Genomic DNA, 121,761 nt, shown 5'->3' with positions numbered 1-121,761 from the left:
TCGGCTGCTCCATCCTTCAAGTTCAAGACTCTCACGTCAAAACAAAACAACAGCCAGAAAAGCCACCCAAGCCATGCTTGGCTCTTTCCCCCCGTCCCACTGCCTTCTCCCTCTCCTGCCTGTGTGGATGGGAAGTCTGTTCTCACTGTGTCTATCTTTCAATCCAGCCTCTGTTCCTCTGCTCAGCTCTCCTCGCCCTGCGATCCATTACAGCCTCCCTCATCCTCACTGCCACATGCTAAGGGCTGATATCCCTGGCCTTCTCCAATCTACACAAACCAGGAAGCTGCACTTGCTTCACTCTAGGGCCTGTACCTTGTCATGACAGCAGCACACGAGTCTGGACCACAACTGTCTCTGCTGCCTCTAGTCCCCAGTACCGTGTTGTTTCTATGTTGTATCGCTAGATCTGGGCATGCTCTCTGGACTCCTCTGGCTACTACTCACTGCCCAAGATCACAGTCATCGAGATCCAAACCTTCATCCCACTGGAACCCTCCCAGAGTCAGCTGCCCTGTGCCGGTAGAGGTCTACCCCTATGGCTCCTGCAGGCCAATCCAGGAGCTCGACGGCAACAGCGCATCTCAGGTCTTGTCTTAGCCATTTCCACTGGTACTGAGCTCCACCGGGAGTTTTGGCTGTAAAAAGTAACTCCTCCTGGGTTGGCACAACCCCTCCCTTCTGTGCTTGCTGGATCTCAAGACAGAGGGGTCTCCTATCATAAATGCCTCGTATTGTTTGGCCATGGCTCCCTTTGAGATTTGAGACAGACCTGCAACTGAAGCTCTGCCACCAGGTGACCCTGTGACTCCAGGCAAATCTCCGAACTTCCTATCTGGGGCTCTGTGCAGCCACGGGGCGGGGGAGCTACTGAGGGCTTTCCACATCTGGAATCATGTGACAGCTCATGCACTGTTCTTATTAATCTTAATAGCAGCCCTTTGAAGCAAGTTCTATTCTTATCTGCATTATCTCTATAGAAATGAGAACCGGGTGGGGAGGGGGGGGTGACATAACTTGTCCAAGATGTCACAGATGTTAAGTGGCAGGCTCAGATCTGCCTGGCTCCACAGTGGGGAGCACTTAGCCACGAGGTCTCTAGGAAGTGGGGGAGGGGGGCTGGAGCACTGGGAGAGAGGAGAAGTCCTGGATTAGGGTCCTGAAGGCTCCTGGAGGGAGCTGACCCCATGCAGGTCCAGGCTGTTGATTTATGGACTGCTGGGCTTGCTGTCCCCTCAACTCTAGCCTGCCAGGGGGAAAATAGAACAGCTCATAGCCCGAGGAGAGGCTCATGCCTGGAAACCACAGGGAGGGGGCAGGATGCTGTTGTGGAGTCCAGAGACCACAGCTGGGCCTGACCTCCCTGCAGGCATGGAGCAGAGCCAGAGCGGGGACTCCTGGGCAGCAGCTGGAGAGGTCAAGATTTGCTGGCAGGCTGAAAAGAGCGTATGTCCTGGCCTCAGACCTACTCCAGGCAGAGCTCTTGCTGTGTGGCTTTGCGAGGACACTTCACCTCTCTGGGCTTTTGTCCTGGTTTATAAAACAAGGACACCACCACCCAGCCTTTAAGCTTATGGAGATTAAAAGGCACCCGGCACACAGTAGGCCCACACGTCTCACCTTCCTGGACCTGCCTTTCCCTGCCCAACTCAAGATGGGATCAGGAACGGGGGCAGTCCAGGGCTCATCAGCAGAAAGAGATGCATTCTTATCCCTGATATTAAAAGATAACCTTCCTGTCACCCTGCCTTGTTAGGAAGGGAGCCCACATGGCATTCTGACAGCTGGGAGCAGCTCACTGTATGTTGTGATGGCTTCTATAGCCAGTTAGACAGACAGAGAGACAATGATGAGGGGCAAAGCCAGCAGACCAGTACCTGGTGACAGGACCTTGCTGGAGGTAGGAAGAGGAGGAACAGATGGGGTGGTGGCGGCTCACTGGACCAAGGATTAGCTGAGGAGGGGGCCAAGGAGGTAGGACTCAGACTCAGATGCCAAGCAACCTGATGACCTGAGCCTGCTTTTCACTGAGGGTCAGACAGAGCGGTGGTGGCTTGTCACATCTGGAAAGGTCTAGTGCCAGGATCACATCCCTGTCTGTGTGGTACCAGCCTCTACTCTGCCAGCTGTTCCCATCCAGGCCCTCACCTCAGCAGCTGCTTGGAGGAAGTTCTGCCCTCGCTTGCCCTGCGGTGCTGATGGCCAGCACCAGTCATCAGTCACCGCTGCCGCTGCAGGTGCCCAGGTCTCCCTGCATGCAGCATCTCCCCCCCCGACCCATTTGTCACATAGGCAAGGACCCCAACTCATCTTGCATTTCATTCCTTCTCCTATATTCTGTAGGGCCCGGCAGCCTGGGGTTACTCGGGGGGCACACAGACGTCCCTTGGGACACGGCTAGTGTGATAGCAGAGACTGGACAGGACAGGCCGCCTAGTCACCAGTTCACGACTGTGAGACAGGAACACAAATAGCTACTGAATAGTCCAAAGGAAAGGCAGTGTGGGGACAGTGTGCACGTGGGAACAGAGGCAATGACCTCAGGACCAGAGAGAGGAGAGGATGCCCCTGACGCCACACAGCTGATCTCCATCCCTCGCTTAGTGCTCTGACCCTTCAGGAAACCATCTCATCATGGAGCCACTGTGGACCGAGAGAATGTCAGGCTGTTGGCCTGTATGCATGCCAGCTCCCCAAGTACAGAGGACTGGAGCGTGGCATTGTGAACCCCCAGCAGTGCAGGGGACACACAGCTGGAAGGAGCTGTCATTGGTGAGGTGCCCACAGTAGTAGCTGGGTGCTTTGCAATGCCCCTGTGTGCTACTGGCCTTGCCCCAAAGAAACCCAGAATCCATGGAGAGTCGCGGTGGGAAAGTGACCTGCTGAAGTACCAGAAGGAAGTAGCTGGGCCGAGATGCAGGCCTGAGCTGCCAGCCCTGTATGTTCCCCATCAGCCAAAAGAGTCCTTAAGATGGATTTCTTGGGATAACTTGAAAGCTAGAGACCCATAAATGGTTCAGTTCTTGAGATGCCATTTTAATTTGAAATTGCCCCAAATGCAAACATGTACCCTAGGGAATAACAGAGAATTGGGGGGCTAGCCCTGCCCCTCAGGGGCCCAGCCAGAGGTGTCTGTGTCCAGGGTGGCCAAATGCCTCCTAAGCTAACTGGCAGCTCAAGGTCATCTTTGAGGGAAGAAAGGCAGCTCCTGCCCGCCCTTGCTGCCCACTGAGCTCGGGCTCAGGCGGGGCTGACAGACAGTTCCTAGTGAAAGCTTAGGAAGGGGCTGGCTGGGGAGACAGGTCCGCGGTGACACTGTCTCCATGGGGGAGTTTCCTGGGGCTGCTATGACAGCTTCATCTCTGGCTGGAGGAGAACGGGGTGGACACAGATCAGCCCTCATGCTTCTTTGTGGCTTCCTGAGCAAGGGTTCAGCTCAGGGTCTCCTCCCCAGGAGCCCTGGGACTCATCTGTCCCCGGAGACCACTGACCACATCCAACCCTGTTTAACTCTGTTGCCTCTTGTCTCCTGGCTACAGCTTCCAGTGGATTTTCTGCCTCCACCCTGACCAGGGTGCCTTCCCAAAACAGGACATCCCCCCTGCTTCTCGGCTGCAGCAGCAATGCCCCTGACGCAGGAAAAGGCCTCCCATATCTGTGGTGTGGCTTCTTCCTGTAGTCCATCCCACATCTCGCTGGCTCTGGGCCCTACATGCGTGGCTCTTTCTGCCTCCCATGGTCATCACCTCCCTTCTTCCTTGAAGCCTTTCCTGAAGCAAAGCCTCGGTGTTGAGTAGAGTGAACCCACCCCCATCACATGCCCCTGGGACCATCTGTCATTACAGCAGGGTGCTCTCAAAGCCAGCTAACTGCCGTTTGCTGCCACGTCGAATTCCACCCCAGTGCTGACCATGGTGACACTTGTTCATTCTTTTACCCACCCAGACTAGAGGCCACAGAACCGCTCTTGACAAGAGATCAGGGGTGATGTACCCACACAAAAGGGGGAATCCAAGGACTCTGACTTACCCAGCCTCCCTTGCCACATATCACCCTCATGTCTGAGTTTTCAGCTCTCACTCCACAGCTTAGATCTTCGTGCCCTCACTTCATACCCCGTCTCCTGGCTCATCATGCCTGCTGCTGGCTAGCCCTGTGCCACGATGGGCAGTCCGAGAAGTGCCCTAATCCTAGAGCCCGCCCAGACCCCACACTGGGCTTGGCTATGTTCTGTTCCTGCCCCCAGAACAGCTTGTAAACCCCATAGGAGCTTAGCTCAGGCCCCAGGCCTCTTCCCCATTAAGGAAGGGAGCTGGGGGCTGGGCATGATGAAGTTGTCAGAGAAGGACGGTGCTAAAGATGTAAACGAACCCATGAAATCCCGCGTGACAGCCGTGACCGCTGTAGCTCCAGCCATTAAGCACGGAGCTTTAGCGGCCCTGGAATACACCTGGGGCGCTTGTAGCTGCGCCTGCTCGACACACAGGCACACATCGCTGTGCATGAGCATACATTTCTGCAGCTCAGGGGGCTGGACAGAAGGGTAAGAGGAGGGCGAGCAGCCCCTTACAAGGGGGAGAGCGGGGCCCCAGACCGCCTCATGGTCCGCACCCTCTTCCAGGCCACATTTGACACATGTATACAGCACTCAGTCTTCTCTGTGTCCTTCTGGAAAGGCTGTGGCTCAAATGCCACTTAATTGATATCACACCATCTCATCCCTCAGCCCATCCACCAAATGTGCAGCCCGATGCCAGGCACTGGAAGAGATGAACTAGGTGCCCTGGCCCTCAAGGAACAGCCCTCCTGATGGAGCTGCAAAGCCTGGATGGGGACTCTGGGCTCTGGGTTCCAACCTTGGCTCTGACTCCCATTGGCTAAGGAACAGCTTCTCTCCTGCCTTGCCTTAGGGCATTCTGTGCGTTTGTCTGAAACGGAGTACTGGATGTTGGTGGGCAGTGGTTGCTGCAGCCTTGGTGGTGGGCTCGCACCCGACATCCCTGTTGGGTCACCTCAGGCCATCATTTCTATTCACCAAGCACTAGACGTGAGGCCCGTTGAGGTACCATGGTAATTCTGCCGGTGGCGGTGGGGGGCTCACAGGAAGGGCTCAGATACCCCTCAGCTCTACTGTTCCCCAGGACTCTCTGGCTCTTCTCTTCTCTCTGACTGCATGTCATGTCTCATCACTCCTGTGCCTGTGAGGGCCACCCCGATTCCCCTTTCCCTGTCTGCTGTGGTGCTCTCTAAGCTGGTGTGCTCTTCCCCCCCCTCCATTTATTGTCTCTGAGCTGGTGTGTTCTCTCCCCCCACCCCTGCTTTCCTCCATTCATTGTCTCTGAGCTGGTGTGTTCTCTCCCCCCACCCCTGCTTTCCTCCATTCATTGTCTCTGAGCTGGTGTGTTCTCTCCCCCCACCCCTGCTTTCCTCCATTCATTGTCTCTGAGCTGGTGTGTTCTCTCCCCCCACCCCTGCTTTCCTCCATTCATTGTCTCTGAGCTGGTGTGTTCTCTCCCCCCACCCCTGCTTTCCTCCATTCATTGTCTCTGAGCTGGTGTGTGCTCTCCCCCCCTTCCCTCCATTTATTGTCCCTGAGCTGGTGTGTTCTCTCCCCCCACCCCTGCTTTCCTCCATTCATTGTCTCTGAGCTGGTATGTTCTCTCCCCCCACCCCTGCTTTCCTCCATTCATTGTCTCTGAGCTGGTGTGTTCTCTCCCCCCCACCCCTGCTTTCCTCCATTCATTGTCTCTAAGCTGGTAGGTTCTCTCCCCCCCACCCCTGCTTTCCTCCATTCACTGTCTCTAAATTGGTGTATTCTCTCCCCCCACCCCTCCTTCCTTCCATTCATTGTCTCTGAGCTGGTGTGTTCTCTCCCACACCCCTGCTTCCCTCCATTCATTGAATTCGACTTCAATCCACTCAAGCTTCAAGTCTCTGAAAGACTCCCTGAGGAGGCATGGCGCCACATTCCGGTAATCCCATCACTTAAGAGGTGGAGGCAGGATGGTAAGTTTAGGGCTAGCCTTGGCTAGTACAGCCCTGTCTCCCAAAGCTAAAGCCTCCTGTACCTCCCGACCCTGACCAGGTGTGTCCCCAGGTTTCCCCCAACCTTTGGAACGTCCCATCTTCTCAGACTGATCATGGTGGCACGGCCATGCCAGGTCATGCTGCCTTTCTCTTGATGTGATATGGGGACATCTCTAGTGCTGTCAGAGGTCCCTCATTCCCTCCTGGACCTTTTCTAAACACTGGGTCTTTTCTCTTGCTCCCGAAGGCCTTCGAAGCTCATCTCTCTACTTCAGTCAAGTGACTTCTGTCCTTTCCAGGGGTCATGTGTCACACATGACAGGAAGAGAGTGTCAAGGACTTTTATTCTGAAGTTCATAAGCAGAAAACTGCCCCTCCATCTGGGCCTGATGGTAGTTGGTAATAAGACCAAAACCCAGAGGGCTTTTCACAGCAGAAAGATCCATTTGGCAAAGGCCGGGCAATGGCGGAAGGGCAGTTCGGTCTGGCAGAGATTTCTTCCAGATACCTCGAAACAGGAAGCCACCCTGTCAGGAGGGACTGGCGGCAGGGTCTGTGACCTTAAAGAGGCAGGTAGGCATTTCCAGGGAACACTGAAGTGCAGGCAGTACCTGAAGGCCAGACCTAGGCTTGGGGCCACTGGTGGAGGCTCTGAAGTTGTGGGCAGGGCAGGCATCTGCTGGGATAAGAATCAGAAGTCATTCTCAGCACATTTGTAAAATGGCGATCACGCCGTAGCCTCCGTTAATTTAGTCATCTCCGGAAACAATGCCTGGTGCTTAGGATTGCTAATTGTTACTGATGACCGTGGCTTTGCTGCCGCCGCCATTCTGCTAATGATCCTTAATGGAGCAGCTGCCATGGGCTGGGTGCGAGTCAGGTCATAAGGAATTTATCCTCACCACATGTTGGGAGTCCCTACTCTATGCCAAAGATGCCTAGAGGGGTGAGGTCAGGGTCACAGAGCCACGGAGGCACAAAGATGACCCAGAAGCCCCGTCTGACCCCAGACTTCAGCCCACTAAGACCTCAGCCTTGGGCAAAGTCTCATGGGCAGGACCAGGACGCCTGCTCTCTCCTTGCTGTTTCCCGTCCCCCATCTGTGGGAGAGGTGGGAGACCCCAGCAGCGGGGCTGTGCCTGGACAAGGCTGGTGGCTAACTCCCTGAGCCTGTTCCGTGGATGTGGCCAGCGGCGATGGTCAGGAAGAGAAACCTCACTCTCCTGGTGACCCTGCCTGCTGCCCGGAGCCTAAGCCCCCCGATTGTTTCCCACCGGGACTCATTTAAGAGCACTGGCCAGCTTGCTAGGGGACTTCAAAGATAGTATTTGATGAGTTTTAGCAGCTTCAGCGAAACTCTAATTTGAATTTCAGGCGGGTGGCGTGTGATTTCCTTGGTGACAGCTCCGAGGGATGCGCGGGCTCGGCTGTCATCCATGGGGCTTCTCCAGTGCTGCCATGCCCGCCTTCCCAAAGAGGAGAGGGAGTCTGTGAGAAGCCCAGCTCCACTGAAGCTAGGGGAGGAGGGGGATAAACAAGTGACTGGGAGGGGACATAATAGCCTGGGGGGGGGGAGATGGGAGGGGAGGAGGACTTGGTGGTGACAACTGGAAAAGAGAATAGGGGTGAGGCGAAGGGATCTGGGGGTAGCAACAGAGACCAAGAGACACCAAAGTGTATGGGGGTGGGGTGATTAGCTCCAGAGGGAAAACTAGAGAGAGAAAGAGGAAGGGAAGACAGACAGACAGAGACTGACAGGCGGAAAGCTAGATTGGAGCAGAGAACAGATGCAGAGAGATGGGAAGACTTGAAAGCCAATGGAGACAGAGCTCTGAGTGAGGCCCAGGGAACAGGAAAGGATGGGGAACGGCAAGGGACACCTATACCAAACGCAGGAAGATGCAGAGGATAAGCGGAGGAAACACAGAGGTGCCCACACAGCCAATATGCCTTTGCTAAACAGCTACTCCGTGCCCAGCGGACCCAAGACAGGTTCCATCCAAAGGGCATGGGGATGCCTGTGCGTTGCTGCCCAGCCTTTCTTACTTAGTCCATGGCTGCTCCCAAGATCAGAGGCGACATGTCCTGCTGATATGATCTGCCCCCTGACCTTCATCTGATGCCCTGACCCCTTGACTGTGGAGTTTATATATAGGACTCTCTCTCTCTCTCTCTCTCTCTCTCTCACTCTCATACACACACACAGAAAGAGAGAGAGACAGAGAGACAGAGAGAGAGAGAGAGAGAGAGAGAGAGAGAAGAGAGAAGAGAGAAGAGAGAAGAGAGAAGGGAGACCGAAGCCAGAAGGAAGGAACTTTCCCCAGGTACTTTCCCCAGGTTCAGGAGCCAGAAGTGTTTGGAACACTGACCTGAGCAAGGGTCTTGGGGACAGAGAGAGGACAAGACCAGTAGTTTGTTTCCATCCTCTCCCATCCTCCTCCCATCCCCCTTTCCCACCTCTGGCAAATGTTGACTGAGTTTTCATTAGGACAAGATTTGAAGGCATAATTTCCCAGAGTTCAAACACCTGCCAGGTGGATTAGGCGCTTGAAAAGGCTCCCGCCAAGGCTGTCAGAAGATCCTGACCCCAGCCGGAGGCTTCATCAAAGACAGGGCCAGAGAATTCATGACACCACAGCCCAGAAGAAGTGCGCTCATTTCAAAAGCTGCAGGGGGCTGGGGGGACCGGTCAAGCTGAACTGCAGCCGATTATGGTGTCTGCGGTTCATAGCTGAATAAAAGACAAGAATGAAGTCCCAAAAGTATTACCGACTCTGTGCCTGGGCCCTGAGGACTCGGCTAAAGGCCCTGCAAAGAATAAACAGTGTCTTGAGCCAGAACCGGCTGAGTGACCTTGGTAGGAGCCACGCTAGTGGGTGCAGGACCCTCTTTGAGACAGGATGTCTGAATGTGAGTCTGGAGATCAGGTCGACCTGGCCGCTGGTGTCTGCCACTTACTAGCCCTGGGCCAGCCTCTGTGGGTCCCTGTGTCTTCACCTGAAGCCATATGCTGCCTGTTCAGAGGATGGCTGAGAGGATCAAGAGGGTGACAGATGTGGTTGGCCACGTGGTGAAGGGAACTCACTTGGCAAGCATTTCCTGGGCACCTGCGCTAGTCCAGCTGTGGAGAGCCTGCAGTGAGCACAGCTGGCTGCTGTTCCTACCCTGGGAGGCTGTCCCCGTGGTGGGAATGAACCTAAAGTGTCAAGGCTCAGTTCCGAGAGAAACAAAAGGCATGTCGAAGGAAGACTATGAGCTGCCCTGTGGGCCGGAAGGCACGCTGTCCTTGAAGGGGACAGCAGCAGAGTTGTGTCAGAGTTCAGGTCTGTAGCCTAGGGGTCCATGATTGCTGGGGCTTTATCCAGCACCACCTCAGACTATGCCTTTAGGCAAGTCATTTCCCAGTTTGGTTGCTTCCGTGTTGCATGAGGATGATGGTGGATATACTGTGGGGGTGGTGACAGTCACTCTACCCCTAGAGGCAACTTCTGACTGGTAGCTGGAGAGATGGGCATACACAAAAGCTGCAGAGCCCAGGTACCAGGACCAGATGTTACACAAAAGAGACCCTTACCCTTGGAAAATCTGAGGGGTCACGCTTCCACAGGGGAAGCCCCGAAGGCTCCCACGGCAGAGCAGATTCTCCTTGCCCAGAACTGGGGCAGCAGTAATGGGGGTGAGATAACTCAAGTGAAGGATGAAGCAAGGAGAGAGTGATGGGGCTGGGGGAGCTGGAAGAGGTCAGCTCTCGGGGGAGCCTGACTGGCCAGTTAAGCTGTCAGGACCTCATCTTGGGCGCCACAGGGGTCCGTATCAGGCCTCGGTGTGGTCAGATCTGTGTCCAGTGTTGGATCTGACAGCTGAAAGGCCTGTGAAGACAGCTCTGGGCCCCCTGGGCTCCCCCTTCTCTGCTGCGGGTCTCCAGGGACTCCAGCTGCCCCAGTCCGACTCCTTAGTGCGTGCCATGCTTCTCGATAGCTCCAGGAGAGCAAGATGGGGGCTCCTGGGCAGACAGCCCAGGCCACCCACAGGACAGTCAAGCACAGGGAATCTGTGGGTGCCTACCCCCCATCACCTATCACCACATGCCCATAATCTTACTGGCTCTGTGCCTGCTTTCGGTCACTGGGCTAAAATCCTGGCTCAATCCTAGCTGGGAGACTTTTGACAAGTGATTAACTTCTCTGCGCCTGCTTCCTCACCTACAGAACAGGGCAGACTCTCTCCCTCACACGAGTGAACTCATTTATTCCTAGACTATGCTCTTTGGTTTCCATGGGTTCCTCCAATCAACACCTGGGTGAAGCAGGTGGTGGCAGGGGTGGAGGGGCGGGGGCTGGGCTTACTTCTCACTTCAGAGATGGCCAAGCCCAATCTGAGAGGGAAGTGACCCTTCTGGGGACACTAGGTGCCCACCACCATACCAGTACTGGAATTCTTACGTTAAATCGGGTAGCTACAAGAACAGTATCTGCTGTTGAGGAACAAAGCCCTGGCTGAGAACAGCAAGCAGGAAATTACCCTGAGCTGAGCCTCCTGATCCTACCTGTCCAAAGGGATCATCCTACATAAGCACCTGTGTGCTGGCCTCCAGTGCCAGACCAGTCCACGGAACCTTGAAGCTGAGCCTGTCCCCTCCTGGCCCCTGGCTCCTGGCCCCTGGCCCAGTGGCTCTGGCTACAGGGTGTCACATTGCCTGATCTTGCATGCCACTCACTAGACTGTGGGCTCAAGGGCAGTGTCCCTGAGCTTGGTCACCTTTATCCCCGGCACCAGGATTGGCCACTGCATTCCCAGACTTAACCTGGGCTGCCCCATCTTATTTTCGGTGTCATTCCCCAATGATCCCTTTAAGAATTTTTCCTAATTTAAGTTTCGTACTATTGATGTACATATGTCTGTGTATGCGGCTTGTGTGCTCTGTGCAAATCTGCTTTGGAACAGGGAGCAAGATTTTCCAGCCCAGCAGCTCATTATCGCCCCCTTGAGGATGTGATCCACACCTAACCCAAGCTGCGTGATTGCCTTGCCAAGCTAATCACTTCTCCAAGGAACTTGCGGAAGGCAGGATTGATGCTAGGGCACATTTTGCTGGTCAGCTCTGCATTCTAGGAGGGCACAAGGTGCTGACACAGGGCCCTCAAAGCTTGGAAGATTAGGGTGGCCATAATGATCTAGTGAAGCTAAGGAGGGCTGAGTTCCTGGGGCACCGGGAGGCAGTCTGATCCACATTTTACTAATGGAGGAACCTGGCTATCAGAGACCTGGGGGTGGGAGTAGAAGCTGGAAAGGGAGGTTGGGGAGTCTGTAACTGGAGTGGGAGCCCCTGGAGGGGGGAGGTCAGCCGAGTGCTTGCTCCCTGCCGAATCCATTGGCTGGGTCTGACTCAGGTTAGGCACGCAGGTCATATCAGGAGAGCAGACGGATGATGGATGGACGGACAGATGGACAGATAGATGAGAGGGACAAACTGACCCCTGTCTCTTTCCCCACACTGAACTGATAAGTCAGAGCTGCAGCTAGAGTCTCCAAGGGGGTTTCTGTGATGCCAGGTGCCAGACAGGAGACAGCAGAGGACCACTGGCCAGCGTGTTCTGTAATAGCAAACAGGCTTCCCAGACTGCAAGCACCCAGCATATTCCTTCTCTCTCCCCAAAACACACCTTTCTCCGGGTCCCCCCATAGCCCTCAAACCCTGGGGAGCCATCCCGGACTCTCCTCCCTCTGAGACCCCATGTCCGACCCACCAGCAAATTTGCTTTCTTCCGCCACCCGCCATTTTCCTCACTCTCCTTCAGAGTCTCAGAACTTTGTCGTTGCTACCGTCTTATCCCATTTGTAGAAAGCAGCGCTGTGATGAAACCGAAGAGCCCCTTAACTAACTCCCCAGCACCCACCCCTTACCTTAGGTTTATTCTCTACACTGCAGCACAATGCTTCTGCTCAAAACCCTCCTCTGGCCACACCTGGGATACCCCCACAGGCTCCTGTGTAACCGGGGCCCTCGTTGTTCATCTAGCGTTATCTCCAACCAGTCTCCAGTTCGCCTACTCCGTCCTAGCCACGGTGGCCACTTCAGTGTTCCACAGGAACGTTCCTGCTTCAGGGCCCTTGCCCCAGCTGCCGCCTCCGCCAGACGCGTTCGAAGATATCTGTGTAGTTACTCCGCGAAGGCTACCAGGCCTTCATTCAAATCCTTTGGTCAATGAGGCTCGTCTTGATTATACTGACTGCCATGGCGTGGACAGTTTGAATGGAGCTTGGGACCCCGTGGGACGGTTTGGAGGAAGGGAACTGGTGGTTGGATGCTGCCCTGGGAAGGCATTAACTCTGGTCTCAGAATGAATCAGTTCCCAAGTGAGCAGTGGTTAGGTGTCTAGGCCACAGCACCCGCTTAGCTCATTTTGCACATGGCCAGCTCACTTTCCCTTTGTCTGCCACGTAATCGATGCAGCCTTGGGGGCCTCACTCACCAGAGGACACACAGACACGCTCGATATTGAGTTTGCATGTTGTTGGTGGAGCCCAGGGAGCAGTAGCGTGTGGTAGCTGTCTGGAGTGGAGGCCTTTGGATGGGTTGCGCAGGGCAGGGAGAAGCTGGGTGGAAAGGCTGGCTGTGGGCGTGGGTGGCCATAGCTGGGTCAGGGACTCTGGGAGTGTGCACATATCTGGGGCATACCCTCATATCTGCAGTGCAGTGACGCCCTTCACCCCTAGGCTTGAACCCTGAGAGTGACTTGTGAGAGTGTGGAGGGGGCGGCTCTCTTCTCAGGCTTCTTGAGTGACAGGATGAGGAAATGCTCTGGGGTCACCTAGCCAGGCAGCTGTGTTCTAGAAGCCTCAACATCTGGACGCACTGGACACTTCTCAGTGCTCAGGCCCTGCCTCTCACAGCTGGCACAGAAGCCAGAGCTGCAGGTTAATGGGAATCTCCTAACAAGAGTCTCCCATCACGTATGGGCATCAGAGCCCAGACAAGAAAGCATGGCTTTTTCATGCAGCAGGCGGGAAGAGCCACTGCCCACACGCCCTGCTGTGCTGGACAGGGCTCTTCCCACTTCTAAAAACTCCCTTCTTCCAGGCCAGCTAAGTGGTCACAGGGCCCCATCTGCTGAGGGGAGGCCCCTTCGGAACTGTTCTCAGAAGTGTGGTCTAAAAAGGACACAATCCTTCCACATCTACCTGAGGACAGAGCTTCTCCTTCATCTCTCCTGAGAGTGGGACCGTGAGGCTGCTGGGGCGCTGTACACATGGCACAAAACCTAGAAAGGCCTTCACTGCACACTGGCCACGGGCATGAGACCTCCTTCCTCGCACTGCAAGTGGCATCACTAGACAAACACATGTTGGCACAGACGGGGCGCATCACACGAGTGGTGCAGAGTTCAGGTGCAGATCCTCTCAAGGCCGTGGGAGGGAGCGCTTCCTGACTGCCTCCTCGGCCCCCTTCTCATTTCTCTTCTGCCCTGGTCTACCACTGGGGATAAGTAGGATGGAGAGCATGGTACTCTCCGTTGGCACCAGCATGGCCCCGAAAGCTGAGTGATAACAAGCTCCTTAAGGTCCTTTTCCAGTGTCCCGAGTATCCATTTGGTCCCTCTGGATGAAGATGGTGAAGGCTGAGCTGGGATGTGGGACCTCAGGGCAGGAGACAGCCTTAGCGCTGTCAATCTTCTGAAGCTTGCAGCCAGTACCACCCACATCAGGTGCCTTCCCTTCCTGACCTGGTCACCAGTGGGAATGCCACAGGCGTTGGGTCCAGATGGCAGAGCTGGGCTGGGAGGTGGGCTCAGCCACCTCCCATCCGTGGTCCTCCATTTAGTTCTGTTGTTCGGTGGCAGTCACTAGCTGCGTCTGATGCTGAGATGGAGATTAGTATTGGGTCCCTCAGTGACACACATTTCAAATACTATCAGTCATGTGGGCCTAGTGATTTCCATACTGAATGACACGGTAGACTGTTCCCATTGTCGCCGAGTCCCGTGGGACCCTGCTGATCCAGGGATGCTCACGGTGGGAGTGAACAAATGGTGCCCCTGTCACTGTACCCTGCTGGGATGCTTGCCATCACGTTTCTCTGGGAAGCAGACTCAGTGCCAGGCCCAGCTGTCCTGACTGCTGGTCTGCTACTGGCTTCTCAAGTAACACAGTGATCTGCTTTCCTGAAACCTCAACTCCTTCATGGGCAAAACAACGCCATGTCCTTCCAGCCTCAAGAGTACTGAAGCAAGAATCAATGAACAAATGACCAGAAGAGTCCTGAAATATGGGGAACCAGGGCAGACAGAGGGACAGCAGGATGGGGGAGAGCAGTCTGAGTCAGGACATCCAGAGTGACACCGAAAAAGGACAGGACAGGGACTGGAGCCCAGATCGGAGTAACTCTAAAGCTGGGCTCTTGCCCTAATTCCTCCCAGTGTCTTCAGATCTGACTCTGCTAGGATGGATGTTGCCATAGGAAACATTTGCTCTAGGAGCCCAGGGTGAGAGGAGAAGCCAGAGAACCTTCCCCCTAAGTGGCTGGGCCAAGAAAGCTACCCAGTGTGCTCCCCACCATGCTGAGTTCAGACACCCACATGGAGTCCTAGAAGGGTCTGTGATGTGCTGTATTCCAGGGGAGCCTTGACTGAGCCGGGAGGTGTCAAGTGAATACTGGGGAAGCTACAAGGGGTTCAGGGATCCAAAACAGGGACAGATCACTACTGACCAACAGGCCCACAGCAAGACACCACTACTGCTAACTAGATGGAAGTGCCCCAGGCACAGAAGCCATGCATCTCAGCCTCATCCCAAGTGTCCAGTGCCTGTGGTGTGGGAATCAGTCACTCCCAGGATCCCTGGTCTAACAGATCTGTGTAGTCGGATACCTGGTGGGCGGGCCAGACTGACGGCCTAGATGCTCACGTGTGTGTACTTGAGCAAGGTTAATGCCATATTTGCTCTTGAAGGGGTCACAATTGCTGAGGGAGGCCTGAAGTCACCCTGTGACAATCTAATAATCTCACAAGCCCAAGCTCACCTGTGTGTCGTTTTACGACTCTCTCCCCTATAATGCCACAGCAACATGTACAAAGCCACCTTGTTCCCTAGCTCCAGTGCTGGCCTTGAGAGCTGGCTTCTGTCCCGACCCTACCTGGACCAGGCACTTCCATCTTGCACAGGGTGAAAAGCTGCTGGGCCCCATGCCAGTCCCCAGGGCCCCTTCCCAGGCTGTCCATTTTTATCAGATCCTCCTGATGGCAGGACTATGAAATCTCTCCTGGAAAGGCCTGCAGGTCCCTGGACTGACCTTGTCCAGATGTGTTTGATCAGCTGTCCCTGGCCTGCGCTGGGGGAAGAAGAGCGGCAAGGCGTGCTGTTTGATCAGAGCAGCTGGGGTGCTCAGGCTAGCTTGCTCAGCCTTCTGCTAATCTCATCTCAGAGGACAAAGAAAGGAGGATGTTCCAGCAGACTCTCCCACAGGTATCTATGGGAGCATCCTTGCCAGAGATGTGAAGCAGTGCGGGGCGGGGTGTGGGGGAGACAGCAAGCAGAATACTGGGTCCCCTTTGTTCCTAAGCTCCCCACTTTTCCAGTGAAAGTTTGTCAGGTTTGGTCCCTTCCTCGAGGCTCAGAATCCAGCAGGGATGGAGCTGCATAAGAACTGCGGCAAAATCTAACTTCTGCTGCCAGGGGTTTCCATTGTGTAGCAGCTGGAGAGGAAAGCTGGGCAAGCCCCACCTCCCTCTGTGGGACTCCAGCAACACTCGCCCCAGGCCAGTGCCGCTCTCTGTCCTGCCAAGCTGCAGATGTGCTGTAGGCAGGGAGGACCGGATGAAATTACAGTACACGCCACACGTGGGAAACAGTTCCCGCAGGGCTTTGGGTACAAGCTCAACACAGTATGCCTGGGCTGAGTCCCATTCCCAGGGGCAAGCAACGCCTAAGCATCCAGTGACTCCACTGTCCATGATCAGTTCTGCTGATCGCAATAGGTGACATGGGACCTGTGTTCTGAGAGCACTTAGCAAGGGGGCAGAGAAAAGGGGAGCATGGTGTCTGCACATGCTGGATGCCTCTTCTCAGGGAATCCTTGAGTTCTAGGCTTACCCAAGCCATGGTGGTGATGATACCCCCCACCACAATACTTCGCTCTCCCCTTCCCCATTTTTCTCTTTGTGTTTGTTTTGAGACATGGTCTCACAATGTAGCTAGCTGGTCTCAAACTCAGAGATGCTCCTGAGTGCTGGGGTTAAGGAGTGTGCTACCTCACCCAGAATTTTTTATTTTTTTGAGGCAAAGGTCTTGCTGAGCAGTCAAGGCTGACCTCCAACTTGCTCTGTGGTTCAGGCAGGCTTCGAACTTACAATCACCTGTTTCTTCCTTGGGAAGGCAGGGATTATAAGGCTTGTGTCATCTCATTAGGCGGCTTTTCCTTTTTCCATCCAAAGATATTCATGATCATAGGCCGACAGAGAGACAGCGAGCGGTGGACTGAAGATGCAGGAGAGCAGCTGGGAGCTTGGCCACGTTCACCAGACTTGGTCCTTTGGCTGTGCTGCAGCCGATTCTGGGAGCCCGTTTGTCCCAGGGAGGCTCTGGGCCTACTGCAGTGCAGTCTAGAGGCCCTTGTTCTTGGCTTCCCTCTGCTCCTCTCTAGTCCTTCTTGGCCCTCGCTAGTTCCCCTTGAGCCTGTCAGACAGCAGCAACTAACAGGAGCCTATGCACTCAGGTACTTTAAGATGTTAATAACTGTTCTGTCATTCTAGGAAAGGCTTATCCAAGGTCATCTTCTCACTAAGAGAGAGGGGGCTCCCACACCCATCCCTTCCCTCTATATTGTTCTGCCTCCCCCAGCCAGCTCCCCTCATCCGGGCTCACCAGGGATCCCTCAGCCCATTTCCCACCTCTGTTCACACTATCCCAGACCCTATATTCCCTTCCTCCAGGGCCCAAGGACATGCTTCAGTTAGATCTCACAGCAGTACAGACACTCAAGACTACTGGTCCAGATGAGACCTGGACAGCTTTAGTCTGTGAAAACCTCACGTGGGTGTCTGCGAGTTCTGAAAACATACACCTTTGTGCCCCAAGATCATCCCAGAAGTGAGCACAGTGCCACCCGCCTGCCCCCCCCGCACCCCCCCCCCCCCGTTGTCTTCCCAGTCTTGGAGCCTAGTTCAGCTTGAAGATGCAGCAGGCTTCTGTTGGGAGCTGTGAACCCCCCAGATCCTGAATTTCTGGTAAACAACTTGTAATGTTTGCAGTTGCTTTGAGCACGAGATCCTCAGGAGTTCCTGATGGCAGGGGAGTGGTTTCTGGTGGGTTTGGCTGGGGCATGGCTATCAGTTAAGGATCCCTATATAAGCTGCCCCTGGACACAATAAAGGGGGCATTCCTGTTTCAAGGATGACCAGTGTTGCTGTGAGTCTTTGTGTTTAAGTCTCCAGATCTCCAGTCCCTTGCCCGGTTTACGAACTGTATGGTAGCGCAGATGGGTGTGGTGCGCTACAGGCTTCCTCTCAACTCTGGTCCTCCTAAAACCACCTCTTGTCCTTTGTCAGCTGACAGCAACGTGACATCTTTGTTTCTGCTTATCTATTGCACACTCAGGAGCCACTGAGATCAATACATAAATGAAAAGTGGTGGATGTCGTAAGGGGTCTCAGGGGATTCAAGAAGGGGGAGACAGAGGAGGAAGAAAAGATTCTCCTCGTATTAGAGAACACAGGAGGCTGGCCTGCATGTAAACCTTCCACACCAAACTCAGTAAATGCGGATTTTATAGCCACCATTCCCCTTACTGTTAAGAGCCTAGGAAGGAGCTGAGCAGGTGTCCCCCTGCCCCTCCAGTAGGATAGTGTGGGGCAACTCGGGTGTCTCCCGGATTCCATGCTCTGAAATGTGCTGCTTTCGAAAGAGAAATTAGGATGAAATTGCATGATGGGAGTTATCCCCCAGGCCAAACGTGGCCTGAAGGTGCACAATGGTCCAGGGACACCAAGCCCTTTCTTTGCCCAGAACCAAAAAGCAAAAGGATCTACAACACCAGTGTCCTGAAATAACGTACCACAACTGCTTCCAAAGTACAGACTTTATTTGTAAGCACAGTGCATGTTGAGTGGAGATGTTTGCCATCCAGTTTACACATCTCATGGGGCTGGTTGTCCTGGTCATGGGTGGCTTTGCTCAGGGAAACCATGACCATTGTCACAACTTGGAGGCCATGTAAATTTGCCCAAGGAATGATTTCCTCAACATAGTCCCCAAAGAATGCACTGCTCTCTTTCTTCATAGGCCCAGTTAGACTGGAATAAGTTTGAGTTTCTTTCTGAGTTTTTAGCATAAGTCCTCAGTGCCCCCAAAGTTTCCATAGCAACAAAACTATTAACCTGCCTCTGACTCCCTTGGCCCCATGTCTTTCACTTTTCTTCCAGGCTCCCAGTACCTGATGGGACACACAGGGCGCTGCAGCACAGGGCTAGGCTGGGAGAGCTCACTGGAGCAAACCAGTATCATAGCCACCACTGGCCAACTTTCTAGCTCCACAAGAAATACTCCTGTCCCTTAGAAGCACTTGCCTGTTCTAAGTGAGGCTGTCATGTCAGTATCTCCATCCTTTGTCAGTACAGGTTCTCAGGCACATGAGATTTAAAGACACACCCATCCCCAAGAGAATAGACATCTTTTCCCCTTATTTGGCATGTCTGTCCCTCATCTGAGTCCTCAGCCCTGACCACTGGAGCTCAGACTCTAGGAACAAGGCTGAGGTATCACCCCTGTGGTCAGCAGGGGCCAGAGGCTTCCTTTGACTGGGCAGCACAGCACACAGGCCTAGAGCTTAGGCCACAGACTTGGGTACTGACTGAACTCAGAGCTTTTCCAATAAAGAGCTTTGGAGACAGAAGAGTCAGTTTATAAAATAGTTGAGAAAGACCTTTGTCTGTTACACTGGCCAAAATGCTCACAGTGGTCTCTGCTCCTCAGTCACCTGCTTGCTGTTCATGCACTGGTGACGGACCAACCAGACTCCAGCTTGGCATCTATCCACCTTCTCCTCTTCAGTGGCTGAATCAGGAGCCCTGGGGAGGACTGGTGCCCCATGGCTCAAATATACAAATCCCAAGGAACCTGGAGACTCCTCTGGCTGCTGCCCAAGGGCCAGGCAGACATATTCATGGGGAGGAAGCAAATGGAACCACACTTCCATTGTAAAAGCAATGTGGACAAAGAGGCCCATTAACAATGCCCTCTGCGGTAGTTCAGGTCTCTGGGGCAGCAGCGACAGACCTTCCCCAGGCTTCTTCGGAGTCACTATAAAAAGTCAGGGAGCTGAAGCAGAGGCCACCAGTCACCAGAACAGAACTCGCTGAGGATAGGTGAGATCCAGCGCTGTGGTTATGTGCACCAGAGCTGTGCACCCAAGGATGGGCAGCAAGCCTACCTGCCCTACGGCTCTCTGCGGCAGACACATCTGATGACTGAAGGGAGCGTGTGCCCGAGCACCACCTGGGTCCCCAGGAAACCCGAGATTGGCTTTTTCAGGCCGGGCAGGGCCTGGCACTCAGGCCTCTAACTTCGGGCTTTGTGTATTAGGCTGACCTCCCCTCATAGGATCTCAGGATGTATTATTTTGAACTGCTGTTCCTGACAGGCTGGAAGCATGTGCCACCCACTGTCTTTCAGTGGGTTACTGATGTGGAGGGACTGGCACACCACTTACAGATCAAGAGTTCCCCTGGTCGGCTGCCACAGGTCTGAAAGCCAGCAGACCAGGGCCGCAGTGTGGGAACACTGAGCTTTCAGGGAGGTGATGTCTTGATGTTTGAGCACCATCTTCTGGTCAGTGTTTGGTTTCTGAGGCTGAATGGCTTTGCAAAACATTTACTTTAGAAGGGGAAAGATTCCTTAGCAAGTATATTCAAGCAGCCTGCATATACAATGAGGATGGGCTTGACTGGGACAGGCTGGCCAGAGCTGGAATCCAGCTCGGAAACTCACCTGGGCTGCCTGTGCCCAGTGTAGGGGCAGCCCTTGAAACACTGACTGCTGTAGGTTAAACTGCTACGTCCTGTCCTCCACAGTGAGCCAGGTGCAGGGATGGTGGCACTGAACACTGCTGTAGGTTAAATCGCTACCTCCTGGCCTCCGCAGTGAGCCAGGTGCAGGGATGGTGGCAATGCACCTACACCATAACAAGACTTGATCTTCATCTCTGCACATGGTCATGTGAGTTGCACTTGTGCGGGCTTATCTCTGATAGCAGGTGGCTTAAAGGCAAGTGACCAAATCAGGGCATTCCCCTGTGTAGGGAGTCAAGCCACACTAGGTGGCAGGGAGCCCTGCCTGATGGGCAAAAGCTGTGATAGCCCCACTTCTATCTTTGGGCTTCCAGGAAAGGAAGATAAATGCAAACCTTCTCTGTAAGCAGCAGGAACCAACATCCATCTAATTGCACTTCCAACCAGATTCCATGAGCCATCAATTACCAGATTGTATCTCAGGATCTAAAGATAAAAGGCTCTGTGACGCTCAGACTTGAATGGAGCACCGATCTGCAGTGAGCATGTAGCCAGGGGGAGCCCAGAGAGCAGGTCATGCACTAGGCAGGTGGGCCAGTGGCAGAGACAGAGGCCACCTCGGATACTTCTCATCCCCCACATGCAGGAACAGGCCTGCCCCCAGGAGCTGGGTCATTTTATCACATGCTCCAGAGGAAGCCAGCAAGAGGTCTCCAGGCTGTGGAAAGGTTTCAGCCTTGATTACTGGAAGGCATGGAAGGCCTGTGATCACAGGGTCGCTCTCCATAAGGAATGCAACAAAGAACATCCAAAAAAGCAAGCGTAGCTGGATGGCCTCAGTGAAGGTGCCTCCCACAGCAATGCTCCAAAGCTTTGTTTTGGGAAGGTCAGAGCTGGAGGGATCCAGAATGGCAACAAGAGCTTCCTGTGTTGTTAACATTGGCACCTGCTTTACAGCCAAGCTCTGAGGGGCACCTGAGCCGAGGAGAGGATGGGGGAAGTGGGAAGGGCAAGCTGCCGAGCTGATGTCCCTGGAGGCTGTTGGTGCTTTAATGCAGAGGCACTGGCGGTGTCTGCAGGCCCTCTGTGGGCTCAGACGCAGGTAACTCCCCTGCTCTTGAGGCTACCCAGCACGCTGTATCTCCTCGGCCACCTTGGCCACCAGTTCCCATCCACTACTCTTCAGACTGTCATTTCAGAAGCCAGACTTCCCTGGGGGGTTGGTGGAATCTAGGCCTGAGCTGCAAGCCTGGAGAATTGAGGCTGTCTGCTACTAAGGCGGTAGTGCTGGCATCAGAGTGGATGGCTCAGACACTGTGTCCTAGGACAATGACGAAGCCTTTGACTTCCAAGGGAGAGCACCAGGGTGGAGCTGAGTCCAACAGCTCACCACTTGGGACAGCAGCTAGAGCAGAGGCAGGCAGGCTGTGAGCTTCCTCTGCGATCCAGTCCAGTCCCCCGCTACTGGAGGAGCAGCCATTCACTTGGCCTCACCACATATCAGGGTGACAGTACCATCCAGCAGATCCTCCACCGTCACTGCCACAAGCTCAGAGCTGCTCTGAGAGGTCTGTGAATCTGGCAAGGTCACAAACACCTGTGAGCCAGCAAGTTGCGTCTCCTCTAACGTGATCACCTGCTCGGCTGGGGCTGCTGGCTCTGGAGCTTGGATCACCTGAAAGGAAAGACAGGAAGGCTGCTCCGGGCAGTGTCCACAGTGAGCTCCCCAGAATTTACATGGCTCCCGTCTCACGCCGTAATGATGATATTTATGTTTTCACCTGAGGAGAGCAATTACTTACACCTAATGGGAAGAGGGAAGTTTCACACACCAGCGATGCAAAAGAGAGGCAGGCAGACAATTTAAATAACTCTGCGCACTAAATTGCTATAATTTTGCTCAGTACGCCACCTCGGGGTGCATGGACTCTGTGATTACACCCCAGCGAATACTGCGCAGCAGCTTGCACTGGCTTCTCCTGTCTCAGGAATGGCATGCAGAGTAAGTGCCGTGCAAGGGCTCCAAGGAAACAGGAGCGCTTTACCAAGAGCTCGGGCCCCTCTGAGGCTGAACGCCTTCTCGGTAAGAAAGTAGCTCAACTATGGCTGCTCCAACTCTCTTCAGTCACTTGGCCCAGTGGCTGGTGGGGCAGGCATAGGCTCCTGTCCTCTCCACAGGCTACAGCTGCCCCTGCAAACCTGCACACTCTGCTAACGAAGGCCTTCCCAGCTCTTCTGGAGTTCCTGTTGCACCTCCAAGCTATTGCTTCCGACAGTTTGATCCCTTGACATTTCTAAGGCAGTGTGTCCAAAGGGCATAGCCACCTGGCTCTGGAGGACCAGTCAGGGCTGGAGAGTGGGCACTGGGGAGGAAGGTGGACTCAGCTGTGTGGCACGGTTGTGGGATAACTGTGGTGACCAGTCACCAGGTATCTGGTTCAGTAGAACTGCTGTAAAGTAAACGGCCTTTCTTTCTTTCAGGAGTGGAGTCCTCTCCCACCTGCAGGACACCTCGTCTAGAAGCCTTGTTTCTAGGCAAGACTGAGGCAGAGTAGCTCAAGGTGGGACGACAATGGGAACCTCACCTGGAATCCTGCCCTGCTCTCCAGAGGCTGCAAAACAAAACTGGCTTACACCTGGACAGTGTGACAGCTGGACAGAGACACCTCCATCAGTATATAGCCCCTACCCCAGCTTCTCTAGGAACCACGGACAGCCGCCAGAAGTCAGTTTCTTTTCCTTTCTGCTGCCTCTGGGGAAGATGCCAGAGAAGAAAGCAGCAGGGAAGCAGGCCGGCCAAGCTTAGCCTTCTCACCATTTGAGTGAAGGCACAGGCTTACACAAACGCGTACTGTATCCAGCCAGGTCTACCCACGGGCCTTGCCCGTAGAACACAGCAGTCTTCTCCAGGGTTTCCTGCTGGCCCTCCAGATCCTGCAGTGCCTTTCAGAAGGTGGGGAATTTGCGAGCCGGAAGGAGAAACTGCGGTTCCACCCAGCAAATTCCTGTTCTAGGCTCCCTCCACCTAGGGGCCACAACAGACTAGAATTTCCCGTTGTCTGATAGGCAGTTCAGAGATTCTAAGATCAGGAAGGCATTGTGTAAGGACCTGTGAGAGGCCCACAGAGTGGGACTGGATACTGAGAGTGAGTGTCCTAGAGGAACCCTCGGAACTCTGTTCACATCCCATGACCCCAGTCTCACCTGCACCATCTGAGAGCTGGTTGCCTGGGTCTCAGTGCCCATTACCTTGGGGTGCTCAGACTCCAAGTGGCCATCAAGCTGGGCCTGGGAAGTGAAGAGCTCACCACAGAGCTCGCAGGGGAAGGTGCTCTCTGACTGCTTGAAGTGCTCTGTGGAGACATGGTGCTGCAGTGCTCCAGGAAAGCGGAAAGTGGCCGCACAGTACAAGCACCGGAATGGCTGCGACCCTGGAGGAGGAGGCAGCAGACATTACCTGGCCGCAGGGGAACGATGGCTTAGAGCAGGGGAGGAAGAGGGAGGCACAGTGAGGATGGGGGAGTAGAGACAGGGCTCACGGGACCTGAAGCTCAAACACCTTCCTTATGAAACTGCACAAAGAGCAGGCTAGGGCCCTCAGGCCACAGTGCCATTTGCAGTGGACTCTGCTGAGGTAGGTATTGGCCCACTATTCACCCAATAGCAGATGGCCTGCCAACGGGACAGCATTTCTTCAATTCTAAGCAGCACTGTTTTCTGGGCTGGGAACTGAACTTGCAGTCTTCAAAGGCCAGGCAAGAAGCCTCAGGAAGCACATCTTGAGACTTCTGAATGGGATGGATGACATCTGACCACTAGACCGCAACTGTGCATGCTGAAGCTGAGTCTGTGGCCTAGGGGAGCATGTTTAAACAGGATGGGGCACACTTTTACCTCTTAAAGATCCAGTGGTCTAAGGGGGAGAAGGCAAATGAAGTACTGGCTACATTCCAAGACTGGGGACCTAAAGCAGGCCAATTTTATAAGGTATTCAGGGGACCAAACCAATGGCTTCCTGTCCTTTGATGGAACCCTATAGCTTGTGCACTATATCAATGCTCTGATGGCAGAGTAACCCTGGAAAAGGGACCAAAGGCTACTCTATAATGCTCAAGTCTTCCTTAATTTCTTATGCTTTCCTTTTTATGTATGTACTTGGGTAAGAGACATGACAAAAATCGGTATCAATTAAGACTAAATACTGCCGGGCGGTGGTGGCACACACTTTTAATCCTAGCACTCAGGGCAGAGGCAGGCAGATCTCTGTGACTTTGAGGCCAGTCTGGTCTACAAAGCAAGTTCCAGGACAGCTAGATCTGTTATACAGAGAAACCTTCTCTTGGAAAAAAAAATAACAAAAACAAAAAAGGAAAAACTACTTTGAAAAGCCTACAAATTCTAATAATTGAAAAAGCACAGCTTCACTGGCAGCACTATTCCTTCTGGATGTTTCTTTAAAAATGGTTCAGTTTATATTTAATGAAATATAGCACCAGAGACAGTCATGGCTCTCACACAGGGCTGCATATCGGGGCCAGGCCTGAAGCTTTCATGGTTTCAGGTGAGGTTGGTACTGGTATGCCATCTTCCAGATGAAATGCAGGCACAAGTCAGTAAAAAGACAGGCTGAACTCTAGCGGTGTGAATGGTGGAGCTCAGCTCAGGGACATACAGGAGGGTCACTGACCTGAATGCTGGCACTTGATGTGAACCTGCAGCAGAGCTGGTGTGGGGAAGAGCTCCTTACACTGGTCACACTCGTGGAACTTCAGATCTGTGAGTGTGAAAGGAAAGAGGCGGCAGAAAAGACAAAGGATGAAGAACAGGGCTGGATGGGGCGAGGACCCACGTTCCATATAGCATCTGCCGACTGTTAGGAACCGGTGCCTGTAGAGATCTGGGTAACCTACTGGTAAAGAGCACTCATCTGCTCCAGATGGATGCAAAGGGGTTGTGAGAATTAAATGACAAAATATACAGAGTGCTTGGCTGGTGCCCTATGCATAGGAAACGCTCTGTAACTGACAGCCGCTGTGATTATCCCCAAATGTACCTGCAAGGAAGGTATTAATAACTTCCATTCTGAAGAGAAGAAAACAGACTCAGAAAAGAGATGTCACCTGCCAAGGTCATGCAGCTGCTAAGAGCTAGAGCCAAGACTCCCACCTGGACCCATCTGCCATGAAAGCCGACACCCTTTCCAGGAGCTGGCTGGCTCCTGAGGGCTGGTTGGAGCTTACGCTGCTCTATGCTAGGGGGCTTGGGAACTGCTGCCATGTACACTACAGCTCCTGATGGGTAGGTGTGGCCCCTCCTCTGGGGAGCCAGGGCAGAACAGAGGCAATCATCAGTGCCTGGACAAATGACTCAAGACCCTCCACCCTCGGCCGCACCAGCGTCACCTGCATGCTCTGCTTTGACGTGCTTCTTGTGTTCGATGGTGTTAGGAAAGGTCTTGTCACAGGAGCTGCACTGCAGCGATGAGAACTTGGGTGACCGATGGTTCTGGGCAGCAAATACATCTGGGTGGTGGGTTCGATTGTGGTACCAGAGACCAGACAATTGCTGCAAGGCATTTGGCAAATGTGAGATCCTAGAAAGTCCCAGCAATGACAGAAAGTTTGGACACAAGCTCATGGATCTAGAATCATGCCCCTGGAGACTGATGTTAGTGGAGAGGCTACTACAGGCAGAGCTTAGTAGACCCTACAGTAAGCCCTCACTCATGCAAGAGTATGTGGGATATAAGGATCTTCCCATTGAGGCCAACTGACACACTATATATATGTATAGTATGTATATAGTATGTATAAAAATGTGCTCAGATGCTAAAGAAAGAAAAGAACACGGGTATAGATATGGTGTAGGAAGTCCTTCTGTATATGTGTTGCCTTTATTGGTTAATGGGTTTTTATTAGTCGTGCTACAGGGATTCTTTCAAAATCAGTGAAGATCAGATTTGATTGGGGGAGACCTCCTAAAAATCTTGGCTAAAGACATAAAAGAAAAAAAAAACAGAAAAGACTACAGGACAGGTGATGTATAACCCTCTGCTATAGGAACAGCTCTAAGACTGGATGAGACATGATAAATCTTGTTGGCTAGAGTCCTTATGACCTATTATTACATGTCATCCTTTCCTATGGCATGGATAGAGGTTTGGTTATACAGTCCAAATAAACTTATAAAGACTTAAAAGATGTCTTTTAGCTGCACAAACATAAAACAAAAAAATCATCTTTAACTGACTTGTGCACACTGCAATTCCATAGTTGTGTTACTGATGATATATGTTACCTTTAAAAGTTTACGTGTTTTCAAAAAAAGGACCAGACACCAATAAAGACAAGTAGCCCAGGTGATCCAGCCTCGCAAAATGCCTGTTACGATTTCCTCAAAATTCTACATCCAGATCAACATCAAAGTTGCCAGCAGAGATTGTGCTCCAGCCAAAACTTCAGATAAGCTCTACACTTTCCCATCACACAGAGACTAAACAAAAACAACACAGCTAGCTCTCCCAGGACTTGACCATTATCCCAATTTTCTCAGAGTCCCTTAAAGAGGCCATTGCCCCCCAGATAGCAAGAAGCAGTCTAGAAAACAGATGCCCACATCCCCAAGAGGTGGGGTGGGTGGCTTTCTGTCATTCCATGGTTATGGGTGTTGGTCGTCCTTTAGGGGGGTTGGTTACAAGTTGTTTTTGGTCATGGTCAGGAAAAACACTGAATAAAGGAGGGATCTCTTTCTGAAGAGAAAAGGAAGGATATAGTATAGAAATTATGGAACAAAAGGGTGGATTGTTGAGTCTACTTTTGAACACCAACTAGTCTCAAATATTTTACATTGGTATGGATTTTTGTATATCAATACAAATTTAAGGTTATTTTTGTTATACTGTGTATATGTTCTACTCTTGTTTAAGATATAGTACCTATGTAGCTCATTTAAAAATGTAAAGTTTTAGCCAGGTGGTGGTGGTACACACCTTTAATTCCAGCATTCAGAGGTAGAGACAGAGGCAGGTGGATCTCTATAAGTTCAAGGCCAGTCTGGTCTACAAGAGCTAGCTCCAGGAAAGGCTCCAAAGCGACAGAGAAACCCTGTCTCAACCCCCCCAACCTTCTCCCCCAGAAAAAGTAAAGTTTTAGTCCTTTAAAGCTATTTAGTATAAAAAGAAAGACAGGTTGGTAGTTAGTCATCGGTATCAAACTTATAGTCATGTTAGGTATGTTTTCAAGGTCAAACATATATTTTAAATAGGTAGATGGTCTTCAAACACTTTCAAAAGACCTACAGAATATGGCATTTAAAATGTTTTAATAACATAAGGCTTTTCATGACAGTAAGACACATCTGCTCCTGGAAGCAACAATTTACTTAAAAAAAGGATGGGCATCGAAGAACCTTCATATGGAGTTTGCTTTCTTTGTGGCAAAGTTAGTCATGGGGCAAAGAAACTACCCCTGCCTTGACTGCTGACAGAATGCTGTCCAAACTGGACAAGAAGGATGAGAAAGAGACTGCCAAACTTTGCCAAGACAAGGTAGGACAGGCCTTCAAAAAATTCCTGCTTCACAGAAAAGTCTGTGATATTTTGGCCTACAGGCCAAAGATGGATGTTCCAATGCTGCAGATGAACCTTGGGTGACTCTCCAGGAAGTCAGCTGTTTCTGTCATTTCTATAGTTTTAGAAGTTGGTTTGCTCTGCACTTCTGTTGACTCAGGTAATATTATATCCTTCTCTTTTCTCTAATGAAGCTGAAGATGAGATAGATATAGTTTTCCTTGTTACAAATTTCAAAAAAGAAACTTACATAAGAGATGAAAAGTTTATAAGGTTGAGAAACATAAAAGCTTAAATTGTTTATCTAAGAAAATGTTTTGAGGTATAAAAAGATAGTTTAAAGATAGTAATACAAATAATGATAAAAATGATGGTTTAGGTATAAAACTTTAAATTCATCAAGATAAGATGGATAATACTTCCTCCAAATATGCCAAATACAAATGGACTGGACATTGTGAATGCAATTCTTAAAGAATAATTGTTAATACTGTATTTAGTTTTACTATGTTAGAGTTAAAAGCATTCCTTTTTGTTGAGACAAAGGGAGAAACGTTGTAGGATATTTGTACACTGTGTGAAGATATATTGCTGTGACTGGTTCAATAAAGAGCGAGTGGCCAATAGCTTGGCAGGAGGTATAGGTGGGACTTCTGGACAGAGGAAGAAGTAGGAGATAATTGAGGCACGCAGGAGATGCCAATAGAACAAATCAGACATAAGACAGAAGAAAGGTAACCAAGCCATGTGATGTGTCTCATGAATGATAAGTGTGTGCTCACTGAGTACAGCCCCAGCTCATGCTTTCTCAGAGTCAAATTGTCTGTAACATCCTGGAGACAAGCTTGCAGGCAACAAACACCAATAGGGAGTAAGGCACAGACGGGGGTGTGCTCCTGGTGGCCAGGGTCACCTGATAGGCCTTGTTGCAGATCCCACAGCTGAAGGGCTTCCCTCCAACATGGGTCACCATGTGCCGCTCCAGCATGGAAGGGGCGCTGAAGATCTTCCCACACGTGGGACAGGGGTGGTATTCTTTGGAGTGCACCTCATGGATATGCTTCCGGTGATCCTGCAGCGTGGGGAAACTCATCTTGCATTTCTTGCAGTCGTAAGGATCTTCTATGTCTGCTTCCAGGCAGGGCATCCACGGGAGGGAGGGGCAGAGGGAGATAATAGCACAGGCAGCAGTCAGTGACATGCCACTGCTACGTACAAGCAAGATGGAAGGCTGTTCAGACTTCCTGTGGCACCCGAGTCAAGGACCCCAGCTCAGTGTGGCAACAATCTGGCTCTACTCCCTTTTCCTGAGGAGGCAGGACTCCTCCAAGCTTTTGGACTCACCATCTGTGCAGTGTCAAACTGCTCACCTCCACCACTCGCTTCCTGTCTTATATGTCAAACTCCCTCCATCATGGGGCTACTTTACAGGCAGTACCATGCTTGCTTCTCCTGTCTGCAGGGATAGGTCTGTCTACCACTTCCCTGTAGACCTTCCCAACACACCTTCTAGAGTGTCACTGTGTCTCCTGACAGTGGCAGTAAGGGGACACATTTTTGGTCCTAACTTGAGACCCAACAGTAAAGCCTTTGCACAGACTCCCAGTGAGCACTGGGCGGGTGTATTCGGAAGTTTATGCAAGTTAACTCCCTCAGAGAACAGGAGAGGAGGGTCTAGTTTGAGTCTTATTTTAAGATTAGGAAAATCAAGGTTTAGAGATCAACCAATCCTTGCTCAAGGATCTAATAGGGAAGATGTCTCACCTATACATCCATGGATATGCCAACTCCTCAGTGAGACCTCAAAAATAGGAACCACTGCTGATGGACATTTCTGTCATTTAGATGACAGAAAACATTGTATCTTTTTCTTAAAGCAACTGAAAGCAAAATATTTTGATAATAAAATCCTCTGTCCACAAGAAAGTGCAAGCCATAGCTCTGCCTATGTATGTACAGTGACTTTGCATAACCCAGGAATACTGCCGATAGCAGCCTTGAGAACCATTTTGCTAGTTACCCCCATGGAAATATCAGGTTCACACTATCTTTTAAGACTCTTTTGACAGTTTCTATGAGCAATGCTGTGATCCTGAATACTAGGATTGTGTGAATGGTACACTCTAGGGTATGCCATCGGGGCTCTAGGGTATGTCAGTGGGGCTCTAGGATATGCCAGCAGGGGCTCTAGGGAATGAAAGACTAAGTTTGAAGATTAAGTGTTCTCCTTCACTGATTCTCCCCCTGCTGTGAGAAGAGGACTAAAGCAGATCATCATCTCCTGAGGTCGAGAAGACACTGGAACTGTGGCGCTGGGTCTGACCCAAACCCCACTTGTCTGGAGGTCCACTTGACTAGAGTTACAGTCTTGTTAACTCCTCGGGTAAATGACCTTTCACATGCTGGGCACATAGGAGCTCTGGGAAAGTCCTTAATGGGAGGCTGATTAGAGCAGTGACTGCTCTGTTATGACTGTCACAGGCCTCCTCAGTGCCAAACGTGGCCTGTGGTGCCTGACACTGTGACTTCAGTACTCACTGTGAAAGGTGTGCAGGTGGATGGAGAGGCCATTGGCTTGCCGGAAGCCCTTTCCACAGTCCCTGCAGACATACGGCTTGTCCCCAGTGTGGGTTCTCACGTGTCGGGACAGCTCGATGGATTGGGCGAACACAGCATCACAATACTGGCATGCGTACATTTTCCCTGCAAACGCGCATGAACATGTGAGAACAAGCACTGAACGCGAATGGCACTCCTACAAACAGAACAAACTCGAAAGCACACACCAGAGAAATGTCACTGGCAGGTGACATTACCTCAGGCAATGCTGGGTAAGTCTGAGGCACCTCATCAAACGCATCTACCTCACAAACATAACCTATCACACAGTGGGTGAGCACAGCCGGATGGGGAACAAAGCTCTTGTCTCTAAGAGAACCCGTTTGTTTATCAGGTTTCTACAGAGAGGAAGAGCATACTTCACTTCCAGCCAGAGATAGGTCCTTCTGTCCAGAAATGTGAGTTAGATCTTGCAAAACACACGGTGTTCTTGTAAAGCACAACCTAGGTTATGGGAGACTCATCTCACAACAGAACAAAGCAAATTAACAACCAAGTCTAGCACGGATTCCCACTACTACAAAGCTGATCTGGGAATTCAGAGGGGACGAGGGCTTGCAGTGACCCACTGCAGTCAGCACACAGCCCTTGACTCCTTCACTTTCCCATGTGCACGAGAATGTAACCAGAGTTTCCTCCCAGGCCAGGGAGCATCCACTGGGGAGTGGGTTCCAGATAAGCAAGTCCAGTACTAGGCCCCACTTCAGCTGGAGCCTTGTTCTTACTTTTTTCCTGGCCAGGCTTTGAGGAAGATTTTGCACATGCACACACATGCATACAAACACATGTGCCCACTGTGAATCCCATCTTATCTTCACTCTGATCCAAACTCTTCGGAGGCTTCTGTAGCAAGAATCTGTTACTGTCACCTTATAAGTCACTGCTGTGACTGAATCAAGTGTCTCGTGATGAGGAACTGCACTATCCTATCTAGGTGGCTTAGGGGAATTCCAGATAAGAGAGAGGATACAGAATCCAAGAAGGAGGTAGAAAGGCTGGAGTGATGTGGCTCAGAACCAAGCAAGAATCTAGAAGCTTCACAGACTAGGAAATGAGTTTCCTGATAAACCTACTCCAGAGGAAACCTTGGTTTTGTCATTCAGGACCCTTCTAAAAATAACCTCTAGCTCCCTGGTGGTAATGACACGTATTATTTCAAGCTATTACTTTTGGTAACTCAGAAGGACAGAAGAGAAAACCGAAGTCCTTTCCTTGGCTATAAGAAAACCCTTGGCCTTTGGCAGCTCCTCTCTGAATACAGCCTCTTATCGCAGTCCCCTCAGGATTCTGCTTCCAGCTCTGTGGTCCACTGGGAACTCATCTGCACTGAGGAGGGGTGTGGCCCTTCTTCCAGATGTCCCTCTGGCTGAGCCCATCCCTGATGGTGTGGGCAGCCCTGTCCTTCCCCATTGCTCCCCAGCCTTGGTTTCCACCATGGCAATGACTACCCTCTCCATTTCTATCCCACAGTTGCTGTTTATCTTGTCCACTGAAATTTAAGTGCTACAGGAGCAGGGTAAGCATGTTCACAAATCATCTATGTCTGGAACAGCACTCAAGAAATCCACTCACCAAAGTGTTTCTTTTTTGTAAGTTTGGTTTTTCAAGACAATGTTTCTCTGTATATCCCTGGCTGTCCTTGAACTCAGGGATCCACCTGCCTCTGCTTCTGGGATTAAAGGGTGAGCCACCACTGCTAGACAAACAAGAGTTCCTTGAGGGCCTTTTGTTGCCATGCACTTTTCTAAGTTCTCCTGAAAGACTAGCAATTCTGTCACCACAGAGCCTGTGCTCTAATGGGGCACTAGGGTGATTGAATTATGGTGCATGGTTCTCGACGCGGTAAGCACGTGGAGAAAAGTAAAAACAGGCTGAGGCAGTTTCCACTAAAGAGGCCAAAGAAGGTATGTCTAGAGGAGGGAAGAGGAGCAGACACCTCTGAAGGGAGGGGCCCCAAGAAAGGTGACAAGCACAGAAGTCCCCGGAAGAAGTGAGTGTGAGTGCACGGAGTGCTGAGAGCAGAAGGCAGTGTGGCGTCTGTAGGCCTGGCAGGTTATCAGGACTCAGATTCCACTGCAGATAAAAAGCCACTGCAGCGTGGAGCAGAGGCGTGGCCTGCCAAGGTTTAGTGTTAAATGTAAAGAGGGAATGCTGAGACAGAGAGGCTGCGAGGACAATGAAACCATCCAGATAAAGTGATGGAGGCACGGCTATTCACATCTAGAAGCTGAGCTCTTCTTGACTGGTCATGTCCCCACCATGGTCTCCTCCACCATCCTGGGATGTTACTGTGTGATGCACTGATATGTTCCACCCATCTCTAACCCTCCCCAGCCCTCAGGCCAGCGGGTGAAAGGGCACAAGGATCCCAAGCTAGTCACCTGGAACTTAGCATGGCCCAGCGACAGAAGTACTCCATCAGTCCTTTCTCTTGCTTCAACTCTATGACAAGTGAAACGATTCCGGCTGCATGTAAATTCTAACCACAAAGTCCCAATACTGCTCTAGCCGACTCCTCAGAAGCCCTCCCAGAAAGCTTTCTACAGTCTGTGCATACATGCTTACTTCTGCCTTTACTTCCCCAACTACTGTGCTGCCTAAAGTCAAGTGGGTTTCAGCTCCCCTAGTGGCACTGTGCAGGGAAAGGAAGGGTGCCCCTCACCTTCTGAGTGCTTCTTCTTGGTGTGGTAAGCCAGGGCTGAGGCCTGTGTGAAGGTCATGAGGCAGTGCTTGCACATGAATGGGCGGTCCCCAGTGTGGAGGCGCAGATGGTTCTTTAGGGTGGAGTTGGCAGCAAACTTTGCCCCACATTCTTCACAGGAGAAAGGTTTCTCGTCGAAGTGCTCGGTCAGCTTGTGGTACTGCATGCCTAGGAAGGGGTACCAGGCCCGGAGGGGACACCAGAGTCAGTTAGGAACACAGCAGAAGAATGTCCAAACAAGCAGCACTCACCAGGCTCAAGCTCACTAGCCTGTGTTGCCAGCCACACCATTCACATGCCCACTAGTCCGCTCCCTGCTTCCCTGTCACCTTAGCTTCACTTCTGGTTGAATTTGGCATAGAGATTTTTAGCCCATCTTCCCCATTCATTCCTCACACTTTCATGGTTCATTAGGTTTACCAGACATCTGGGGCAAGGCAAAATGATTCTGACTTAATACTTCAGGATTTTCATATCAATAAATTGTTTCTTATTAATAAGTAAATGAGATGTGGGCACCAACAAGCCAGAGGCCAAACATCTGGCTACAGTTACAATCTCCAGTGTGTGGGTGTGGTGCTAGGTGTTTAGTTCTATCGTCAAACACCCTAACAGTGCAGAAGAGTGGGATGAGGGACCTCCCTAACAGTTGGGAGAGCAACGCTTGGGGAGCCAACCCCAGTGACTGCTCTTCTCAGAAGACCGTTGTGTGTCTATGAACTGGTCCTAGTGACAAAGGCACACACAGGGGGCTAGGCTGGAACCTAAGCTACACCATCTGCAGCCACTGTCCTCTCTACGACCACCTTCTGACATACCTGAGGCATGGGCAAACTCCCTTCCGCAGAGGTCACATGCCACAGGCAGCCGCTTCTTCTTCTTCTTGGGGGCGTCGGGCTCTCCACCCACGCTGTGGGTCTCCAGCTGCTGCTTCTCCAGCCCCTTCTCCGAGTCCTTGGTCCCACTGCTGTCCTTGCACTGCACCTGTTTGCTCTTGGCCACCCGGCAGCGCTTCATGTGCACCTTCAGACGACAGTAGAAATGGAAGCTCTTGTCACAGGCTTTGCAGATGAAGCTCTTCTTGGCAGAGTCCGGGGAGGCAGAAGTGTCTTTCTCCTGTTGCTCTGGCACGGACCCAGGCTCCCCCTGATCCTTTTGTTCCATGGGCTGGCAGTCTTTGCTGGCTGCGTTGGCTGCTTTCTCCTCTTTGTCCTTGGCTCCAGAGTGAAACCTATCACTCACCGTCAACCTCTCCTCTCCATTTTCCTTGGTAAGAAACCCTGCACAGGAGAACACTCGTGGCTCTAGGGCTCGTTCTATCATGCTTTGCTACTTTTTAACACACTCCTAGAGAGACCGGATTATCTGGATCCTCAGGAAACTCAGAAGTAAAACCGCTGTCATCTTCACTTCCCACTAAACACAAATAGCACCGTGCCACACCTGCGCTCCTGGCTGGTAGGCGCCAAGAGCGCGTAAAAGGAATAAATATCTTGAAGCACGGCATCCTCTTACATCAACCGCTGTTTCTTCTACTCAATATAGAAAGGGCCCTGGGGTCTAGCAGGATCCAACCCCTGTTCCTTACCAACGTGTGCCAACTCCTGCATGAGGGGTTGCAGGCCAGGGAAAGACTTGTGGACACCACACAGGAGGCGACAGATTGCAGAGGCTGAGACAGATTTCTCCATGTCCTTGCTCAGCACTGCTCTCACGGCCGCATCAGGGCTCACTGTCTCGGAGGATATGCTCAGCATCTAAATGAAACCCAGAGACAGGGCTGTGTTAACAACAGATTTTCTCCATGCCCTTCAACAGCGGGGGCGGGGGACGGGTGTATGGGGATAGAATTTGAGAAGACACAGAGCTCTCCAGGTGGTTTATATTTCTCCTGGAGACACACAAGGAGCCCTGTTTTTCAAAGGACAAGAAAATTAGCAAAATGCAAACCAGAAAAGCACATATCAAGACAGACGTGCAAACAGAGAGAACAAATGGGGGCACTGGTGTTTTCTGTAGGACTGTCTTCTTAGCACCTGGCACCTCAAGGATCTTTCTAGAACTAAGCACAGGACGTTGGGGGGTAGTAGAGTCTAGAAGGGACTAGAGGGTATAAGATTCTGGATCTGAGCATGGGAAGCCAGGGGTGGGGGTGGGCTATAGCATTTGGCAGCGGCTGCTTCTGTAGAGATCAGGATAATTTTTCATAATATATAATTGCCTCCATGTCTAGAAGTAATTCTGCATAGAGAGTGGCTTCATATTTTTAGACACTTAGATGTACCCTTTTAAACATCATTGAAACTCAGCGTTTTAAAAGCCGGTTCAAATAGGGGCTTTAAAGAGGCCAGGAATATGATTTCAAAGCTGTCCTCTTTCAGAATGTTAGAGCTATGGGCAGAGAGCATACTGAGAAAATAAAGTGAGACCATCCACAGATGGCCACATGGAACTTTCATTTTGGAAGAGATTTCCTTTATGCTCTTTTCAGGTCTATCTAAATAACCCTGATGCCCCTGAAGGCAGGCAGGAGACTAATTAGTGAGGCTAAAGCGATCAACGGCAGAGGCCTCAGCTCTGAAGTGCACAGCACTCTGGAGAGAGACGGGCAGATGAGCCTTGCCTCTGGAGCGCTGCAGGGGCGTGCACCGCCTTCTTCCCGTCTGAGAGGCAGACAGAGGCGGGGCTGTCACCAGTGGGGATGGTTAGGAGCCTGCCCTTCTGTCTGCATGGATCAAAAGGTCACTCCAGGTACATCTGTGATTTAATTTTATGTTCCTTTATTTATCCTTCCCTGTTGGAGATGTACAAGGCCAAGTTTGGACGTCTCTGAGTCTTCCTCAGCCCCCATCTAGATTTTCTGGGATGCTGGTCCCATTGTGAGATGCCACACAGAAAACGAGCTGGCACTATTTGCTGCCTCATTCGGGCAAAGCTTTTTTCTATGTTTATCTTGGCTCTTTCAGGAAGCCAGAAGAAAACATGCAGTAAGACCAACTTCCTTCATCTGAGACCAGCTGCTTCTGAGAACATGGTTAAAAAGAGTCACCATTTCTCCAGCTACTCTGAGCTTAGGCAGTTGGAAGATGTGTTCGCTGGGGCTGTGTCACTGGCTTCCCCGCTCACTCACCAGTTTCCTACACTGGAAACAACTGTGAAGTCTGAACTCTTCTGTAAAGGGAGAGGACATAACCTGCCACTTACGGCTGGAAAGCTAAAGAACAAAGATGTTCTGTTGTGGAATATTATTTTCAGTAGGCAAAGATGTGCTACATTTGTTTATGCTGTGGATTACTTTAACTGTGTGAAGGTGTGGTGCTACATTTGTTTATGCTGCATTTGTTTAATTATGTAAAGATAGGTTGAATTTGTTTCACCTTGCCTGCCTAAGGCACCTGATTGGTCTAACAAAAAGCTGAACAGCTAATAGCTAAGCAGGAGATAGGCAGGGATGGCAGGCGGAAAAAATAAATAGGAGAAATCTAGACAGGAGGAGAAGACAACAAGGGAGAAATGAGGGAGCCACCTGGGGCCAGTCAGACAGCCAGCAGACACAGGAAATACAGAAAGGTAGAAAGCCTCGAGGCATAAAGGTAAAGAGAAACAGGTTAAGATAAAGGAGATAGCCAAAAACAGGACTAAGCCACGCCGAGCATTCATAACTAATAATGTCTCCACGTCATGATTTGGGAGCTGGTTGGTGGCCCCCAATAAAAGCCTGGTATGGTGTTCTGAAGAGCCAATGGAGCACTAGGCAGGCAGTAATTATGGTATACTGCGGTAATTATGGTATACCACAGAGAATGGAGATGGCTCCAGGGCATCTTCCTGTAAAGTTCTATAGAATCTGATGATCCACAAACCGTTACCCACCCCTCCACTCCCCACCTCTTTCACAATCTCAGCCAGGGCCTCATCCTCTGGAGAAAAGTGCTTGAGCTCCATCGTCTGCTGGATGGCCTCTGTGACCAGCTTGCTATGCCTCAGGATTATTTCCAACACAGTGCTCTCTGGGGCAGTCACTGAAAAAAAGGGAGACCTGAACACTCAGCCAAACCATGGGCATCATTTTCTCCTTCACCTCTCAATTCTACTCTTCACAAAGACAATACATGTCGTCTCTAAGAGTGAGATCAATTAACCACTGTGGCCAAGGCATAATGAATAAGGGCTTGTCAGCACCCATATCCCCAGACACAATTTCCTTTAACACATAAGCCTTTGTGAGCTTTTACCACCTGATGTTTCCGTGTGTTGATGCTGTGCCATGTTTGAACCAGAATTCACTACCTAGCTTCTCAAACGCCACTTTTCTGAACACACTGAAAATCCTTTCTTCTTGCTTTCCTCTAACACAGCACCTTGGTCACCTATGGTCACCCCACTATGTAGGAGAACATGGGAATTTACCTGCCATTGCTCCTGAGGGGAGGGACACAGATGGCAACCATAAGAGAGTCCTCTTATTTCCTGGTGGTCAATAGTTATCTCTACAGGGGCAACATCAAGACAGGGCAGACAACTCACCTGCCCGGAAGAAAGCCCCAGCGCCAGGCTCCTTTCCTACTTCCTCCAAGAGAAGGTTCAGTGGGCAGGTCTGGGTCTCTTGAGCCACTAGCAGCAGCTGCCAAATGGCTGTTGCAGAGAGAGTCTGCCTTTCCAGAGCGGCTGACATCAGGGAACTGAAGCCACCTGAGCCAGAGTCCTGTTTCACGAGTGTCTCCATAACCTTCAAGATACAACATAAACATGGGCGTAAGACTCTGGTCCTGAGCTGGTGGCAAAACAGTTATGTATCAGTACTGGGTTCAGGTGAACGTGTTCCGGAGGGGAGATCTTTTCACCTCCTCAACCTCGGGGGCTTTTTACAATCAAATTTACTTTGTGTGTAAGCAGGTAGAGTAGAGTCAGGGACACAGCCTAGTAATAGAAAGCTTATGATGCTCTAGGTGTGGCTTCTAATATATACACACACAAAATAATCTTAGCTGAAAGCATCTCTCTCTCTGGTTTGGTTTTTAGGCAGGATTTCACTGTGCACGCCAGGCTGGCCTTGAACTCAGAACACTCTTCTCCCTGGCAACGGGAATTATAGGCATGTACACCAAAGCTGGCTACTGACAGAGTTCTAATTTGTGACAAAGTTCTTTGTTCTTTCTCGTGAAGGCTTTTCTTTATTACTACAGAGCCATGCAGTGCAAAATATCGAAATACAACTAGTTAGGCCAGTGAGATGGCTGAGGGAGTACTGGCACTGGCCACCAAGTCTAATGACCTCTGTTTGATCCCTAGAACTCACCTGACAGGAGGGAACTGAGTCCTGCAAGTTGTCCAGTCTACAAACTAAATAAATAAAACTGTAAAAAAGGAAACTGCAATTATTCTATTTGGCATTTACCCTTAGAAAATGAGTCACCTTCTAGTCTCCTTCTTGGCATTTCTCAACTTGGCGGTGTATATGTATTTATAGAAAATGTAAATGTGTGTATACATAGCCATATTTCCCTCCCTCCTGCTCACCTCTCTCTCTCCAGGGGCCAAGCTCCTCGCACGTGAGATCACTTTTAGCAGCACCTGGTTGTCCGTGAGAACCTCAGACAGGTTTTCATGGTACTTTCTCAACAGCTCAGCTCCGTAGTTCTCAGGGCTAGGGTGGGCTGGAAAGACAGCAGCACAATAAGCCCTGAGGCTCCACAAGCAGCCAAGGGCTTCTACAGACAACAAGGCCACAGACGCAAGTGAGGGGAACAGCTGAGAGCGATTTCTGCCTCAGAGTAGAGTCTCGTGGCTAGCCCCGGGCCACACACACAGCAACCGAGTCTCCTCTGGTCGACACCTGTGCTTCAGGGTCACGGAAACAGACGACTGCCTGGTAGAAGCCAGGGACTGCCCAGCAGGTGGGTAATGAGAAGGCTGCACTGTGAGAGGCTCTGATGTACAGATCAGCGGGTCTTCCTCACAATGCCTGGGGTAAAGGACCCATGTGGTGATCCCAGATACCATCAGCCACCAGTCCAGGCCGTACCCAGGTAGAGGCATGCCGTTCTGTTCAGTTGCCCCCTGTGCCCATCTGTTAGCTACTTCTTAAGTCATATTTCCTTAAAGGTAAAGAAAATACAAGCAATCTGCACAAAACTAGATCCCTTGATTTATAAATAATTATGTTTTTATTTCCTCTTTGACCCAGTAAATCCACTTCTTGAAACTAAGCCTAAACAAACAAAAAAAAACCCGAAGGACAAGAGCCATGGCCACTCAGAGCCACGTGATGACACTGTGAGGACAGCCCTAATATCTGCTGAGCCTACCATGTGCCAGGCACGTCACTAAATGTTTAGTGGGTGTCATCTCACAACAGCCACAGAAATGAATGCGGTGGTACAGTCCTTACACCCACCCCAGGGACAATAAGGTTCATAAAGGGAAGCTGCAAGCTCAAGGTCAAACGGCCAGGGATGGCACCACGGCTTCCAGGCTTCCCATCACACCACATCTGCCCAAATCAGGACACGTGTAACATACAGTGCATATCTGTGTGATAGAAAACTATACAACCTTCAAAAAGATTGGAGTTCTTGGAAATGCAAGAGAATGTTTTGATATTGCTAACCAGGGGCAATCACACAACTGAAAAAAATAAGTTAATCAATGACAGTGAGCACACAGCGCCAAAAGTGAAGGATTGGGGAGTAGAAAACAAGCTTATTTTCTTCATTTCTGGGTACCCTGCTTTGTGTGTGTAATATAATTATTACACAATTACATAGGCAAAGTAATTCCAGTTGGGTTAAGAAGGGAAACGGGCTCCCTCCCCCAAGCTGAGGGACACCAAAGGGGCCACCTAGGGACTGAAGTACACAGCTGGGAAGGGGGCAATCAGGATTTGAATTTGCCACTCACATCCATCCACACAGTCTGTTGGAATGCACAGCCTTCTGGGCCCCTCTGTCTGTTCAGTCTCACAGGTGACCCTGGCCAGCCCTGTGGGAAGAGCGTCCATTAATAAGCCTGAACCACAGAGATGATAGGAGGGACCTAAATGGAGAAGAGTCTCAGATCCCAGCTGATCTGACAGAGCTTGCTTCACAATGCAATGCCACCGCTTCACAGAGCTCCTCTTCCCAGCATGGAGCCAGGAGGGAGCTTTACCCGGTGATTTTCTGTACAAGCTGCTCCTGTCCAGAGACGGAATAATTAACCAGTACCTGTAGTGCCAGGTGACTCTGCTACTTCCTGCAAATTCTCCAGCAGGAGGCCCAGGTTTGGGAATGCTGTTCTCACAGCCTGGAGGAGTTTTACCAGGCTCTCGGCAGGCAGGGTCTTCTCTTCAGTCATTCTGTGCAACAAATTCTCTATCGTCTCCTTGGGTGTTCTGCCCTCACAGCAGTTCAGAATCACCTGCAGGGGCATGCAATCAAGCAGACACCGTTACTGCAATTCAAAATGGATCTAACACTGAAAGAAAGCCAGCAAGAGAGCCTTACCGGATGCCCATCTCTAAGCCCTCCCCAGCTGGTCTCTAGCACTACTTTTTGTCACAGTCCCTTCCTTTTTCTGTTTTTTTTTTTTTTAAATCTCAAACATTCGCCAAACAAATTGCTCCACGAAACTCTTACCAGCGGCAAGCCCACATACAATAAATAGTCTTTGCCTCCAACAGCTTGCACTGTTTGAAAACCCTTTTCAGAAATAGGACTGGTCTGGTACTTATTCTATAGCCCAAGCTGGCCTTGAACTCACGGCAATCCTTCTGCTTCAGCCTCTCAAGTGCTAGGGGTACAGGTATGCACCAGCATAGCCAGCCGAAAGCCTTTCACGCCTGGCTGGTGTAATACAGGAAGTAGTGAACATCTGACCTGTCCGCCTGAGACACAGGCCGGCGCTTTACACTGTCAGAATGCTTTTCTATCTGTTCCATATTCCGTTCTGTTTATTTACTTCATTTGAATATTGAAAACTTTATAGTCTCTGGTTGCAAAACAATAAAGTGTGCTTTCAGATTATTTTCCTTGTAAAATCTTTTGTTTGTAGAGACCAGGTCTTACTATGGCTGCCCTGGCCGTCCTGGTACTCAATCTGCAGCACAGTTTGCCTCAAACTCAGGGAAATCCTACTTTATTTAGCCTCTTGAATTGAGGTTACAGTGTGTGTCCCTAGGCTTTGTGGGTTTGGTTTTTTGTTAATTTTGTGTGTGTGTGAATTCTTCTCTGTGTATCTACACACCTGCACTATGTTTGTTCTCTCTCTCTCTCTCTCTCTCTCTCTCTCTCTCTCTCTCTCTCTCCTATGCTTTGTACAGGCAAAGGCCAGAGGAAGATACTGGGTGTCCTGTTCGGTCAACTTCTACCTTGTTCCCTTGAGACAGGTTTCTTACTGAGCCCAGATCTTGGCCTGCCAGCCCCTGTGATCCTCTGCCCCACCTCCAGCACTGGGGCTACAGGCACACAGGGTGACTCTGCCTCCTTAGTACCTGAGTGCAGGATCCACACTCAGGTCCTCACGCTCATGCAGCTGTCTTACCCACCAGCCCATCTCCCCAGCCTCTGAATGACCGCATGTTTCAGATCTACTCACAACTCAACAGTCCCCCTTCCCTTGATCTTTCTTGGGTTGTCAATGGATTTTCTGAGCAAAAGGTCATGGGGCTCTAGAAAATATGTTCAACAATTAAACCTGTGACAGACACTTTGCTATTGCTGCAGAACTATTTTTCTTTTCTTTTTTGAGACAGGGTTTCTCTGTGTAACAATCCTGGCTGTCCTAAAACTTGTAGACAAGGCTGGCCTCAAACTCACAGAGATCTGCTTGCCTCTGCCTCCTGAGTGCTGGATTAAAGGTGTGTGCCGCCACCTCCTGGCATAGAACCATTTCTTAATGGACCATGGTGCAAAATGTGTAGCATGGTTCTTACAGAATCAAGAGAGCAGTTTATTTCAGTATATTTGATCCACAGCAACTGAACTGTAAGCCTTCCTCTGGGAAATGCCTGCTCTCAGGAGACAGTCAAGCAATCAGTCACAGAAGCATGGCAGCAGCTGCCATTATCAAATTAGCTCTGTTATAAAATAACGAATTGAGCTTTAAAGCCAAATTGGCTTTCTACATATGAAAGGAATATGTGTAAAATAATCAAGTTGTCATATTCCTTGTTAGTCATCTTTCTTTGGATAAAGTCTAATATAGGGTGGATAGTGACTAAGTGAATCATAATTTAAAATTTAAGACCTTGTACTTAAAACTTGTAGTGACTTCAGCACCAACCCCTCACTCTTTTTTTAAAAATATTTATTTATTTATTATGTATACAATATTCTGTCTGTGTGTATCCCTGCAGGCCAGAAGAGGACACCAGACCCCATTACAGATGGTTGTGAGCCACCATGTGGTTGCTGGGAATTGAACTCAGGACCTCTGGAAGAGCAGGCAATGCTCTTAACCACTGTGCCATCTCTCCAGCCCCCAACCCCTCACTCTTAAGCAGCCTTCTGATGCCCGACGAAGAAGCTCAGGGATGGCTCTTAAAGCCAGACTGACCCAGCTGTACCCCAGTTCTAGCTATTCATGCTGTGTGACTTCAGGCAAGTTCCATGATTCTTGGGAACTTGTTTTCCTCACTTGCAAATAGAGATAACCGCACCAACTCCTGCGGATCTCCAACTTCTGAGGATCCTGAAATGAGGCTGCAGCTTACAAAGCCTGCCGTGACTGCTAAGGACACACGTGCTCCTTCAGAAGCATGCTGCCATTGGCCACAAGCCATCTGCACAGTAGTGAGGATGCTCTCGATGTGCTCAAGCCCAGCAGAGCCCAGCAGAGCCCAGCAGAGCCCAGCAGAGCCCCAGCCTCCCCAAGCTCCCACTTCTTATGGGGATGGTCCCTGACCATGAGGCTACAGAACTGCTGGGAAGAAAAAGTCAGGAACAGCACAAGTCTTCAGTATATTGCTTTAGTAGGCCATAAGCAGCAAGAAAATGGCAACTTGTAACTGCTATGCTTATGCTGTGAAGTAAGAAGTTCTTCTTTCTCATTTTTTACAGAAAGAACTCAAGACTTTTACAGATAAAGCACAGAAAGCATAATTTCATAAAAGAAGTCCTGAAAGGCCTGCTGCGGGGCTGGGCTTCGGATCCCCTAGCAGCTGCACTAGGCTGTGTGACCCAGCCTGAGAAGTGCTGTTGTGATTTGCAACTCATTTAAGTTCTGCTCCAGGCTTTTTTGTCAAGTAAACTGAAAGTGACAGAAGAAAATGACAGTGTGGTCTATCCTGCAGCAGAGCTTAGGACTGAGGCTGGTTCCACCTCTAAGTGCTGTTTTACAAGATAATGGAACAGCTCAAAGTCCACTTTCAGCCCAGCTCGTCAGGAAAGGGCTGGGAGAAATAATCGAATGAAATCTCTCAACAGGGAATCAGAGGCTTCTGGGGCAATAAGAACTCACTGAAACTGAGTGCCCAAGATTACACCTAATCTGTAACCTCAGGAGGAAAACATGAGTTCATTCCCCACCATATTAGCATTGTCTATGAATTTTACAGAACTTTAAAACATCAATTTCCAAAATACACTTCTGAGATTAGACGCTTCCCCCAGCTGTCTGTCTGCCTGGACATTTAACCTAAGATGACTCAGGCAGAGGGAATCTAGGACCCAGCCCACTATGAACCCAGTGCTATCACACCAATGGTTCGGAAACCATCTCTCCTGGGCACTCTCTCAGTTTTAAGTAATGCCACGAAAGTTCTCTCTCCCCAGCCTTCCTTCTAGAGAGACATATTTTTAGCACAAAGTTGAAATCGATAACCCCAACAAAAACAGTTATCTAGTTGCCCTAAGAAGTCATGCCAGCAGTTTTATGAGGTTTTAGCAGCTAGCTGTTGGGAGAATAAACTGGCGTGTGACCTTCCTGAAGGGCAATTTGAGAATGTCCATGAAGACTTTTACATTCTATTTTAAAATTTCATTTAAAAATTACCCTAAGCAAATAATATTGAGAAGTCTGCAGAGCTTAGCCTGCAAGGATGTCCTCCACAACATCATTTATTATACCAAAGTGTTGGCAACAAATGCCCAAGAAGAGTGAATGAGTCATGGGATGTCCATTAGAATACAACAGCGTTCCCCAATCCCTTAGTGGAGATAGAGACATGGGGTAGCAGAGAAGAACCGTGAGTTTGTGCTGCCTCATCCCAGGACTCCAAAGAGACAAAGAGAAACACATGCTGCTGTAGCAGGATCCTCTCAATTTTTTAAATATTTATTTTTTGCCTGTTTTCTTCTGTATCTACATTATTAACCATGTATCATTTCTGTAAATAAGAAAAGCATCATAATTACAAATGTGCCACAACATTCAGCTCCTGCAACAGTAGCTTCTGGTAGTCAGAGTCCCAGCAGCAGTAGGGTCATCTACCCATCCACCTGCCCAGTGGCCATGTGCTGCAAAGTGTGCGGTATAAGCTATGGCAAGAAATGTGATGGAGCATGCAACAGGATCCTCCAATCAGCCAAGGTGATTACAATGCAGAAAGTATCAAAACATCGCAAGGCAAAAAGCACCTCGTCCAGCAGAGCACTAGAGCAAGCTCTGCAGCAGTTCAGAAGGGGCAGAGGCTTGACACAGTTACCCTTTTTTCCGAGATGGGCAGGAATTCCTCCTTGGCTGTTTCCAGGAACTCCACAATAGGTCTGAGCTGTGTTACACACTGGATCAGGTCCTCTTTGTGTTCCAGTAACAGAACAGACAAGGTCTTTCCCTCCCCTGCGCTCCCTGGGGGAGAAGGAATTAGAGACACACAAGAGAAGCTAGTCAATTTGAAGAAAATGACAGCGTGGTCTGTCGAGAGAGATCTAACGGAATAGTAAAGAGCTTCGGTGCACCTGAATGCAGAATCACTTTTGGAGAGAAAAATACTTTATTATTCTGTTTAAACTCTATGAAAGGAAAAATGTTTCATTTATCTGTCGAAATACAAAGCTTCAGAGCCAGCCAGAGGTTAACTTCTGGTAGGCAAGGCCACTGCTTTGTACCTAACCCAAATGAGAGCAACTTCAGCCTTTAAGTGCTGGCAGCGAACCAGTCACTTGAGGCACTGCTTTGGACATTCGGCTTTTTGAAAGGCATGAGGACAGTGACAGTAGCCTCAGTTTGCTGAAGGCTGAAATGGAGACTCACATGGAGCCTGTGCACATTTAACATGCAGCTTCTGGGATGGCACAAGAACCTACATGAAAGCCACCAACAACACACATCACTGGCTGGAACTGTAAAAGCTGGGTCACCCAGGTGGCCAGAATGCCCTCCTACCTTCTGGCTGAGACTGAGACACCTTCTCTGCAGGTGTGAACTCCTGGTACAGTCTCATCAGAGACAAGACCACCTGCACATCCAGGCTCCCATCATGAACTTTGCCCAGGATTCTTTGGAATGCTGAGCCTCCTCCGTCATCCTTGAGACATTCTATTATGACCTGTGAACCAGGTGCACAGAGAGAAAGAGATTAATTACCCACAAACACTGTCTGTGGCATGAGGGCTCTGATAACTCGACCCTCATATCTCTCCATCAGCCCTTCACCCACTGCACCATCTTCCTTAGGCTCCCCACAGGCCTGCTTCCTCTCTGCTGGTCCTCCTCTGTGAGGACACATATACTGTAACTGTTTACTGCTTTCTCCTCAGAGACTTTTGGAAGACAGAAATCCTACTCCCAGGACTCTACAGCCTCAGCAAGAAGTACAGCCTGCCACATAGTAGGTGTGCAGTGTATTTTTAACAAATGCAACGCACTTCTTGCCTAATTAGACCTTTCTGAATCTTATGACACTGGATATTTCTCAGGCAAAGATATCTGAATTTCAAATTGAACGAACTGTCATTTTACTATTTGAGAATGCAATTAAAATCTTGCGAGTTAGGAAAAAAAGAACACTTTAAGTCATTTACATTCTGAATGATAGACTATTTAGAAAGACATGGGCCTTATTACTTTTAGATATATTCTGTAATAAGGCTAACAATGTGTTGGCTTATAGGTGCCAGCTGTCAGAGAATGTGATTCACATATCAATTACCCCATGGTAATGGTTGCATCTACTCTAGAAACGAAAAGTGTGAAAGTTTCTTCTGGAACTCACACACAGCCTGCCTTGCCTCTCGCCTCTCGCCTCATGCTGCCTGACCTTACAATAGCATTTGGCATCGCTCCGCCTTGGCATCATAATTTCCTGACATTGGTGACCCTGAAGTACTATGGTTAAAAACCCATCTTTGTAGCCAGCCCCTTTCAGCTTTCTCCCAAACTCGTAACCACAGCAGGATCTAAAACTGGTCTAAAACATTGTTTTGAAGAGACAAGAAACTGTTCCACAGCCCAGCTGGCCCCAGCCTCCTGTCAACCCTTATTTCTTTCCTGGACAATCCTGCAGAGGCTCCGATCTCCAGCCCTCTTCTGAGCAGAGCCACACCAGCATTACACCACACAGCTCTGCGAGATCTGCCTTAGACTCCAGGTCTTAGGGCACAACCTGGACTCTCTCAGATCACAGTAAAGTACTAGCAACCCCAGTGGGAAGATAAACAAAATGAACATGCCTTTCTTCGATCTAATAGACCATCTCTTACGTGAATGGGAGGAAGACCAATGGGAAGGTAGAATTAATATTTCTCTTTTAGCAAAAGTTTATTTTGAAAAAACATGAGGTCACCAAAACATAATTCCTTCATACAGTTGCATATATATTCTTATAGTAACCTTTAAAGGGGTTTCTTGTGGTTTTGGTCATCTCTAAAAGTAAACTAGGACAAAACCTAGTTTAACAATCTACACTTTTGGCTAAGAGCACTTGCTGCTCTTGCAGAGGACCAGAATTCAGGCTCCCGTACCCATAAAGAGAAGGTCATAACCACCTGTAACTCCAGTTCTAGGGGATCTGATGCCCCTTCTCTTCTGGCTTCTGCAGGCACATGTGTGCAAGTGCACACACATTTTAAAAAATCTACATAAAGATTTTATAAATAATTTCCATTAACCTTAGGCAAATATCTACTTTAAAAACAATGAACAAGAAATAAAGACATCAGGTGAATGCTTAAATCCCCTTTGGCCAAATTAATTCACTTTCTCATGCTTTTTGTAGTTGGTCTACCATCTCTTTATGATGTGGGAGTGTCATATATCAATCTGTTGATTTCATTGGCTAAGTAATAAACAAACTGCTTGGGCTCATAGCTTAGAACATAGGTGGGTGGAGTAAACAGAACAGAATACCGGGAGGAAGAGGAAGTGAGCTCAGAGACTCCACAGCTCTCCTCTCGGGAGCAGACGCCTCAGAGACGCCATGCTCCCCGTTCCAGGGAAGATGCACGCGATGAAGCTCTGACCCAGGATGGACTTAGGCTAGAATCTTCCCGGTAAGCGCACCTAGCTGTGCTACATAGAATATTAGAAATGGGCTAAATTAATAAGTGAGAATTAGCCTAGAAGAGGCTAGATAGAAATGGGCCAAGCAGTAATTAAATGAATACAGTTTGTGTGTTGTTTTTTCGGGCATAAGCTAGCCAGGCAGCCGGGGTGCTGGGGACGCAGCCCTGCCGCCCTTATTACTACATCTCTAGAATAGCCCTCACTGATAGTAATAGGGATCCTGGGGTCAACATGCAAAACAGCTCCCCAGACTTCTACCTCCAGGTAGCTACACCCTTGGTCTGAACCTCATGACTTATTCAAGAAGAGACTATGGCATAAGCAATGAGATAAGCCTCTGGGAGTTAAGTTACTGTGCTTTTCTGTCTGGTGTTGGGGACTGTGGACTCCCAGACCCTGAATTTTCTATGACCCTTTGCCTGCAGCTGCTCTGAGCATGAGACTCTAATCAGGGACCAGCCAGGTTCCACCCGAACTCCTGACCCGCTGAATCTGAGAATAAGGACTTGCTGTTTCCAGGCTGCTGAACGTTACAGTGATGCCTCACACAGAAGAGGTAGCTTACAGTCGACACTCTTCACTCCTAACTCCCTCAATAAACACACTGCTTCCTCCGTTTTCCTTTTCCTCCCTTCCTTTCTCACCGATACCACACAGCCCCCTTATTCTAGCCCGGGCCAGGCTGTTTCCTTTGTTCACCTACGGCTCTCTGAATAGTCCGCATTCTCCCTGGGTATCCACTGTGTCTGGCATTATCATCTGAGCTGAGGGGAATGGAGCTTCCACCAGCAGAGGCTTCTGAAGTGCTCTCATCTGCTGTTCCTCCCTCTGCAGAACTACTCAGCGGTGAAATTAAAACATTTGTTAACTTCATTGCTCGGCAGTGGTGCTGGGTGACCACCTGGGAGGAGAAGCAGGGAACTGTCAGCTGCTTGGGCAGCCCTGCTCTTCACCCCAGCACTGACTGGGCATTCACATCAGAGCTGGCACTCCAGGCTTGCAGGCATTCTGTAGTGCAACAGCAGCTCTGTCCAGACAGGAGTGCTAAGAGGGTGCCGTTCTGGCTGTGGAGCTTCCCTGGGTTCCAGCACCCAGCCTCTTGTATTTCAGCAATGATTACTTAGGGAATGGCTTTGCCACCTTTCATCAGGTAGCTTGGGAGATAAACCTACCAGGACACCAGAAGCCCAAGCTCTCCCTGAACTCAGGCAATGTCATCTTGTATGCCTTGGATCTGTGTGTCTCAACCAGAACCTGATGCCAGTCACCAGTGGCAGAAGGCCTCAAATGGCATACACAGTGGGAATATTTTTAATGGTGTCAAGTTATATCATGATTAGCCCAATAAAAAAAAACAATAAAACATTTAAAACTTCTTGGGAACTAAAAATTTAAGAACAGGAAAAACAGCAACGCCAATGAGAAAAGTCAAACCCTATAGTTGTACTAGAGCTTAAAATATGCTGCTCTGGGAAATAATTCTTGAATACACTCATCGCAGAAACCTTTCAGCAGGATCCCACCCAGAAGCTGGCTATACTTGTGGAACAATGTTTTCACCATGATGTAATCTGCAACGATAGGGATCAGGGTTGCCTGGTTCATACCAGTGGCTCACCGAACATCTGCTGAATCAAAGGCAAGCAGAGTGACAGCTGGAGAGTTATGGCAGTGGTTCTCAACCTGTGGCTTGCAGCCCCTTCCACAGGGGTTGCCTAAGATCATTGGAAAACAGATATGTAGACATATGTAAACATTATGATTTATAACAGTAGCAAATTAGTTATGAAGTAGCAATGCAAAAATTTTATGGTTGGGGTGACCACAACATGAGGAACTGTATTAAAGGGTCACAGAATTAGGAAGGTTGAGAACCGCTGCTCTATAGCCTCTTAGGACACAGGCATCGTGTCCTCTGCCATCATGCACTGTAGGAGTCTGCAGGTCATTAACCTCAGCAGTGATTCTCAAGAGGTGGTTCACGGCACAGACACCTGGATGGCAGCCCTGAGAAACCTGCTAAAGGCAGATTCCCAAGCTCTCCCATGACTTAAGTATCAAACTCTCTGGAGGTTCCCGTCTTAACAAGTATCCCAAACCATATGGAACGCACCACTGTTGGAAGACCAAGGACTTTGTCTGAGACCACACCCCTGCAGTTCAGGAAGCTACTTCCACTCAAGAGGCTGGTACCTCTCTGAAAACATGCCTGACAGATTAGGCCTAGGGCCACACAAACATCTCACAAGTCAGAGTGAAGCACACAGCACTGGGACCTCTAAGGGACTCAGTGAAAAGGGGGCAGAGGCTGGTTAGGCCAACAAGCTTGAGGTAATTAGAAATCAAGGCAGCAGTTGCTACCTACTGAATTCCTGCTGTGTGCCTGGCATTTTATAGAGAATACCATATAAATAATCTTAATTACGTCATAATGGCCCAACAAGGTGGTGCCTTATAAAGACTAGGTTGCTCAAGGTCACAAGGAAGTAGTCAAGCTGAGCAAATAAACTATTAGTATTGCAATGGATTATTACCCAGCAAGAAGAAGGAATGAACATACAATAGCACAGATGAGTCTCAACAAAGTATGGTAAGGAAACAGACCCCCACAGACTCCATTTATGCAATACTCTAGAAAACACAAGCTAATCTAAATAGACAGAAAGCCCATCAGCGGTTACCTAGAGCCTGACCCAACTGGGATCAGATAACTGAGTGTGTGTGTGTGTGTGGGGGGGGGGGTATTACAAAATATTTGGCGATGAAATGTTTCTGAATATACAGCAGTAAGAAAATCAAAGTTAAAATCAAATGGGTAATAAATCTGTGCAGTTTCTGGCCATGCTCACTTGGTCTGACAGTGAGACTTCACTGAAGCCTTGGTTCTGAATGCAGTGTGTACAATTTATTCTGCACACACTGGCATGCCAGGCATGCCACAAATGCTACCTCAAGCACCTCAGCAATCAGTCAAGGCTACTGCTTCTAGGAACTACAGGGGTTTTACTGCTTTCACCAAGTTTTTTCTGCTTACAGAGACACATGGTTTAGGAAAAGCAAAGACTGAGTATTTTTCTACCATCATTTCTCAGCATGTGAGTACTGAATTAGTGCATTTGGGGTTGTACTGTGCTAGAATGCTTGATTTTTCAAATTGTTGGCTCATATTTTATTTTCTTTTAAAAAAGGTTGAATGAATTTCATCTTGAGATTAGAACAGTATTTCACATCATTTCTGAATTGGCCCTCAACACCCTTGTGCCATTTTATGTGAAGCAGCACTCCCTGCAGTCACAACTGTGAAGCCCAAGTATTCATCAACTTGGAAAATGCTGAAGTTGCTCTCTGCATCCTGTAGTATCAGATTTTTTACATAAAAATAGACATCCATCTCTCCATCTCATTAGTATGCAAATCTGCTTTTGTGTATAAGTGATAAAATTATATATACATCAAAAAATTATTTTAAAATAATTTCTTGATGATTTATTATCAATAATGTTGGATCTGCATATCATATATATATATATATATATATATATATATATATATATATATATAACTGTATACCCAGGGTCACAGAAAATTTCTCAAGCAAAAACAGGTTATGAATAGGAAAGGCTGAAGCTGCTTGATGTAAGGGATAGGTGAATGGAGGGATGGATTTCCAAAGGCCATGAGGAGGTTTGGGATGCTGCATGTCTACCTTGACTGTGATAATGGTCTCTGGACATACATTAAAACTTACCCAATTGTGCACTTTAAGTATACAGTGTACTACAGTCGAGTATGCCTCTCTAAAGCTGGCGGAAAGAAATGAGAGCAGAAGATCCTGGAAATACGATGGCTTCCCAACCCTAACTCAGTAATTTTTTTTTTGCAGTGATAGGAATCAAACCCAGGGCTTGCTTACTAGGCAAGACTTCTACCATGAGCTACATCCTCTGCCCTTATATTTAATTTAATCTTATGTTCTTAAAGACTGTTTCGATCTGCATTCTGAAGTCCAAAGATGTATTATGGAAAGTTTAAAATAAATACAGCCACCAAGTGATTTTTAAAGCTAGTACTCTGACCACTAAAATCGAGGAAGAAATAACACAAGCCTGTAATGATCTCCAGCAGTGACTCAGGGCTCTTCTAAAGCACTTTTAAAGCACTACTGCCATCAGAAGATCAGAACAAGAATTAGAAAGGAAAGAAAGAAAAAAGGAAGCGTTCAACAGACCCACATAAAGATATATTTTTTGCAATTTATTTTTCTTTTATGTGTATCATGAGTGTTCTGCCTGCATGTATGTATGTATGTACATTGTGTTTGTGCATCGTGTCCACAGATGCTAGAGCTATGGATGATTGTGAGCCTCCATGTGGTACAGAAAACTGAACCCAGATCCTCTGCAAAAGTAGTGAGTGTTCCTAACCACTGGGCCATTTTTCTGGCTCCTGCAATGAACACATCTACGCACAGCGTTATCCAAAAAGGGCAAAGACACAACTCAAATAGACACAAGTTTTACTCATCAGAGCACTGCTGATCTAAGGGAAGAAGAGAAAGCCTAAGGGAGAAAGTGAAGAGGCGTGTCAAGGTAACAAACCAACAACAAAAGTGACGGCTTAAGCAGTGAAGAGAATATGCAAGTGAAAAAATATAAAACCATAATGTCCTTCAGAGCAACCAGACAAAGGGTGACAGGGATTTACAACTTGAACCTCACTCCCCACCAGCACCCAGACATCAGGGTTGACCTGGCCTTGTACAAAGTATTATTCTCAAGGCAGAGATTCATGACTATGGCCAAGTATTTACTAATATGGTTAAAATCAATACTGAATTTGAATTTGTTTTCTAAAATGTAACCTACAATGAGTCAGGAACACAATGCAATGCTGGTAGGCATTTACTGACAGAATTAGCAGTCAGCAGGCTGCAGCAGCAAAGACCCTCATTCTGGCATTCCCCATCAGATGGGTCGGTCTGCTGGAGCCCCCTGCCGAGCTCTCAGCGGGTTCTCCAGAGGAAGCAGGTGGGCTTCTAAGTGCCTGTGGAGTGAACCCTGCAGGGTCAGGCGTGCGGAGCACAGGTGGGGATGGGTCTCACTTGCCTTACTGAAAACAGAAAAGGGCAGCTAAGAAACAGCATGACAACCATCTGGCAGCTTCCTGTCAGGAGATTGCTAATGTGTTTCCACATATGAGTCACTTTCGCCCTGGTAGAATCAGGATACTTCAGTGGGCAGCTCTCTAATGTTAGAACTGGAGCTGAGGCTGTACTTGGCAGTAGAAGACACGCAAGGTGGGTCTTGTGCTCTATCCTCAAGACCACACAAAGTCAGAACCTTGGGTTTTCCATCTGGCTACAACTCTTATGTGCTCTGTGCCTTTACCAGGCTATTTCACCTCTTTGAATTTTCAACCATAAAACAGGACCAAAAGATAGATCCATTGTTTCTATGAGGATTGAATGAGATAAATTATGTATCAAGTTTAGCATAGTGTTACTAAAAAAATGTCTACCGTTGTGTTTTTAATGTCTGAAAGGGCCAGTGTACTCCTCAAGTGATGCCATCTGCTGTGTGTTTCTATTAAACACTTTCTGCAAGTGTTTTGAGTGTCTGCTGTCTACCTCTCTGATTTGGGGTTATATGACACTACCTTGTTGTGGCATATTACTTTAACTATGTAAAGATGTGTTACATTTGTTTATGTTGTGGCATATTACTTCAACTAGGTAAAGGTGTGTTACATTTGTTTATGTTGAGGCATATTTAACTATGTAAAGATGTGTTACATTTGTTTATGTTGTGGCATATTACTTTAACTAGGTAAAGGTGTGTTGCGTTTGTTTATACTGTACTTGTTTAATTATGTAAAGATGTGTTGTGTTTCACCTTGCCTGCCTAAGACACCTAATTGGTCTAATAAACAGTTGAATGGCAAATAGCAAGGCAGAAGAGGGATAGGCAGGGCTGAATAAGTAAGAGAAGGAATCCAGGCTCAGGCAAAAAGAACGACGAAATTGGGAGGAAGTGGGACACAATGCAGCCAGGCCAGCCAGACAAAAGAAGCAGGAAAGTAAGATGGAGGAAAGAGAGGGGTGGGAGGGGCATACCTTGACAGTGACAGTTCTTACCCATGATAAACCCCAACACACAAAAAAATTAAAAGAGAGAGAGAGAAAGAGAGAGGGGGAAAGGGGAAGACAGGGGGACAGAAGTGGGGGGGAGAGGAAGGGAGTAAAGAAAGGTAAAAAGTCCTGAGGTAAAACATAAATGAAGAGAAAAAGGCTAAATTAAGTTAAAAGAGCTAGCAAGAAACAAGCCTAAGCTAAGGCTGAACATTCATAACTACTAAGTCTCCGTGCCATGATTTGGGAGTTGGTTGGTGGCTCAAAAGAAAGCTTGGTACAAAGCACCATGGTGCACACCTGAAATCCCAGCACTCAGAGGCTGAAGCAGGAGGATGTTCAAGGCCAGTCTGGGTTACAGAGCGATTCTCAAAACAAAACAACAACAAAAAAACTGATTTAAAAAAAGTTGAATTCTCATGGTGATCAAAATACAACTTCCTTTTGGAAGTATACTGCTTAGCGGTCTTTCAAGACCCTTCTTTGGAAAGGGAGGGAGGTCATTTCATTAGGGAAAGTGAAACCCTAAGAGTTTTGCGTTTTTCTATTTCTGCCCTGTGAGGGACATTGACTTGGATTCCTGAGATGTCGAGTCCAGACAAATGATGCTCAGAGGCACCTACCTCCTTCTGAGGGCCTTTAATTTCTGAGCATCCTTCCAGTCTTTTCAGTGTGTCCTGGGTGAGCAAGACTGCATTTGAGAAGACACTTTCCTGTTCTAGCAGGAAATTCAGCTGCTCCTGCTTCCTCTCACACTCTGAAGGAAGAGCAGAACGAAACAAAACAGGGCTTTATTATTTAAAACGACGAAAAAGCTGTTTCAGTTGAGGAGAACTGTCAGTTCCAGACTGCCCCACCTAGCACACAAATAAGCAGGACATCAGCATTTTAAGGCTTTTTTCTCTACACATCATGTCTAGTGGAAGTCTTGGGCAGCTGTCTTAGTATTGAAAACTATCAGTGAAACAAAAATTCGCAGGTCATGGTGATACATACCTGTAATCCCAGCACTTGGGAGGCAGAGGCAGGAGGATTGCCAAGGCCAACTTGGTCTTACAAGGTGAGTTCCAAGCTAGCTAGGGCTCCATAGAGAGACTTTGCCTCAAAATAACAAACAAGCACAAAACAAAGAATTTCAAAAAGTAAAAACCATCAAATACTGTAAAGGCACTAGAAGTGTGGATTTCAATTAAATATAAATTTAAATGAAATGAAACACAAAATCAAACGATGGTTACCTGCTTGTGTGTTGGTTTCCTCTGCCTGACTTGGGAGCTGTCCAACAGAAGGGGAACAAACTTCGGCTGTGTGAGGAGTCACCCCTGTGATCTCTGTAGCCACCTGAACAACGGGAGGATCTGAATTTATCTCTTGGGTAGCCACGTGAGTTACTTCCTGGGTCTTGGCTTTCTCAGGGCCTGCTGGCATGGTAGAAACTTCCAGGGATGAAGAGGGCTCCCCAGGACCTTCAGAAGAAATGACTTCTACTTGAGGCTTCTCTGAGGCCTTGCCACCTGCCTCTGAAGACAGCACTGAGATATCCCTTACCACCTGCCCCTGGACAGAGCAGTTTACAAGGTTGGTCAGAAGATTTTTACAACCAACAGCCACATCAAACATCTGCAAGCTATCTGCTAAGGAGATGATCTTGGAGAAGTTGTGCTTGCCCACGGGGAGCTTGCCAGTGTATGTCATTTCTAGCAAGAGGGCAAACTCCTCGGGGCTCACCACTGATGCATCGATGGAGATGGCATCTGTGTTATCCAGCAAGGTTTTAAACAGGAGGCTGGCCGCTGCCAGGACGAGCTTATGGGCCCTGAAGTAGATGTTGCCAATGGAAATAGTGCAATCACAGAACCGCTGCTCCTTGCACAGGGCGTAAAGCTGCAGCAGCAGCTGCTGGCTGTAGTTGGGGAGATCCATGGTGTTGCTCCAGCCTCAACTCCTTCCTCTCTCCCTCCAGACTCCACCTAGAGAGGATCAGCCCTAGAGAGACGCACAAAGAACTATGTCAAACACACAGACATTCAGGGAAGATGTAGTGGACAAATTCACTCACAAGCCAAAGGGCACTCACTTGTTGCTCAACAGGGAGGGTCAGGGCACCAAGACTCCTGAGTTAGCAATAATTATAGTAATAATCCTATGGGATTAGTTAGAGGCGGGGACCTTGCTTAGTGCCCTGCATGCATATTCTCACTTGCTCCTCATGGTGACTCTAGGAGTCATCTTTCCTTCCCCATTCCAGAGAGTAGCGGTGGGGGGGGGGGGGGAGGGCCTGTCATCACTACAGGCTGATCTGGAAGCTTTAATTGCCCCTAAAAGTGCTGGCAAGCAGGACGGACAGACATATAGACACAGACTGGAAATACAAAGTCCCAATACTCATGCTTCTCTTTGACTCCGCCCACCCTCTCCTCCTCTATCTGCCCTATTCTGTCCTGCAATAGACCCAAAGCAGATTCTTTATTAACCAATGGTATTCACAGCATACAGAAGGAAATCCCACATCACATGCTTCAGCTGACTCACTGGCCAGGCTTGCCTATATTCTTTGCTGGGCATTCCTTATCACTTCTCCAGTCGAGCCTCCTCTCAATTTCTGGTATACACTTCCAACATCTGGTGTACCAGCTTCCCGGTATTCCTTCTCAATGTCTTCAACCGGAAATCTAAAAGCTTTCTATGTCTCCAAAGCTCCCTGTCATCTTCCCCACTTTCCAGAAAACCTATCCTAACTGCTCACACCAAAACCCTATAATGGGGCTAGAGAGATGGCTCAATAGTTAAGAGCACTGGCTGTTCTTCTAGAAGACCCAGGTTCGATTCCCAGCACCTATGTGGGAGCTCACAATTGTCTGTAACACAAGTTTTAGGGGATCTGGTGCTTTCTTTTGGCCTCTAATACTCCCAGGCATTCATGTGGTACACAGACATACATGCAGACTAAATACTCATACACATACAATAAAACAAACAAAAGAAAATCTATAGTTAACTATAGATACCTGTGTATCTCCATACACTAGATCTAATCCTTGAAAACCCCACTTGCCCTACCTGCAAAATACGTAAAACCCAGCACCTGTCATTCTTTCATGGCCAGGCTAAGATACCATTTCCATCTATCAAAATTTCTACAATAATCTCATAGCTGATCTCCACGCCTCTGCCTTCCCCACCTTCTATTCAGCCGCCAGAGTGATCTATATAACACACAGTCGAACCTGGCATTTCTTTGCACAGACGCCTTAAATGGCTTCAGTGTCGGATCAAAGTCAAGGTTCTTATAATGAACTGTACCAGCTGTCACTGGCTGTCTAACCTCCTCTACATTCTGCTCCTCCACCCTCAGCTCTAAGTGCACTGCCTTCCTTGCTGACCTGGGAGCACATGTGTACACACGCAATATATGTGTATTTATGTGTGTGAATGTGGACATCAGCTTCCTTGGCCCATGAGTTTCCAGGTATTCTACTGTCTCCACCTTCTATCTCCCCATAGAAGGAATGTATAGATGCACTATACATTCAAGTTTTATGTAAGTTCTGGAGATTTAAACTCAGGTCCTCATGTGTGTGACAAACACATTTACACACCGAGCCATCTCCCCAGCTCCTTGACCTGCATCTTAAAAGATGAGGAAGCCAGAAGGGTTGATGCTAAGCTAGTGTGTGCAGGGCAGGTTGTAGAAGGCACACAGGTAAGAAAGCTTCCTCTTGGTCAGGAAGAACACTGGAGTGGAGGAGGTTATAAAAAGATCAGGTGCAGAATATAAAGTGGGGGCTGGGAGAGTCAGGAGATGGATCTGGAGAAGCACAGTATGATGAATAGGCCACTTGGAAGAACTCAGTTTTTTCTTAAAGGCAAAGAAAAATCCTGAAGGAATTTGTAGTAGAAAGTAACATGGCCAAAGATGTACTTTAAATATGTTATTTCAGTTAGTACCTCTTCTTTTTTGTGGGGGTGGGGAGGTTTGAAACAGGATTTCTGAATAGCCCTACCTGCCCTGGAACTTGCTTGGTAGACTAGGCTGACCTCAAACTCACATTCATCCACCTGCCTCTGCCTCCCAAGTGCTGGGATCAAAGGTGTGCGCCACCATGCCTGGCATCAGTAGTGTATCTATAGACTTTAAGGAAGATAATTTTGAAGGCATATTCTATTATCAAAGGAGATCCAAACAAACCAATGAGGGTCTGTTGGGGATTGCAGACCCTCAGACCCTGAATTATGACTCATAGCCTGCTGGAGTAAACAACTTGTTTTCCTGTGCTTGCAGCTGCTCTGAGCATGAGACCCTCATGAGTTCCTGATGGCAGGAGAGTGGTTTCTGGTGGGCTTGCAGCTGGAAAATCCCGAGAGCTAGGGCAAGGCCATTAGCCAATGAAGAGCCCTATATAAGCTTCCCTGGAACACAATAAAATTGGCATTCTTGGCATTCTTATTTCAAGGATGACCCATGTCTCTGTCTGTGTGTGTTTCAATCTCCAGCCCCTTGACTGACTCGTGAACTGTCGTGTGATAGACAGGCGGTACAGTACAAGGGTCTTCACCAGAGGTGGAGGCAGAAAACAGGAGAGACCAAGTGATTTAGGAACTGAAGAGCAGAAAGAAAGAGAGAAACACACCCCAGGGCCCTAGTGTGGTAAGGAAGGTCCGGATTACCTGTCTCTGAAGGAGTGAGGACGCAGCTCAGGTTTGGGTTTGTGGATTCTACAGTGAAGTTAAATTGTAGCATCTCCAGAAGGTAAGAGAAGGGTAGAGAAACCTCTGTTTATAAGAAGAGAGAGAAACAGTAGCTGTCTTTGTTAAACAGTCAAGGCTGATTCTCTTTTTACCCACCACTAGTTTTATTTTTCCTGATACCTGAAATGGACATACAAGAGTCCAGGCTCCACTGTGCACATGAATGGCTTATAAGGCACCACAATCCTCACAATAATCAAAAAGCTGAATGATGGAAAAGGCTTGATTAGAAAAGAGACCACTGTCTTCCCTAAGATGGGTACCATGCAGACACAGAAGATCACCAGGATGGGAGGCTCAGTGCCAATGTCTCTCTCCAACAAGCACGGGTCAGGAAAACCTGTTCCCTGACTGATGAACTGGTGAAGGCCAAGAACCCAGGGCATCCTGCATACATTCCCAAGTTCTCCCTCAGGGTGACTTATATAACCACTTGTACTTCAGTCCCAGAGGCATGATGCCCTCACCTGGCCTCCATAGGCACCAGATACAAACAAGGCACATAAATAGATGCAAGCAAAATACTTGGAACACAGAGTAAATCTTTTTTTTTTTTTTTTAAAGTTACAAAGTCATTTCCAAGAAATGTAGACTTTGTTTCCGCACTTCAGCAGTGCTATGGTGGCTGGTTAATTCATACAACTGTTTCAGTTTCTTCAGAGAGGATGGCCAGCCATGAGAGCATTTAGCCCTACCATTTGAGTACAGGCTATCTTAACATTTACGTTCTAAAAAGGTACATGGCTGTCTGTGGTGGCACATGCCAACAATCCCAGCAGTGAGAAGGCAGGGGATCACCCAAGTCTACATATCAATTCCAGGCCAGCCAGAGCTGCACAAAACCACAGAGGAGAAAATCCTTTTGTGTTTCTAAATGCACAGTCCCCAGGGCTGAGTGACAGTAGCAGCATGAACAGCATGGGAATTTGCATCCATCTCATAGTACTTAGAGCAAAAGAAAAAGTTGCAGAAATTTAAAAAATTTTAAGCATTGCCTATGTGATCTTGTGGCCAAGCTATTTAATATTTTTATTAATAAGAAGAAATAATAATGTAATAAGTTGATGGATAAACAGTTGGGCAGATCAATACAGGATTTCTTTTTATAAAAGAGTAACAAAGATTTTTATTTATATTTATGTTATTTGTATAGGTGTTTTGCCTGCATACGTAATTACATCACATGTCTGCAGTGCCCACAGCGGCCAGAAGAGAGTGTTGAATCCTCTGGACTGAGAGTTACAGGTGGTTGTGACCCACCATGTGGGTGATGGGAATTGAACCCAGGTCCTTTGGAAGAGCAGTCAGTATCACATAGTGAGTATACAGACACTAGCAATGTCACAAACTTAGAACAATAAAGGGAGGATGGAGGTAGTTATGGCCAAGAACAATCAAGGACAGGCAAGGGCTACTCAATGTATAAGCTGACAATATTAAAAATTAAAAAAAAAAAAACTAAAACTAACAGGAATGGTAATTTCAGTATAGACCTTTGGCAAAACAGCACACTGAAGTGATATAAAGTCATCTTTTCTACTACTACAGACACACAGAAGTGCCGGATAAAACCCATAAAAATGCTTTTAAAATACATAGTCAAGTTAAAAAAAAATTCCCCAGGCACCTGAAAATGAAAGAGACATCAAAATCAAAGCTAGAATAGTAAATGGGAGTTGAGACCAGGGGCCCCGTGGAGTATTCAAGCTTGTGTACAGGCCCTGAACTTGAAGGACGCTGCAGTAACGCAGGCAAGAGATGTGGCTTCCAGCAGGCAGAAGACAAGGAGTGAGAACTGAGGCCCTGTATGAAGCCTAGGGCCCAGGCCCATCCCCCGTGCTGAGCACCAGGAAGCAGCCAGCAGCAGCTAGTCTTCTAGACCTGGCACAGAGAACCACACAGGCCCATGCCACACAGGCACAGCAAGCTTTCTGTGTCTTATAGGAAACCCAATCTGAGAAATTACTGCAAAAACTTGTCTCTGGTATGCATCAGAAGATGCTGGGAAACTTTCATAATCCAAAGCAAAGAGACTCCCACAGAGAATCAGAAAAACCCCCAAAAGGATGCTCACCACCACAAACCACGTGAGGAAAGCCAGGTGAGAAAGGCAACTGTATACAGGGTCAGAAGAAAGTTTCAGAGGGACCTTTGAAGTGGGGGTAAGAAAAGACTTCTTAAATAGTGCCCTAAAAGAAACAGGAGGCTCATATTTTCAGTGTATAGATATCAACAGAGCTCTCTACAAAGATTCACAAACGGGAGATAACATCCACAAAGTTTAAAGGCATCAAAGAATTTTTAACTAGAAAATATAACAAATTCCTCTAATCTTAGGGGAAAAAAGTGAAATCTGCAGAGGAAGAGCAAGCAAAGTGGCTCACAGGTAGTGATGATGTTGTTACAAAATAATGACTCATTTTATTCTCATAACAGCCAAGGAGACAGACACTGACCTTTCTTCCTAGCAGACACTAACATTATCCTCTTTACTGATGAGAAGACTAAAGCCCAGAGAAGATGCTCAATTTCTTCAAGGTCAAACAGAAACCCCTAGCAGAGCCTGGGTTTAGGCTGTCACGGGGGTCGGGGGTGGGATGTAATCCATACAGCTGTTCTGGGAAGTTGATCTGGTAAAGGGTTCAGGAGACAGGCAACACACATCTGCCTTGCAGACTGAGAAACATTCTCCTGTGCATACACACAGGCCCATTAGGAAACAGCACTCACTGAGCACTGTCTGGTAGTAGAGAGACGGAGAGCATTTGAAATGTCCAAGCCTGAGAGAATAGAAATGGAAGCTGTACACCATAGAAGACAGGCCACCAGACAATACCCAGTAGTGATTAAAAATAAAAACCAAACCAGCAGGATGAGACATAGCAGGCAGTACCATGAACACAGGTTACAAACATGTCAAAGGACATTATGTATCAGTCAAGATCTCTCTCTCTCTCTCTCTCTCTCTCTCTCTCACACACACACACACACACACACGGCCACACATAGAACACACATATGCACTGGGGGTAGGGGGTACATAGGAACTAGTCACAGAAATCCATTCACTACCCATCACATTAGACAGAGCTGAAGAGAAAGGTACTCAATTGAAGAGAAGTCTGAAACAACTGCTCACAATAGACAGTAGAATTAAAAAGACAGAAAACAGGAAAGGAAAGCTAAGACTGTAGAAGACAGAATTCCAAGCTTGACAGGCATCTGCTGGGAGCATAGAGACATGCTGAGGACACGTAGGAAATATACCATTTCTGAGAATTTTCTAAAATTAAAGAAAGGGCTGGGAAGACGGCTCAGTGCATTCCAGTGCATGCTGTGCAAACATAGGGATCTGAGTTTGAATGCCCGGCACTCATGTAAAAGTTAGGCATGACCATGTGTGCCTATGATGCCAGTGTTGAGAAGTGGGGAGTGGGCAGAGACAGGCAAATTCTGTTACCCTAGCCCATATGGCAAGCTCCAGATTCAATGAGAGACCCTGTTTCAAGGGAGTAAGTCATCAAGTGATAGAGCAGGATGCCTACAACACTCCCTGGCTTCTGCTGCACTTCTAAGAACATGCACGGACATGAGCAACCTCTCAAAACAAACCAAGTGACAGATAGGCATTTGCCTTTAGAATAAAATTACAAAATATTAACACACAAAGAATTTAAGCAAACAAAAAAGCATCATGAGAATGGCAGACACGTTACTAACTTCTCAATCATGGTAATGGTGTCAATAGAAATGGAGAAGCCATGTTCTCACCTCCACGGATAGGCCTATAAACCAAGCATGCACAAAACAACAAAGTGACATTTGAGATGAGCCTCAAAGTGTGAGACGAGGAGACAATCGGTGACAGAGTTGCTGTGAGGGAAATGGAAGCAGAGAAGAGATAGGTAAGAGAAAGAGAGCAATAAAGAAAGCACAAAGCTCCCAGCTCAGCTAAATAAGAAACGCTGGAAGCACTGAGAACTGGAACCTCTTCTGTTGGTGAAAATAGGAAATAACTATTTGAGAAACTGCACACTTTATACTGACGGAGAGACCTGTCTACCCAACGTCATGGACACATTTTAAAGGAACTGCCAGAGAAAGCAGACACAAAAGAGCACCTGACTAGATAGATGGTCCTGCATACAAGATGCAAATGTAGGCAAAGCTGATCCTATAATAAAATCAGGTGGTGGCATCAGGAAGCCATTGCTGGGCACAGAAAAAGACAGAATGAGAAACATGGGGAAACTCTGGCAGAATGGAGATGCTCTCCACCCTTTGTTAGGGGCAGCGGCAATTCCTACACGACATAAACACGTACTCTACCACTGATTATCCCTACCCCCATCCCATGAGTTGGATTTTATAATCAAATCTGCTAAATTTCATCAAATACAGGCTGGGTATGATGGTGTATGCTTTTAATCCCAGCACTCAGGAGGCAGAGGCAGGTGGATCTTTGTGAGTTCACAGTCAGCCTGGTCTACAAATCAAATTCCAGATCAGTCAGGGCCACACAGTGAGATCCTGTCTGTTTCAGCCTGATCCCACCCCCATCCCCAATTTTTTTCAAACACAGAATACTTAAGATCACAAATGGTGACCAACGATGATGCACACCTACAATCCCAGCTACTTGGAGGACTGAAACAGAACTTTGAGCTCAAAACCAGTCTGGATAACACAGTGAGATATCATCTCAAAAAAAAAAGACTGAGCAAGACAAACTGCTGATGCTTTGTGCTTTGGGGAATGGTCTCAGACACCAACTCTGGGAATTAAATATCAGCAACATGGAGGCTAAGAGAAGCGAGACTAGACTCATTTCCCATGAGTCAGAAGATGCCCCAAAAAACGTTGGCCTGTTAATATACATGGTGACATGTAGAACATAAGGAAATAAAAGCCAAGACTAGGCAAAGCTCAGCGGTAGGGTAGTCCTTTACCTGGCATGCATGACCCTTGGTCTGATACCTTAACAGTGGATACAAAGAAAGGAATTTACAAACCAGAGGTATAAAAAAGGATAAGGAAAACATGACTTAATTCAGTAGGGAAAGAGTGGAAATGAAAGCAAGGGAAGTACACTAAAGAGAAACTAATTAAGATGGAAGCAATAAATCCATGAGTATTATCACAAGTGAATAGGTGACAATTTTGTTAAGAAGTAGGGATCCTCTGCTTGAACTTTAAAAGCTATATTGTGTATTGGCATGCTGTGTGTGTTTGCACTTAAAATAGAGTCTTGTGTGTGTGTGTGTCTACACTTAAAATAGTACAAGCATTAATGAATTAGCTATTTTTACTACCAAGGGAGGCTGTGAAATTTCTAAACAGTTTTGAAACTAACCTCCTGACTTAAGTATCTGTCTTTAAAGAAACAAACTATACAGCCTTTGCAGACCACTTTGGGAAAATGGGCTACAGAAAGCCCAGAACTGTGGCTAAGCTACACTTGAGAAACAAATTACACAACCTATACAACCTTTGCAGAACACTTTTTCCACTATGTTACTAAGTAAATGAATGCAATGAGCCATGCAGATGTGACCTGGAGGCGGGAGCAACAGAAAGTCCTAGAGGCTAAGCTACACCCGCCACAGCTTCCAACATGCTTTTCTGCTTCAGCCTAACTCCATTTGCAGGAAGTCCCACGGAGAGAGAATAGAACACTCACTACAGTGTGATTTGGGAGGTAAAGAAACTTACAGCTGATCACTGAGTGCTGAAATCTCTAAGTCTGGAAGATTGACACAGGAGCAATATAAAGTATGTTACAAAGCACTTGCAGAAATTGCTAGGCTGGGGAAATTGTCAAAGGTCCCATGGGGAAAACGTTTAAGCAACAAGAAAGAACTCCAGAAAGAAGGATGCTTCTCAAAGGAACACTATTAAAGCCTCAAGAAAAGGCTATACTGACTCAGAATAAAGACGCCAGACAGAAGAAACTTAATTGGCTGAACCAAGTGCTGTATAATGACCCAAAACACAAATGGGAATTCAACACAAAGTAGAAAACTAGGCCAGCTTTCTAAAAGGGGCATAAAGAATATTTATTTAAATTTCTATCCTGACTCCTTCCAAAGAAGATTTGGAAGTCTCGGGTTCCTTACGTTCCACAGAACACAAACCGGGGAAGGCAAGTGGGGCAAAGTCACGTTTGGAGGGAAGGTGACATCTCTCTAAGGAACGTGGAAGGGAATAACGCTGGAGATTCCAATGTCCACATACACTGCGGAACTGAAACAGTTCTGCCCTCCACAGCAGCAGGCAAGTGAAGGAAGGCCTCTGCCGCACCACCAGAGAGCGGAGCACCAGATCCCGCCTCAGGGCAGCAGCCCACACACCACCAACTACTTGGCATACCCTAAGTGCTGTGTGGGAGCCAAGACCCTGGTCCACAGGGAGCACATGGTCCACCCAGCAGCAGCAGAACTGAAACAGAACTCTCAAACCAGCTCAGTCTGTAAGAGACCAGAGAGAGGAAGGGAAGGAGAGAATGGATGGGCATGGCCTCCATTGAGCAGCAAGAAAAGGGAAAAGGGTGGAGCTGTAACTGCCACTAAAGTATGACCTCAACAGGTGAGGGCAAAGGTCAGGTGCACTAGCCAGAGGAGACACTCGGCCCATGGCACTGCACCAGGCACAGCTGACAGAGGTCTCCAATACAGCATGTAACAGCAGCAGAGTAGATGTGGCCAAATACAGAGCAGAGGAAAGGGCACCTGAGTTCTGCAGGCAAAGCCTCCAAAATAGGAAGAGTAAAACTGAGTCAAAGCCGTAGGAGTGAGAGGACAGGTGGACCCAGCAGAGGGACCAACAGCAAGGACAGGTGACCTGATATCCTACCCACACTGTCTATCAGGCGCCAGCTGCAGGTGCCCAAAGTTTGGACTTCTACTGCAGGAGGGAAAGCTATTCGAACTCTTGGTCAAGGATTGCCAGTTTGGATCCCCTACTAATTCCACCTCTTGCTTTATTGTCTCTAGTGATAATTCCCAACTCCTCTGCTGATGGAGGAAGGTCATTGGCTAATAAAGGAACTGCCCTGGCCCATTTTATTGGTTAGGACATAGGTAGGTGGAGTAAACAGATCAGAACGCTGGGAGGAAGAGGAAGTGAGGTCAGAGTCTCGACAGCTCTGCTCTCCGGAGCAGACGCCTGAGAGAGACGCCATGCCCTGCTCCCGGGATGAAGCTCGGACCCAGGATGGACTAGGCTAGAATCTCCCCGGTAAGCGCACCTTGGGGTGCTACACACAGATGATTAGGAATGGGCTAAATTAATATGTGAGAATTAGCCTAGAAGAGAATGGGCCAAGCAGTGATTAAAAGAATACAGTTTGTGTGTTGTTATTTCGGAGCATAAGCTAGATATGTGGGCGGCCGGGTGTGGGGGACGCAGCCCTGCCGCCCCCTATTACTACACTCTGCAATCTTGCCTTCTGTCTCATTGCCTGGGCTCTGTGGTAGCCAGAGAGCTGAGGGACCTTGGAGAGCCCTTTCAGTTACTTTCGCGGTGCAGGAGTTCATTACTTCATCTGTCACGTACTCCTGTCACACGACCAGATGACCTTAGTCCAATCTCCTCCTTTTCAAGGGAGGAAACTGAGGTCCTGAGAGGCTGAGCTGCTCTCTGATCCTAGTCTGCCTTAACCCTGTGGCTATTTAGTATCTCACAAACAACCAGAGCCAGGTGAAGTAACTGGCACTCTCAACATAATTAGAGCAAAGATCACACACTCGGAGACAAGAAATGGGGGATTGCTCCACACGAAAAGATGATTTAAAATGTAAGGTATCTGAGGAATCAGCCGAGTTAAAAGAGAAGCCCTGGCAATTATTTCTGAGAATGCGAGGAGGATTGGTGAGGTTAGAAAAGGGTAACTGTAGCTTTCAGCAGGCCTGGATTCTCAAGTTCAAAAGCAGCTGTCATTTGGTATCTTCTCTAACACTGAGTGCCTGGTAGGCAGAGCTGCAGTGTAAGGAATTCAGATTTCCCTGTGCTACTCTGGGGTTCACGGTAGTGTCTCTCACGTGGAGTTGTTGTTTCTAATGTTACCATCACCGTTGGCATCATTCTGCCCCAAATGTAGAGCAACACCTCAATGGGCCAGCGGTCTTTTGTAAAGGTCACTGGGAATTCCAAGCAGCCAGAAGAGCTTCAGAGAACTCCAGCATGGGAGGGTCTAAGGGCCAGCCCAGGCACAGCACATACCTTAAGGGACTTGGGAGGCTATCTCCTGAGCAAGGAGATGCATAGATACGTAGCTTGTTTATGTACTAAGATTTACAGCTCACAATCCCATCTACCCTTGTGTACAGATGCAAACTAAAGCACCAAGATATTAAATACCCTGGGAAAGGACCAAAGAGCTAATACATTAGGGCTAAGTCCTGAATTAAGTTGGGGCCTCAACACGCAAGCCATGGTTATGTGGTCTACAATGCACTGCCACGCTGGTTGCTAAGACTTAGCTCTCCACCCCCTCTGCAGGCAATTTTCCCACGAACTGAGCTGTCAACTACTGGTTACCTACTGGAAGCATCTCCAGTCTCTCCTCCAGGAGACTGGTCAGGGAATCAACCAGATCTACCACACAGCAGCTCCGAAGACCTTGTATTTCTCTTCCCTTCCATTCTCCGTTTATCCCTTTGCTGAGGTTCTAGGGATGGAACTAAGGGCTTTCCAGGTGCTAACTGAGCAAATGCTGCACCACTGAGCAACAGTCCCAGCACTTGGTTTCTTAACCCAGGTTCTTGCCATACAACCCAGGCTGGCCCCTCCACTGCCACTATATCTGGTGACCAGTTTTTCTAAAACTGCCAAATCATGCCTCCAGTCAATGTTAACCACATCCTGGTCTTTCTTTTTCATAGTCTACCAGTTTATACGAGGCTGTCACTTTTCAAAGAATCACTAACAGCCACCATAATGATGCGCCACACTACGTTTCTAAGCACTTCTTAAGCTCTTTCATACTAACAACCCAGTAAGCACTAAACTCCGTTCACAACAAGGCCTTGACAGTGAAGACGTTAAGTAACCGCCCAAGGGCACAGGCAGTTAATACAGGCAGTGAATGTGTCTGACTTGAAACTCAAGTCCTCTCATCCACCAGAGCAACTTCTCAGACTTTAATGTGCCCAAGAATCACACGGGGATCTTGTCAAAGGAAATTCTGGCCCAGAAGTTCTAGTGTGAAGTCCGAGATTCTACACTTCTAATAGCTCAGGATGACACGGATACTATGTAGAAGCCAGGTACTGTCTGCCGCAGCCTAGCTTCAAGTCACATCCATTCATATCTAATTATTTTCAAATATGTTAAAGCAACAGCTCATGTCTATAAGTTACAAGCCATTCACACATCCCTCCCTTTTGCACTGGCTCTAGTCAAAACAAGAATGGCTACAACGCTCTCGTATCTCTGGGAATAATCTACAGAATACAGAGACTTCTACAGCCAGGCCAGCTTTGGGTAAACAGCTCCATAGCCTCTTGGCGCTATCCCAAGTGCCTCTGGCCTGCATTCCAACATTCTAGTCTTCCAAGATCCTCTCACTTCCCTGACTGCTACCAATCTAACTAGACCCAACGAGGCTCATTTTCAGGGCAAGCTATTCCTTACTTAAGCAGTCACTGGGACCTGGTTAGGCCTCTGAAGATGGCACACACAAGCCATAAATAAGCAGAACTGAGCACAGTGAACAGATCTTGGCTCACGCCATTATGCATGACCTACTGTGGCATTTCTTCTCTAAACACAATGCATCTGTCTTCCTCCACACAACTCAGCAGCCTGCTAAGATCCTCAAAGCTGCCTCTAATGGCATTCAAGACCACTATTCTCTTTTGTGGAGTCAAAAATTAAAACTCAATATTGCACGCTGCCTTGGAATTTAACAATACTGGGAAGCTTTCAAAAAACCTCTCCCCACTCAGCTCTAAGTCACTCAGCAGAACAATTTTCCTATCAGAGACCACATGCAGCTCCTAGTTGTCTCTCAGTAGTGGGTTTCAGCTCTCCCAGAGAAGCTGAAGAAGCCGGTCACATCTTCTGAATACTACAAAAGCTGCCTCCCACATGCACTTGGTGCATGGGCTCCTGCAAACTGCACATTGTTCTCACCCTCCAACTGTCAGATTTTCTGTGTAGGGGTATCCCCAGACTCCTAGGACAGGAACTCCTTCTCATCAAGCGGGTGGGCAGGAGGAAATTAAAACATCATTTTTGGCCAGTCCACTAGACCTGCCCTTTTCCATATCCTTGAGTCTCAAACACCAACGCTGGGAGCATAGGACTAATGTCTTGTGTATGCTAAGCATTTTCCACCTCCTGTTTAATTCTCCTGACATCCCCATCAGATAGAAAGTTACTATCTCTATTTTACAGTAAAGGAAATTGGTATCCAACAAGGGAACTTGGCCAAGACTGTACAGGAGTCATTAATGTTAGGCACAGCTCAAATGCAGACCTGCCTGGCTCTTTATCCTTAAAATATCATTTATTATTAGATAGTGGGGAGATGTCACAGCATACATGTGGAAGTCAGAGCACAACCCTGTGGAGTCAGTTCTTTCTTTTTAGCTTTATGTGATATCCTAGATAACTGTCACAGCCTAGAGTAACCCGAGAAAGGGGGTGTCAGTTGGGGCACTGCCCAGATCAGACTGGCCTATGAGCATTTCTGTGGGAAATTGTCTTGATTGTTAACTGATGTAGGAGAGCCTGGCCCACTGTGAGCAGCTTTCCCCAGGCAGTTGATCCTGGGCTATATACAAGGATAGCTAAGCACGAACCTGTATGTAAGCCAGCAAGCAGTTCTCCTCCTCCACGGTTTCTGTTTACAAATTTCTGCACTGGAAAACTCAAGTTTTCAAGTTCCTCCACCGTTTTCTCTCAGTGACAGACTGTAAGCTGAAATGAACCCTCTCCTCCTTAGCTGCTTTTGGTCAGTGTGTTTTATGACAGCAACAGAAAGGGAACTAGAACATATGGTGGATGGGATGAAGCCCAAGTCACCAGACTTATACAGTCAGGGCTTTTCTCCACTAAGCTATCCTCTCAACCCCTGGCTCCCTGTTCTCACTTAAAGCCTCAGTTTATCTGGTTGCCAGGGCTTCTGGGCTCCCCAAGCCTCTCCCAGGAGAGATGAAATGCTAGCTGCCCTGATGGGAGCGCCTCCATTTGAGGAGCCTTACTGCACTTTGCTGGAGACTGAGTGACGCTATGGATCTAGGAAAGTGCTCCTGGCATAGGCCAGCTAGCTGGCTGCCAAGAAACTTCCCCAGATGGCTTGAACTTAATTTACCAAAAGGTCTGACTTGGCTATCAGCCTTACAGATACACCAACTAACCTTTCAAAGTCTCACAGTTGGCTGGACTTAAGAAACATAAATAACTCAATATAAATCAGAGAATCGATTCATAATGTAATCTATGCCTATTCTTTGCAGTTATCTGCAAAAAGATGCAAGTAGCTGGAGCAGAAAACATCAGAAAGCCCTTTACAAATCACAGAGAGAACAACAAGAAGTTGGCTATATGGAACTGACATTTAGAGAAAATCCTGCAAATCACCTGGTCATTAAAGTAAATGCTGGGCTCCAAATTCAGCAGGCAAGTTTTGGGATCAAAGTGCAATGCCAAATGACAGTGTCTTGTTCTTCCCGCCACTGATGTCCCATACTCTTCTGCAGCCCAGTCTCTCCTGTGACAGGTGCACACAGGACTCTGTTGAGCACTGGCCATGAGCTGAGGTTTTGATGGCTCCATCAGAACGCAAAGAGGATCCTCACTGACTTTGGCCAAGGCCTTGATTTGCTCTGAGCATCTATCTGTAACAGATCAGATCTCTCCCTCTTCCAAGTTGCCTAAGCCCAAGGAAGCTCACTTCAAACTCATCTTCATCCTGTTCCCTTTCAGGCTGCCAACCACACACTGGCTACAACAGACTCGCCCCTCATTCCCTCTCTGCTCCCCTCACCTCACTCCTCCCTGGCTTTCTCCACATGCCTCACTCACTTAATACTCAGCCCACCTTCCTATCATTCATCACCAGATTAAAACTAGGAAATGAATGCATCAATGTATACCACCATGAAATGATCTTTATAAGAAGGTGATGAAAGCTGGGTGTGATGGTACCTCACCACACAAAGGTGGAAGGATAGTGAGTTGGATCTCAGCAAGGACTACCAGCAAGTCATTCATGTACCTAAGTAATGCTAGGGCCAGAATCAGGATCCTGGCTTCTGGATCTTATGTTTGTATTTGGGTCAAAACTAAAACACCTAACTCCTAGCAAAACAACAGAGGCCCTCAGCAGGGAGGGCTCTGTGTCATGGCATTGGACGTTTTTATTTCTTCTTTGTGATTAAAATATCAACCACTGACACTAGAAGGATGGCTGTTCACTTTCTCCATTCATTCTGTATTCAATATAGTACTCAAAGTTCTAGCTAGAGCAGTAAGACAACAAAAGGAGATCAAGGGTATACAAACTGGAAAGGAAGAAGTCAGACTTTCACAATCTGCAGATGACAGGATAGAATATATAAGTGACCTGGAAACTTCTACCAGGGAACTCCTCCACAAGGATGACCCCAGCTAAGAATCTAAGCAATAGTGGAGAGGGTGCCTTAACTGCCCTTCCCCTGTAATCAGATCCATGACTACCTTAACTGTCATCACAGAACCTTTATCCAGTAACTGATGGAAACAGATGCAGAGATCCACAGCTAAGCATTGGGCCGAACTCCTCAGTTGTAGAGAGGGAGGAGCAATAATATGAGCAAAGGGGTCAAGACCATATGGAGAAACCCACAGCTGACCCAAGCTAGTGGGAGCTCACTGACTCCAGATTGACAGCTAGGGAACCTGAATAGGACCGAACTAGGCCCACTGAATGTAGGAGACAGTTGTGTTGCTTGGGCGGTTTTGTGGGGCCACTGGCAGTGGAACCAGTATTTATTCCTAGTGCATAAACTGGCTTTTTAGAGTCCATTCCCTATGGAGGGATATCTTGCTGAGCCTAGATACAAGGGGAAGGGCCTGGTCCTGTCTCAGGTGATGTGATAGACTTTGTTGACTGACTCGCCATGGGCCTCGCCCTCTCTGAGGAGTGGTTGGAGGTGGGGTGGGCAGAAGGTGGGGGAAGTGGGAGGAGGGGAGGGAGAGGGAACTGGGATTGGTATGTAAAATAAGATTGTTTTAAGAAAATTAAGAACATTAATACAATTTGAAGGCAATTAAATCAGAAAAAAATTTCAATGGTAATATTTGAGAAGAAGTTTTATGACATAGGACTCACTGTTAAACTTCCTTGGAAAACTCCATGACCTGGATTAAGTCATTTTAATTACTGAACGTTAGCATCTTAACAGTGTTGTCGACACGAAATATTCAATAAGTGTTGAAGGGAGTGTGTATATGTGTCTCATGTAGTCCTCAAACCTGCTAAGTAGCAAAGGCTGACCTTGAACTTCTGTCTCTTGCTCCTCTACCTCCCAGAGCTGGGATTTTAGGTGATGGACCACCCCAGCTTAGATGCTCACATTATAAAAATGCCAGCATGTTAATGCAAAAGAGGGAGCAATGAGTGGGCACTCACATGATGCTGAGGAAGTACATACTGGTAAGTCATATGGAGCCGACCTGCTCATCTAGAATGAGAAAAATGCCCTTTGGCAGGATAGGAATATTTGGGGATGGAGAATGATGTATTTACTTGTGCCGCTACTTGACTGTTTTACCAAAATGAATTTACATATCAGGTACATAATAACAAAATGTGTAATCCCTGATAGAAAAAAAAAATAGATTCATTCTAGAATTCTGACAACACAGAGAAAGAAAGTGAAATGTTCACCCGCACTGTATTGAAAGCAACAGTGTTTTTTTTTTTTTTTTTTTTAAATATTTATTTATTATGTATACAATATTTTGTTTTGCGTGTATGCCTGCAGGCCAGAAGAGGGCACCAGACCTCATTCCAGATGGTTGTGAGCCACCATGTGGTTGCTGGGAATTGAACTCAGGACCTTTGGAAGAGCAGGCAATGCTCTTAACCTCTGAGCCATGTCTCCAGCCCGAAAGCAACAGTGTTAATGGTAAAACAACAACAAAACCACACACACACACAAAAAAAAAAATAAAAACTTTAAAAATTTAAAATACAAAATATTTTTAAGTAAATACAGTATAGAGCCATACTATGCAGCCATTTAAACAGGCTGTTGGCTGGGGTATATTTCATCAGAAGTGTGCTTGCTTGACTAGCATGTATAAGAGCCTAGGCTCCACATTGAGCACTGGACAAAGTTCTCTATGATACCAAAGGACAAGTAACCGGAGACAAGAGAGAACCCAGATATCATGTCATCTTAGCTTTTCAGAGCATGGTGGCACACACCTATATTCTGTGCACCTGGGAAGTGGGGACAGGAGGATCAGGAGTTTAAGGCAGCCTAGGCTACATAGGATCACACAAACTAAACAACCAACTTTTCTATATCAAAGGACACTATTGAGAAAGTAAAAGGGTAACTCATAGAACAGAAACACATCACATAGAAACCGTCGATCTGAAAAGGACGGCATAGAAGAATTAGCTTTCACAATAACGAAAGACCAATAAGCCAACCCAAAAGTGAGCAAAGGACTGAACAGGCGTGTTCGTTAGGCTGACCAAACAGCCAATGAGCACCAGGCTGCAAGGGAGCAGACAAGGAGAGAAAACACAAGTGCTGCTGAGCATGCGGCAAGGCTGGAAACCTTCGGAGTGAAGGCAGGCATGTAGATGGTGCAGCCGCCTTGGGGAACAATTTGGAAGTTCCTCAAAAAGCTAAACACACTCACCTGATATATGATGCACACCTATAATCTGCCACTCAGGGGGCTCAGGCACACAGACTTTGTTTCAAGACAAAAAGTAAAACCTCAAATGGCCCAGCAGCTCCATTGTTGGTAAACACACAAGAGAGCTGAAAACAAACACCCACACAGAAACTTCTGCAATGGTATGGACTGGAACACGAAACACAGCAGGCAGTGCCAACAACCTAATGCAAACGCATCAGCACAGCCCACATCTATAAGGTGGAATAACATTCAGCCATAGAAAGCAGTGCATGCTTACCACATGCTACACACTGCACGAGAATGTCCACAGAAGGAAAACTCATAAGAACTGCAAAAGAGTGAGTGGTTACCACAGACTGCAGGGAGGAAATGAAGTCTGAAGTAATAGCTACAGATATTTAACCACACAATTTAAACTGAATTACATCTAAATAAATTAGATCTAATAAATTACATTTAAATAAATTTCCTGGAAAAAGTTAGACACTTTAAGATTTTTTAGTAGTGTGAGGGAAATGCTGCTGCTTCTCCAACACAGTTCACTCACTAAACATTTACACTCTGCTATGTAGCAAGCTTAGGAAATAGGACACTGTCAGAGGGGAATTTGCTTAAGTCTAGGGTGGGGTTTAAGGCCACACTGTGTAGGGAAAGAGTAGTCACAAATTCCTTACACTGCCCACAGATGCCCAACTGCATCTTTTTCTGGGGGAAGGAGTTCTCTCTCCCCAGGTGTGGCTTAGTAGTCAAACCAAACTACAGTGTGGTGTGAATTCCAATTGAAAAACAAAACTATGTTACAAATCATGGAATCTATATAGCTGTTTTCTTGCTCCCAAACAGGGCTACTGAAAGGCTGGGTAAGCACAGTACATGCAGTACATACTCAATCACTCAAACAGCTGCCAGCACCAGCATCAGCACCACTTCCTCAGATCCTCAAGGAAACAGAGGAGAAAGGGGGGCTGGAGAGATGGCTCAGTGCAGAAGAGCACATCTGTCCTTCCAGAAGATGGTGCCTCACAACCTCCTGAAACTACACTTCCAGGGGATCTGATGCTGCTTGCCTCCACGAACACCTGCACAAATATACACTAATCTACACATATGCACACAATTAAAAATAAATGTTTAAAAAACTATTTAAAATTTTAAAAAGAAAATTAAGGATCACTGGGAAGGCTGGTTTTCACAACTCCAAGCTGGGGGCAGGCATCGGATTCCTACCCTGCCTCTAACAACCAACCAAGGCAACTAATTGCTTTTCCCAGATTCTCTCAATTCCTAATGAAACTCTTCTTGAGGCATTCTACAAAATACAAGGATGCAAAAACATCAAAATAGCATAGCAAACTGCTTGTACCCTCTTATCGTCTGACTAATTAATAGAAACAAGAGATTGTGCACGCCTATTACAACAGAAGGAGGCTCTGCAGGACTTACGTGCCTTTCTGGGCACGCTGCTCTGATCCAGTTCATCCCAGATTACTCTTCACAGACTCCACTGCAAAATCCCCTGAGCAACCTGGCCGCCTAATGAGCAGCTGGGGATTGTGACTGCATTATACTTAATGCCAACTTTTCCATCTTGCCGTCAAGAGTCTCAACAAGCAATCACTGCTTTAATGCTTTCAAATCCAGCCTCTTAGGTGTACAAAAGACCCTTGGCTTTGCCACTGATAGGCCTTTTGCTCTGACCTGAAAACCTGGATGACTTACAAGTTCTCATAACTTGATTATCTGAATACATCTTTCTTCGGCAGGGACTGCATCTGGACTACACATTTAACCCAGAGCAAAACTCTAAAACTCCAAATCTCCATCTAATGTACAAATGAAAGCGCTCTGGCAGGGGCCCAGCAGCCCACTAAGTGCTGTGATTCTAAAGGCTGTGGGCTCACCAGTAAAGGTCTGGAGTGTGCCCCCTAGACATAGCGGCTCAGGGGTGAATACCAGCTTGCCCCTCTAATGAACTAAGATTTGAGGCAGATTGATTATTCTTGGGAACTCAGTTTCCTCCTTGGTAAAATAGGGATGACTTTAGGGCTTGCCTCATGAGATGTTGCAAATTGATACAAACCAGCAGCTCCAGCAGCCTCGCAGACACTTATCAGAGTGAGGAGGTATTGCACGGTGCAGGCCACTGCTTCAATGAGAGAAACATAGAAGTTCCCCTGCTGAAATGTTTGTATTTATTACTGAGTGTCATCACTTTTAAGTTCTATTTTTGTCTTTGATACATGTGTCAGATATTGTATAATGGCTTTTGAGAGCAAAGACCAGACAGTCCCACTGTTCATCTCACACAGCTGTTTGTGATGAAAGCCAGCTAGGGAAGGGAGAAACTGGGTAGTGTGAGGCCTCTCTTAGGAGCACAGGCTATGATCTGAGGAATTTCATACAAAACTCAGCACAGAATGGGAAGGAGGAATTTCTCAGGTGACCCTGGCTCAGTTCTCAAATTGCATAACTGAGTGTTTTAGCTTGCAGTTCCTTGATGGTGGAAGTCTAGGAAGACCCTTCCTGCTTTCTATATTACATGGGCAGCTGATCTCACTGTAATTGGTCCAGGACATCCTGTGGATACCTCCCATTCCTCACTGATAGGTCAACTGGATCTGGATTAAACCCAGGGTATAAATACTTACCCCAGCCCTAAGTTCATATTAAATTCACAATAATAAATAGCTGCTCCTTGGTACCCATGAGTATTGATTCTAGTCCCCCAGAGTTATCAAAACCTTTGGATGCCCAATGCCCACAGAACATTGTGCAGAACTCCACAAATTACCCCTGCACATCCTTCTGTAAGCTTATGTCTCTTAAAAATGCAAATGCTATGTAAACAAACTCTACATGTTCAGAACAGGTGTATTCTTCCCCAAATATTTTCTTTCTACTGATTTTTATTGAGCTCTACATTTTTCTCTGCTCCCCTCCCTTTCACCTCTTCCCCAAGGTCACCATGCTCCCAATTTACTCAGAGATCTTGTTTTTTTCTATTTCCCATGTAGATTAGACCTTTGTAAGTCCCTCTTAGAGTCCTCATTGTTGTCTAGGTTCTCTGGGATTGTGATTTATAAGCTGGTTTTCTTTGCTTTATGCTTAAAAACCACTTATGAGTGAGTACATATGATAATTGTCTTTCTGGGTCTGGGTTACCTCACTCAAAATAATGTTTTCTAGCTCCATTCATTTGCCTGCAAATTTTGTAAATGTACCACATTTCCTTATCCATTCTTTGGTGGAGGGGCATTTAGGTTGTTTCCAGGTTCTGGCTATGACAAACAAAGCTGCTATGAACATAATTGAGCACGTGTCCTTGTGGCATGACTGAGCATCCTATGGATATATACCCAAAAGTGGTATTGCTGGGTCTTGAGGAAGGTTGTTTCCAAATTTTCTGAGAAATCGCCACACGGACATCCAAAGGGGCTGTACCAGCTTACACTCCCACCAGCAATGCAGAAGTGTTCCCTTTTCCTCACAACCTCTCCAGCATAAGTTGCCATTGGTGTTTTTGATCTTGGCCATTCTTACAGGTGTAAGATGGAATCTCAGAGTTGTTTTGATTTGCATTTCTCTGATGACTAAGGATGTTGAACATTTCCTTAAGTGTCTTTCAGCCATTTTAGATTCCTCTGTTGAGAGTTCTCAGTTTAGGTCTTGTACTCTGTTTGTTTTTTTACTGAATTATTTGTTCTTTTGATGATCAATTTCTTGAGTTCTTTGTATATTTTGGAGATTAGACCTCTGTCTGATGTGGGGTTGGTGAAGATCTTTTCCCATTCTGTAGGCTGTTGTTCTGTCTTGTTGACCATGTCCTTTTCTTTACGGAAGCTTTTCAGTTTCAGGAGGTCCCAGTGTCTGTGCTACTGGGGTTATATTAGGAAGTGGTCTCCTATGCCAAGGCATCCAAGTGTACTTCCCACTTTCTCTTCTATGAGGTTCAGTGTGGCTGGTTTTATGTTGAGGTCTTTGATCCATTTGGACTTGAGTTTTGTGCATGGTGATAGACATGGACCTATTTTCATTCTTCTACATGTTGATATACAGTTATGCCAGCACCATTTGTTAAATATGCTTTCTTTTTTCCATTTGATATTTTTTGGCTTCTTTGTCAAAAATCAGATGTTTGAAAGTGTGTGGATTAATATCCAGGTCTTCGATTCAGTTCCACTGATCCTCCTGTCTGTTCTTATGCCAATACCAGGATGTACAGTACTGTAGCTCTGTAGTAGAGTTTGAAGTCAGGGACTGTGATGCCTCCAGAAATTCTTTTATTGTACAGGATTGTTTTGGATATCCTGGGTTTTTTGCTTTTCCATATGAAGTTGAGTACTGTTCTTTTGAGGTCTGAGAAGAATTTTGCTGGGCACTGCATTGAATCTGTAGATTGCTTTTGGTAAAATTGCCATTTTTACTACATTAATTCTACCTACCCAAGAGCATGGGAGATCTTTCCACTTTCTGGTGTCTTTTTCATTTCTTTCTTCAAAGATTAAAGTTCTTGTCATACAAGTCTTCCACTTGTTTGGTTAGAGTTACTTTGAGATTTTTTTATGCTATTTGTGGCTATTGTGAAGGGTGATATTTCTCTAATTTCTTTCCCAGTCCATTTATCATCTATGGACAGGAGGGCTACTGATTTTTTTTTTTAGTTAATCTTGTGTCCTGCTACATTACTGAAAGTGTTTATAAATTGTAGAAGTTCCTTAGAAGAACTTTCCCCCAAATATTTTCAACCCAAGGTTGATTAAATCATGGATGAAACCCATAGGCAAACAGGTCAACCATATATTCCAAATGGTAAGCAATGAGGAAGATACTCTGGAAAGATAGTTATGAGGTAGCCCTAGGGACCCATAGCAGGTAACATTTACCAAGCATCTCTTGTACCCTAGGCATGGTGGCAAGTGTCTTATACAAGCGGCCTTACACAATCTCTGCAAAACCAGCGGGTCAGTTTCCACTTTCCACTGAGGAAAAGGAGGCCTGGCAAAATGAAGGGATTTGTCCAAATAACCCAGTCAGTGAGTAGCAGTCAGTAAATGAACCCACACTGTCTGATGCTGGCGATGATACTGTTTCCAGAAAATTATAAGATCCAAGCCTGAGAACCTGAGATTCAATGAACCTTGGCATCTTAGTCTTCTCACATCTGAACAACTTGCTGCTGCAGAGATACTGCACACACACAATAAACAAGGTGGTTTTATAAATAACAGCAGAAAGTAGGTGTGAAGCTCCTCTGTACAGCACTTACCTGGCATGCCTGAGGCCCCAGATTCTGCCCCAGCACCAGTAAGACGGAGGACATGGTAAAATCTACTTACTCTCTGCTGTGTGAAGCCCTGGCACAGTATAGATCTTAAATGATCTAACAGGCTCACATGCTGAAGGCTTGTACTTCAGAATAGAGCTACTGGGGGTGGGGGAAACTTAAAAGGTGGGGGTGCATGGAAAGTCTGGGAACTGGGGTATATCCTAGAGGGCATGGAGGAGTCTGGTCTTCCATGTGCTCTTAGCCTCACCACAGACCCCAAAGCAACAGAGCCAACCAACCAGGGACCAAACCATGAGCCCCAAACCTCCAAAACAATGATCCCAAACTCTTTTCTTTATGAGTTGCTATCTCTTTATGAGCAGCCTGTGCAAGCAGCAGAGCTCTGCCAAGCTCAGGTGTCATGTCTCACACCCACAGACACTTTGCTCCCAGGGAGCTTATGACCCAGCTGAGGAAAGCCCTCTCTGCCTAAATCCACCTTTTCTTCCACCTTTGTAAAGAAGAACAGAAGCACATAACGACTCCAGACGCCTGTCTTCCTGCACTATGTCCTACCGCAATGCTCAGATCATTGGGTCCTCAGTTCCTTCTGTGTGAGCTCCACAGAGCAACGTCACGCTCCTTGCTTGTGCTGGGAACTTCTTCCTTTGTCTTTGAAGAACTGGGAATGGCTTTTATCTCTAGCTTTCCCCCAGTCCATCACAAGGGAGTCTAACAAGAGGGTTATCTTAAGGAACTAACAAAAAAAAAAAAATGCAAAAGTGTAGTTTCTCCACTGCCTTTAACGCCGGCAAAGAGCCTGTGGGATTCCATCGTTATTTGCTCAAAAATGTTCAAAGAGAAACAAGGAAAATTTCATCCTCACCATGCTGCAGCCCAGGAAAGAAACCCAGAACTCTAGGGGCCAATTACTCCACCGTCTGGACTTTGACCTTCAGAAGTCTCCCTCTGGTTTTAGCCTGACTGGAACTGAGGGCAACTGACAGCAGAGGGCCAGCTGAACGGGCAGCTTGTGTCCAGGCTGGTCATACTTAATGACTGCCGGGCCCTCAGACGCTCAAAAGTTGCTGTGCCATGCCAAACCTATGGGCTAATTGAGCAAATTTCACTGCCACTTACTTTAAAGTTGCTACCTTTGTGACATCGGGCTAGGAGCTGGGCACTCAGAACAGGGGCAGCCCTTTGAAAATCAATCACTACCAATGGCTCCAATAAAGCCAGAGGGAGGAGCCAAGCAGGCAGAACACACAGAGGCAGTAAAGCATGAGCAAGAACTGGCTGGCTGCAGACAGAAGTGAGCAGCATTCTGGATGAGAAGCTCATGCCAAAGCTGAGAACACAGGCAGGCTGAGGATAGCACGCCTGCCTCCCTCCCTCCTGCCTTTCCCAGGACAACTGAAGCTGCAAATGTGAAGAGGCCTGACGCAGAACTAAGCCTAGTTTAGCGCTGCAGTTCTCGCATGGAGCCTTCAACATGTGCTTTCCCAAGCCTTATCCTCAAATTAATACACTGGGAATTGTTCTTCAGAGTTTATAGGAGTGTGAGCTAGGAGAATTTGGGAGATTCTAGTTCAATGGTAGAACACTTCCTACCATGTACAAAAGGCCCTAGTACCACCGTAGTAATAATTTTTAAAAAAAATGCTAATAATTGGGACCTTAAATTATAAAAATAAACACATACAAACAACACCAAATGGACTCAGCAGCAACATATATGTAACAGTAATATTTAAGAGGTCATAAAGTTGAGAGGTAGTCAGGTGACACGAGGGAAAATTGGAAAGGGGAGATTGTGGTATAGAAATAATTTAAACACAGGACTTGTGTATGAACTTCTCAAAAAAACAAAATGTTCAAATAGTCAGTACTGAAGCTCTGAAGGCTGAAGTCATTTTGTGCAATGGACACGGGGCTGCTGTATGGCATTTTCTTTGAAATGAGGACTGGCTCACAGGCTGCTCACTTACTGGAGTAAGCCTGAATGACCCTACTCGCCTCAAGAAAAACTAGTACTCACTGGCTTCCACTTCTGCTTAGAATCAGAAAATGTGAAAATTAAAATAAAATAGGTGAAAGCTCCTTATTCAGGTGAATATACCAAAGGAGGAAATAATATCCAATGCCTAGTGGCTACGAAAGGCACACAGGACTACAAGACATAGTTATGTAAACACAGTGCCACAGTGCACGGTACTTTGTGTGTGTTCAACGACAGCAATTTTTATTATGATAATGGTATTTTTGGGATGGGTTAAGGTAGACAAACCGCTCTGCATCAGTGGCTGCAGATTTAGGAGTGCCTGGGTGCAGGCCTCTGTCACCCTCTCTGATTTCCCCTTGTCTAGTTTGTTCATCTATTTAGTGGGTGGATACTGAATGCTTCTTAAATACAGGACAAAGTGCTAAGTACTAAATAGGAAACAGTGGAAACAGACAATAGAAGGGCCTTTGAGGGGGCAATGTAACGGGATAAAATACCCTAAAGGGGTAGTTATGAAGCATCTGGCTACATGCTACAATACAAGGCTGTTGCAACATCCAGCACAGAGGTCATAGTAGCTTTAACCAGAGGTGGAAAGAGGGGAGCAGAGACCAACACAACAGAAAAGCGGCTTAACCAGCAGCAGTTTCTACCACCATCTCCTGTGAACTAAAAGAAGAAACTGTGTAATCAACTAGACTTTACCATTCTGCAAGGTGGCATGTAATACACAGTCAACCACCACGTTGTACACATTAAAAAAAATTCACTCCATGTCACTCTAAACAATACATTAGCTGCAGTGATAAAGCTGTGTGACAAGGTGTCTACTGAGCATGGGCAAGGCTGATTTTAATCCCTGGCACTAATAAGAAATACATCAAATATTAAGAAGAAGGAGGAGGAGGAGGAAGAAGAAGAAGAAGAGGAAGCAGCAGCAGCAGCAGCAACAACAACAACAACAACAACAATCTGGGCTTGGTAGCCCACACTAGTAAGCCTAATACTCAGGATGAAAAGGCAAGGAGAATCAGGAATTTCAAGATCTTAAGGCCAGCCAGTGCCACTTGAACCCATCCAGGTAGGCAGGCAGGCAGATCTGTTAACAAGGTCGCTAAGAGACACCACCCACATCTCACTAGTCTTCTGTAAGGCACTAACATTCACAAGGAATTTTGAAGCATGCCCTTAAGTTTATCCATCATGTCTGACCACTTCATATAAGAAACAAAGCCTAAAAAGGTACTTCTAAAACTCAGGTCAAGGGCACAGATCTGTACAAAGGACTGCCTGCATGACTTTGGTCTGGTGTTTCGTGTGACATTATCAGCTCTGCTCCTTTTGAGGGGTCAAGGACTCTCTGAGATCTGATTAAAGGGATGGTTCTCCTTCTGCAAGAATGGCATTCTGGAGGATTCATAGCCATTTTCAGAGGCCTCATGGATCCACTGAGAGTCAACATTTCCCTGGAGATTAACGATCTCAGTTTTTCACGAATCAGCTATACTCTACTTACTCTGTGTAAGGAAATGAGTTGCTTGGGGTCGAAATTTTGAGGGTCCGAGTTAAGTAACATTAGGGAAATAGAAGGAAAGTCACTTTCTTTCTTTCCTTGCCCTCTGTTCCCTGGAGAGCTGCCAGGGCTTCACACTCTGTGCTCTCTGTGAATGAAATACTGTACCCTCTGCACAGCTTAAAGAAAATGACAGCTTCATCTCTGAACTTAAATGTCCTTAATATTTAATTCCTTCCTATGTGGTTAGTAGCTTGGGTCTCCACATTCTCCAGATGATGGCTTTGGAAGGTAAGATATTGGAAGTTCAGAAAAGTGCATACCCCAATTCAATTTCCTCGGGAAAATCAAAATCTCACAGGGGTGAGAGCTCAGAATGATTGAGGGGCCAATGCCATTGTTCCCCAGGTGTGCTGGGGAGGGGTAGCGTGCGTACTGAGGATGGAGCAACAGGGCACACCAATTTGTTTTCCAATCTATTTCACTTCAGTTCAGAGCATCATCTCAGACAGACAGCCCAGGAAAACAAGCTGCACTTTGGTTACTTTCAGTCTTCCTCAATCTGCAAATGCAGCTGAGTGTTGCCAGAGTGCGGCCTGTTTTCCTGGGCTGCCGTCTGCACTGATGCTCTGAACTGAAATAAAATAGATTGGAAAACAAATTGGTGTGCCCTGGCTCCTCCTGCAGTTTCATACCATGCTTCAAAGCTGGCGTTACCACCTACGCTTTACTGGAACCCAACAGACACAAATCACAAAGTAGAAACAGCAACGCTCAGATGGAAAGGTCCCACCCAAACCCGAAATAGCAATTTAATTCTGGGCTTGCAGTTCAATACTGCATTAACATGCCACTCTGTGGCCAGCTCCCAGCTCCATTCGCTGGCCTGGTTGACATCTTCTGATGACATGCCTAACACGGTTACTGCATACAGTATAAAGCAAAACCTGACATTCATTCTTCCATATGACAGCTCCAGTGCTCCGTGGATTTAGTACAGCATATCGTTTCTCACGCTCTTGTTCTGTTCATACCTATTCAAAAAGCCTGGTGCTTTTCAAGTATTCCATACCACGGTAAAGACGCTACGACTTTGTTCTTTGAGACACAGCCTCACGATTCTCGTTTTTTTTTTTTTTTTTTTTTTTTTGGTGGGCTGGCACAGGACTCACAGAGATCCACCCTCCTCTGCCTTCTGAACGCACAGATTAAAGGTGTGCCTCACCACGCCTGGCTCTTAAAGGATGCTGCTTCATTAGAAAACATTGAAAGGAAACCCACAATCAACTGCAAACACGCCCTAGATTTCCCCAAAAAGTCCCAAGAAAGTGCAGATATCGGGGCTGAAGGTGTAGCTCGGGCTCAGAGCACATGTTTGCTGTGGGACAGACTTTGGTTACATTCCCAACATCCCCAAAATGCAGGTATCCCTGATGGAGGAACATTAACAGTTCTAAATTTAAAGTGCTAAAATGATGAAAAACTTTCTATGTAGACAATTGTATAGCTGGGTTGGTGGGATGGCTCAGTGGACCAAAGGTACCTGCTGCCAAGTCTGACCTGAGTTCAGTCCCTCATGGTGAAGTCACGTGGTGGTAGGAGAAAACCAACTCCCGTAAACTGTCTTCTTCCTTTCACCATCACACTGCCGCATCCAGGCACCTCCCCCCATCTCACCACACGTGCATGTGTGCACACATGCACAATTAATGTAATTTTTAAATAATTTAAAAGAACAATTAAATTCCACTTGGGAAAGCTGCCCTCTATTTAAACACTAGAGAAATCTATCTCCCCCTCTCCCCCAAAAGATAGAAAACACACATCCTCCCGCCCCTCATTTTGCTTGTGACACATCTGAAATTTCACTATTATTTAACACATCTGGGGTCAAATTTGGGTTAGTCTTTCCAATTGGATGTAATTACATACAATAATAAGCACACTGTACCCCAGCACTCCACAATAGGACAAGGAGATAGGCTGCATTACCAATTTAAGACCAAGAAGACCCCCCTCTCAGAAAGCAAACTCAGGACCTATTAAGACATTTTTCTCTTCAATAAGCAAGACAACACCCTACTGTGCAGACCGTAAGAGCAGACAACAACTCTGCAATGTGTCAAGCCACCCAGCTCTACCAGTGCTCGTGGTGTTGAACAAATTCTCAAGTATTTGCTCAGTGGATGCTAAAGGTTTGTATATTTACTACCTTCCTGAAAACATCAAGTTGTGGCACGGGCTAGCAGCTGAGGCCACAAAAGTAAGATGTGGCATTACTCTCGTGGACCTCACAAGCTGGCAGGGAAGACAACAGATGGAACACAGCATGACATGATCTGTTTACTTCAGCTCCATGCTCCCCATGCATAAACCATGTAATACTGGCCATCTCTCCAGGGTAAAAGGTTAATCCTAACACTGTCTGTGTCACAGACTAAGTGACAGTTCACATTAAGCCTTAGTGTCAGTATCTGGCACAAAGAAACTGCTCAATGAGCATTAACTACTCATTTATTGCTATGGTGCTATGAGATAGGTTTGAAATTATTTCAGACAGGCAGGGGTAATGTACAACTGCAATTCCAGCATTTGGAAGCTGAGGAAAGAAGATCTCAAGTTAAAGGTGAGCCAGGGCCGTGCAGCAAGACCCCTGTTTCTGTGTACCTGTATATCACCCAAGCCCGTAGAAGACCCCTGTTTCTGTGAACCTGTACATCACCCAAGCCCGTTGAAGAAGTTAAATTCCAAAGAGACAGAGGTCAGGGCTATCTTGTGCACTAGTACATTTCCAGGAATCAGACCTGCATACAGCAGAAGCAAATGGCTAATTAAGTTCGCTTATGCAAGCCTAGGTGTTAAACAAACAAAACAACTGTTAAATGTTTGAGGGGGCTAGGCAAGGGGTACACTTGGGAGGGAGAGGCAGGAGAGTCAGGAGCCCAAGGCCAACCTCGGCTACCGTGGACACACACACACACACACACACACACACACACACACGACAGGGGTTGGGAAATACCATCACAGAAGAACCATGTCTACATGACCGGTGGGTATAATTTATGCCAAGTACTGAGATTGCTCACACAGCGATAACCAATACCAAGATTTGGATACAATTACAAGAAAGAACACTCCCAGAGGGAGAAAGCAGTCTGAGGCAACAGGGAGGGTCCCAGTGTTAGGCTCAGATTGTCGGTCCTATGACCTAGTAGACCCCAAAACGGCTTAATCTCACGTCATTTCTTTTGCAAAAGAAAAATATTTCCAACGTCATGTGTAAACATAAAGTAGATGGTCTATTGGATGCACTGGGCGGGCAACATTGCGAAGTATGAGAAACTAGCTTGACCGTGACACGGAAGTCAGGGTATTGTGTCAATCGAACGTTAGCTCAATCTACTTGTGCCTCGGGCCAAGGCTGGCAAACTTCTGTAAAGCGCCACGGAGAAATGACTCCAGCTTCACGGGCCTTTCCATCAAAGCGGGATAAAAGCCAAGCAACGGCGAGCACTCCCCCGCCCCGCGTCGGGCAGGCGGCCAGACAACACATAAACAATGAACGTGGCTGCTTCTTGGTGCAACTTCACTTCTGGGAGCTGAAGTTTTATTTCATATGACTTCTATTTCCCCACAACTATTTTAAAACGGATAAACCATTCTCGTCTCGCAGTAAACAAAAGCTGAGAGCAGGGACGGGGAGGGAGCCCTGGGAGGGGGGGCGTCGGCTGGCCAGTCGCGGGGAGCTGGGTAAAAAGGCCCGCGGTGGCCAGGCAGGGTCCCGCGTCCTCCCGCAGGAGTTCACGACCGAGATTACGCCGGGGGTGAGGGCCATCCCCGGGCCACGTCCAGAGGACAGGGGCGACTGTGACCGACGCGAGCCCCGCGGAGCTCGCCACGTGCGTAGCCCGCAGTGAGCAAGGGTCCCGGGGCGCCCCTCATTCAGGGAGTCTCTCGGGCCGCTGCCGCAACAGGGGTCTCCACGCGAAGTCCCAGCGCCGTTTCTATGGTTACCTGTTCAGTACCGATTCAAACTGCCGTTCTTTATTGACAGCGCCATAGAGGACACGAACACTCCTGCCCGAAGGGAACAATAAAGCTTTCTCCATTCAACAGCGCCAAAGACGCCAAAAGGCAGCCATCTTGGGGCCGGGGGATGCTGAGGGCAGAGACGCCGACGTGCTCGCGCCAGTCACGTGCTGGGGGTGGTCTCGCGAGAAGGCGGTGCCTGTACCACGTGGTCACTCTCCACCAATGGTAGGCTCCCAGGGAAAGCTGTCTGCTAGCCTGTTCTTGACCTCTGAACTCCGCCCCAGTTCCTTGGGAGAAGTTTGCCTGGTGTGGTCCCTCATTACCCGGGCCACCCTGAGATCATCAGCCTGGAGACAACAAAGGTTTCTGTCCGTTTTCCATAACAACGAACACGGTCACGTGCGGGACGGGGACGGGACTTATTCTGGACTGGGCTTGGCGTGGATTCTTTTACCCTTGTTCTCTCTCGTCTTACTGCACCCCGATCCTAGCGTCTTGGCAGTCAAACACGCAGACTTTTTTGTCCCTGCTACCGATGTCAGACCCAGATCCAAGCAAGCCTCTTGTTGCAGAGTCGAGCTCCCTCTGTGATTACAGCTGTTCCGTCGGCGGTGACAATATTCAGCGCTGTAGCTGTCAGTTGGACTCGGTGCAACGCCGTTTGAAACCAGAAATTCAGTCTATCGAGTAGAACTGCCACCTCGATAGGTGACTGCTGCAGTCACCTGGCTTATCGTATTTACTGTCACTGCGATTTGGACCCTCTGCCAGAGACTGTAAAGTTCGTACAATTCTGCTCATCGGAATACTCTGGCCAGCTGTTGTAGTTCGTTTTTGTTGTGATAAAACACACTGACAAAAAGCAACACAATGAGTCAGGCTTGGTGGCCCATCCTTTAATCCTGGTGCTTTGGAGGCAGAGGCAGGCCGATCTCTGAATTTGAGACCAGTTTGGTCTACGGAAGGACTTCCAGGACACCCAGGGCTACAAAGTAAGATGAAGAAAGAGGACCAAGGAGAGAAAGGTTTGTTTCCGCTTACAATTGTAGGTTAGTCCATCACTTTGGAGAAGTCAAAGCCAGACAAGGACTTCACAGTCGCATCAAGTCCGTAAGAGCAGAGAGAAGCGAATACACACACACACACGCCTGTTTGCTTGTGTGCAGTTGGATTTCTTACACAGTTAAGGACCCCAGTTCAGGACCAGTCTGGAGAGTGGTGCTGGCCACAGTGAACTGGGTCTTCTGACCTTGGTTAGCTCATGACACCCCCAAGCTCCCCCCCACACCCAGCCAGTGTAGACAATCCCCTAGTGAGACATACTTCCCAGATGATTCCCCGTTGCGTCAAGCTGACAAAGCTAAACATGACGTGACACCCGTAGTCACCTGTCAGTTGTTTCCACTGTCATCACTCGGTTATTCTTGCCACAGTCAAACCAGCGTTTAGCAGGCCCCTGCCTGGACACAGTCACCTTCCGAGCCACTCTCCCTGTTATCCTCACAAGTCCCCATCACCTTCAGCCTCAGATTTACCACTGGTGTAGCCTTTAGACCTTCACCTGCAGCTCTTATGACGACGGAGCCCGACAGCTAGCAGCCTCTGGTTCACTTATAGTAGGAGCCCCACAACGTAGAACTGTTGGCTTTAAGAAACACCTATGACAGGGCTCGGCACATGGGGGCTCCACAAGTAGGTACTAAATGAGTGGATCTTTTAAAAACAGCGTGGTCACTGTGCTTTATGGAAACGTGGCTGACTTGCAACTCATGCAGCAGGGATCAGTTTTAAACTCCTCTGCTTAACCAGGTTCTGCATCACATAAGGAGTAAGAGGAGAGATCGCAAGAAAGGAGGTCGCCATGTCCACAGAAATTTCATGATTGTGGTGACGAAATTTTTTTCAGTGGTAGGGATCAAGCCTTGCAAATGGTAGTCAGGGACTCTACCACTGAGCTGCATTTCCCTATCCCAAAAATAGGATTTCAGAAAGCTTTTTTTTTCTTATTTTAAAAGGAACACATGGGATCAGGCAAAATGTCTCAGCAGGTAAAGTCACTTGTCACCAAGCCTGATGACCTGAGTTCCATCCCCAGGACCCCACATGCTGAAAAATGATAACTGAATCCCACAGATTGTCCTCTGATCTCCACACATACTGTGGCACATGTCTACTCGTACCCAAATAATGAATATACATGTAATAAAAAGACAACATGGCCAGTGAGATGGGGCAATGAGTAAAAGCTCTTGTCACTCAAGCTTAACCTGAGATCAGTCACCAGCACCCATGGGAAGGAGAGAACCAAGTCTAGAGCGTTATCCTCTGACCTCCACATATGTGCACTGTACTCGCCCACACAGATACACGTCATGCATGAATAATAAAAATTAGAATAATAGCTGGGAGTGATGGCGCACACCTTTGATCCCAGCACTTGGAAGGCAGAGGCAGTCCGATCTCTGTGAGTTTGGGGCCAACCTTGTCTAAAAAGCAGGTTACAAGACAGCCAGGGCTACACAGAGAAACCCTCAAAAACCGCCCCCCCCCAATTAAAATAACAGGCAAGGCTTTCCCTAGTAGGCACGTGATAGACGCACATGCACAAACACACACACACACACACACACACACACACACACACACACATTCTTAGCTGCAGTTTCCTGGTAGCATTTACTTGAAGTTTTTCATTGAGTATTTCTAATTCAAGAATCTATAATCCAAACTGCTTCAGACTCAGAAGACTTCCCAGTGGTAATATAACATGATGAGTAGAAAATTCCGCACCGTATCTCCTGTGGCAGATTGTAGTTAAAACAGGCGAGAGGTCTAGAGAGTGATGGTTTAGTGGGTAAAAGCCATTGCTGTTTTCCCAGAGGAGCTGGATTCAATTTCCAGCACCAACAAGGTGTCTTCCAACCATCTGTAACTCCTGTCTCAGGGGATCTGATGCCCTCTTTTAGGCACCAGGTACCCACATGGTACACAGACATACATGCAGGTGAAACACCCATACACACATCCACAAATAGGAACACTGACAACCTGATTTTATATAGCGTTCAGCCTATGTATGTAAGCTGTATATGAAGTACCCGTGACTTTCTGAGCCCATGATTTCTCATATGTATGGCAAATATTCCAAGTCCCGAAATCCAGGATACTTCTAGTCCCAAGCAAATTCAACTTGCATGAAACATTTTTTTAAATTTCATTGTTTTGCCTGTATGTATGTCTGTGTGAGGAAGTTGGATCCTGGAGTTACAGACAGTTGTGAACTGCCATGTGGGTGCTAGGAATTGAACCCAGTTCCCCTGGAAGAGCAGACAGTGCTAGTAACCCCTGAGCCATCTCTCCAGTCCCCCATACATGAAATATTTTTAAGAATATATTTTATTTATTCTTGCAGTTTTATAGATTTAAACATCTTGACCATATGCACCCCTGCTCCCCCTCCACTCCCCTAAACACCCCTCAACAAGTCCCCCTCCCAACTTCATGTCTTTTTTTTTATTTTTAGTTTTTGTAACCCACTGAGTCCAATTAGTGCTGCCTGATGGAATCCTGATTGATCTTCTTGGTCTGATCTTGTGCGGGTAACCATGAATTCATGGGTGCAGTGGCCATATCATGTCCCAAAGATAGCATTACACAGCACACACGCAGGCAGAACTCTCTCTCTCTCTCTCTCTCTCTCTCTCCTGTCTTCCTGCTCTTGCATTCTTTCCACCTTTCTTTGGAAGTGTTCCCTGAGCTTTGGCGGTGGGGCTGATACAGGTGTATCTCATGTAATGCTGAGTGTTCAGTAGACTTATTCCCAGCACTTTGGCCAGTTCTGTGTCTCTGTAGTGACCGTTGCCCACTGCAGAAAGAAGCACTTGTGGCCAAGAGGAACACTATGCATGAAACGTGAGACAATCTTCTGGAACTGACTTACTTACAGTTCAGGAAGAAGAGCACAGGAGGGCGTGTGAGTAGGTTCCATGGTAGAGCATGTACCTAGCATGTGAGCCTGATTTCAGAACAGCAAAACTCTGACTGGGCACAGTGGCGCATGTATAGTCACTGCTACACAAGAGGTTGAGGCAGTTGGGTCACTTGAGCCCAGAGTTGGAGGCAGTGTGGTAACATAGGGGGACCCCGTCTCAAGAAGGAGGGGGTGGAGAATGTAGGAAGCATGGCATTGCAAAGAGCACTGCCCCTGGCTTCTGGCTGCTGTCAGAATGGAAGAATAAGAAAACAGTGCCTGGACCATCTGATAAAGTAGCCTCACTTTCTCAGAGAGTGGCAACAGCTTTTGTAAAAATTACATGAGCTTCCCCATTGGTAGAAACTTCACCTTGATGGGAAAGATACTTGGGGAGTTTTCAACTCTGTCCACCATAATAGAGTTGCTTCTCGGGCCACTCCCTATGTAAGATACCTGATGGTTTCAGTTAATCCACCCACTGTGGTCTCTCAGGAATGTGGGTCAGTGCTAGAGCACTCGATCATTATTCAAGACCCCATCACGAAAAAACGAACGCAATGAAAAGCTACCATCTCCACAGCGTTGAACACATACTAAGCGGGAGCTAGCGCAGCCAGCAGCATTTCCCTGCTAATGAGAGCAGTTGTCATTTATCTCTTTACGCCTCTCTGCCACATGCCATGCCACCCGGGAGTCTGGAGTATCTCGTTTTACTCTCATAACCCTCAATGACCTTGGTACTGTGAGGCCGGAAAGACAGCTCCGCAGTTAAGAACATCACGGCTCTTGAAGACGACTTGAGTTTGGTTCCTAGTAATTCTACCAGGCAATTCACAACCCCCTTAACTCCAGGTCCAAAGGGTATTACACCCTCTTCTGGTATCTGTGGGCACCAGTACTCGTGGGCATGTCGCCCCTGCCACATACACACCTAGACACATTAAAATTGTTTTAAAGAGGAAACTGATTCAAAGAAAGAAAATAATGCACCTACAAACTCACAGCTCTTGAAGGAATTCAGTTTTCAGCCAGGAGATCTGACTCCAGAGTCTGCACACCCTTCATTCTTGCATATTAACTTATGTTTTATGTAATAAATGTGTTCACTGCAAGGAATGGAAAGATTATAGCAAAACACAAAGATAGTGGGAGGCCAGTGATTGTAAATCCCACCACTTATCTATACCCTGCCATTAGAGCTGAGAATCTCTCCATCTCTGGACATATTTACATTAGTAGGTGACTGTGGAGATAATAATGACAATTGGTGACAGCTTCTATCCGCTGATCGCGATGTGCTGGGCATTATTCTAAGCACTTTCCTTGAACCAACATACTTAATTTACTCGGAGAGGTGGAGAAATGTCATTTTATTAAAATGAGCTCAGTGGACATATACAGGGTTCACAGCAGCCAACCACTTGCTGGTGTCTTCCCCCGGAATCTGGTTCCTTCCTCAGCGTTGCTGCCCTCCAATCAAATTTGCAGCCCTCTAATCAAATTTGCAGCCCAGAGTCCTGTGGTCCTGAGCTACAAAAGTTGAGTCCTTAAATAGCATTTTCCATGCAGCTACTTCCGGGTCAGCTGTCTTTGCTGCTCCCCAAGGTGGTGGTGGTATTTGTGGAATCAAAGTCTGCTGTGTTAGTTAGAGCAGGTATCGGGGCTTCAAGTCCCCCTCCCTTCCTTTCCAAGTACTAGTTTCTCCGTCCTTCTCTTCAGTCCCAGTGAAGCCTGGTCTTTAGATCTTGCCCAGTGGCCACCTCAGTCCCAGATGGTGCAGCTGTTGGAATTTGCCAAATACCTCAGAAAGGTCAGCTGCTGCTCGTCTGTCCTGGAAGCCAGAAGACGAAAGGGCGAGCGTCATGCTCCAGCTGCAGTGCCCAGCCTGGAGCATTCCCGAGCCCTGTGCCTGCTGATGTATTCGGTGTCTCGGCTGGGCCAGAGGCATGCGCATATTCAGAATGCTTGAATCAGTGTCTCTGCTGACACAGTACACAGGTCCTTCATGTTCATCTCACCCAAAACCCCAAGTGGTGGTTTTCCCCTCAAGGCTGTTTCTTCCTTTCAGCTCTGAGATGATGCCTCCAGCCACCATTCTCCTCAACATTTCTCTTTTTAGCCTTCAACCAGTCATCAGATCCTGTGGATTTTACCTCTAATTTGATGTCCAACACCACAGACATGCGCACGAGTTCACAGACAAACACACTCGTAGAGAGAGATTATTTAAAATCACTGAGCCTTCAGTGACATATCTGTCTGATGAAGGGGTTGTTGGGGATGGAACAGGGAGCAGCGTGCACACACCCCAAGCTCTACCTTTCAGCCCAAAGTATATCTTTTTGCTGGCATAGGGTTTTGCTCTGGTGTTGATGGCTGCTGATTGACTGACCAGGGTGGTAGTTGCTGATACTTGGGGTGACTGGCAATTTCTTAGAACAAGACAATAGTGACTGTCCTGGCTAGTTTGACGTCAGCTTGACACAGCTAAAGTCATCTGAGAGGAGGAAACCTCAATTAAGAAAACGCCTTCATAAGACTGTGCTGCAGGGCCTGGAGAGATAGATGGCTTAGCAGTTAAGAGCACTGGCTGCAGTTTCAAAGGACCTGAGTCCAACCCCTAGCACTCCCATGGCGGCTCACAGCTGTCTGTAGCTCCAGTTCCAGGGGATCTGGCATCTTCACACAGACATTCATGCAGGCAAAATAGCAACACATGTAAAAATAAACATTTTTTTTTAAAAAAGGGCTTCAGGCAAACCTGTAGGGTATTTTCTTAATTAGTGATGGATGGGGGAGGCCAAGCCCATTGTGTATGGTACTACCCCTGGGCTGGTAGTCCTGAGTTCTATAAGAAAGGCCGAGCAAGCCATGATGAACAAGCTAATAATTAGCACCCCTCCATGCCCCCTGCCTCGGGTTCTGCCTCCAGGTTCCTGCCTTCACTGCTTCTCATAATGAACTGGTATAGAGAACTGTGAGGGAAATAAACCCTTTCCTCCCCAAGTTATTTCTGATCATGCTGCTTCATGGAGCAATAGTAACACTAACTAGGTCAGTGACTTTTAGTTCGTTGATTGACTTACAGTGAGAGGAATTGAAGCAGGGCCTCTTGCATACAGACAAATGCCCTACCACTGAATGACATCACAGCCCTCAGTTGACAGTATCAACTTCCACACCGAAACAGCCCTAATCCCATTGCATGGCTCCATCAGAGCTGCGGCACAACTAGGTCCATTGCCAATAGCCGTATTTGAAAGGAGTCCTTTTCCCCTCAACAGTGGGTTCAAGTATTCAGTAAGCCACATTGAAAACAGATGTGTACTCATCAAGGCTTGTTCTGTTCCTACAACACAAGCAGAGGAGGGATTTCCTGTAATCCTTTTTAAAATTATGTTTATAAACTTTATTATAAAAACCCTTGCAAATAAATAAAAACGTCACATACCAAAATTAACCAGACCCGCAGTCTACACAACTCAGTGAGCATCTACACAGTTAGGATAGACATCCAGAGCAGATGTGGAACTTCACCTTACCGCTTACACATTCGGAGTCAAATATATCTTATGTTCTTATCTAAAACCAAAACAAAAAAATCTATGAGTTAGAACTAGAACAACAGTTCCTTTTCTCCTCCTTCATAACCCCTGTCCGTTACCTGCATTCCCCTGGTAGTCACCCTCTCTCATTCCCCTTTCCCCATGTTGTTCTGCACCAACATGTGCATATACTATTGGCTAGATGCCACATATGAGAGAGAACATGTGGTTTATTTCTGAGGCTGTGTGATCTTGCTTAATACCTTACGTTCAAGTCCATCCATTTTCCTGCCAAGTTTTCTACTTCATTTTCTTTAGAGTTAAAAGTGTCCCATTTTATATACGTACAAAATTCCCATTATCTGTTCATCTCCGATGGACAACTAAATTGGTTCCAATCCTTTCCACATCTTGTCCAACATTTGTCATCAGATTTATTGATGACAGCCATGCTGATGGAGTAAGGTGGCATCTCACATGGCAAGTTTTAACTTGCGTTTTCCTAGCGGGTAGGGATATTAAACACATTTCTTTCTTTCTTTCTTTCTTTCTTTCTTTCTTTCTTTCTTTTTGAGACACGGTTTTTCTGTGTAGCTGTGTCTGTCCTAGAATTCACTCTGTAGACCAGGCTGGCCTTGAACTCTGAGATCTGCCTACCTCTGCCTCCCTAGTGCTGGGATTAAAGACATGAGCACACACCAACCATCCAGTATTGAATACTTTTTAAAATATTGGCCATTTGCCCTCTTTCAGTTCATTTGTCCATGTGTTGATTGGTAGTTTTATTCCCTTAATAGTTAATTTCTGCATTCTTTGTAAATTCTACACATTAGCCCTTATCTGGTGTGCAGCTAGTTAAGATTTTTTTCCCACTCTGTGGGCTGTCCGTTAACTCTGCTGATTGTGTCCTTTTCTGTACAGAAACATTCAAACTCGTATGCTGTTGATGTTCTATTTAAAAAGTTCTTGCCATGGTGATGTATTTATACCAGAACTTGGGAGGGAGAGGCAGGTGAATCTTTCTGAGTTCAAGGCCAGCCTGGTCTCCAGAGAGAGAGTTCTAGGGCATCCAGGGCTACATGGAGAAACCTTCTCTCAAAAAACAAATAACAAATAAATGGTTCCAGCATACCCCAATATCCTGAAGGGTACTCTATTGTGTTTTCTACCAGAAGTTTCAGTGTTTCTAGTTTTAAGTTAAGGTCTTTGATCTATTTTGAACTGATTTTTGTACAAGTTAAAAGAATCTAATTCTATTCTCCTGAAGGCAAAGTCCATTTTGTCGACACCATCTGTTGAACAGGCCATCCTTTTCAAAGTATGTTCTTGCCTTCTTTGTCATGAATTAGGTGGGAATTTCCCATTTTATTTCCAGGACCCCTATTCTGTTCCATTGGTCTTCTTTTCTTTTTTCCCCTCCCAAGACAGGGTTTCTCTGTGTAGCTCTGCCTGTCCTGGAACTTGCTTTGTAGACCAGGCTGGCCTTGAACGCAGAGATCTGCCTGCCTCTGCTTCCTGAGTGCTGGGATCAAAGACGTGAGCTACCACCTCCCCACTCTTCCTTTTATTTTTATGCCAGTCTGTCTTTATCACTGCAGCTCTGTGGTATAATTACACCCCAGCATTGGTCTTTCTCCTTAGGACTGCTCTGGCTATTTGTGGTGTTTTGTGATTCCATTTGAATTCCTACTTTAATTTTTCTAAACCTGGGAGCTATGACATGGGAATTTTGATAAATATTGCATTAATTCTGTGTATTAGTTTTGGTTATAGATATTTCAATATTAATTCTGCCAATTCAGGAACAGAATATTTTTCCATCATCTAGTATCTGCTGTGATTTTTCTTTTTTAATAATTTGATTTTTTGTTTCAATATTTCACTTCTTTGTTAAGTATATATCCATGATTCTTTTTGTTTGTTTGTTTGTTTTTTGATACAGGATGTCTCTACATTGTATTACAGCTCTGAAGGGAAGGTACCCTGACTGTGGGGAGCCAGGTTGCAGCTATAGCTCCGAAGGGAAGGTACCCTGACTGTGGGGAGCCAGACTATAGCTATAGCTCTGAAGGGAAGGTACCCTGACTGTGGTTTTGTGAGAATCTAAAACAATGAATATATTCTTTGGGGGGGAAATTATGAAATGCCAAAGTTAGTACAAGGCAAAAAAAAATGGAATAAAACATTCTTTGCTTCGTTCCTTCAATAATTTAATTACTGAGTGCCTATTAAAGTCTAGTTATTATTTCTATTCAAACACAGTGACCATCCTCATCCCTAATCAAAATGTAACCAGGCCAAGGAAATTTTTTGCAGGCAAATTCTCCCAAACTTCTATAGAATAGCTTGTTTCTATTTCTTCAAAGTTTTTTGCAGAGAATAAAGAAGACAGTCTCCAAATTAATTATTAAATCTAGTTAAACCAGATTATAGCTAAATAGGTATAGTACGGGAAGACTTATAAATCAGCCTATAACTACAAATGGGAAATTCACAATTAAAAATCACAGTAGGGTTTATTTAGAATCAGATAAAGCTACCAGGATTCATTAGAGAAAAAGATACAGGAAAAACATCAAGTTGTGGTTAAAGTAGCTTTCTTACCTGATACATTCTATCAAACACCTACAAGGCTGGAGAGATGGCCCAGCAGTTAAGAGCACTGTCTCCTCTTACAGACATTCTGCGTTTATTCCCGGTAACCATATGGGGGCTCACAACCATCTCTAGTGGGATCTGATGCCCTCTTCTGTCATAAAGTCAATCTACAGAGCGCTCATATACATAAACTAACTAACTAACTAACTAAATAAATAAATAAATAAATAAACAAATATTTTAAAAAAAGCTTATAGTGGGGGTAGGTATAGTGATATATGATTTTAAGTCCACTGCTCAGGAGGCAGAGGCAGGCGAGGCAGGCGGATCTCCGTGAATTTGAGGCCAGCCTGGTCTTTATAGTGAGTTTCAGGTCATCAGGGCTACATAGTGAGACCCTGTTTCAAAAACAACCCCCCCAAAATAATTTTCTAAAATTTACTGCAGCTAGGTGTTGTGGCCTACACCTTACCCAGCACTTGAAAGATGAAGCAGAAAGATGAGGAGTTCACGACTATCTTTGGCTACATGAGTTGTTCCTCATTCCTCACTATTGGAGTGGAAATGTTTACTCTACCATTGTATGATGGGAAAGTTTTAAATTTTTACAGCGCCTCACAGCTAAAAGTTGGCCTTAGGTCTCAAAAGAGTCTGGGAGCTCTTGAATGGTGCTGGAAACTTTAGGACCATGGGGAGCTTTAAAAACTGAGCAGACTGCATTTTGCATTGTGCAGTGACTGTGCACTGGGGTAGAGTGTTCGGTGTGGGTGTGAAAGCCCTTCTTCCTGCCATATGTAAGAACACAAGCTAGTGGCACTGTTTTGGGAGGCTGTGGGACCTTTAGGAGGTAAGGTCTGGCTGGTGGCGGTGTCACTGGAGGTGGGCCTGTAAGGGTCATAGACTGGCTAGTTTTATGTCGGCTTGACACAAGCTATCATCATCTGAGAAGAGGGAATCTTAATTGAGAAAAACGCCTTCTTAATATTAACCTGCAGGCAAGCCATTAGGCCATTTTCTTAATTAACAGTGGATGGTGGAGGGCCCAGTCCATTGTGGGACGGGCTACTCCTGGACTGGTGGTCTTGGACTCTAGAAGAAATCAGCCTCCCTGGAGAGCAAGTCAGTAAGCAGAGCTCCTCCATGGTCTCTGCATCAACCTGGCGGCAGGTTCCTGTCCTGTTTGTATTCCTTTTTAACTCCCTTTGATGATGAACCCTTCCCCTTTAAAGGTACTTTTGCTCATGGTGTTTGATCACAGCAACAGTGACCCTAACTGAGACACTGGCCTTGTTGTGCAGCCCATTCTCAGCTTCCTGATCCACACCATGCTCCTGTTGCCACAGAACAAACCACATCTGCTGTTGTGGCTTCCCCACTGAGACAAGCAGCAATCCCTCTGAAACCATGAACCCAAACAAACCTTTCCTTGACCAAGCTGTTCCCGTCACCGGGAGAAAACCAGCTGAAACAATGCCCGGCTGCGTGGGGCGAGAACTGGTCCAGTCCGTTTGGAAAGCCGTCGAGACAGGCTGCCTAGTGGCACAGACCACTTTCAATCACAGATCACAGCTGTGTTCCAACCCAGGGAAACGTCTGGCCTGAACTCACAGAAGTCAGTCCCAGCAGCTCCATAGCACACTTGGATGCAGCGTCAATGTTCTTCAGCAGAGAATTAGTCAATAAAACATAATGTGCGTGACTGAAGAACTCAGTGTCACTGTCTAAAGGACTGGATCCGTACCAGTCAACATCAACGTGCCTCGAAGACAGAGAGTGGCTGATACAGCCAAGTGTCAGATGTGTTCGCTAAGCACACATGAGGCAAGAGTTAAGTTGTTTGGCTAAGTGGCTATGTGTGGTTAAAACATAAATGCATCTGTAAGCACAGACAGAATGACAGAGAGCCTGAGGATCATGCCTATGGGATAAGAGGGATGGGTCTGGAAATCAAAGACAGACAGTAAATAATGAGGTTGAAGAATAAAATACCAAATCGAATGATAAGCCTGGGACCAGACTGAAACCTTGTAAGAGGAGATATGAGTTCCAGTCCTCTTTCCCTTTCTCGTCTTTTTGAGCTCGGATCTCAGGTGTCCAGGCTACATGCACAGGCAGAGCCTCAGCTCACTGCGTAGCAGAGGATGACCTCGAACTTCTGATTCCCTTAGCTGTGACCTCCCCAGCACTGCAAGTGCAGGCACACACGACCACGCCTAGTGCTGAGGATGGAACGGGGGTGCACGGATGCTAGGCTGCTCTCCGATGACTGAGCCACACCCTCATCCCCTAGTTCATTTTCCAAGTCAGCAAACATGAGCATTGCAGACACCTGGCTGCTCAATGATAGCTCCTTTTCTGAGAGAGAGCCTTGCCACAGAGTCCAGACTGACCTGAAACTCATCATCCTCCTGCCTCAGCATCACAGGTGCTCGTACCACAGGCATTCACTACTGTGCCCAGCTAATGTTTCCTGAATGAGCAGACTGTTTCCCCAAAAAGAACATCTCCAAGTGGGTTGTGCTTCCACTAGGGATCTTGCAATGATTTATCTGAATATTTTCCTCCACAGGGCTCCGCATCATTTGCCTCCAACTGTTTAATCTCATCAAGCGGAGCGCTCACAACTTCCAGTCATTTCACGCGAGGCCATTATCACGGCTGTCTTCCGTGTTGTTTTGTTTTTCATTTGGAGCTGTATTTCTGAAGCATTTCTTCCCCCGGCAGGTTTTGAGCCATCTGCCATAAAGGAGGCACTTAAGATTTCAATAGCAGCGAAAACAGATTAAGCAAAGGTTTGCCTTTCATGTGGAGTGTATTTCTGGTCTGCTTTCAGGTCTGCACCTCAAAGAGCCTTTATTTTGTTTCAGTCGATTGAAATTGAGGCCCGGGTACCGGATGAAATGCCTTCGCGCTCCTTTCAACTGTTCGAATGGGGAGGAAATCTCCTGCCTCAGATATCCGCATGGCTTCCTTTATGTTTCTGCTCAAATGCCATCATTTTTTATTTTTGGGTGTCAGGGCTTGAGCCCAGGGCCTCGCACATGCCAGACAAGTGCTCCACCACTGAGCTACACCCCCAGCCCCAGTGTTATCTTTTTTTTTTTCTAAGCTAGGATCTCACTTTGTCTCCCTGGCAGGGCTAGGACTTTGAATGCCCTAGCCTCAGCCTCCCAACTCCTTGGATTATGGGTAGGTGCCACCACACTAGGCTGGAATACTATTTTCTTAGAGGCTTTTAACTATCTGTAATAGCATCTCCATGGCCCCACCATCATCCATTTAGCCCGTTTTCCCGTTTTATTATCTTTTCTTTCTCCCCCCCGCCCCCCCCCCCCCCCGTGTGTGTGTGTTAGGTCAGAAGTCAGCACTGGGTGTCTTTCTCAATTTCTCTCCACTTTATTTTTTTAAACAGGGTCTCTTACTGAACTTGAAACTTGCCAGTTTGTCTAGACTGTCTGGCCAGTAAGCACCAGGGCTCTTCCTGTCCCCCCACTTCCAGCACTAGGATAGCAAGCACGCACCACAGCTGTTTTTTTACATGGGCGGTGGGGATCCAAACTCAGATCCTCATGCTCCGACACCAGCTGAGCCGTCTTCCCTGGCTCACTTTGTTTTTCTTCCCAGCACCTCTTATATCACACTGTGTGATTATATCTATTTATGATCCACTTCCCCATGTGGAAACACCAGTCCCTTGAGAGCAGGGACCTTGTCTCCTCTGTTCACCGTGCTATCTGCACACCAGGAGCAGTCTGGAGAAGAGCACATGCTTGAGATCAGGAACGCATCTCTCTGAAGTATATCACACCTTTCCATCTTAAACAGTTTTCTGTCCAGCTCATGCCTTGCAATCACCTCATCTACACGACCCCTTCTGCCGGTCATCTTCCCGCCGACTGTACATTCATTCCGCTAATATTAATGGAGCCCCTGCTGTGTACCAGCTGCTGTGCTATCCCATGGCCAATGAGAGAGGGCAGGTCTCGGGGGCTCCACTTTCATTTCAGCGGTGTCTGTGACCTCACATATCTGAAGCTGGCCTGTTATTAGAAGTTCGGGGCTGGCAAGATGGCTCAGCAGGTAAAAGTGCTTGCTGGGTAAGCTTGCTGGCCTGGATTTGATCCCTGGGCCCCATGGTGGAAGAAGAGAGCTGATGCCAAAAATCTGTTGCCTGACCTCCACGGCACACATGCGACACACACACACACACACACACACACACACACACAGAGAGAGAGAGAGAGAGAGAGAGAGAGAGAGAGAGAGAGAATTTTAGAGTTAACATGGTGTTACACACCTGCAATCCAAGCAGTTAAGAGACAGATTAGGAGGATCAGGATTTGGCCAAAGGTACACGAGACCCTGCCAAAACCAAAACAAAAACCTTAGCCAATGTTGAGTGAGTGCTGAACACGCGTCCTGGGGGGCATCCAGGTGAGAACCATGTATGATGACTTCAGAGCCCTACAGGATCCTGCACAACCCCTGCCTGCCCCTCTCCAGCCTCCGAGATGGCTTTAGTCGCTGTCTCTTCCCAGGGGTGGGGGTGGGCTTCTCTCCAGCAGACACAGATACAGTTTGAGAGTTTGTTTGAATCTAAGACCCCTTTTCTATGACAGACTCGGCACTCACTGCCCATTTGCTAGAAAGTGTTCAGGAGACAACTAGTCCATGGCGGTCTTACTAGGTGGCTAGTCTAGGCTTAAACTTGTGCCCATCCTCTTGCCTCAGCCTCCTGAGTGTTGGGCTTACAGACATAAGTTACTCCACCCAGCAGTTTAGGGTTTTCTGTCATTTTAAAGATGAGGAAATTGGTGATAAGTTTAGAAGCTTCTGTAAGGTGGGGGTCAATCCAGGTTGGACTTGGCCTTGCCTATCAACCCTCTTCTCTCCTCCACTGGCCACTTTGCCTCTAAGACATCTACAGATTCCCTCTGTTACCTGAGGCAAATGTCCACCTCTGGTCACTGTGGAAGTTAGAATAGCTACCGCAGTGTGGTATTCAGCCTGAAGACCTCAGTTCCATCTCTTCCTCCCTGGGGACCAAGCCTCCCTTTCCGTAGCCACTCTCTCTATGGAGGGAGGCTCCCATAACAAGGCTGCACGAGCTTAAAGCTGGTCCCTCACATCTGTAGCCAGGAAGCAGAGAGCCATGAAGCCTGCTGCTGCTCAAAATGTTTTCCCTGTTTATACAGTCCAGGATCACAGCTAGAACCCCGGGCCATCTACCACAGGGCAGGTCTTCTCACATAACTTACACAATCAAGATACCCCTAAACACACAGGCCTATGCAGAGGCCTACTTCCCAGGTGATACTAGCGTCTATCAGGCTGATAATCAACACCAACCAACACAGGAGAATTCCGGCTTGCTGGCAGTTAGGAACTCCTCGGAGACTAGTAACGATCTTGGCTTGATAGTACTATTGCTTGGACCGGGGTAGAGGGCAGGGTGGTGGAGAAAGTACACGGAGAAAGCCAGGAGTGGCGGCATACACACTTAATCCCTGCCCTTAGGAGATGGAGGCATACAGATGGGGAACTGGAAGCCAGCCTCAGCTAGGTGGTGAGATGGGGGCTTGTGGTCAGCATTGAGAGGTCATGAACAGAGAAGGTGGGCATCAGGATGGGCAGCTCAGTGACCAAGGTGCCACTTAGAGCTTGTGGCTGTCACCTGCCTGCAGGCACAACTGAAACCTTAAATTCATAAGGATGCTGTTGGGGCTACTCAGTGACTCTCAAATACATTGGCCAAAGACCCAGGTTCCCTTCAAATCCACCACCGTCTTTTCTAGAAGAGCAGAGACTGCTTGTTAAAGTGGGGATATGCCTGCTGAGCAAGGGCTACGGGGAGCAGCTGACATCAATGGTTGGGCAATGCAGACTTCCCGACTTCTAAGTGATTTAGGCTCCCAGAGGACCCCGAGAAGAAATATCATCCAGTAACCAGCAACCATCCCTGGCCTCCCAGAGACACAGACCTTGGTGCTAATGACCTTCAGGGGAGCATCCAAGCAGGCACAAAGGCAGCTGCAGAGACCTCTCCGCCAGAGGAGCCCCAGCCCCAGAGGCTTCAAAGGGCATGGTGCCTGGCTCCTCTCCCTGGCAGCGATTACAATTCTGTATGAAACCAGCCAAGATTAAGCAGGCTTGGCTGGACTAAACGTCTGTCTTCGGTGGGCCTCCCAGCTTTGCTTCTGGCGAATCTTGGGACACATAGTGTGATACTAGGCTTCCGTTCCAGGTTTGGCTCCCCAGTGCAGGATGACTTCCTATTCACAGCAGCTTAAAGTGCGAGTCTACCAGACTCCGAGTCGCTTCTTTGATGTCACTGACTTGAGTCTTGTTTGGAAGTGTGGGTAAACAGTGGTTGATCACATGCCAGCTTCTCTGGCCCAGTTGTTTTTTACCCATAGGGTAGCCATCCTACTGGGGTGGAGGGCTAGCAATCTCACACAGGTCAAGTGTTTCTTGGAGAACATTGGGTTTGTCTAGCTTGAACCCGAGTCTTGCTTTAGGTCCTGCAGGGATCACTGTTCTTTCTTGCCTAGCCTCAGCCTAAAAGGCTCCTCTTCCATCTCCTCCTCCACCATCTTCTCCATCACCTCCCCCACCAATGCCATCATCACCTCTACTCCCACCTCCCCCTATTTCCCCTCCTTCTACCTTTTCTTCCTCATCCTTATTTTCTCCCTCCTCCTTTTCCTTCTCTCCCCCCTTCTTCTTTCTCCCTGAATTACCAGGAGTTGAGCCGAAGGATTTCCCGTACACATATCAGGCTAGTATTCTCTCACCGAGCAACGTCCATAACCCAGCATCCATTCCAAACTTTTAAAGTTTAGTTTGAGACAGGGACTTGCTGAGTTATTCAGACTAACCTTGAATTATTTGCAGTCCTCCTGCCTTATTCTCCCAAGAGCTGAGATGACAGTGGTTCACCGCCACCCCTGTCTCCTGTTCCTTCTTTCCTGCCAGCCCTCTGCCTCGAAGGTGCAGGTCTACGGTTATATCCTCTAGCAGTGCCCACCAGGCGTTCTCACTAGTGCGAGACTCCCATTCCTGGTGCTGACACCCTGCACTGGTGCCTTTGGGGTTTTACTTGCTTTTCTCTCCCTAGAGCTGTGGAGACACAGGTCCCAGCCTTCTTCATATTCCGTGTGCCTAACTCCCCATGACTGTGGGCTCAGGTAAGATTTGTGGAGGGGATAAAAATCAACTTCAAATATCACATCAGCAAAAGGGAAATTGACTACTTCAATTCTGTGCATGACTGCAGAAAGGGGTAGTGTTCCTTTAAACCCACCAGGGTGGAACACATCAAGACACCGGTGGGTGGGAGGGGGTGGAACCCAGGCTCCTACTGCCAATTCCTACCAACTTCTTGCTCTTTTCAAGACAGGCTTTAAAGGGTCAGGCTGGCCATGCGGGATTGAGGCTGCTCTACCACCCGTTGGCTGTGTGGTCCTGGGCGTGGCAGGGAGGAGTATAGCAGATAGGGAGCTCACAAGGGAAGGCCCTATGCTTGATGCCTCCTACTCTTTTCCTGCTGCTCACAGCCATAAGCATAGGCAGCGCCATTGTATACATGTCCTCATCGGAGGTTCAGAAGACTGAACCACATGCTAGCCATGCTTATGGCTGGCCCTTCAATGCCTTAATCTCTCCCCAAGGCCTCTAAACCCAAGGCATACCGGCCTCTCCACTGGGTGCCCCAGAAGTCCCCAAGTAACTGAGACCATCCCATGAACCACCATGCACAGCTAGCAAACACAGACACACAGACACACACACACACACACACACACACACACACACACACAGAGAGAGATTTGTTTTTAGTCCTGGGGATAGAACACAGGGCCTCGTGCCTACAAGGCAAGCTCTCTGCCATTGACGTATGTATGCCCCCAGTATTCTCATATGCTGGCTATTTCCACCCGGCACCCTCACGGTCACTATGTGGGCAGCCTGCTCTCTGAAAGGCCCAGGACTTTGGCCTTTTCCCTCTTCCCTGGAGCTAACAACAGGTTTGTCTAGGAGCAGGACAGACCCATGCTGGAAATAATTCCCCATTTGGAGGTAGTCTGTGTTAGCTGCAGAAGAAACCTTCTGACTAGACATCTGTCTTGTTGGTAGTAGTCCATGAAATTTAGAATGTTCTAGAACAATGGTTCTCAACCTTCCTAACACTGCAAGCTTTTAATATAGTTCCTCATGGTGTGGTGACCCCCGGTCATAAAATTATCTCATTGCTACTTCATAACTACAATTTACTTCTCTTATAAATCATAAAGTAACTATTTTATCCGCGGCCCACATGTTGAGAATCACTTGTCTAGCTCTTCAGCCGAGCTCCGATGGCAGAGTGCTAGTCCAGCATGCACAAATCTCTGGGTTTTATCCTCAGCACCACAGGTGATCGACACCTGTAACCCCAGCTAGGAAAGTAGAAGCAGGAGCATCAGAAGTTCAAGGTCATCTTCTGCTACTTAATGAGTTCAAAGTCGGCCTTGGCTACAAGAGACCCTGCCAGAAGGAAGGGAGGGAGGGAAGGAGAGCGGGGGGGGGGGGGGGAGGAGAAGAGGGGGGAAGGAAAGGAAAGGAAATTCTCTGCTGGGGTTATGCTCAGCATGCCCTGCTCTCAGGAGGCTGTGGGGACTCCGGTGAATCCACTTTGAAGCTATGATCTCATCTGAGTGTGAGTGACATCTGATTGGAATGGACAGACCCTGTGTTTTAGCTGGAGAGTCTTGAAACTGATCTTCTGAAACACAAACTATGTGCACAGGTGCCCGACCAGCTGATAGCTTTAGAGCAGCCGCCCTTCAGGCCAGTCAGTCCCAGCCAAACTCGATTTCTCAGCCAAGGGTGCCACCTTGTGGCCACATTGGGCTTGCCAGTTGCGGTGCTGCTCCAGTGGTAATTTATTATTATTATTATTATTATTTTATTTATTTTTTGTTTTGTTTTTCGAGACGGGGTTTCTCTGTGGCTTTGGAGCCTGTCCTGGAACTAGCTCTGTATACCAGGCTGGTCTCGAACTCACAGAGATCCGCCTGCCTCTGCCTCCCGAGTGCCGGGATTAAAGGCGTGTGCCACCATCACCCGGTAATTTTAATAAGGTGTTAGCAGGTGGTAACTAGCACAGCACTACCCTATCAAGCATAGTGGAAAATGGTTACAACCCCTGACTACCTAGGACTCACACTAACCATCGAACACCTATAAGTGTCTACTCTTCTCCCCTCTGCTGTGTGCCTGCCCAGGCCGCGCTCTTCGCAGGATACCTCCAGCATCCAGGAGGTAGGATGCCCCCTGGGGGAAGCAGGGTCCTGACATACCTGCCTTCTCCACACTTACTGAGCCTTTCTTTCTTCATTTTCCTAATTGGCTGATAGGCAACAGCCTTGCTTGTGGGTATGACCTGAGGTGAGTATGAGGCACCCAGTAACCTGGGTAGGCTCTGCATACAAGCTGGTTGTTGCTTTCCCCAGTGCTGCTCAAAGCAACTACCCACATCAGGAAGGCATGTGGAGCAGAAGTGTGTGGGGTTTACTGAAGACAGAAACCACTTCGAATACCTTCTTCAGCTACTTAGTGAGTTCAAAGTCGGCCTTGGCTACAAGAGACCCTGCCAGAAGGAAGGGAGGGAGGGGAGGAGAAGAGGGGGGAAGGAAAGGAAAGGAAAATCTCCCCCAATAACCCCAATAGAAACAGCTCCATCATTGTGGTTAGAGGACATTATTTGTGTCAAGTCCTCCAAATGTTTCTGCCTAATTAGTGAATAAACATTGGCTCTTGCTGTTCATTCTTTCTTGTTTAGCCACATTATCAATCCATCTAACTGTTCATTCTTCCAACCATCCATCCTTCCATCTATCCTTCCTTCCTTCCTTCCAACCATGCATCCATCTATTCATCCATCTATTCATCCATCTATTCATCCATCCATCCATCCATCCATCCTTTCATGCCTCAACTCATTCATTGATTCTTCAAGCCAGCTAGCCAGGCATCCTTCCATACATCCATGCACCCATTCATCTTCCTGTTCTCCTACCACTTCAGTTCATCTGTCTATCCACTCATCAAACCAACAAAGCATCCTTCCCTGAATCTATTCAATCATCATTCCATCCATCCATCCATCCATCCAAGAATTCTATCCATCCAATTCATTCATCCATCTATGCATCCATCCCACCCACACACCTACTCATTTGTCCATCTATCCATCTACCTCCTCCCAGTCATAATTTCATCTATCCCATCTACCTGTCCATCCATCTACCTGTCCATCCCTCTGTTCATGTGTCCTCTTATGCATCCATCTGTCCCATCCCATCCTGCCATTTGCCCTTCTAGGCACCCATTCATTTACCTGCTTGTAAATCTATTAATCTGTCTAGTAACCTATCTATCCGTCCTAATCATCTATCCTCCCCGACCCATGTTCCCACCCACCCATCTATACCATATTCTATCCCACCCACCTGTCTGTCCTTCCATAATTCATCCATCTATCCCAATCCATCCATCAACCCTTTCCCTGCATCTACTCACCCATCAACCCATCCATTTAAAAAGATCTGTCAAACATCTGCAGGCCAGATCCCAGGCTGCTACTCTTGCTCTGGGCACTTTCCGTCCTGTGGGGGAATAGTGGCAAATGGTCATGGCTATTTATGGAGCATCTACACTGGACTAAGACTTTAATACATACACACCCAGCAAATAACTTGCAAAGCCCAGGTAAGCAGGCTGTAGTCATTACTGTCCCATCTCCCAGGTCCACTGGCCAGGAAGTGTGTCAGATACAGTAGCAAGAGCTGTCTTGAAGGGTGGGTCTGCAGCAGGGAGCCTGTCATCAGGGATGACTGGGACCAGGGAGGGAGTGAAGGAAGGTAGAGGGAATGATGGGTGGAGGACGTGGGGTGGGGAAACCAGGGCAGGGTGATCTGGGTTTGTCTTTGCTGAGCAGTTTTGACTCCACATTTTGTGTGTGTGTGTGTGTGTGTGTGTGTTCCAGAGCAGAGTATGGTGGTATGGTGGTGGAGGGGTTAAGATGGTGAGCCTGGCAGCAGTGTGGCATCTGAAAGCAGGACCTGGTTAGGCAGAATTAACCATAACCTGGCTCTGGAGAAAGAGTAATGGCTGAGTTGGGGGAGGGGTGCTGGGTGTAAAGTAGATGATGGACCCCCAAAGCAGATCATGAATCCACAGAAAGCAGAGAACCTAGACAACTTCCTGTTGATGGCCCCTGAGAAGGTGCTACCACAGGACAGGATGACCTCCTGTTGATGGCCGCAGAGAAGGTGCTGCCACAGGACAAGACGACCTCCTATTGATGGCTGCAGAGAAGGTGCTACCACAGGACAAGATGACCTCCTATTGATGGCTGCAGAGAAGGTGCTACCACAGGACAAGGAGTCCAAGCGAAGAGCAAGATTGGGTCTCACAGCATCAGGAGTCCAAGTGCCTATTGCTGTCACTCTCGCTCCTCGGCCCCTCCTACTCGGCCTACTACAGCTCTTAAGAGCAGGGGAACAAATGGAAACAGGCAGGTGCAGGTGGTAAACCAGTCCTGAGCTTCCTGCTGGGACCGCAAGGAAGGGGGATGATCTGAGCTCTAATTGGTTCCACCCTGCTGTCACCTTCTACAAGCCTCTGGTTTCACTAATATCCCCTGTGTTTCTAGAATGTTCTTTTAAATGATGGCTCAATTTCCTTACAGGTTGAAATAATGGAATTATTTAGTATATATACACACGTGTGTCAGGGACCAGTGACCACTGAGAAGTCAATGCACCACTCGCTGCTGCAGTGACCATTGGGTGGCGCTGTCTACCCGCAGTTCTTGCTGAGTTCGCCCAGTGGGTCCGTGTGCCTGATGATGTCTAAGTGATTCAGAGGTTCTGAAATAGTACCTGGATGACAGGAGCCATATGGAGCCAGTACCAGCTGAACCAGAGAGAGGATGTATCAGAGACTTGGCCAGGAGTAAAAGAAGACCTGGAGTTCAGTGTGCTGACTTGCAGGGAGCTGGGGCAAATACTTTACCTCTTGGAATCTCTGTACCTCTGTAGAATGGAAACAGTGAAGTCTACCCTGTGGGACTGTGGTAAGAGACGCTGTGCTTGAGCTCAGGGGTTCCCTATGCTGTAGTTAGTGTGTCTGATCCTTTTCCGGCATGGGGGTTAACATTTGTGATAGGTTCCCCAGGTCCTTAAAACTACCTCAGACAGAGGGGTTGTCTCTGAACCTTGCCACAGCAACTCTATCACACAGTTGGGGAAACTGAGGTTTTGTGTGGCTGTTGGCTTTCTATCGGTTCTGCAGCTACAGGGTGGTCTGCTTGGATTCTAAGCTCTAAGCCTTCGGTGTCCAAGCCCCTGGCCTCCACTGCTGTGTGCTAGGGGGACACGTCTCCAGCTTCTCCACCAAGAACTTCAGAGTGTCCCTTACTGAGTCCTTTGGAGGCATGGGATCGCTGCCCAACTGCTTTCCCGCGTCCTTGATATAGCCGCACAAGTCCATAAGGTCAGGGCTTCCTGGATTGCCCTCACAGGTCTCTCTGCCTTTGAATTTGTGTGAAACACAGCCAGGCATGGGGGACAGGTGGCTGTTCTGCAGCTTGACTGAGCTCTGGCCTGTGTGGGGAAGCTTGACTGTGGTTCTGACTCCCCGAAGGGCTCCCCCAGGGGTTCAGGGTAACAGACTATGTGGTAAGGTGGGCAGCTTGAGGTGGGCAGCTTGACCTTCTGCCTTAATGGGCGAAAGGCAGTGCCATCTTCACAGCTGTGGACTAGCAGAGCACTGGAGAGGTAAGGACAGAGTGGGAGCCAGGGAACTTCCGGTGTCCTCCAGCCTGGGGACGCTGGGCATCCCAGAGGCATGGAACTGTGGTACCTGGCAGGGTGAGGGGCTTCAGAGCTTAGGGAAGATGCTGTCTAGGGCAGAGAGGGGCCACTGAGGCTCAGGAAGAAGACCAGATGACCCGGGGCTGGCTGGCTGGTCAGCCACAGGCTGGAACCAAACCCTGCCTTTCTTTTGGTCTCCTGCCAACTTGTTCTGCTAAGTCACCCTCCGGCTGGCATGTGGTTAGGTCAGAAGACTAGGCTGAGGAGCCAGGGAATGGGACTGTGGAGGGGACAGGGTGAGGCTGACCTTGCTCTTTGAAAGCACTAGTGGGGGAGTTGATTGTCCTCCTCTGACGTCAGCCCTGGGCAAATAGTGGCCTCGGAAAGCAAATATTTTGAGAGTAAATTTGTAAAGCAGGACGAAGTGACTGAGGGCTCCAGGCTTCTCAGCTGTACTCTTCTCCTTCCTGGGGACCAAGGTGTCATCAAAGATGGGAGGCTGGGTTCCCTGCAGGGGTGAAGTGAGCTGAGGGCTGGCAGGGCGGGAGTTAGGGAGATTTGGAGAACTGGGAACATGTCCAGAAGCAGTAAGGACAGAACTGTCCATCGGTTGCACGCGTCTATGCCAGGTCCCAGAGGATACCCCATAGAGATCGTCTCATTTAAGCTGCCCCTTGGCAGGCATTGCTGTTCCCACGTGGATAAAGACACTTCAGGTCAAAGTGGCTAAGCAACCTGCCTACATGTGAGCCCCAGATGTGGAGCCAGAATCCCATCCCTGCTCTGTCTGGGAGGTTTCAAAGTCTAGACCAGAGCATCCTGCCTTAGGACCACCAAGAACCCTTCTGTATTAGTCAGGGTTCTCTGGAGAAACAGAATTTACCCCCCCCCCACACACATATGGATTTATTAGAATGACTTACAGGCTGTGGTTCAGCTAATCCAACAACAGCTTGCTGTGACTGGAAAGTCCAAGAATCTAGTAGTTACTCAATCCACAAGCAAGGCTGGATGTTTCAACTGGTCTTCAGTATATATCGGAATCCCAAAAAAGTAGGCCCTCCCTAATGCCGATGGAGGAATGGATTTGCTAGCCTAAAGGTGAGGGCAACCAGGCTAAAAGCAAAAGCTTCCTTCTTCCATATTCTTATATTGGCTTCCAGCAAAAGACATGAGCCAGATTAGATCTGGATTAAATGTGTGTCTTCCTACCTTAAAGATATGGATTCGTAGATCTTCCCATTTGAAATTAAGCAGAAATCTCTCACAGGTGTGCCCTCCATTTTTGGGTTTTAGTTAGTCCCAGATATAGTCAAATTGACAATCAAGAACAGTCATTACACCTTCAAAAAGAAGATTCTTTATTAATCTTCATGGGCCAGATGTGGCGGCACACACCTTTAATCTCAGAACACAGAAGGCAGAGACGGGCAGATCTCTCTGAGTTCCAGGCCAGCCTGCGCTACAAAGTGAGACCTGTCTCAAAAAACAAAATAGAATGTAGATTCTAGAGTTGGGGAGATGGCCTATAGTTGGTAGTGTTTGTGCTGACAAGTCTTGTATCATTTGTCACAGGCTAGCGTCATCTGAGTAGAGGGAACCTCAATTGAGAAAATGTCTCATATGCAACTCTATGGAGACATTTTCTTGATTGATGATTGATGTGGGGGACCCAGCCCATGGTGGGTGGTTCTGCCCCTCGGCAGGTGGTCCTGGGCTTTATAAGAAAGCAAGCTAAGCAACCATGAGGAGCAAGCCAGTAAGCAGCGTTGTCCATGGTCTCTGCTTTAGTTCCTGCTTCCGGGTTCCTGCCTTGAGTTCCCTCCCACACTTCCTTCAGCAACGGACTGTGACGTGGAAACATGAGTGAGATAAACCCTTCTTTTCCAGCTTGCTTTCGGTCATCGTGTTTTACCACAGCAAAGGAAATGCTAGCTAAGAAAAAGCGTTCTCAGCACAGGTGTGGAGACTTGAGTTCAGATCCCTAAGACCCACATGCAAAGCTGAGAGCCGTGGTGCATGCTTGGAATCCCAGCTCTGGAGAGGCAGCGACATGAGCCTCCCTGTGGCTCAGTGGCCAGCTAGGCTAACTGAATCGGTGAGCTCTGGGCTCAGTGAGAAACACTGCATCAAATAATACGGTGCTGTGGATCGAGGAAGACGCTCAACGTTAATCTCTGACCTCATATGCTCGCATTCATGTATATGTGCATCCCATGCATGTATACACACGAACACGCACACAAAGTCATAAACATGCAAGATGATGCTCAGGCCTCACTCAGATCTATAATAATCAGATCTTTGTGGAGGCTTGGGAATGATTCCTAAAGAGTAGAAGGAGGCACCCATCTGGATCTGGGGAAAAGTTCTCCATAGTAGAAATCAGCCCTATTTTTCCACAAAGAGCTAGACAGTAAGTCTGGGGTTTTGTAGGCCTTCAGTCTCTGAGGCAACTCTTCTGTTCTGGAACTATAGCCTAAAACAGCTACCACTGACATTCATGACTAAACCTGGCCATGTGCCAATAAAGCTTTATTTATAAATTGGCCCACAATAGTCTCTCTGTCTCTCTCCCCTGTCTCTGTCTCTGCCTGTCTGTCTGTCTGTCTCTGTTTCTCTTTGTGTCTCTGTCTCTCTCTGTCTCTGTCTCTCTCTCTCTCTCTCTCTCTCACACACACACACACACACACACACACACACACACACACACACTCCACCCTCAAATAGACATGTGGTAGGTTCAGGCACCTCCTTGTCCTAGAGAAGAGAACATGAAATCCAAGGGCTGGAAATTCCACATCCGATTGACAGAACTAGGAAGTCTTCTAGGGGTGGGGAAGAGTGTGGGGCTTCCAGGCTCCAGAGATTCCACACTCTGTCCCTAGGCATGCTGGGCAACTTCCCTCATTTACAAAATAGTGTCATGTTCTTAGTTCACACACTGGGTGGGAAACAAACTCCTCACTCCTTGAAGCCATTCCTTCAGTCAACAGTGAGATTAAGCTGCTAAGCACTGCACTAAACTCCAGAGCTGAGTGCAGTGAGGTCCTTTCAATCTGAAATCCAATGATTAAAGATTACTTCCTCCCACTATTTAAGAGTCACCACCTGAGTAACGGACCCCTTGGCTCTGTGCCTTGTGCTGGGATTCTCTGTCCATCAGTTCATCTCTCCCATATGTGCAGTGGAGCTTGGCAAGGATGTAGCACAAACCCCATCATCTAATTGACTCATCAGTTCAGCCATCCATATGTTTGCTTACCCACCCAGTCATCCACCCATTTTTATCCAGTCACCCATTCATCTACCCATTCATTTTCCACTCATCTTCACATCTATCCATCCATCCATCCATCCACCATTTAATCATTCATTTATCCATCCATCTTTCCAGTCCTCCATCATCCATCCATCCATCCATCCATCCGTCCAGATATCTGTCATATTAATCATCTGCCTTCCCAATAATTTATCCATTTACCTTCCTAATTTTCCAATCACACATGCATCACCAATCCATCTGCCCGCCCACTCACCCATATTTTTACCCACCCATTCAGCTACCCATTCATCTTCCCAGTCAGGCATCTAGCCATCCACACAGCCCCTGTCACTTATCTACCAACCCTTAGGCTACCCATCCCTCTCTATCCATCTGCCTTCTCTGCTCTTCATTCCTTTGATCTGCTCACTCACACTTGCAACCCTCCCTCCCTCCATCTATTCGTTCCACCCAACTGTTGGTTGACCACTCACACCATGCCTACTGACCCACTCCCATGAGTTCTGCTGGGGCCATGGTAACTGTGGTTTGGGTTGAACATGGTAGAGTACTTGGACTATGGGTAGCAATCATTCTCAATGTTCAGAATTCAGGAGGGGTAGGATTGGCCATGAGCTCCTTAAGCTACATACTTCTCCTCTTTATAAACGGAATTCCTTTCCCTGTTCTGCTCTGGCTCTAGAGAACACTTGAGTATTGGGTCTAGAACTTAAGTGCCCTCAAGATCATCCTACATGAAGGAGTGAGAAAACTGTGGCATAAGCACACGAATATCATACAGCCATGAAAGGAATGGAGTACTCACACATGAAACATTGCTAAGTGAAAAGACTTAGATACAAAAGATCATACACCACACGACTCCGGTATATGCCCAGGATATACAAAACCATAGAGACAAAAAGGATGTTACTAGTCACTAGAGGCTGAGATAAGGGAGGAATAAAAATTTCAGGGTGATGAAATATTCTGGAATTAGATAATGATGATGATTGTGTGATCTTGAAACAAAGACCACAGGAGTGTGCAATGTAGCAGGATAGGTTATGTGGTTAGGGAAAAAAAAAACACATTAAAAGCCAGGCATAGTGGTACATGCCTGCAATCTCGGCTTTGGGGAGATGGAGCAAGAAGGATCCAGAATTAAAAGTCATCAGCTTAGATTATGTGAGGCTCCCATCTCAGAAAGAACACATTGAAAATTATAAATAATATCCTATATGTTACTGCATTCGTTCTTCCCCAGAGAAAAGAGAGAACAAGGCACCTGTCAAGTAGGCTAGATACGATCCTGACTGAGTGACCTGCCCTCACGTAGATCTTCCTGACCAGTCTGCAGTGCCTCTGACCTGATCCCAATTAATCAACCTCAAGCTACCTCCGTGCGAGCCCCAAGACCAGTCAGTGGCCTGCGCAGGTCCCGTGCACAGAGGGGTTTGGTGGAGTGGACCATGCCATAGTTTTCCTTTGCTCCAGGGTTTAAGAAGCCTTCATGACCTGCATGGATACTTTCTATACCTCTGCTCAGACCCAGGCATCCTCAAATACCACCTGTTATAGAGAGCAAACTTTCCCCCTTGTTTATCCTATGCCTCCTTGTTCGTGTCCGCTTTGTCTCTTGATGACCCGAGCCCTGATTGCCCTTGGATCTGTGAACTTTCACTGTTCCCTGGACAACTTGGTCCTGGATCTGCCAGCCACTGGTGACCTTCTAGAACCATTGGCATTCAAACACAGGTCAGTATGGAGGGAAGGGGGAATGAATGCCAGCACTCTGGATGGGCTGTGGGAGGGGGATGGGTGGATGACTTCTGAGAGAGTGCACACATACACCCCCCCCCCCCCCCCCCCCCGCCCCGCCATAGTCACGAGTCATGAGCCCGGGCCTGTGGCTGGGCTCCCTCTGACTCTCAGATTCTTCCTCCGTGATCCAGAGTGAGCCTGGGAAGGGTCAGGAGATGGCTCAGGAGGTACATGTGCTTGCCACCAAGCCCAATGACCTGAGTATGGTCCCTGGAATCCATAAGGTAGAAGAAGAGAGTAGTCAGCCTTGGCTCTTCCCCTCCTAGCTGCGCACTCTCCTGTTCCACCCTAAATCCTACATCTTCCCCTCCTCCTTCTTTTGCTTTTTGACACATCATTGTCCTCCCCTCCTCCCCATTCCCCAAGCTGGCTCTTTTCTCCACATCAGTTTTCTTCTTTCTGTCTCTTTTCCCTTTAGTTCTCCCGTCTCTTACTTACAGTGCAAAGCATAGATTATGCAGACCAGAAATGCAAGGGACAGTGCCCTCCATGCTGGAGAGACGGTCACGATTTCATCCCACAGAGACCTGGAGAGGTCATAGTAGGATGTCCCCAATAAGAAGACAGGAAAGTCACAAGCCTTCAGGCTGGTAGGCAAGCAGGCACCAGTGCTCACCCTCCTTAGACACTCAGAAGGAGGCTGTGACCTCTCACAGAGCAAGAAGTCAGCTCTGAGACCAGTGCTTTCCTCTGTCCCTTCCATCACACTTTGTGTTTTAAACTCGAATTTACATATTTTTCCAGGTCCTTATATGTTTTTTTAATTGACACTTCTACCTGTGCATATTCATGTAGGCAGTTGGGATTAGTTGGTACACCGGTGGGCGCACAGAGAAATGGGTATGCCCATCGTTGCTACCCTCTATCACTTGTGTTGGGAGTTTTCGATGTCTTCTAGCTGGTGTGAACTCCCGTGGGTGGCGGGCAGTGGTTGCCCAGCTGTGCTATAGCTAGCTAGAAAGCAATCCTCCCAGCTGTTTCTAAACCTGTTCACCAGCCTGTCTCCCTGATTCTCCTCGCCCCACCCCCTTCCTGGCCTGCTGACCACACTCCACTCCCTGCTTCCGTGAGAGCAACTTCAGCTTTCACACGGGAATGAGCCAGCGCTGGTCTTTATTCTTCTGTGCCTGGCTTATTTCACTTCATAGCATCTGCCAGGCTCCTCCACGCTGCCTCGAATGGCGGGAATCTCATTCTTTTTTATGGCTGAATAACATTCCGTTGGGCGTGTATTTGCTCCTTTTCCTATTGCTGTGGCAAAATGCCTGGCGAAAGCGGTGTGAGAAGGAAGGGTTCGCTCTGGCTCACGACTTGAGGGTGCGGTTCACCAGGCAGCAGATCACGTCACATCCGCAATCAGAGGGACGGATGCTCAGTTCATTTTATCCTTTTGATTCAGTCCTGAATTCCAGGGGATCCTGTCCAGTTGATATCAGTGTTAACCAGGACAATGGTTATAACGATACTACATTTTCTCTATCCAGTCATTCCCTAGGTTGAGTCTTGATCTGGGCTACTGTGGCTAGAGGTACAGGGAACATGGGAGGGTCACGCTGACTTCCTCTCCTTTGGATGTGCCTGCAGGAACAGGGTTGATAGAGTCCACGGTAGCAAGGACGTGGAGGAGGAACATCTGGGAATGCAGGTGAGCACCTAGGTGGTAAGCAACATTGAGGTGCTTCAGAATATGAAAATGGGTATTTATTCAGAGACATGAGATCTCAATGTGGAGGAAATCCTGCTGCTCCCCATGCTCATGGCAGTGTGATGCCCACAACCAAGACGTGGAGTTGACCTTGATACCCATGATTGGGTGCACAGGTGGGGTGATACAGAGGCAGAGAGAGACAAAGACACACACACACACACACACACACACACACACAGAGAGAGAGAGAGAGAGCGCTGCTGTGTGTTGGTTGTGAGTCTAATAGGCAGACCATTGCTAGGGATGAGTTGGGGAGCATTGAGAAAACTAAGCCAGGCACGCAGAGGTTAATTCTCTGTCTGTTGGGTGCAGATGATGCTGGGTTCCAACCCTGGACTCCCAACTGTAGTTTGCCCAGGCTCCTGCTTCTGAAATTTTTACAAGGAAGTCAGAGTACTTGGAAGGGTGAACTCCTGGCCCAATAGTCAAAAGACAAGGAAGTTGATTAAACAAATTAATATGCATTTAGAGAAAGTGAGCTGAAGTTCATGTCTTTATAGATCTCCAGAGCAGAGCAGGCTTGCTGGGGGGCTAGGCAGACAGCAGCTGAGGTTGCTCTTCTCTGGGCAGAGCACCTCAGCCTGGGCTTTGAGTGGGGGGGGATGCACTCCATGCTCACTGGGACCAGGACCACGTGGCTTTTATCTGTCTGGTTTGAATTAGAAGCTGGGGCTCATTAGCGGTTTCCTCGCCCAGCCTGGCGCCTGTGAGATGCTAACAGTTTATTGTTTCCTTGCTTTTTCTTTCTTATTTCTGTCTCTCTTCCCCCATTTCTTTATTATCTCAAATTTCCGCTTCATGCCACAAAAATGCAAAGGCTGCCACATCCCCCAGGGGACACGCAGACACGGTACCTCTCACGCCTCCATCCTTCTCCATTCTCTAGCTGCTAAATCAGGTGCCACAGGCCAGGGACCCACAAATGCTCCTCACAGGCACAGTTCAAAGGGGTGTGCCCCATCCTGCCCACACCTAAGACAAGGTGCAATCTCAGCTCCCTGTTTCTGGTGACAGAAGTGACGCTGCTGTTACCCATCATTCCCGGAGCCTGAGTCTCTTCCACTCCGTTTCTAAACTCCGGCCCACAGTTCATTCCTCTTAGTAACTCAACCTTTGCAAACTGTAAAGTATGTGTACAAAGAGCATCTGTCTCCTACCGCTGGAGTCAGAGTAGAAGGAGCCTGGCCCAGACCATGCATTCAGTGAGTGCTTAAGAAGCAACACTGTGGCTGTCCCTCCGCTGAGGTCAAGGCCAGAAAGTCTAGTTGCATCTGATCAGTCAGGGTGAAGGAGGCAAGGGGACCGCATTCATCTACAGAGTCATGGTCATTACCATCATCAGCACCCTTGCAGACTCTGTCAACGCCACTGTGGTTGTTGTTATGGTCATCACTGTCACCGTCACCGTCTCTCACTATAGCTTTGTGAGTCTTCCCATTGTTTCTCAGCAGACAGTGGGAGACAGCACAGCTAGAAAGAAAGGAAGGAGGTCAACCAGGAATGGTAAGACCAGAGATCCGTGAGCAAGAGGGATGGCTAGGCCAGAGGGCCCTGCGGGACATGAGACGGAGGATGGGGAAGAAAAGGCAGCTAGAGACGGTCTCAGATCTGCTTCTGATCACGCTTGGTGACTAGTGACACTGCTGGAGACCAATGACACCTCTGAATATGTGGTCCTCTCAGTGATCTCAGACAGGGCAGGCTGAGCTCCTGGCTGGAGCCATCACATTCAGTATGGGGGAGATGAGATATTGCGACAGAGTCCCAGAAAGCTCCCCATGCATGGTCACCCTGTCTGGCTGGGACAGCCTATGTCTGGTAGACTAGACCAGGGAGTACCTAGCAACTGGCCAGTGGCTTCTTGGGACTGTGCACAGAGAGAAGTGGATCCCTCATGAAACTGAACTGGAAGCTTGGGACCTGGAGATAGTGGACATGCCTCCAGGAAGTGGCTTCCACAATCCAAGGGGATGGTTCTTTCCCACCTCTTCCCTTCCTTCTTGGCGGCTTTGAAACCAGACCCTTTCCTGTCTAAAGGTCTTGTTCCAGGACATCATAGGTTCCTGTTTGCCTCCCTCCCTGGCCGTGGTCATCTGCCTCCCTTTCAAAAGGATAAAGCTGACACACCTGGAACATACCTACATTCCTGGGACATGTCAACCTCCCAGTCTGTATTAACTACGAGTTTTATTGCTCTGGCAAAAGTAATAGAAGGAAGGGAGGGTTTATTCTGACTCACAGTTAGAGGGTGCGCAGTCCATCACGGTGGGCAGTCATGGCGGTAGAAGTGTAAGGCATTTAGCTGCTTACATAGTGTCCATGGCCGGTAGACAAAGGAATGAATGCTCATACTCAGCTCACTTTCTCCTCTTTATTTGGCCCAGGACCATGGAATGGTGCTTCTTACATTCAGAGAGCATCTTCCAACCTCAACTAGCTCAATCTAGAAACGCTCTCACAGACACGCCCAGTGTCAATTCCTAGCTGACAGTCATCATATAGGCTCTGTCTGCCGCCTTTCCCAGGCTCTGCCTGTCCTCCAGTACCTGCCACACCCTCCCAGGTGACCTCCTTCATTCTGAGTTTGCAGGGAATGTCTCCTGCACACTGCCGCCCCTCCTATCTAGTCCTGTAGGCCCATAACACCCAGGTCATCCATTTCCAACCATGGTGTTGTCCCGTTTTTCCCCTTCACTTCCTACCTGCATCTATCCACCAGCAGATCTGGCAGGCAGTGCCTTGGTCACAGATACTGACTTCCGGCACCCCTTACCATCCACTCTGCTCCAGCGGCTTGATCCCTGGGCCCAGGTAGCCTGTTCCATCCCTTGATGGTGCTGTCCCCCAGCGCAGTGGTCTTCCAAATGTGGACATCAGATCTTATGCCCTATGGTCTCAAGTGAGTGCTTCTTGGGCGATGTAATAGCTGTCCCTGGAGATCCTGTCTCTCTTCTGCCTGCTCCAGGCTTCCCGCTGTTCTCCCACTCGCTCTTTCCCAGACCCAGTATCCTCTTTCTTGTTCCTGTGTTTTGCAAGCTTGTGCCAGGCTCCCTCCGGCCTCAGGGCCACAGTGCCTGTCATTTTCCATGCCGGGATCACAAACTCCACCTGCACCTACAACTCCCCCTCTCTCTGTGTGTTCAAGTCACTTTCCCCAAACTCTGTCACACTCTGTCATCCCAAAGACCTTCCCTGGTGGCCTTTCTTGATGTCCTACCTTGCACCTCTCGGTCCTTTCCAGACCTCTGTTCAGCCCACCACCTGCTCTGATCTGCATAGGACTGCCCTCCCCATTCAGTGTGGTCCAGGACCCATCGCTTTCTCAGAGCTTCCGTCTCTCCCTTGCACCAGGGACTTTCCCTTGTTCTGTTCCCCCCGTGCCTGACACCAGGCCTGGCATACAGCTGGTGCCTGATAGGAATTGACTAGATGATTGAATAAACGAGCGTTTGCAAAGCTCGTGTTTGTTGAATGAATGAATGAATGAATGAATGTGAGGTTTGTTTTTGTCTTTTAGCTGTTGGTTGCCTGGTGACAGAGATTGTTTCTCCTGGTATTGTTTATGATGCTCACGAAGCTGTGTGACCTCAGGTAAGTTACTGCATCCCTCTGGACTTCAGTTGCTTGGCCCATAAAAATGACACTGTCAGGGTATCCATGTCCTAGGTTAGTGGGAAGATTAAATGAATGAACATATAAAATGCCCTGAGACCCCTGCCTGGCACAAAGCCAATGCTCAGGACACATGCGAGCTTATCGTCACACTGGTTTTGCAGTGAGTGGGTGTGCTAAGACCCGCAAGGTGGGGCTCACAGCAGCTATTGTGCCACCTCAGGTTGAGCCCAGAGGAGCCTGCTTGCATGGACCAGATTGTAATCAGAGCCCACTCCATGCCGGCAGCTCACGCCGCCGCCCGAGTCTGTGGTCGGCCAAACCCCAAAGCCTTTCTTTGCTGCCTTGCTAGTTGGCCAGGGCGCCCTCATCCTGTGTTTGTGGGTTTTGCTTTATTTCTTGTGGTCTTTGGCTTTTTTTAATGTTCCAGATTATAAAAGTAATATATGCCCAGCGTGGAAAGTTTACAATGAGCATAAAATTACAAAGGGCAGGGGGCGAGCAGGCTGCAAATCAGCATGAATGCTTGAAGCACTTGCGTAAAATGTTTGCGTGGATTTATAAAGAGAGATGGGGCTGCCAAGGAGAGAAAGAGGGGGAGAGAGAGAGAAAAAGAGAGAGAGAGAGAGAGCGCGCAGAGCGTGATGGGGCTGCCAGAGAGAGAGAGAGGCGGGGAGAGAGAGAGGCACTTGAACCGATAGGAGGCTTGCTGGCCCATCGTGTGGCTGAACACTGAATGAATTTTTTACTGTCCTATTGTTTTTCCCCTGATGCCTTTTGAATTTTTAGAACAAGCAAATCTTACTATTTTTTCAAAAATAAAAACTTTAACAATCACTAAAAAAAAAAAAAGAAATCAAATAATCTTTAACCCCCTTTCTAAAACACCATGCAGCTTCTTCATTCATTCCTGACATCTAAGTAGAGCAAAGCTTACACCCCTGGCTGGGTTTTCTCCTCCCTGGACTTTGGGGTCCCTGGGGCTTACCACAGTACTGCTCCTTTTAGCGTGTGAGTTCAGCGGAGCAGGCCGCGAGGAACAAACCAATAAAGAGCCCTCCTCCACAGTCTCTGCTTCAATTCCTGCCTCCAGGTGCCTGCCCTGCCCTCCCTTCATGACCAACTGCAAACTGTAAAATGAGATAAAGCCTTTGCTCCCTAGCTGATGTTGATCGTGATGTTTATCACATCAACAGGACGCAAACAAGAACACTCTGCTCAGCTCGCCCTGCTTGAACTCTGTTTTATTGTCTCAGGGTCCTCTTGCCATTCTGTCACCTGCTTCACCTGTTTAAGTGGCGGTGGTGGCACCTTCCTTTAATCCCAGCACTCGAAAGGCAGAGGCAGGTGGATCTCTGTGAGTGAGATCGAGGCCAACCTGGTCTGCAGAATGAGTTCCAGGACAGCCAGGGTTACACAGAGAAGCTGTGTTTCCCCCCTCCCCCCGCCCAAAAGGATGTCAAGCCACACCAAGGGAAAGCTGAGTTTACACTGCAGTTCTCAACCTGTGAGTACGACCCCTTTTGGGGTCAAACGACCCTTTTACAGGGGTCTCATATCAGATATTTATATTACATTTTATAAAAGTAGCAAAATTATAGTTATGAAGCAATAGCACCACAACATGTTTTAAAGGGTCACAACATCAGGAAGGTTGAGAACCACACTGGTCTACAAACAACATATAGCACATGCTATGGGAACAGAAGGGGAGACAGTAAAGAAGATGCAGTTCCAGTGTCTTCCCTGCCCTGAGCTAGGGTGTTCCTTCACCCTCCTTCCATAGATCCTGTCCTAGGTAGGAGTGCTGTGAAGTCCATGTGAAACAAAACACTCAGTACACATCACATGTGGCAAGCCAGGCTCCATCCTAAGCATGGTAGATGGATGGAAACACTCACCGGAGGGCACCTGGGGCCTCACGCAGCCCACCTTCCGGAGTCACGCAAACCATACGAATAATGTGAGGAAGGAATTTGTAATTGGAAGAACAATAGACCTGGAAGGGGCCAGAGGGGCGGGAGGGGAGTGCTGTTTTAGGCAGAACCAGCTGAGACGGACTCCCTGAAGAGTATTGGACAGTGACTGTAGCCATGGCGACCCTCGAGAGCGTGGCCAGTGCAAGGGCCCTGTGTCAGGAATATGCTGTGCAGATGCAGAGAGCAGCCAAGATGCAACTGACAGGGACTGAGGGACAGAGGGGAAAGTTGTGGATGAGGTCAGAGGGATAGTGGCAGCCACTCCACAGAGGGGTTTTGCTCCATGGAAGGGCTTGAGCAGGGTAGGAAAGGAGTCCTAGTGAGGGCTGGGAGTGTAGCTCGGTGGTTAGAGTGCTCGCCTAGCATGTGTGAGGCCCCTGGTTCAATCCCCAGCACCACCTACAACAGACATGGTGGTGCATGTCTAATCCCAGCAGTCTGGAGGTGAAGGCAGGAGGATCAGAAGTGTGAGATTATCTTCAGCTGTAGAGAAAGTTCC

The 121,761-nt window shown here is 47.9% G+C and overlaps 1 protein-coding gene across 5 annotated transcripts; it reads right to left on the bottom strand.

The window, feature by feature from the left end:
* Nucleotides 1-18,085: 18,085 nt before the first annotated feature.
* Zbtb40 (zinc finger and BTB domain containing 40) lies at nucleotides 18,086-86,019 on the bottom strand. 5 transcript variants are annotated; one of them, XM_041652311.1, is made up of 20 exons: nucleotides 85,881-86,019; nucleotides 58,131-58,235; nucleotides 54,701-55,448; nucleotides 54,086-54,219; nucleotides 45,218-45,380; nucleotides 44,538-44,680; nucleotides 40,120-40,312; nucleotides 39,815-39,895; nucleotides 38,435-38,571; nucleotides 37,442-37,643; nucleotides 36,803-36,936; nucleotides 34,503-34,671; nucleotides 33,733-34,194; nucleotides 32,876-33,082; nucleotides 30,133-30,297; nucleotides 28,508-28,722; nucleotides 25,430-25,592; nucleotides 24,715-24,801; nucleotides 23,232-23,458; nucleotides 18,086-21,702 (listed from the first exon to the last, which is right to left on the bottom strand). In XM_041652311.1, exons 3-20 carry the CDS (start codon nucleotides 55,383-55,385, stop codon nucleotides 21,508-21,510), a joined length of 3,762 nt encoding a protein of 1,253 aa, XP_041508245.1. In that variant the 5' UTR covers nucleotides 55,386-55,448; nucleotides 58,131-58,235; nucleotides 85,881-86,019; the 3' UTR covers nucleotides 18,086-21,507. The 5 variants fall into 5 exon arrangements, with proteins under 5 accessions (XP_041508245.1, XP_041508249.1, XP_041508244.1 ...); XM_041652315.1 differs by lacking the exon at nucleotides 58,131-58,235 and having other exon boundaries at nucleotides 54,701-54,803; nucleotides 55,191-55,448; XM_041652310.1 differs by lacking the exon at nucleotides 58,131-58,235.
* Between the last annotated feature and the right edge of the window lie 35,742 nt (nucleotides 86,020-121,761).

This window comes from Microtus oregoni, unplaced genomic scaffold, assembly GCF_018167655.1.
Source record: "Microtus oregoni isolate MIOR12 unplaced genomic scaffold, Mior012 000005F_ref0000423, whole genome shotgun sequence".
Lineage (NCBI taxonomy): Eukaryota > Metazoa > Chordata > Mammalia > Rodentia > Cricetidae > Microtus > Microtus oregoni.
The sequence above is the reverse complement of the archived record's forward strand: the minus strand, read 5'-3'. Positions and strand labels throughout refer to the sequence as shown.

Coding starts and splice junctions, on each gene's coding strand:
- Zbtb40 (XM_041652311.1), bottom strand. CDS start 55,385: ATGGATCTCCCCAACTACAGCCAGCAGCTGCTGCTGCAGCTTTACGCC. Junction 25,593..28,507: donor TCTGCAACAAGGCCTATCAG/GTGACCCTGGCC, acceptor AATGCCTTGCAG/CAATTGTCTGGTCTCTGGTA. Junction 24,802..25,429: donor CGTCAAAGCAGAGCATGCAG/GTGACGCTGGTG, acceptor TCACACTCACAG/ATCTGAAGTTCCACGAGTGT.